We start from the raw sequence: 144,179 nt of genomic DNA on the forward strand, positions 1-144,179 counted from the left end.
GTTTAAAAATTTTATTTTTTTAAATTACGCATTGAGTTTGTAGTAATGCCTAGAAAAATTGATTTTCAGAATTTTCTAGCACTTAAAAAATTTCGGAAGTTTTTGAATAGATTAAGATGAATAATTAAAATTATAAAAAATGGGAATAGAATTCCGAAAGTTGTGACAAATAGAAAATTGCTTCTTCTTTAATAATCGTTTTTTAATTTTACGCTTCCTCTATTAATTTTTGAGTTATTGCTAATAATCAGAGTCTCTCGTTTTTTCTATTTGATTTTGCCTTATAAAAATTGATATTTTTATTTGTAAAAAAAAATGTCTTGTCAAATTTAATGACGAATTCAATAAGCTGTCGCTCGTATTTTTAAAAAAACTAGATTGATTTTCTACAGAGAACTCATTTCTCGACTACAGTATTATAAATGAAACTAATGTAGAATGAGAACCTCTATATAGGATAGTCCCAAAGTTTAGCAATAGACAGCTCCAGATTTCTGGTGAAATTCTTGACAAATTCTGACTACAGTCTGGCTCAAGTCTTGACCAATAATCTTGGTCAAGAATCTGGACCAATTCTTGTACAATTCTTGATCGAAAATCTTTTTAAAGTATCTTGATCCAGGCTGGTACAAGGCTTTGACAAAATTGCTACTAGGGGTGTGTTTGTTTACATGTAAGATTGCCGGTTTTAACCGTAATGATTTATTTTTAAAAAAACGAGAAGGCCTACAGTAGTGATTTTCGAAAGGAACCTTCTTTGCTTATTTCTGAAAATTTTGAAAAAAAAATTAAGTAGTTTCGTCAAGTCGTTCTCGAGATATCCGTACCACGCCGTTTTTTTTAACCACAGACTAATGGACGTCCACGATAAATTTTTTTTAATGAACTTTTTTTTATATTAATACATATTAGACAAATTAAAAAAAGTATCAGGATTATTTATTAGTGTTTCAGCTTTATATTGATGTGTTTTTCATAATGTGTAAGAGTAATAGAAAAAAAATATATGCACTTTAATGAGTGGAAATCGTGTGACCTTGACAGGTCGGTTATAAAGCACAACCTCCCCGCTTCGCTTCCGAGGCGTGCAAAAAAAAATGTTAAATGGTATTACTGCAGAGCCTATCAAAATTATATAATAATAATATGGAAAAAAGTGATTAATTATTTACTCCCTTAATCTTCAATAGAAACTTAATGATTTATTTAAAATTCATTTTATTTTCGATTGTAATTATAATTCTTCTAGATTCATACACATATTTACTATTATAATTTTTAAACTTTGATATTTATCATACATAAACATATATATATATTAGGGTGATCCAAAAAATAACAAATTTTTTTTTTTTTTCTTGGAAACAGGTTCAAAAGTTTCATTTAGATAAGAAAAGACGCCTGTGAAAATAAGAGCTCTTAATATTAACATTAAGAGGTTCCGCATTGCACTTTTCTATTTTCCATAAGAATAACATGGAAAAAATTTTTTTTACGTCTTCTGATTTTTATAAGTAGCTAACGATGCGTCATAGAAATAATTGGCAGGCATATTTTTGTAGGTAATTGAATGCTCTACAAAAAAAGTTTCTTAACATTTTTTGATAAATCTATTTGTTCAAAAGTTATTTGAGGTTGAAGTCGAATTCATATTAATTTTGAGATCTTTTTACTTTTCCGGCGAAACTATCAGACTTATCACAAAATTACATAAGATCTTTTTTGTAGGCAATTTTATTCCCTACAAATTAGCTCTGAATAATTTTTTTAAAATTCCGCATTGTTTTCTAGTTATTTCCATTTTAATACCAAGCTCTTAAAAAAAGGAGTGTTCTGATCGATTTTAGAAGCTTGACATTAAAATGGAAATAACTAGAAACCAACGCGGAATTTGGAAAAACTTTATGAGAAGCAATTTGTAAGGAATGAAATTGTCTACAAAAAAGATCCTGTGACATTTTGTGATAAGTCTGATAGTTTCGCCGGAAAAGTAAAAAGAACTCGAAATTTACTATAAATTTGAGTTCAAGGCCCAAGAACTTTTGAACAGATGGATTTTTGAAAAAATAACAAGATACTTTTTTTGTAGAGCATTCAATTCCCTGCGAGCGTATGTGTCGACCTTATCTGTACAATGAGCCATTGCCGAGATAAAAAAATCCAAACTTAAAAATTTTTTTTTTCCATGTTATTTAAATGGGAAATCAAAAATCACGAAGCGCCACCTCTCAATATTGATATTAAGACCTCAAACTTTACCAGAATTTTTTTTTCATCATCTTGAACAATATTTTCACGGTAACTAAAGGAACAAAAATTATTTTTTTTTTTGGCCCACCCTAATATATATTTATAACATTTAATATAAAACATTTCACATGAAATTTATTGACATTAAGATTTTTTTTTAAATATTTTTTAATTGATCATTATCATTATTACATATGTATATATATTTTATTTTTTGAACATTTATAAATTTACAGTTGATATATTTTTAGAAATTACATACATAGATATATCATTATTTATATATATATTTTTTTATAATTAATTATTGATTTTTTTATACATACACGAATAAATTACATCGAAAAAAAATATTTTTTTTTTATACACAAATACACTTATATATTGATATATTTATATTTAGTCACTTGTACACATTTATTATTATTATTTATATAAATAAAATATAAAAAAACAGGACGAACACAGATAGTGGTTAAATAAAAATAAATTCATAATTTTTCATGCCAACCCACTCAATTATAAGTAACTTTTAAATTTTTAAATTTGGCACAGAAACATTTATATTTTTTGTGATGATTTACTGGAGGCTTGATATTTTAGTTGCTGGGTGTAATAGGATGAGAGGCAATGAGGCGACGAATAGAATGAGTACCCACAAGACAGCGTTTGGATGATAATGATTTTGGGTAATGAGGGGGGGGAATTATTTCAATTGAAAAAAGTTGTGGGAGTGTGGGGTTGTTGGTACTCAATCGACGGGGATTTTTGTGTAGAGCAAGGATATGTTGGTGGTTTTTGTGTTATTATTTTTTATATTCAAAATAAATTTTTATTAAAATGCTAGTTTTCTGTAGAATTGATTTTTTAAAAAATAAATAGTTGTGTGATGTAGAGGGCACTGAGACGAGTAAAATGAGTACCCACATGAATAGTTTTGCTTCAAGTCCAAAATAAGTAATTTTTGTAATTAATTAATTAATTAAAAAATTAAGTAAATATGACTCTACTGGAATATCGACTTGTAGGTACTCAATCTACGTGATATTTTGTATAGAATCTAAGTGTCGTATCTTTTGGAGAAAAGAAAAAAAAAATTTTGAAAAATTTTTTTCGAAATTGAAATTTTTTATTCAATTTAAATTATCATGTAAATTAACTCCATGGGCGTGTAGAGCTAGAAATTTTGAGTAAAATGAATACCCACATCGATAGGTTTAGATTAACTTAAAAATAAGTAATTTTAATAATAAAGTAATTAACAATTACATTAATTAAGATTAAATTCATTTAAATATAGGCATGTGGGTATTCATTGTACGTAGAATCTTATGAACTACCAAAATAAATCCTTACAAAACTCAAATTTAAAATTTAAAAAATAAATAAATTTTCAAATTTTGAAAATAATATAATTTTCACAAAAAAATACCTCCACCCTTCCTAGCATGTAATTCCCTCTGGAATGAGTACCCACAACCCTATACTCAAACCAAAATAATATTTGATACAAACATGAGGTATATATTAAATATGAAACAATGAAGATAAACTTTTTCAAACCCTAGGGTTGTGGGTACTCATTTAACGCAGAATCTAACGCTGATCAAAAATATCAACGCTAAAATAATCTTAAAAAATTATAATGGGCCCTATAACAAAATTAAATCTCCGCCGCTCTGATAATTTATTTTAAACCAACGTCTCAAACGCAGTGTGAATAAAAAAAATGTGTTTAATGATTTTAAATTCAGTCTATTAATCTCAAAATGGTCATAGACAAATAAATTAGGTCACGTAACTTGGGCAGCATTTATAACGCGCTTGCGCGTTGGAGTCATATTTATCTGATTATTACGTAAAATATTATTATTTTGATACAATTGAGGTTGTACAGTAATAATACCCGTTTGTTGTAAATATTGTTCGCGATACAATGCAACTTCTCCGTTTTGATTAAACCGCCGATCGTGAGATGGCGCAACAACAATTTTTGGTGACTCAGCCGGTATCGAATCCGACCGGTAAAGAAGAGGCGACTGCCCAGAAGAGATCATCTTTGACGACTGAGTTGGACTCTGACTTATCGACTCTAGAACATGTCGCGGCATATTTGGAGACGGACAATTGACGTCTTCCAATCCGTCAAGACGATTTGAATTAAATACTGGTGCACATTCGGGACGTCCGCCAATTATGTTACGCATTCCCTCACGATCTTTTGCTGATTGAATTGCCGCGTAACGTGTCTCACTGCCAATTCCTAGTACGGGTGCACTTGTCAAGGCAATTGTCTCGCCTGCTGACGTCAGGTCTGTTACACTTGACCACGTAATACTAGCCGTCTCCCATCGACGAAGGAGGTCTGATATCCGCTCAGCTTTTATTGTCCCATCGAGACTTTCGTCGTAATCTGGGCCCTGAAAAAAATAATAATCAGGTGATTTTTAGTTATTTCTGTCTTTGGTTTTGGGCAAGAGGTAAATTGACTGCGGAAGTCGATTCAGAAGCTCGAGAGCTTCAGTTTGAATACCCACATCGATATTTTTTGTTAATATTAAAATTTAACAATTAGTGTAATTAATTAATTAATTACTTAAATTGTTAATAATTAATTTTTTTGAAGTAGGGCTTGTTGGTACTCATTTTAGAGGAAATTTTACGAACTTCAAGAGTCACATATCCAAAATTCAAAAAAAAAATTTTTTTTGTAAAAATATGAGTAAAATTTTTAAAAGATATTTTGAAAGTTAAAATAAATGATAGTAATGTTTAGTAGACGCCGAGTCAAGAAAAATGAGTACCCACATCAATATTTTTTATTAACATTAAAATAGAGTAATTACAGTAATTAATTATTTAATTACTTAATTGATAAATAATAAATTTTTTAAAAGTAGGGCTTGTTGGTACTCATTTTACAGGAAATTTTACGTACTTTAAGACAACACTACTAATAATTTGATTAAAAAAATTCTGTACTTACATTTTCAATTTTTTCATCAAGCATCCGGAAAAAATCCAACTGACTCGATGACACCTCACTAAAAAATTTATTTCCTCAGTTATAAAATAATAAGAAGCATAAAAAATAAAATAAATAATAAACTCACGCTTGTTGCAAAAGTGGTCCACCAGGTCCGGATTTTTTTTTACCATTTTTCCCATCTGCCCCATTCTCGCCGTTCCTATTAACTTCTCCGTCATTGTTATTAGTCTTATTACTCTTAGTACTACCGTTCTTCTGATCAATTGTCGCGGAGCCTGGAAACAAAAACATTTTTGTTTCAATTTTTTTTTTTTTTTTTTTCTAATGAGTAAACAATAATATTGATAATGAATTATATACAATTCTATTTCGGGATTCAAGGATACCGGGTTGTGAACTAGACCTCGAATTAATAATTAATAACACATTCACTTCCTTTCTAAAGATATAAATAGACGTCGGGTGAATTGTCAGTAAATAAATCACTATTTCGTAATTCTGTGACTATAAAAGGCCATACATCAGCTACTAATGATCGGAAATATATATAATGGGGGTCGAAGAATCGCCATGAGCCTGATTATTGATTCGAGCATGACACGAAATTTAATTCGGTCATAGTAAGAATAGTCGACTTTACAATTCGATATCTCGGAAACTATTGATCGAAACTCGATTGAATGTAAACAAAATTTGTAGCGAAAACACGAAGCTGCAAAATGAGACCAAGAACGAGACTTTATCTCAATTTTTCTAGTAGTTATGAGATTTTGAAGATTCACTTCCAGAATCAAAAATTAAATTCTTCGAAAAATCTGCCTTCGTCTTCATAGATCGATATCTCGGAAACTATCAATCGAATCTTAACAAATTAGTAATGAAAAACGTTCCTTGAACCCTTAGCTTTATTTTGAGCCCAACGACGAACCTTAATCTCAATTTTCTTAGAAGTTATGACTCCTTTAAGTTCCTAACTCTAGATTCAAAAATTGAAGTTCTCAAAAATCTTCTATACATATGAATCTATAGATCGATATCTCGAAAACCATTGATCGGAACTTAATCAAACAAAAAGAAAATTTGTAGCGGGTGGTCTAAGCTTGAAAATGAGACCGAGAACGCGACTTTATCTCCATTTTTCTGGAAGTTATGGAATTTCAAAATTCCGCTCCCGGATTCTAAAATTGAATTTTTTAAAAATCTCCTCCATATCTGAAAAACTATCGATCGCAACTTGATGGACCAAAAATACAAATTATTCCTGAAGCCCTCACCTTCAAACTAAGCCCCCCCCCCCCCCTGTCGGTGTAAAAACTTTTTTTTTACTATCAAAATTACCAAAGTTCTAAAAAGATCCCATCGAAGTTCTAATCTGTCTCAAGTTTAGAAGTTCCATATGTCGAACTTTTGTGGAATTTTCTTTAGAATGAATTTTTTTTACACCTTCTCGACGGTACATTTACCATTTCCCTCGAGGTTTTGCAAATGCCGTAAATTTTCGGCATTTATACACATGCCGTAAATTTACCGTAATAATTTGGTAATAATATGGTTATATTGGCCAGTTTTTTTCCTGTACTTATACTGTAGAGTTACCAGATTATTACAGTAAAATTACTATAAAAATGCCGAACTTTTACCGAAAAAATGCTACATAAATACCGCAATAATGCGATAATTTTATAATAATAAAATCGTATTTTTTTGGTAATTATACCGTAGATATCCTGCGATTTTGCCAGATTTATCCTGATATAATGAAAAATTGTAAAAAATTTGGTTTTATTTTATATTTGCTTCTGCGGTTAAAATCATCGAAAATGTGCAAAGTGTAAAATTTTATATTTTATTCTATTAGTTCACACATTTCTTATTGAAACAAAAGAATGTAAGTGAAAATAAGAATCCGGGAAAATTCAGGTTTTCAATTTTCTTAATTTTGTTTGTATAGATATGAATACGATTAGTAGCAACTTTTGAATAAGCGATTTGGCATAATGGTTAACAGATCAGGCTTTAAATCATTAGGACTCGGGATCGAGCCCACGAGATGGCGGTTTTTTTTTTTTTTTTTTTTTCATGACAGTTATTGTACATATAACTTTATAATGTTATATGTAATTATATATAATTAAATAAAATTTTATATAATTATATATAATTTTTGTTCCGGGTAGAACGGTTTAATGCTGCAAAAATGCCGAAAATATGCTGTATAATTACGGTTTTAATGCTGTTAAAATACCGTATTTTTTCTGTTTTATTACCGTAAATATTCTGAATTTTTTTCGTAAATTTTTGGTAGTAATGCGGCAAAAAAACTGGCCAAAATAACTTGAATAATACCATATTTATGCAGTATTTATACCGTATAATTCCGGTATTATTTCGGTATTTCCAAAACCGCGAGGGTTGATTACGTGTAAATTTGTTGTTAATAAAAACTGGTATAACTTTTGAACGGTTTAGTAAAAAAATTTCAAATTTTTTGAGGCGCCTTGGAAAACTTCCCCGAATAATCTGTAGTTTTTTAAACAAATACTGAATATTTGAATATGTCTCCCGAACATCACAAATTAATTTTTTATGTTCCCATTTCATAATTCTTAATTCAAATTTCCTGTAAGTTTCTCTATCTGTATAAACTGGTATCTCGATTACTATCGATTAAAAGCCACACTTGTGTATGGCCTCGGAATCGTAAATATTCTTATCTTCAACTTAAACACATGTACGTTATCTAACTCCATTTATTTACCGAGTAACTTGTTATCGTAATTTGCTAAAGTATGAATTTTATTGCAAACATTTTTTTTATCGAATTTTTAAAACGCAGACTTAAAAATTAATTTATCTTCAAAACTATCAAAGAAACGGAAAAAACATAAGAATGCAATTTTGTAGGGAATTAAATTCTCTACAAAAAATGTCTCTATTACTTTTTCTCTAAACTCAATATTTAACCCATAAATTTAATTAAATCTACTCAATAAAATTCAAATTTTGAATTTCGCGGCAAAAATAATTTGATTAAAATTCAAATTTATTCAAAAATAAATAATTTTTTTTTTTCAATTGTTGCCAAAAGCCTAAGCCTCAAAATTAGCACAGTCACAAGTTTCTATCTTTGTCCATTTTCTAGTTATAAATAAACAAAGGCATTGTCTCGTTCAAAAATAAACTGACGACTCGTGACTCGCGACTTGCGACCCGCGAATTTAAAAATAGAAGTTTATAAACTTAAAATTATTATAAAATTTGATATCAAGATTTTATTATCATTATCATTATTCTGTAGGTTTAATGATCGCGAGGATAATGAACTCACTGCAATGAGAACGCCAAGAAATAAACTCACGCGATTTAAATAAAAATAATTCGATCGAATAATAAAAATTTACGTGTCCTTAATTTTTAATTATGACACTAATTTTTTTTTTTTTTAACCATTATTATTATAATTAATATTATCTTAATAATACAAATTATATTTTTAAATGTGTTTTCGTTTGTTTTTTATTCTGATACACAAGTGGTTTATTATCAGCCAGACACGTGTAAGCTTAATTTGGACTGTGGATTCAGGTCACCGAGTGATTATTTTTGAATTTCATTTGATAAATATATTTATTCGGTTATGAATATTTTCTCAAAATGTAATTGAAAAATATTTATATTATTGTGTAGTGAATATTTGCTTTTGCGGTTACTAAGTTGATAATAAAAATAAATGGATGTTATTATGAGATTCAGAAGAAAATTTCCGTTTATTTGAGTACCCACATCGATAGTTTTGGTTTAGTGGTAATTTGAGTAATTGTTGCAACTAATTTATTAATTGGACAATTGAACAATTGTTGGTCAGACAGAATATATGGTTGTTGGTACTCATTCTACGGGGAATTCTATGCTTGTAAATAATATCAACTTTATACATATATTTTTTTGTATTTTTAAAAAAGAAAAATTTTGAGTTTGCTTAAAGTTTTTTGAAAAAAACTGAGCATGGATTCGAATTCCTGATCAAGTTACCGTTTATTTGAGTACCCACATCGATATTTTTGGTTTAGTGGTAATTTGAGTAATTGTTGCAATTAATTTATTAATTAAACAATTGAACAATTGTTGGTCAGACAGAATATATGGTTGTTGGTACTCATTCTACGAGGAATTCTGTGCTTGTAAATAATATCAACTTTATACTTATATTTTTTTGTATTTTGAAAAATGAAAAATTTTGAGTTTGTTTCATGAAGTATTTTAAAAAAACTGATCATGAATTCCAATTCCTGATCAAGTTTCCATTGATTTGAGTATCTGGACTAATATTTTTGGGTAAAAAAAAAATTAAGTAATTGTTGCAAGTAATTGAACAATTGAACAATTGATTGAAAAGAACATAAGGTTGTTGGTACTCATTTTACTGGAAATTTAGTCAACTACACGGAGAGTTCATTAATTCAACTCAAAAAAAATTTGAAGGAATAATTTTCCAAAATTTTTTTATCATCAAAATATCTAGACCAATATATTCCTCGTAAAATTTCCGTGAGTTCAAGTACCCACATCACTATCTTTGCTCTTGGCAAAAACATTTCAATTATTTACAAGAATTATTCACACAAATTACTGGGAAATTAATTTATTCAAATATAGTCATGTTGGTATTCATTTTTCTCGCCTTGCCACGTACTCTAATCCACCCATACTCAATAACCATAGAAAAAATTCAATACTTTAGAAAATCAAAAAAATTTATTCGTCACCCCTTGAATTAATTAAAAAAAAAATGACTCATTGATGACACAGCCCAGGCGCCGGTACTTTTTAATAGGCAATCTAGTGCATCCGGATTTAAATGCAAATTATTGCGCAGTCAAGGACTCGGCGCATGCGTCACTGAATTTATTATTTTCTTTTATGAATTAAATTTCTAACCAGATTTAATCACATTATTCTAGTTTAATTGTAATAACAACAATTAATTTATCTAGAACCGGTTATTACCGGAATATTGATTTTGACCTCAAAATTTCGGTCGTTAAATAAATTAACTGTAATTTAATTATGTCATGGCATCGAATATTAATTCAATACAAAACACAAAAAATTTTGGCTTGTATTCAAAGATTTATATATAAATAATTTATTGTTCTATTATTAGAAATTCACGAGATCCGATCTGATTTCATTATTCGTGAAAATAAGTTTTATTGACTCAGAACCGGCTCTGAGAAAATAAATAATGGGTTTTTTGAACGTTAAATTCAATTCTGGGAAAAATGAGTACCCACATCAATAGGTTTGGGTAAAATGGACACCGGTTAATTCACCAATTAATATAATTAATTACAAATAATTAATTTTTAATATGTAGTAAATATAGGCTTGTGGGTACTCGTTTCACTTGCCGTCAAACCCTCTATGCCTAGAGTACACAAATTTTGGTAACTTTTGAAAAAAATAAAAAATTTCCTAATTTTTTGAAATCTAAAAAATTCATTTTTTGCAAAAGTTGATAATATTTACGAGTAGTTGAGAGAATTCTGAGTAAAATGAGTACCAACAACCCCATGTTCAAAAAACAATAATTTTGAATTATCATTTAATTAAAAAAAAAAAATTAAAATGCACTTTTTTGAAAACTAAGCATGTGGGTACTCAAACTTCAGGAAAAAACCTCCAGAATTCACTAGTCAACTTGATTTTATTTTTAAAATAAATTTGTAGCCACGGTAATAAAAAATCAAGTTTTATAAAAATTACCTCGGGCTCTACGCGCCAATTGTGATAAATTCTGACGTAGTATTTTTAACCACATGATCTTGTATCTTGTTTTCTTAAGTTTTTCACTTGTAGAACCCAGGATCACAACAAAATAATTTTTATTTGACAATAAAAAAATTAATTTATTTATTTTCTCAATTTTTTATTCTTAGAAAAAATAATTTTTTCTCTCACTATTTTTTTTTAATAATCACGACTCAACACACTTTTAATAAAAGTAATTATTTTTACCGCAAATATTTATAGAGCAACGATACGAATCCAGTGAAAGCTTGGACGCAACTGAAAAACAGCGACGACGTGAGCAGACGCGAGCTAAAAATAAAATTGAGCATGTGGAACATGACGATCATCACGTATACATTTTTTATCAACCTACGCAATAGATTGTATGAGTATTTGTATGTATAAACGTCAAACGTACTATCGTGACTGATAATATCGGGCAATTGCTCGGTGATCCTTGAAACGATTTAAAAATAATTGACGCGTATATTTGTAAATAAATTTTGTTTACTGACACCGGCAAGTGCGCAGTCAATTGATATTTTATTATCAGCTGCGCATGACTTTTTGTTTTTAATTTCATATCTAAGTTTTAATGAATTTTAATTATTGTTATGACTGTAATTATTTTAAGAATAAATGGTCAGTAGGACCGAATTTTTGAGAAAATTTCCGATTATTTGAGTACCCACATCAATATATTTTGGTAATTATGGTATAGAGTAATTATTTTCGGTAATTAGGTAATTGCGTAATTACAGTTAAATTATTTCTATGCAATATAGGGTTGTTGGTACTCATTCTACAGGGAATTCTATGAACTTGAACGTAGAACATGTGTCGTTATTTTTAAAAAAAATTTTGGGAAAAATTTTTTTTTTTTGGTTCAGTAATTTTTTAGTAAAAAATTGATCAGATATTTTAATTCCTGAGAAAATTTCCAGTAATTTGAGTACCCTGATCAATGGGTTTGAAAAATAAATAAATTAAGTAATTACTGTAATTAATGTAATTACGCAATAATGAGATTTTCGAAATATAGGGTTGTTGTTACTCATTCTACAGGGAATTTCATGAACTTCAATGTAGAACATCTGTCGTTATTTTTAAAAAAAATTTTGGGAAAAAATTTTTTTTTTTCGGCTCAGTAATTTTTTAGTAAAAAACTGGTCAGATATTTCAATTCCTGAGAAAATTTCCAGTAATTTGAGTACCCTGATCAATGGGTTTGAAAAATAAATAAATTAAGTAATTACTGTAATTAATGTAATTACGCAATAATGAGTTTTTTGATATATAGGGTTGTTGGTACTCATTCTACAGGGAATTCTATGAACTTGAACGTAGAACATGTGTCGTTATTTTTAAAAAAAATTTTGGGAAAAAATTTTTTTTTTTCGGCTCAGTAATTTTTTAGTAAAAAACTGGTCAGATATTTCAATTCCTGAGAAAATTTCCAGTAATTTGAGTACCCTGATCGATAGGTTTGAAAAATAAATAAATTAAGTAATTACTGTAATTAATGTAATTACGCAATAATGAGTTTTTTGAAATATAGGGTTGTTGGTACTCATTCTACAGGGAATTCTATGAACTTGAACGTAGAACATGTGTCGTTATTTTTAAAAAAAATTTTGGGAAAAAATTTTTTTTTTTCGGCTCAGTAATTTTTTAGTATAAAACTGGTTAGATATTTCAATTCCTGAGAAAATTTCCAGTAATTTGAGTACCCTGATCGATAGGTTTGAAAAATCAATAAATTAAGTAATTACTGTAATTAATGTAATTACGCAATAATGAGTTTTTTGAAATATAGGGTTGTTGGTACTCATTCCACGAGGAATTTAATGAACTGTAAGACAGACATATTCATTTTTTTTTCTTTTAAATTTTTATGTTATATATTTAGTCAGTGTACAAAAATATACGGACTTGTTGGCGCCAGTAATCTGCAGACTAACCAAATAGTAACTGTGTATCTTTATCATTATTACATCGATCAGACTTCCGTTGATTGTATGAGGAAAAAAAAACAACGTGGGGGTCATTTTATTAGTTATCATATCGGCTGTTAACGCAAGTAATTGTGAAATATGTTTACGATTTCTTTCGCTCATATAGAAACTGATAAATAAGATAATTGCATATAAGTACTTTGTCAATAAACTTATTTATTTATTTTTTATTAACCCTGGAATAGTATTGACCTTGGAGTGAATTTATATGGAAAGCCGTAGCTTAGAACGGAATTATCTAAAATGATCTTGAGGTGATTCAGAAATTATGAAAAGTCCGACCTTTTATAGTACAGTAAAATCGGCATATTAATAGGTCTACCAGAAAAATCTCTACCTTACGATAACAAAACCATTACCAGGCCTATCACGAGTAACTGTACCACACAACAACTATACCAGTTCCAAACACAACCCGCGAAAATCTCAACCAATCAACAATTCTACCACTTAAGAACTCTCCCGCATGAAAAAACTTTATATGTGAAAACATATATGATAGAATATATGAATATTATAATGTGATATATTGTACAATATATAAAATAATATTTATATTTTTGCCGTATTAATATATGATAATACACTAATGCAAAAAATTAAAGGAGCAAGTTTTGTTCCTTTAATTGTGTAATCATAATCAAAATGAAAAAATTTTTTTTTTTTCGACTTTTCTCAAATTTTTGCGTTGGTGACTCAGCAAATGCAAAGAAATGACAAAAAAAATAAAAAATTTCCAAAAAATGTCAAAAAAAATCGAAGAAAAAAAAAATTGAAACTTGTTTTTTGTGTTCTAAATTTTTTTTTTGACATTTTTTGGAAATTGTTTATTTTTTTTGTCATTTCTTTGCATTTGCTGAGTCACCAACGCAAAAATTTGAGAAAAGTCGAAAAAAAAAAATTTTTTCATTTTGATTATGATAACACAATTAAAGGAACAAAACTTGCTCCTTTAATTGTTTAGCTAAACTTTGATCGATGATTCCCAAAAAACGGTTCGATAGATCAATTTAAAAATTTACAGGGGTCTTGGGGGTACATTAAGCTAAAAAAGTCCCTGGCAACATTATTTTTTTTATCGATATTTGCGGAGTAGCGGTTGATTTACTAAAAAACCAAAAAAAGTCATTTTTTTGTACTTTCTTCTAATGGATGTTAAAAATAAAAAAAATTTTTTTTTTTCAAAAAATGATGACAGGGTCTTGTAGGGAATTTATTCAAGTTTTTACCGCCGCCCTTCAACTTTCTGTGCGATCATTGGTACCTGAAATATCGAAGATCAAAGCCAAAAGGATCATTTTCTGTTTGAAGGCTGATATCTCTGCGACAAATCGTCCTACGAGGTTAAAATTAAACCAAATTGAAGCTGAATAAATTTGCTAAACGATGTATGCATTCGTTTAGTTGAAAGAATTTTTCCGCGGTCCGTGGGCTCTTCGGAAAAAAAAAAAAATTTAGAAATTTTTTGGCTCGCGGTATTTCTCATGTTTGCGCAATAATCGGAGTTTTTAAAAAATTTTGAAAAAAATACACCTAAACTAGAGATTTCAAGCTATAAAATGCTTTTTTTAAATTTTAGATACGATTTTTTTTCACCAATTTACAGCCTTCCAAAAATCACTAAAAAATTTATAAAATTTTTCTGCTCCTTTAATTTTTTGCATTAGTGTATATTGAAAAAAAATATATTGCTAGAATATATTATCAATATATTTATCAATATATGACTTTTTATGTATGTTTTACACACTGATAGAAAAACTATCTTGATTCAAGAAAAATTTTTTCTTCAAAATGTGGTTCTTGTTTCAAAATTTTTAATTGTTTTAATTCAAGAAATAAGTCCTTGAACCAAAAAATTGGAATTCTCGGATAGAGAAAAAAAATTCTTTGTTTGAGAATTTGATTTTTCGATGAAGACTTTTTTGTTTTGAAACAAAATTCTGACATATTTCGCTCAAGAATTTCTTGGTCTTGGATTAAGATAGGCAAAATCTAGGTTTAAGACATTACCGACTCGTTTCGAGAATGGCGCGATTTTTAAATCAAGATATCAATTAACTCAGCTTGAAAAAAAACTTTTTTTTTTATTTTAAAAATAAAAAGTTTTAAAGTGATTTTTTAGGACTACATTCATTTACTTCAGATATGTTAAAGTAGAAATTTATTTTAAAAAAAATTTTTTTTTTCATTACTTTAAAAACATCTTCTATCAAGGAATTATAACTTGAACCAAAAATTTAAAGTTCTTAAAATAATAATACGACATTTTTAGTTGAAGACAAGTGGTCTTGCTTGAAGAATTCGATAGTATCGATTGAAGATAATATAGTTTCGGGTCAAGACACGAGAGTCATCCATCGAAGATTCAAAATCTATAGAGCCAAGAAAATCTAAATCAAGACAAGAATTTCTTGAAGCAAGACAATTGCTTTTCTTCAGAAATAAATTCTTGGCTCAAGAAAATATTTCTTGAGTCAATATAAATTTTCTATCAGTGTGGGAAATTTGACGCTCTACAAAAAAGGTCTCTTATAATTTTTCGATATTTTTATTTCTTCAAAAGTAATTCGAAGTTAAAATTAGATTGACGATAAATTTTTACATTTTTTAAATTTTTTGACGCAACCATCAGCTTTATCCGAAAATTTTATAGGACATTTTTTGTAGAGCATTTAATTTCCTACAACTTATCTCAGAGAAAATTTTCGATATTTCTCATAAGTCGTAAGTTATTCGCAATTAACTGAAAATTCAATATAATTTTGAGCAACAAAATTTAGAATATTTAAGAAAATTTTCAGTTAATTGCGAATAACATATGACTTATAAGAAATATCGAAAATTTTCTCTGAGATAAGTTGTAGGAAATAAAATGCTCTACAAAAAATGTCCTCTAAAATTTTCGGATAAAGTTGATGGTTGCGTCAAAAAATTTAAAAAATGTAAAAATTTATCGTCAATCTAATTTTAACTTCGAATTACTTTTGAAGAAATAAAAATATCGAAAAATTATAAGAGACCTTTTTTGTAGAGCGTCAAATTTCCCATAAGAATATGTCTCGAACATTCAAAAGTATTGGTCCCACCGTGAGCTACAAAATTCCAAAGCTTAAAAAATAAATTTTCCCATGTTATTTAAACGGGAAATAGAAAATTGCGATGCGGCAGTTGTTAATATTAATATTAAGAGCTCGAACTTTCACAGTATTTTTTTTCGTCATTTCCAACAATATTTTCGATATAATGAAGAAAAAAAAATTAGTCGATTTTTTTGAATCAGTCTACTCTTTATGTTTCAACTTTAAAAGAAAAATATTATTGGAATAGACACAGGAGCTCGACAACAGCCGGAAGTTTTGGGGTTGGCCCGCAGAGCTCTGAGTTTTTTAGTTAAAAAAAGTAAAAAAAAAATTCTAAACCCATTTTCTGGCCCAACTCTTGGAGTCATTCTAAAGATTAAAATGATTCTAAAAAAATTCAATTCTTCAATTTCAATAAAAAAATTTGAATTTTTTTATACTCCATAAAAAATACTTAATTTATAAATTCGATACCTTGAATACTATTATTCGAAACTCGATCAAACACTAATGAAAATTGTTCCTTAAAGAATCCCCTTTAGTTCAAAACGATCCACGAACCTGAGTCTCAAATTTCCTAGAAGTTATGAATTTTAAAACATAAAAAAATAAAATAATTACTCACGTGTATCGTTGGTTTTTTTCGAGGCATTATTTTTATTTTTTTTATTCTTCGAATAAATATTTCCAATTTTACTTTGACCGCAACCCATTATGATCTTCAATAATAATTTTAGTAATCAGTTGTTCTTATTTATTATTCAAATTTTTCGTTAAGTTTTAACATCTTCGACTAGAGTTTCTAAGACCGGATATGCTGCCATCAGTCTTTTTTATTTTCACTCTCAATAACCGGGTGGTATTTTTTTTTTCTTCGATTATTATGATTCCGGGTTCTTAGGCTACCGAAGGGTTGGTAGCCAATCCATTTTTGTTCATCAGTCTTCAATGTACGACGATAATTATTTATAAATCACCTATCCCATGTCTTGATTTTCCTCATTTTTTTTTACTGTATCTATCATTGATCTGCTTAGAATTTTTTACAATCCCCTATTCAATCCCTCCAGTAGCTCTGTAACAAAAAAAAAATTTATTAAATGAATTTCGATAAAAATCTTTAAAAAATATTTTTTTTCCGAAAAACTAAAGGTACGAATAAATTTTTGGGAAAATTTCCGCTAGTTTGAGTACCCACAAGCCTATATTCCCTTGACACCAAATTTCTATGTATATTACAAATACCAAATATATCACTATGACTATCTCACCTAAACCTAGTCATGTGGGTACTCATTCTACTCCTCTCATCATCCCCTATTACAAAATAGAACTCTTTTTACTCCAAAAAATTTTAAATTTTCCCTACAACTCAAAATTATATCCCAACTACCAAAATCCTCATCAGAAAATTTCTACTCTAAAAATCAATATCACCTTCAATTCCCCTTCGAAATTCCCTCTCAATCGAGTACCCACAAGCCTACATTCCCTTGACACCAAATTCTTATATATATTACAAATACCAAATATATCACTGTGATCATCTCACCCAAACCTAGTCACGTGGGTACTCATTCTACTCCTCTCATCATCCCCTATTATAAAATAGAACTCTTTTTACTCCAAAAAATTTTCAATCTTCCCTACAACTCAAAATTATATCCCAACTACCAAAATCCTCATCAGAAAATTTCTACTCTAAAAATCAATATCACCTTCAATTCCCCTTCGAAATTCCCTCTCAATCGAGTACCCACAAGCCTACATTCCCTTGACACCAAATTCTTATATATATTACAAATACCAAATATATCACTGTGATCATCTCACCCAAACCTAGTCACGTGGGTACTCATTCTACTCCTCTCATCATCCCCTATTATAAAATAGAACTCTTTTTACTCCAAAAAATTTTCAATCTTCCCTACAACTCAAAATTATATCCCAACTACCAAAATCCTCATCAGAAAATTTCTACTCTAAAAATCAATATCACCTTCAATTCCCCTTCGAAATTCCCTCTCAATCGAGTACCCACAAGCCTACATTCCCTTGACACCAAATTCTTATATATATTACAAATACCAAATATATCACTGTGATCATCTCACCCAAACCTAGTCACGTGGGTACTCATTCTACTCCTCTCATCATCCCCTATTATAAAATAGAACTCTTTTTACTCCAAAAAATTTTCAATCTTCCCTACAACTCAAAATTGTATCCCAACTACCAAAATCCTCATCAAAAAATTTCTACTCTAAAAATCAATATCACCTTCGATTTTCCTTCAAAATTTCCTCTCAATTAAGTACCCACAAGTCTATTTTTCCTCGACAACAAATTCTTATATATATGACAAATACCAAATATATCACTGTGACTATCTCACCCAAACCTAGTCATGTGGGTACTCATTCTACTCCTCTCATCATCCCCTATTACAAAATAGAACTCTTTTTACTCCAAAAAATTTTAAATTTTCCCTACGACTCAAAATTATATCCCAACTACCAAAATCCTCATCAAAAAATTTCTACTCCAAAAATCAATATCACCTTCAATTCCTCTTCAAAATTCCCTCTCAATCGAGTACCCACAAGCCTACATTCCCTCGACACCAAATTCTTATATATATTACAAATACCAAATATATCATTAGAACCGTCTCACTCAAACCTAGTCATGTGGGTACTCATTCTACTCCTCTCACCCTCCCCTTTCCAAAAGCCATCCCCAGCCACTCCAAAAATAATCTCAAAAAATCCCAGTTCAAAATTCTCTCATTTCAAATTTTTTCTAATAAAAAGATTCAATAAGAGAATTAGAGTCCTCAAGGTCAGCTCTCCAATCTAATCAATCATTTATTTTATTATCTAATAAAAAATATATATATTACTTTTTTTAAATTAAATAAACTTATTATATCTTACCTTGAGCGAATAAATGAATCCGCTTACACTTCTCACTATCAAGTCAATAATGTAATTATTTAGTATTATTATTATTATTATTATTATAATTGTTGATCATCTAGACTATAGACTACTATATATATAAATATATAGTTCAATGAAAGTAGATCAAGATGTAGTCAATATTCAAACATTTCTTTACAAGACACTTTAAAATTATTATTATTATTATTGATGGTAATAAAAATTAGAATATTTGTTTTTTTTTTTAAATGTAAATATTTGATTTTGATTATTATTTTTTTATTTTATTCAGTTAAATTCAATTATTATCATTAATGTTATTATTATTATAAAATGTCACATCTGTTTTGTTCCTGTCTTTCTTGACGACTAGACTTGGCCAAGATGTGCAGCGACCAACACTCGCTATCTACATATGGCGCCACTAGTTTTCACATTTTTAGAATTTGAATTTACGCGCCATCTAGTAGCGGGAATTTCAAATTTAAAATTGGCGGGAAAAATTTGAAATGGGAGAATTTTTTTTTTTTTTTTTTAGATGAATGGAGATCAGTAAATTTTTGTCGGGGTTTTCGAAAGTTTTAGGGAGGGGAAAAATTTGATAGTGGAACAATAAATTTTGGATTTGGAAAAAGAGGAAATTATTTGTGGCGGAGAGTTACGGAAAAATGAGGTGGGTAAGTTGATTTGGGAAGTGATTACAAGAAGTTTGAGTACCAACATGACTAGGTTTTAAAAACTTGGGTGGTAATTATTTTTTTCAAAAATTGATTATCCGAAAGATGGATAATTGTGATAGTTTTGGAATATAGGGTTGTTGGTACTCATTCTACAGGAAATTTAATGTACTATTTAGAAACCTAGGAGATTTTTTTTTTTTTGAAATTTTAAAAAATAAAAATTGAAAAATTTTATATGGAAACTTTAAAATCAATTTTTTTTCTAAATTTAGTGAACAGAAGGATTCGGTTAACGATTTCCTGAAGTTTGAATACCCACATGACCAGGTTTCTAAAATTTTTAAGCACATCCATTTTTTTTCAAAATTAATTTCTATAAAAACTAGTCAATTACAATATTTTTGGAATATACTGTTGTTGGTACTCATTCTACAGGAAAATTAATGTACTATTTGAAAACCTAGGAGATTTTTTTTTTTTTGAAATTTTAAAAAATAAAAATTGAAAAATTTTATATGGAAACTTTAAAATCAATTTTTTTTCTAAATTTAGTCAACAGAAGAATTCGGTTTAAGATTTCCTGAAGTTTGAATACCCACATGACCAGGTTTCTAAAATTTTGAAGCACAGCCATTTTTTTTCAAAATTAATTTCTATAAAAACTAGTCAATTATAATATTTTTGGAATATACGGTTGTTGGTACTCATTCTACAGGAAATTTAATGTACTATTTAAAATACTAGGAGATTTTTTTTTTTCGAAATTTCGAAAAATAAAAATTGAAAAATTTTATATGGAAAATTTTAAATAAATTTTTTTTTCTTAATTTAGTGAACAGGAGAGTTCAGTAGAAGATTTCCTGCAATTCGAATACCCACGCGACTTGATTTCTAAAATTTTGAAACAAAGTAATCGTTTTTCAAAAATAATTTTTATAAAAACTAGATAGTTATATTTTTTAAAAATAGGGTTGGAGGTACTTATTCTACAGGAAATTTTATGTACATTTCCAAAATCTATAAGATTCTTGTTATTTTGAAATTTTCAAAAATAAAATTAAAAAATTGTAGTTAGAAAATTTGAAATAAATTTTTTTTTTAATTAAGTGAACGGAAGAATTCGGTATAAGATTTCCTGAAGTTTGAATACCCACATGACCAGGTTTCTAAAATTTTTAAGTACAGCCATTTTTTTTCAAAATTAATTTTCTTAAAAACTAGATAATTATAATATTTTTGGAACATAGGGTTGTTGGTATTCATTTTACAGGAAATTTTTCGTACTTTCTTAAAACTAGGAAGATTTACATGTTTTTTGAATTTAAAGAAAAAAAATTTGGTATTTTGTATGCAAATTTAAAAATAATTTTTTTTTTCTAAATTAAGTCGACATAAAAATTCTGTATCAAATTTCCTGAAGTTTGAGTACCCACACGACTAGGGTTTAAAAATTTGTAAATTGCCCTTTTTTTATTTAATTAATCATTAAAGTAAATAGATAATTATTTCTAAAACTTTATTTCAAAAAAATAAAACAAAAATTTTGAAATTCCATAAAAACAGTTATCTTACCTTCAAGAGAACACGACGCCTAATAAAATGAGTACCCACACCCCCACATTTATGCATCATCACTCAAAACCAAAATGGCGTCTAATTAATTAATAAATAAATAATCAAAAAAACTTACTGACCATCTTACCCAAACATATCGATGTTGGTACTCATTCAACTGTAAATTTTCTCAACTTTCTACAAATGAAATCAAAAATTAAAAAAAATAAAAATTGCGAAGATTAAATTTTTTATTAATTAGTTTTGATGTTACATATCGACAACTGTTTATTTATTTATTTAAGTATCTCCACAGCAGTATTTATAATTTTTAAAACATTTAGCTATTCAGTCGGATTGCATAAATAAATAATAAATAAGACACCAGAATTTTTTTTTTATCATCGGAAACTTAAATCGACTTACATATTTTATAATTAATTAATTAATTAACTTATTAACTAGCTTACATTAACCGCCACGTCGATTAGGCCTTTTTTTATTTTATTTATTTTTTTTTTTTCAATTAATGAATTAATTAGTTTTATTTTTAATCGTAACACGAAGATTTAAAGAGTATGATTGGCAATTGAATTAATCCAAGTTCATTAAATCACTTAATTAATAATAATATATACATTTATGAAAACATTTGTCCTTAATCTATAATTTATTTTTCGACTTAATGATACGATCGAAAAAAATCTTACAGCATTTTATTCAAAATCACGAGCGCTTTTAAACGAGTACCCACATGACCCACTTATTTTCACTTTCCATATTTCCAAAATTTCAAAATAAATTAAAAACTCAAAAAATTTTTTTTTCTACATTTTCGTGCTCTAAACCTCACGGGCTCTCAAACGAGTACCCACATGACCCACTTATTTTCACTTCCCATTTTTTCAAAATTCAAAAATAAATTAAAAACTCAAAAAATTTTTTTCTCCACATTATCGTGCTCTAAATCTCACGAGCTCTCAAACGAGTACCCACATGACTCTCTTATTTCTATTTTACATTTTTCTGAAATTAAAAAAAAAAAAAAAATCCAAAAATTTTTTTTTTTCGTGTATTTGTGCTCGCAGTGTCGCGGCCTCTCAAACGAGTACCCACATGACGTATTTATTCCCACTTTGAATTTCACAAAATAAAATAAAAAAAAAAAAATTTGCCATTTTTGTGCAGCAAATTAAATGCCCTCTGAAACGAGTACCCATAACCCTAAATATTACCTCCACTTGAAGAAAACTGAAATGTGGCCATCGGATAATTAACCGGAGACTTGGGCGAGGGGCACGGATATATATAATCATCAGACTGAACTCGAGTGCATCCCAAATTTGGCTCCGATTTACTTCGAGTTATTTTCGGTAGCCCTTGTAACAGACTCTCAATACTGGCAAGTATTTGTCGGAAAATCGGTCGATCGTCTCGAGAAAATTTAATGCAGTCCTCAATGAGCCTCCTCAGAGCCTTGGGCATATCGGGCCTCAGTTTATTTAAATCGGGTCTCAAGTACCCCCTCCCTACCATGAACAAAATCTGGTCCTTGTTGTTGATATTGCAGTAGGGCAACTGGCCCGCGAACAATTCAAACAAGACGACCCCGAATGCGTAAACGTCCGATTGGAAACTGTACGGATTTTCTTCCTGCATTCTAATAACTTCGGGCGCCATCCACAAGATGGAGCCAGTTGGTTGGTTGAACTGCTGTGAGCCCGACCATCTTGTTTTGGCAGTCGCCAGGCCAAAGTCCCCGATTTTTACCGTCATGTCGTCATGGAGGAAAATGTTGTTGGACTTGAGGTCGCGGTGGATTATATTTTTGGCATGGAGATAGTCCATGCCCTGGGCAGTCTGACGGCCGATCTCGATCTGGGTCGTAAAGGGAATTTCCGTTTCCTCGACGTGGAGCATTTTGTAGAGGGAAGAGCCCTCGCACCATTGGGTGACGATCGCCAGCTGGGGTTTGCTGACGCAGCCCATGAACAGCAGGATGTTGACGTGACGGGTCTTCCTCAGGACCGCGACCTCGTTCTTGAAGGCCTGGAGCTGGGCAGTGGTGGGGATTTTGACGTTCAAGGTCTTGATGGCGACGGGCCCGTGCCAGTGGGCCTTGTAGACGGTCCCAAAACTACCGGACCCAATTCGGGCCCCGATAAGAATCTCGTCCGCGGGAATTTCCCAGTCTTCGATTGACTCGCGGGGGGCGAGAAGATTTTTTGATGACTCGTCGGCGGAACGGGCACGTGGTCTTTTGGGCCTTAGGGTGTTGGTAGGGGAAGCTTGAGTGGACTGGCTGTGCTTGGTGGGACTAGAGCCGGGGGAAATGGGGCCTTGGTTGTGAAGAACGGGCCGAGTTAGACTTTGGGACCGATAGTCTTCGAGCTCGCAGGGCTTGACGAGATTGAAGCAGACGTTGGGCGCTGAGCTGGACCGGTCGTGCTGATTTAGGGTCCGGGGGTGCCGTCGCGGGGCCAGTTGCGGGGCCATGTGGCGGTTTAGGGCGTAGCTGGAAGGGAGCTGAAGGATTCCGGCCGTTGTCTCGGGATTGTGGGCCAGCAGGGCTTGGTAGTACGCGTCCTGCATCCGGGATTGGGTGCACAGGGCGGGGACTCCACCGGCGCAACGTTGATGGAACCGGTAATTGCATGTCCGGCAGTAGAATCCTTGGAAGAGAAGCTTACGGCAGCACTCACAGAACGCCAAACTGAAGAAGGTTTTGCGAACAAAGTTGTGGCTGATTGAGGTCGTAATAGGAAATTTGTCAAGAATTTCTACCGATATTTCGTCGCATTCCAGGGATGAGATGTCTGTATCCCAGGGGATTGGGTATTTTGAGTCATTGGCGCCCACTATGTAGACGCCACACATTTCGGTGGTGAGATTACGGAGCTTCATTGCTTTTGCTAGAGCGTCTCGAAGAGCCATGCCTTCGCGGACCTGCAATTCAGAGTTTATTTCCTATAATGGCTGTCGTTAAATGGCGGGGTCTTGGAGATGGGTCAAGGTTGAAGGGAAACTGGACACTGGGACTGAATTCGGGAGGTCATTTGATGAAGTTTGAGTACCCACATCACTAGGTTTGGGTTTGAAATGATAAGAAGGGTAAGTTGGGACATTGATATAAATAGGATTAAGCCGACATTTTGATCAGTAGGATCCAGTATCTAGGATTTTATGAGTATTCAAACGAATAATTGCCAATAAAATTGATTACCAGAAATCATTTGTCGGAATCATGATCAGAAGATTCCAAGATCTAGGAATTTTGTTGATAGTAACTGATAATTAGGATTCTGTGATCATGATGAGCAATAGGATCTAATGACTAGGAATCTATGGAATTAATGATTGACATAATCCAGGGTCTGGGATTCTGTCAGTCAATTTCTCAATAAGACCCAATAAGAATTTCATCAGGATTATGACCAACAGAACTTGGGACTAGTAATTTCTGGGTATCATTTTTTAAATGGTGACCGTTAGGTCCCAGGGATTGGGATTTTGTCAGTTTCTCAATTGATGAGGACCCAGGGATTAGGATTATCATCAAAGTAATGACTATTGGGCCCCAGAAACTGGGACTTTCATCAGAGTTATGACTTTCGGGGCCTAAGAGGAATAATTTCTGGTTACTATTCATCATATTTGTGATCAATAAGTCCCAGAAATGAGGATTCTATCACTATTTCAACTGATGGGGGCCCAGGAATTAGGATTTCTATCAAAGTGATGACCAATAGGTCCCAGAAATTGGGATTTTATTAGAGTGATGGCCTTCAGGGCCTGAGAGGAACAAAATCCAGTTACTATTTATTTAAATTATGCCCAATAAGTCCCAGGAATTAGGATTTTAATCTAAGTAATGATTATTAGGCCCCAGAAACTGGGACTTTCATCAGAGTTATGACTTTCAGGGCCTAAGAGGAATAATTTCTAGATACTATTCATCATAATTGTGATCAATAGGTCCCAGAAATGAGGATTCTATCACTATTTCAACTGATGGGGGCCCAGGAATTAGGATTTCTATCAAAGTAATGACCAATAGGTCCCAGAAATTGGGACTTTCATCAGAGTTATGACTTTCAGGGCCTAAGAGGAATAATTTATAATTACTATTCATCATGATTGTGATCAATGAGTCCCAGAAATGAAGTTTTTATCATTATTTCAACTGATGGGGGCCCAGGAATTAGGATTTCCATCAAAGTAATGACCAGTAGGTCCCAGAAACTGGGATTTAATTAGAATGATGGCCTTCAGGGCCTGAAAGGGACAACTTCCAGTTCCTATTCATTCAAATTACGACCAGTAGGTCCCAGAAATTAGGATTCGCATTAAAAATATGACTTCTAGGGGCTGAGAATAATAATTTCTACTTACTATTCATCATAATTATGACCACTATATCCCAGAAACTAGGATTTTATCAAAATAATGACCAGTAGGTCCCAGAAAATAGAATTGCTTATCAAATTAAAGCCAGTAAGTCCCAGAAAGTGGGATTTTCATCAGAATTACAACCTACAAGTCTTGAAAATAATAATTCCCACTTACTTTTTCCCAAAATTACGACCAATAAATCCCAAGAATTAGAATTTCATCAAAATAATGACCATTAGGTCCCAGAAATTGGAATTTTATCAGAGTAATGACTCGTGAGTCCCAGAAATTAGGATTTGCATTAGAAATATAACTTCCAGAGCTTGAGAATAATAATTTCTACTTACTATTCATCATAATTATGACCAATAAATCCCAAGAATTAGGATTTCATCAAAATAATGACCAATAAATCCCAAGAATTAGGATTCATCAAAAATAATGACCACTAGGTCCCAGAAATTAGGATTTTCATCAAAATAATGATCAGTAGGGTCCAAGAACTAGAACTCTCATCAAAATTATAACTTACAAATCTTGAGAATAATAATTCCCACTTCCTATTTCCAAAAATTATCACCAATAAATCCCAAGAGTTAGGATTTCATCAAAATAATGACCAGTAGGTCCCAGAAATTAGGATTTTTATCACAACCATCACAAATTATAAAATTAAACCCAAATTACACTGATCATTTACCAGAATTATGATAAAAAAAATTTCAAGATCTAGGATTCCCTCAGTAATTCATCCCTCTGTCCCATGAACTAGGATTCTATCAGCGTTCCCACTACCAGGACTTAAAAAAATGCAAAAATGAGCAACGGGACTCAGGACCCGGGACTAGGACCAAGGATCCGGTAACTCAGACCACCTGGTAAAAATGGAGACCAGGAATGATCAGAAACTACAAAAACTAAACTAACCTGGACACTGGTGCGTTGCTGGTTGGGCAGATGAGCTCTCAGCAAAGACCTCAGCGGCGTTCTGGGACACCGGTACCTCTCTAGCAGATCATCCTGATACCCAGCAGCGCTGAGTCTGTCTATCAGCTGCTGCTGCTTGAGCTCCAGCTCGTGTAGTCTGCATGTGAGCTCCGAATACTCGGTCAGATAAATAGGAGGCGGCTGGAGAAAATTAGCGAACTTGCTGGTCAGCGCGTCGATGTTCTGTCTTGTCACGTTGATGACACTCTGGATGTTCTGTAGCTCATCGAGTGAACCATTCGACCCGCACTCGTCCTCCAGGTCCTGGTGATCCTCAACCAGACGGGACATAATTTTCTGATCCTCAGGTCGTACTTTGCTACGGATGCGACTGAAACTCGATAATATTCCTGAGGATTTAGACCCAAGGTGAGGACTCGCACCAGAGGATGACAATTCTGATGCATCTACTGGGTTATTGTTATTTATTTTACTATTTATCGGACATGTTCCTGCTGTTATTTCCCGCGCACCAATCGCGGCCATAATTTTATCACAAAAATCATTTGGATTTTTTTTTTATTTACTTGGTTTTTTTTATTGTTTTAATTTTTTTATTGTTTTAATTATTATTTGGATCCAAGCTCTCGGTACAGTGTAATTTTATGTACTATATATATATTTCAAATGTGTCATGGCGTAATGACAATTTTTTTACGCGCCTGCGCGTTTTATGGTGAATTGCGCAAGCGCGAAATTTAAATGCGACATCTGACATTTGAAATTTGGCGGGTAATTTTTTTTTATTTTCTTAATTATAAAAATATTAATTATTATTTATAATTAAGGAGGGAAATTTGAAAATTTTTATGAACCAGAAACGAGTTGACAAGTAAAATTTTTTTAATTTTTCTTTTAATTAATGAATTATAAAAAAAACAAAAATGTAAAAAAATGCATGTGTAGAAAATTTAAAAAACTGCAGGTGCAATTTTTCAAAATATTTTTTTTTTTATTGTTTATCGTTTTTAAAAAAATTCAAAAATTATCATGATCCTGAAGTTAGCAGACATTTAAAAATTTTTGAATTTTCGTTTTTCAATAAATCAACTGCAAAAAAATAATATAAAAATATGCTGATGTAGGAAATTTAAAAAACTACAGGTGCAATTTTTTCAAATATTTTTTTTAAAATTTTTTATCATCTAAAAAAAAATCAAAAAATTATTAGACGTCTGCTAACTTCAGGATCATAAATTATCAGACGTCGGATAACTTCAGAATTATTGAATGTAGCAGACATGACAAATTTTAAATTATAAATAAATAGAAGAAATAATTAATAAAATTAAATAAAAAAAAATGCGAATTTAAAAAATTTTGAAATTAATAAGTGGATTTTTTTATAAATATTGTTTTTTTGTTTCCTCTATTTATTTATAAATTTAAATTTGTCTGATGTCTGCTACATTCACACTCGTTAATTTTTTTGTTTAAAATTTTTAAAAAATGGCGGGTAATTTTTTTTTTTTTGTTAATAATGATGAAATAATTGTTATTATTATTATTATTATTATTTGTAATTAAGGAGGGAAATTTGAAAATTTTTATGATTCAGAAATTAGTAGACAAGTAAAAATTTTTGAATTTTTGTTTCAAACGAATGAATTATAAAAAAAAAAAAAAAAAAAATTTTTTAAATTCACATGTAGAAAATTAAAAAAACTACAGGTGCAATTTTTAAAAATATATTTTTTTTAAATATAACATTTTTAAAAAAAACCAAAAATTATTAGACGTCGGCTAACTTCAGTATCGTAAATTTTTATGAGTGTAGCAGATATCAGACAAATTTAAAATTATAAATAAATAGAGGAAATAATTAATGAAATAAAATAAAAAAAAATGCGCATTTAAAAAATTTTGAAATTAATAAGTGAATTTTTTTATAAATATTATTTTTTTGATTCCTCTATTTATTTGTAAATTTAAATTTGTCTGATGTCTGTTACATTCACTCGTTAATTTTTTTGTTTAAAATTTTTAAAAAATGGCGGGTAATTTTTTTTTTTTTGTTAATAATAAAAATAATAATTGTTATTATTATTATTGTTTTTTAAATGAAAAAAAAAGATCCCGAAGTTAAAAGACAATTAAAAATTTTCGGATTTTTGTTAACGAAAAAATAAAAAAAAAAAAAAAAAAAAAAAAACTGAAAATAGGCACATGTAGAAAATAAAAAAAACTACAGGTGCAATTTGAAAAAATTTTTTTTAGAATTTATGGTTTTTAAAAAAGTCAAAAATTATCAGACGTCAGTTACCTTTGGAGTCATAAAAAAAATGAAGAATGAAAAAATTTTTTTAAGCTGTTAAAAATTTGGCGGGTAAATTTTTTTTTTCTTCTTAATAATAATAAATCTAACAATAATAATAATAATAATTATTATTATTATTATTGTTGATAATTAAGGAGGGAAATTTAAAAATTCGAAAATTATTTTTTAAGATTTTAAAAATTTATAATTTGAAAAGTTGACGACTAAGGATCGGGATTGGGTTCAAATTAAAGTTGAGGGTTTGAGGAAAAAATTTTATTTGTGTTCAATTGAGTTTCGATCAGTAGTTTTCGAGATATCGAATTTTCAAGTCGAATTTTTTGAATAAAATTTTAATTTCTTGGACTTAAAAAATTTGTAGCTTCAAGAAAAATTGAAATCGATCATCAAATTTTGGTTCAAATTAAAAGTGAGACCTCAAGGAACATTTCACTTTTATTTGAACAAGTTTCGATAAATAATTTTCGAGATATCGAATTTTTTACCCGATCACTATTAAATTTTAACCAAAAAAAAATTCCAAACTTTAAAAATCAATAACTTCTAAACCAATAAAAATAAAAATCCGTTCTTGGTCTCATTTTAAAGAGCAGACCTTCAGCTACAATTTTTATCCCAACAATTTTTTTCCTCTGTCATTATTTCCCAAAATATAAAATTCCGAGCGCAACTCAAAGTAAAAAATTTAAAATATCAATTCCCGAACTGAAATTCAAACTTTAAAAATTCATAACTCGTAAACTAATCGAGATTAAGACTTTTGTCGGGTCTCAAATCAAAGCCCAGACCCCGAGCTACAACAAAACCTGGCTATCAATTAATTTAGTGCCAACAGATCTTCAGAAATCAGCGATTGGAGTAAAAAAATTTTTATTAATAATTACAATTATTTTTTTTTCTTAAGACGTTTCGCGCGGGCGTGAGCTTTTTTTAATCCAACTCCTTGTTCTTTGATAATCTCCTTGTACTTTTTCTTGTTATATTTAGCAAATTCAGCGTCAGCCATAAGCTCGTCAACGAGAGTTCTCTTGCGTTCTTTGTTCGAAAGCCGCCCGCTGAAATATTCAACCGGCGAGTCGAGGACTTTTCCAATCTGGAAGTACTTCGGCAGCGCTTTGATGTCATTCTTTTTGTAGAAATGTTTGGGATCGAGAACAGACCGCATCTGGATCACCTGAAGATCGTGTCGAATTTCTGGAGTCATTTCAGTTGCTGGCATGTGGAACCATTTCGAGCCCTTGGTTTTTTCGCGCTCGCGCTTTCGCTCGATTGTCTGCCGCCTTCTGCTGACTTCGTACCTCGGCACTGTCTCCAGCTGCTCGAATCCTGGACCAACTACTGCCTTTTTAAGACATTCTTTTACTTCTTTTTCTACTGGATCTTCAGCTGGAGTTTCAGCAGCAACGGGAACTTTTAATTCTTTAGTTCGAATTTTCCCGCGAACTTTTGAATTTTTTTCCGACTCGTTCCATCCCATAAATGAATCCAACTCCTCTATGTCTATTTCTCTGGAGTTTTTTGTTTTTTTAGGCTTCTCAGCATCCTCGGGTATTTCAAAACCTAGAAATTATTTTTTTTATTAGTAATTTATATAAAGGAAAAATTTTTTTTATGACAATTAAAATTTATTTTATATTTTGGAAATTGTCACGCAGGATATGAGTTTAGATAAAAAATGATAAGGACCTTTTTTGTAGAGAATTTAATTTCCTACAAATTTTTACTGAGATATTTTTATCGTAACTTTGATAGTTCACTCAATAATTATAAATTTTTAATTACAAAACTTTTAGAAATTTTATTTAGAATCTAAATTCGGAGTTTGACACTTGCAAGTGTAATTACGAGCAATGTAATGAGTTTAATTAAAAAGTCATAAGGACCTTTTTTGTAGAGAATTTAATTTCCTACAAATTTTTACTGAGATATTTTTATCGTAATTTTGATAGTTCACTCAATAATTATAAATTTTTAATGACAAAACTTTTAGAAATTTTATTTAATATTGAAATTCGGAGTTTGACACTTGCAAGTGTAATTACAGGAGAAGTAATGAGTTTAATTAAAAAGTCATGAGGACCTTTTTTGTAGAGAATTTAATTTCCTACAAATTTTTACTGAGATATTTTTATCGTAACTTTGATAGTTCACTCAATAATTATAAATTTTTAATGACAAATCTTTTAGAAATTTTATTTAGAATCTAAATTCGGAGTTCGACACTTGCAAGTGTAATTACAGGAGAAGTAATGAGTTTAATTACAAAGTCATAAGGACCTTTTTTGTAGAGAATTTAATTTCCTACAAATTTTTACTGAGATATTTTTATCGTAACTTTGATAGTTCACTCAATAATTATAAATTTTTAATTACAAAACTTTTTGAAATTTTATTTAGTATCTAAATTTAGAGTTCGACACTTGCAAGCGTAATTACGAGGAAAGTAATGAGTTTAATTAAAAAGTCATAAGGACCTTTTTTGTAGAGAATTTAATTTCCTACAAATTTTTACTGAGATTTTTTTATCGTAAGTTCGATAGTTTACTCAGTAATTGTAATTCTTTAATTACAAATCTTTTAGAAATTTTATTTAATTTCTAAATTTGGAGTGCGGTCCTTGCAAGTGTAATTACAAGAGAAGTAATGAGTTTAATTAATAAGTCATGAGGACCTTTTTTGTAGAGAATTTAATTTCCTACAAATTTTTACTGAGATATTTTTATCGTAAAGTCGATAGTTTACTCAGTAATTGTAATTTTTTAAATTAAAAACTTTAAGAAATTTTATTTGATATCGAAATTCGGAGTTTGACACTTCCAAGTGTAATTACGAGAAAAGTAATGAGTTTAATTAAAAAGTCATGAGGACCTTTTTTGTAGAAAATTTAATTTCCAACAAATTTACTCCTTATCATTTTTACCGTATCTCCAATAGATAACCTAAAAATAAAATTTAAAAATAAAAAAATTTATTTTCCAAGAAATTATTGACTTTTATCTAAAAAAAAAATTAAGTTAATTAGTTTTAAGTAAAATAATAATAAAATTTATTAATAGAAGTGTTGATAAGTAATTGAATACAATAATTAGTAATAAATTCTAACCTAAAATGAAAGTTTTAAGTGATGAAATAAAAACTTACTGAAATTATCAAAATCGAGCTCGTCGTCGCTGTCAATAAATTGACTTGTACTTAAATTATTTTCTTCTCCTTGTGTGTCAATTATAAAATTCATTTTATTTATTTAGTAATTAATCATCTACGTAATTAAAATTATAAATAATAATAAAAATGTGACGGTCTCAGTACTTTTGCTCCTAGTGAGAAAAATGGAAATTAAATTTTTTTCCCATTCGCGAATTTTAGCGGGAAAATTTGAATGTTTAAAATTTTCAAATTAAATTTTAATTACAAAATAATTAACAATCACAATAATTGATAATAAAAAATTAATTGAGAAAATTTGAAAGTTTTTTTAAATTTTAAGTCACAGCTGGAAAATTGAATTTCAAAATTTTCTATCTCGGAAACTATTAATCAAAAGTCAATGAAATATTAATGAAAATTGTAGCTAAGGGTCTTAACTTTAATTAGAGACTAATTATGAGTCTTACTATTAAATATTTTAGAAGATATTGATTTTTTTAAGTTAAAATTTCAAATTTAGTCTAAAAAATTATTTTATTTAAATTCAAACTCATGTTTAAAATTCGATATCTCGAAAACTATTCTTTGAAATTTGATGAAACACGAATGAAATTTTTTCCTTGAACCCTCACCTTTAATTTTAGCCCAATTCTGATCCTGAATTTTAATTTTTTTAGAAGTTATAAATTTTCAAACTTAAAATTTCTACAATTTTTATTTTCCTGACAATAAATTTCTATCTCTATAGATCGATATCTCGAAAACTATTACTCGAAACTTTTTCAAACCGAAATGAAATCTATTCCTTAGACCGAAAGCTTCAATTTGAGCCCAATCCCGTCCCTTAAACTCAATTTTTTTAGAAGTTATGAATTTTCAAACTTAAAATTTCTAAAATTTTTATTTTTCTGACAATAAATTTCTATCTCTATAGATCGATATCTCAAAAACTATCACTCGAAAATTTTTCAACCCAAAATGAAAAACGTTCCTTAAACTATAAGCTTCAATTTGAGCCCAATTCCGTTCCTTAATCTCAATTTTTCTAGAAGTTATAAATTTTCAAACTTAAAATCTCTACAATTTTTATTTTCCTGATAAAAAATTTCTATCTCTACAGATCGATATCTCGATAACTATCACTCGAAACTTTCTCAACCCAAAATAAAATTTATTCCTTAGACCGAAAGCTTCAATTTGATCCCCATCCCGTCCCTTAATCTCAATTTTTTTAGAAGTTATGAATTTTCAAACTTAAAATTTCTACAATTTTTATTTTCCTGACAATAAATTGCTATCGATATCTCGAAAACTATTGATCAGAACTTAATCAAACAAAAACAAAAATTGTATCAGAAGGTTACAGCTTTCAACTGAGACCAACATCGCTCCTTAATCTCGAGTTTAAAAGTCACAAGGTTTCAAAGTTCAAAATTCAAATTTTTCCCATAAAAATCCCTTTCACTCAATTCTTATCGATATCTCGAAATCTATCACTCGAAACTCATCAACCTAAACCAAAATTCGTTCTTTAAACCCATACCTTTAATTTGACTCCCATCCCATCCCTTAATCTAAATTTTCAAAAACACAAATTTTCCCTCTCAAAATTCCCATAATTTTTTTGCCAAATTTCTTCCGAATCGATCTCCAAAAAATCGATCTAAAAACCCAGTTCCTTATCAACTTCACCCTCTCTCAATTTCCCTTTCCCTTAAATTTAATTTCAAATTTTAATTTTCAAATTTAAATTTTTCCCGCGAAAAGTTAAAAACGCCCCCGGGTCTCCCGCGTTAAAATAATCAACTAATTCACCCCCACTTCTCTTCGAAACCTTTCTCATGCTCAGAGACAGGTGTGTCGCTTTCGATTTCGCGGAATCCGGCGTCCGTCAGTCAGTAATCTAAATGTGAATCACGTTCTTGTTTTTTTTTCCTACCAAAGTTAGACGTGTACATAAAAATTTACCACTTAATAATAATAATAATAATAATAATAATAACAATTAAAATAATAATAATAACAACAATGGCCACCGAAAATATTCCACAGTGGAAGCGAGACCTCATCCAGCGGCGTAAGAACAAGCCTTCAAATTCAACCTCAAATTCAAATTCAAATTCAAATTCTCACCCTTCTAATCCAGTCACCAGCTCTCATATTAATTCAAATATTAATTCCCAAAAAAATATATCAAGTTCAATACCCAGTGTAAGTGCAAGTGATAATAATAATAAAAGGATTAATGAAACAATTTTAGTTAAAAAAATTACCGCTGGCGCTGGCGTCGGGTCAACAGCAACAGAAACCGAATTGACGTCAGTTGGATCAGTCGCGTGCACGATGCGTCTCGAACCGGACGTATGTTTGGTTCCTTTTACTAAAAATTCACTAAAAATGTCAAACAAATCAAAGGATTGCGAGAGCGACAGCTCCGAAGAATTACAATACGGCCCCGGGATCGTAAATCGTTTGAAATCAAAATATTTGAATTTAACGCGGGAAATAAATAATTCAAATTTTCGCCGCGCCGCAAGCTTAGAGGATTTACTTGATTGTGAAAGTGACAAACGTAAATTTATAAAAAAGTCGGGTCTAAGTGCTCCGGGTTCCGGTTTGGGGGTCGCGGTAAAAACCGAGAGGTTCAGAAACGCGAATCGCGGAAACGAGTCGATGAAAAGAGCGCGATCTGTGGAAACTTTAATGAGATACGACGACAAGGTATCGAGAGCTGGTGAAAATGATCACATTGTTCTGGTGGACAGGACAGTGAAGATCGAAAGCCGGTTGGAAGACCGCCCGCGGCTGCTGAAGCCCAAGAGATTGAAGCCGGTGGTCGCGGAAACCGAACGGCCGCCTCCGGATCTCGTGAAAACGACGATGAGAATTTTTGAGAGTTCGGTTAAGAAAATAAAACCCAAAGGCGAGGTTGCTATCAAGGTTGCAACTTTTAAAACGATAAATGATAATTTTAAAGCACAAGGCGGGAAAAAAATTCAAATTCAAATTCAAAAACCGGCGATTCAACCGAAACCTTGCGGTAGAGTTGGAAAAACGATTCAAAATGTCAAAGATGACAAAGATCAAGGTGTCGTGTTGGAAAAAATTGTCAAAGTATCGACTGTTGTCAGTAAATTTCAACAAATCGCTGATATTTGTTCGCCCTCGATTAGTCCAGAGCCTAAAATTAAAAATTTTGAATCTGGGACCAAAAGTTTTGAACCTGTACCTAAAAATATGGAAACTGGGACTAGAAATTTTGAAGTTGGAATAAAAAATTGCGAACCGGAAGTTAGAGAAATAAAAAATGAAGAAGAAATAGAAGAAGTAAAAGAAGTCGATGGTAGAAAAAAAATTTCTAAAAATGCAATGGAAAATATATCGAATGCTGGCGAAACATTGAAATATAATTTTAATGATAATTTAGAATGTAAAAATTATTTACCAATTTTAGTAAATGGAACTCAAAAAAATGATAAATCTGAGAGCGGAGAGAAAATTATCGAAGTAACGGAAGTACTGGAAGTCAAAATTGCTGAGGATAAAATTGAGGAAAAATATGAGAGCAAAATAGAAGCGAGAATTGAAGTTGATACCAGAAGTGAAGTTGATTTTGTCAATGACTCGAGAAGTCAGGAGGGAGATGAGGGTGGGGATGAAGTCAAAGTTGTAAAGGAAGTTGAAGTTAAGGGGGCGATAAGTTCAGGGAAAACTGGAAATAAAGTTAAGGAACCGGTGGCAAAACAAATTGGGGTGATCAGGCCGTTGGTCAGCACCAAGAGTTTGAGCAACAGGGAGATGGAGAAGAATTTGATCAATAGGGTGAAGAGTATCGAGAGCGAGCAGCCGACCAAGGTCGTTGTTAGTTTGAAAACCGCGGAGGAAATTGGAAAGAAAAATGGTACTGGGTTGTGGGACAAACCTTGGAACCAGCAGAACAATACTATGGTTTTTAATTTTAGTAATAGGAAGGATGTGCCAGATTATATTGAGAATGATGGGCTGATTATTAGGAGGAAGAGGGAGAAGAGTAAGGTGAGTTTTTTTTTTTATTTACTGAGGGGAGGGGAGTGAGTTTAGAGGAAAGTCATGAGGAGCTTTTTTGTAGAGAATTTAATTTGCTATGAATTATTATTGAGATGTTTTTGGTGAATCTTTGATAGTTTAGCCAGAATTTTGATTTGAAGATAAAAGAACCAAAGATAGAATTCATGATTTCTACCGATTTCTGGGATGAATATTTGGGACTTAGATTGTGACTAAAGTATGGGGCTTAGAAGGAAAGTTATGAGGACCTTTTTTGTAGAGAATTTAATTTCCTATAAATAATTATAAGGGTGTTTTTGATGAATCTTTGATAGTTTAGCCAGAATTTTAATCCGAAGACAACAAAAACCAAAGAAAGAATTAGTGGTTTCTACCGATTTCTAAGACGAGTATTTGGGACTATGATTGTGACTAAAGTATGGGGTTTAGAAAGAAAGTTGTCAGGACCTTTTTTGTAGAAAATTTAATTTCCTATGAATTATTGTTAAGATGTTTTCGGTGTATCTCTGATAGTGTAGCCAGAATTTTGATCTAAAGATAAAAAACCAAAGATAGAATTTTTGATTTCTATCCATTTTCGGGACGAGTATTTGGGACTTAGATTGTGACTAAAGTATGGGGTTTAGAAGGAAAGTTATGAGGACCTTTTTTGTAGAAAATTTGATTTCCTATAAATTATTATTAGGGTGTTTTTATTGTATCGCTAATAGTTTAGCCAGAATATTGATCTGAAGAACAAAAAACCAAAGATAGAATTCGTGATTTTTGAAATGAGTATTTGGGACTTAGATTGTGACTAAACTATGGGGTTTAGAGGAAACATCATGAGTGACTTTTTTATAGAGAATTTAATTTCTTATAAATTATTACTGGGGTGTTTTCGGTGTATCTTTGATAGTAAAGCCAGAATTTTGATTTGAATATAAAAAAACCAAAGATAGAATTAGTGGTTTCTACCGATTTATGGGTTGAGTATTTAGGATGTCGATTGTGACTAAAGTATGGGGTTTAGGACGAAAGTCATGAGGACCTTTTTTGTAAAGAATTTAATTTCCTATAAATTATTATCAATAAGTTTTTATTGCAACTCTAATAGTTTAGCCAGAATATTGATTTTAAGATATTTCAAAACATAAATAATGATTTAACTTATTTCACGATTTGCTTGAGATCAAGCGCGACAATTTGAGTTTCTTTTTTTTTACGTTAAGTAATTGTCATTGCAATAAATTTTCACTTTCTAATTTTAATTACTGACGTAATTATTTTTGAAATTTTTTAAAAAGAAAATTAAATAATTTTGTTGCAATTTAACGGTCGTTACTCCAATGTACTACAGCTTGGAAACTTGTTCGAAATTTGGTCAAATAAAAAGACAAAATTTTTTTGAAACCTAATTAATTTCAAAAGTTTTTTTAATTTTTCAAATTTAAATTTCTGACAAATTTACCCCTATCTATATAGATCGATATCTCGAAAACTATTGATCGAAACTCGATCACACAAAAATGAAAATTGTAGAGAAAAGTCTAAGCTTTAAAATGAGCCCAATCTGAGTCCTTAATTTTCATTGGTTAAAAAGTTATCAATAAAAATAGATCAATTTTTTTTACAACTTTAGGGGAGGGTGGGGCAGAGCGGCCCCCCTGAAATTTTGATCAAAAAAAAAATTTTTTTTTTTCGCCTAATTACTATAAATCCGATATGTTTGCGCATTTTTACCCCTACGCATGACATTTGGGGCAAAATGGACAAGCCCAAAATTTTGAAAAAGTGATTTTTTCATATTTTTATCGTCAAATTAAAAAAAAATTATTATAATTCCACATTTCTAGCCCTTTGCATAACACCTGGGGCAAAATGGACCAGCCGAAACTTCCGAAAAAATTATTTTTTCATATTTTTCGGCCGTTTCTTTATGTAAGAGGCAAATTTGGTCACTAAAAATTTATAAAAATTAAATTTTTTTTTTAGTTGATAAATTTTTGAAATAAAGTAAAACTATAGAATTGATTTTTTTTTTTATTAAATAACAATTAGTAATTAAGGTAATCGAGAGTGAACGATTTTTTACGTTTTAAAAAATTTTTTTCGAGTAATATAAAACCAAAAATAGTTGTCAAGAGAAAGAAAAACAATTTAAAAAAAAAAAAAACGAAAAAAAAAATTTTTTTATCACTTTTTGAAGGGGGGCCGCTCTGCCCCACAAAAAAAAAAAAAATTTTCAGAATTTTGGCAAAATGTCCATAAATTTGTTCGAAATAGGACAAAAGTAAAGTGATCTTATGGTTGAAAGCCACCAAAAATAATAATTGGCTTAGGGGGGCCGCTCTGCCCCACCCTCCCCTACTATGGAGTCATTAAAGTTAAAATTAATCAATAATAATAATAATTAATGAGCGTAAGTGAGCCTTTAAAACAAGTTGTTTAAAAACAATTAAACTTTCCACCAGCAAAAAAAAAAAAAAATTTTTAACGGAAGTGTGAAGAGAGAGAGAAAAAAACAATTGATAAGATACGACAGGACGTATGTCCGGAATTTGACCTCGAATATTAATAATAATAATAAAAATAATAATAATGATGATTAAAATATTTTTTTTTTCCTTTTAAATTAAATGTGGAGTTATGAGGAAGAGGCCAATTGTTTGTATTAATTCAAGTATCGTGCATGGGTACAATTATGCTTATGAATTAGTAACTATTTAATACTCTGTTTTAAAAGGGCTCATGTATGCAAACTGTTTTATTCTTTTTTTTTTTTAATATAAACTGTTTTTAAATTCCCGCGACTCGCCGGATGTTTTCGCGGTTTTTTTTTGTCGTAACTTTTGAATAAATGGAGATTAAAGTTCGGTTTTGGGCTCAAATTGAAGATTTGGGTGAAAAGAACAAATTAATTCTTTTGTTGATCAAGTTCCGATCGATAGCTTCCGAGATATCGAATTTCAAAGCCGATTAGTTTCGATTGCTAATAATAATTGAGTTTTATTTCAAATTATTTGATTTTAAAAATTCATAACTTTTAAACTAATTGAAATTGAGAAATGGGGTTGGGCTCATTTTGAAGAGTAGACTTTTGGCTACAATTTTTGTTTAAAACATTTTTATCTAGGGTCAATAACTTCCGAAGTATCGGTTTATATAGACGACCATTTTTCACAGATTCTGAAGATTTCTGAAATTCAAAAATTCATAACTTTGAATCTAATTAAAATTAAGGGCTCAAGTTGGTCTCATTTTTAAGAGTAGACTTGTAGCTACAATTTTTGTAGAAAAGATTTTGATCTAGGATCAATAACTTCCGAGATATCGATTTGTATAGACGACCATTTTTCACAGATTCTGAAAATTTGACGATTTTTGAAATTTAAAAATTCATAGTTTTGAATCTAATTAAAATTAAGGGCTCAAGTTGGTCTCATTTTTAAGAGTAGACTTGTAGCGACAATTTTTGTAGAAACGATTTTGATCTAGGATCAATAACTTCCGAGATATCGATTTGTATAGACGACCATTTTTCACAGATTCTGAAAATTTGACGATTTTTGAAAATTAAAAATTCATAGTTTTGAATCTAATTAAAATTAAGGGCTCAAGTTGGTCTCATTTTTAAGAGTAGACTTGTAGCGACAATTTTTGTAGAAACGATTTTGATCTAGGATCAATAACTTCCGAGATATCGATTTGTATAGACGACCATTTTTCACAGATTCTGAAAATTTGACGATTTTTGAAATTTAAAAATTCATAGTTTTGAATCTAATTAAAATTAAGGGCTCAAGTTGGTCTCATTTTTAAGAGTAGACTTGTAGCTACAATTTTTGTAGAAAAGATTTTGATCTAGGATCAATAACTTCCGAGATATCGATTTGTATAGACGACCATTTTTCACAGATTCTGAAAATTTGACGATTTTTGAAATTTAAAAATTCATAGTTTTGAATCTAATTAAAATTAAGGGCTCAAGTTGGTCTCATTTTTAAGAGTAGACTTGTAGCTACAATTTTTGTAGAAAAGATTTTGATCTAGGATCAATAACTTCCGAGATATCGGTTTATATAGATGACCGATTTTTCACAGATTCTGAAGATCTTACGATTTTTGAAATTTAAAAATTCATAGTTTTGAATCTAATTAAAATTAAGGGCTCAAGTTGGTCTCATTTTTAAGAGTAGACTTGTAGCTACAATTTTTGTAGAAAAGATTTTGATCTAGGATCAATAACTTCCGAGATATCGATTTGTATAGACGACCATTTTTCACAGATTCTGAAAATTTGACGATTTTTGAAATTTAAAAATTCATAGTTTTGAATCTAATTAAAATTAAGGGCTCAAGTTGGTCTCATTTTTAAGAGTAGACTTGTAGCTACAATTTTTGTAGAAAAGATTTTGATCTAGGATCAATAACTTCCGAGATATCGGTTTATATAGATGACCGATTTTTCACAGATTCTGAAGATCTTACGATTTTTGAAATTTAAAAATTCATAGTTTTGAATCTAATTAAAATTAAGGGCTCAAGTTGGTCTCATTTTTAAGAGTAGACTTGTAGCTACAATTTTTGTAGAAAAGATTTTGATCTAGGGTCAATAACTTCCGAGATATCGGTTTATGTAGATGACCGATTTTTCACAGATTCTGAAGATCTTACGATTTTTGAAATTAAAAAATTCATAACTTCTAAGGAAATAAAGATTAAGGTTTGGGATCGGCCTCAGTTGAAAGAGTGGACATTAGGCTACAATTTTTGTCTAAAAGATTTTGATCTAGGATCAATAGTTGATTAGATATGAAGTGAAGACTGATGACTGTTACAAACATTGACTGCATTAGTTTTGTTGAGGAAAAAAAAATAGATCATATATCATATTTATATACAAACATACATGTGCATTCAAAGCTTTTATTTGATTAGATATCACACTATCTAATCTTACATCCGATTACAATTTATTTTTATTAAATATTTAACTACTGACTTAAAATTTTTTTTGATGTTCGACGCCATTGGACTTATGATTTAATATCTCGAGAACTGATCATCGAAACTTGATTAAACAAAAGTGAAAATTTTTCTTAAAAGTCTAATCTTTAATTTAAATCCAATGACGAGCCTTAATTTTGATTGATTTAAAAGTTATAAATTTTCAAATTCAAAATTGAAGAAATTTTATTTTTATTAATATTAATATTCCTATCTATATAGATCGATATCTCGAAAAATATTGGCTGAAACTTGATAAAACAAAAATGAAAATTGTACCTTGAACCTTAAACTTCAATTCGAATCTAATCTCGTCTCTTAATCTCAATTTTTCTAGAAGTTGTGAATTTTCCAAATTCCACTGAGGTTCAAAAATTAAATTTCCCAAAAATTTCTCTTTCTATATAGATCGATATCTCGAAAATCATCGATGATAACTTGATCTAACATAAATGAAAAATGTTCCTTTAACCGCAAGCTTCAATTTGAGCCCAATCTCGTTTCTTAATCTCTATTTTCCTAGAAGTTATGAATTTTTGAACCTCGCACTTCCAGATTCAAAAATTAAATTTCTCAAAAATCTTCTATTATTTATATGGATCTATATAACTCGATATCTAGGAAACTATCGATCGGATCTTGATCAAACAGAAACGAAAATTGAACCTTGAACCCTCACCTATAATTTGAGCCCAAAGACGAACCTTTATATCAATTTTCCTAGAAGTTATGAATTTATTAAGTTCGCACCTCTAGGTTCAAAAATTGAATTTCTCAAAAATCTCCCATCATTTATATGGATCTATATAGATCTATATCTTGGAAACTATTGATCGGATCTTAATCAATCACAAACAAAATTTGTAGCAGAAGGTCTAAGCTTAACTTTAAGCCCAATCCCGAATCTTAATCTTAATTTTCCTAGAAGTTATGAATTTTTAAAGTTCATTTCAGAATTAAAATTTGAATTTCTCAAAAATCTCCATCTGTATAGATCTATATAGATCGATATATCAAAAGCTATCGATCGAAACTCGATCGAACATGAACGAAAATTAAACCTTGAACCCTAACCTTTAATTTGAGCCCAATCCCAAACCTTAATCTCAATTTTCATAGAAGTTATGAATTTTTAAAGTTTTGATCCCAGAGTCAAAAATTAAATTTCTCTAAAATTTCTTCTATGTAGATCGATATCTCGAAGACGATTAATCGAATCTTGATCAAACATGAATAAAAAATGTTTCTTGAACCTATACCTTTGATTTGAGCCCTACCATGAGCCTTAATCTCAATTTTCATAGAAGTTATGAATTTTAGAAGTAAAATAAAAACTCTCGTTTTAAAATTAAGGGAAATAAATTTAAAAAAAAATCCTTATAAAGGATATTGAATAATATTTGAACGCAAGTCAGCCTATTAGGACAAAAAAAAGTTTAAAAAACGGGTTAGACGTTGAGAAAGGACTTAGTGAGCTGATGGGCAACGAACGCGGTTGTAAAAGGTGATAACGGATCTTGAGAGTTGATTTAACGTCGTCTCAACATATTTTAAAATCTCTGTCTCTTTTCTATGCTCTACGATCTACGAGCAGCTCTAGGACGACCATATACACTAAACTACATATACTATATATACACATATGAGCCCGAGATTCCACGTAATCGTCTGGAATGCCGTTCAACCGACATCCGACATTTTTTACTCCGTTTTTATAAAATACCGCTCGGGATAACGATTTTTGTCTCTGCTGGTCGATATCTCAGAGACTGTTTATCGAAACTACATTAAACATTAATAAAAGTTGTTGCTACTTGTATCCCCTTCAAAATGCGCCCGATCTCGATCCTTAATCCCAACTTTCCTAGAAATCATGAATTTTTTAATTTTAAAAACCGTCAAATCTTCAGATTTTGTGAAAAAATTATCTACTATACAAACCGATATCTCGGAAGTTATTGACTCTAGATCAAAATCTTTTATACAAAAATTGTAGCTACAAGTCTACTCTTAAAAATGAGACCAACTTGAACCCTTAATTTTAATTAGATTCAAAGTTATGAATTTTGAAATTTCAAAAATCGTAAAATCTTCAGAAACTCAGAAGAATGGTCGTCTATATAAACCGATATCTCGGAAGTTATTGATCCTAGATCAAAATCTTTCCTACAAAAATTGTAGCTACAAGTCTACTCTTAAAAACGAGACCAACTTGAGCCCTTAATTTTAATTAGATTCAAAGTTATGAATTTTGAAATTTCAAAAATCGTAAAATCTTCAGAATCTCAGAAGAATGGTCGTCTATACAAACCGATATCTCGGAAATTATTGACTCTAGATAAAAATCTTTTTTACAAAAATTGTAGCTACAAGTCTACTCTTTAAAATGAGACCAACTTGAGCCCTTAATTTTAATTAGATTCAAAACTATGAATTTTTGAATTTAAAAAATCGTCAATTTTTTAGATACCGTGAAAAATGGTCGTCTATATAATTCGATATCTCGGAAGTCATTGACCCTAGATAAAAATCTTTCAAACAAAAATTGTAGCTACAAGTCTACTCTTAAAAATGAAACCAACTTGAGCCCTTAATTTTAATTAGATTCAAAGTTATAAATTTTTAAATTCCAAAAATCGTAAGATCTTCAGAATCTGTGAAAAATCGGTCATCTATATAAACCGATATCTCGGAAGTTATTGATCCTAGATCAAAATTTTTTTTACAAAAATTGTAGCTACAAGTCTACTCTTAAAAATGAGACCAACTTGAGCCCTTAATTTTAATTAGATTCAAAGCTATGAATTTTTAAATTTCAAAAATCGTCAAATTTTCAGAATCTGTGAAAAATGGTCGTCTATACAAACCGATATCTCGGAAGTTATTGACCCTAGATCAAAATCTTTTATACAAAAATTGTAGCTACAAGTCTACTCTTAAAAATGAGACCAACTTGAGCCCTTAATTTTAATTAGATTCAAAGTTATGAATTTTGAAATTTCAAAAATCGTAAAATCTTCAGAAACTCAGAAGAATGGTCGTCTATATAAACCGATATCTCGGAAGTTATTGATCCTAGATCAAAATCTTTCCTACAAAAATTGTAGCTACAAGTCTACTCTTAAAAACGAGACCAACTTGAGCCCTTAATTTTAATTAGATTCAAAGTTATGAATTTTGAAATTTCAAAAATCGTAAAATCTTCAGAATCTCAGAAGAATGGTCGTCTATACAAACCGATATCTCGGAAATTATTGACTCTAGATAAAAATCTTTTTTACAAAAATTGTAGCTACAAGTCTACTCTTTAAAATGAGACCAACTTGAGCCCTTAATTTTAATTAGATTCAAAACTATGAATTTTTGAATTTAAAAAATCGTCAATTTTTTAGATACCGTGAAAAATGGTCGTCTATATAATTCGATATCTCGGAAGTTATTGACCCTAGATCAAAATCTTTTTTACAAAAATTGTAGCTACAAGTCTACTCTTTAAAATGAGACCAACTCGAGCCCTTAATTTTAATTAGATTCAAAGCTATGAATTTTTAAATTTAAAAAATCGTCAATTTTTTAGATACCGTGAAAAATGGTCGTCTATATAATTCGATATCTCGGAAGTTATTGACCCTAGATAAAAATCTTTTAAACAAAAATTGTAGCTACAAGTCTACTCTTAAAACCGAGACCAAGTCCAAGTCTTAATCTTTATTTTCCTAGAAGTTATGAATTTTAAAAGTTTAAAAAATAAATTAAAAATCGAAATTTTCCCTTTTTATGAATACACGGCTCCGAAATTCGATATCTCGAAAACTATACATCGGAACTCAATAAAACAAAATCAAAACTTGTTCTGCAAAGTCTAATCTTTAATTCAAGCCCAACAACGAACCTTAATGTCAATTTGTTCATAAGTTACTAATTTTTTAATCACAAATTTTCTTTGAAAAAATTCCAAAAAGAAAAAAATTCCCATAGTATTGAATCAACAGTACACAATTATCCATAAAATACATATGTACAAAAATAATATCCTCCAACTGAGCCAGTACCCAACTGGGGATTGAGAAATAGCCGACCAACCGGTTACATACCGGATCCCTCGTAAAAAAACTAAAATAAAACAAAAAATATCACTAAATAAAGAGACAGGATGCTCGACAAAAATAGTCGGTTGACTAAAGAAAAAGAAATACAAAAGAAAAATATAAAAAAATTGCGACTTCAAGGGCTGACTTGAAATTTTTCGTCCCATTCACAAGAGAAAGGATGCGAATTCTGTTAATAATACGTTTTTTTTTACAAAATATCCCTCAACTTTCATTCAATAATAATACATGATTAATAAGTACATGCGTTTTGAATTTTTGCGGGACAATTTGACCCACTTTTTATTTTTAAATCATTTCTTTCCGCGGAAATGGGAAAAAATATTCAAAGCTGCCGGCATCGGATTCCTGCAACTTCGAGACCAATCGAGTTGGGGGCTAGAAAAAATTTTAAATTTTAGCTAAAAGTGTCTAGTTTCGCATCCCGAAGTCGGATTATTTTTAATAATTACCTGGGATGAGCGATAATTGAATTTAAAAAGCGCGGGAAAAATTTGAATTTTAAATTTGAAATTCATTGTGATGGAGACGTTTTTGATGATTAGTATTTTGAAAGCTATTAGACCTAGATCAAAATTGTTTGGATAAAAGTTGTAGCTACGAGTCCACTCTTTGAAATGAGACCAAATTCGTTTCTTAATTTTGATTTTTTTCGAAGTTATCAATTTTTGAAATTAAGAAAATCAATTTTATTGAAATTTGAATTTTTCTCAAATCTATTCCTGTCTATAGATGTCGATATCTTGGCAGCTATTGACCCTAGATAAAAATCTTTTCTACAAAAATTGTAGCTACAAGTCTACTCTTTAAAATGAGACCAACTTGAGCCCTTAATTTTAATTATTTTCGAGTTTATGAATTTTTTAAGTTTGAAAATTTTGAATCAAATCTAGATTTTGTCAGATTTTTATAGTGACCGGCTTTAAATTTCGATAACTCGAAAACTATTGATTGAAATTCGATCAAAGGTGAATGAAAATTGTTCGTTGAAATCTAAGCTTCAATTTGAGCCCAATCTCGAACCTTAATCGCAATTTCCTTAGAAGTTACCAATTTTTAAAGTCTGAAGAAAAAAAAATTCTTGTTAGTTTTTTTAGTAAAATTTCTCTAACAACTTTTACCATAAAATAAAATATTTAAATAAATAGAAATAAATGTAATGAACAAAGTATGTCGTTTTAAAGAGTACGAATAATGTATAAATGAACTTTCGAATCCCAGCAATAATAGTAATTGGTGATTCAAAAAAAATATTTCTCACACTCGCGAGTCGCGATGCGCCGCGAGACACGACGCGGATTCTCAAAACAAAACTCATATCTAAGTTTATAAATAAATATATCAAGTATGTACATTCATTTACATTACAAATGTATTACATAGCGCACTTGACACTCACATATGTCCTTGGCAATAAAAAAAAAATATAGAAATTTTTTATAAGAAAATTTTAATAGAGAAATTTTGAAATTTTTATTCGAAAACTTTTTTTTAAATTAATGCTAATTAATTATGTCCATTATGATTAAGTGGAGCCCAAAAAAATTTTTACTTATTTTTAATTAAAAGAATTAATTTCATCTGATTTTCGAAAAAAATTTTATTAATTTTTACAAAATTCATAACTTCTAGAAAAACTGATATTCAGGATCGTTTTTGGGCTCAAATCAAAGGTATAGGTTCAAGAAACATTTTTTATTCATGTTCGATCAAGATTCGATTAATCGTCTTCGAGATATCGATCTATATAGAAGAAGTTTTAGAGAAATTTAATTTTTGACTCTGGGATCAAAACTTTAAAAATTCATAACTTCTATGAAAATTGAGATTAAGGTTTGGGATTGGGCTCAAATTAAAGGTTAGGGTTCAAGGTTTAATTTTCGTTCATGTTCGATCGAGTTTCGATCGATAGCTTTTGATATATCGATCTATATAGATCTATACAGATGGAAATTTTTGAGAAATTCAAATTTTAATTCTGAAATGAACTTTAAAAATTCATAACTTCTAGGAAAATTAAGATTAAGGTTCGGGATTGGGCTTAAAGTTAAGCTTAGACCTTCTACTACAAATTTTGTTTGTGATTGATTAAGATCCAATCAATAGTTTCCAAGATATAGATCTATATAGATCCATATAAATGATGGGAGATTTTTGAGAAATTCAATTTTTGAACCTAGAGTTGCGAACTTAATAAATTCATAACTTCTAGGAAAATTGAGATTAAGGTTCGTCTTTGGGCTCAAATTATAGGTGAGGGTTCAAGGTTCAATTTTCGTTTCTGTTTGATCAAGATCCGATCGATAGTTTCCTAGATATCGAGCTATATAGATCCATATAAATAATAGGAGATTTTTGAGAACTTTAATTTATGAATCTGGAAGTGCGAGGTTCAAAAATTCATAACTTCTAGGAAAATAGAGATTAAGAAACGAGATTGGGCTCAAATTGAAGCTTGCGGTTGAAGGAACATTTTTTATTTACATTTAATCAAGTTGTGATCGATAGTTTCCGAGATATCGATCGAGGGAGAATTTTCGGAAAATCAAAATTTTTCATCGAACATTAAACTTTAAAAATTTTTAACTTTTTGTAAAATTCCGATCAAAGCTCCTTGTTGAACAAAGAGTAGACGCGTAACTACAATTTTTACTCAAAAAAATTTTAATCTAGGATTATTAGCTTCCGAAATATTCATTATTAAAGACAGCTGCCTTTTTCTGGTCAAAAATCTTAATTACTTTTTTAAATTAATTTTAATTATTTCTAGCAATCGTTTGTTGCTCCTCAGTAATTGTCCACCAGTCTCAAGGTACAAAACGCATAATTTTTTTTTAATTCTCACAGGGAGAGGGGATAATTGTACTGGATGCGACACTGGACGCATCGACGACCGACGACGGGGACTGGGAACTGTCTGGAGGCCCGCCCTCGCCTTGTGATGTTGCTTTTTCAAATGATAACATACTAATTAACGGCCGTAGTAATTTGTCGAGGTCACCTAGAAATCATAAGGTAATTTTTTAAAAATTTTATTTTTTTTCCTAAAAAAAATTCATCTACTCAAAAAATTTTTTCCCCCACTCCAGCTAATTATTAAGACCCCATTTATTTTTTTTCCCATTCTCCAGAATCTGACGTCACGATTTAAAAAAAAAAAGTCTCAAAAATTGTCATTAGATCCCGGAAAAAAATTTTTGAATTTTCATCATAAAAAATTCTTGAATTTTTTATTTTTTAAATTTTTTCTTACAAAAAAAAACATTTTCTCACGTAAATCTTGAAGAAGGAGGAATAAATTGTTTTGTGATCCGTGTCTTAAAAAATAAAATTTATATTTAAAAGTCTGGCGGTAGAAAATTTACAAGTAAAAGTATCACGGTCTGATGAATACTCGCGTTCCCAGACTTATAGATTCCACGTTTTAAATGGCTCTGCTAACTTTAAACTTTTATTAACGTGATCTACAATAGTATAATACACAATTATGATGATAGATATATATATAAATGCAAACAATATTATTATATTATTTGATAAAATTTTTAAAACGAATCTTTTATATTTTAAATAATTTTTTTCTCACGATCTAATTGACGGATTTTGAACTCATTTTTTTTAAATCGTGACGTCAGAATCTGGAGAATCTGATAAAAAATATATAAACTTTTAATAATTACTCCAAGTGCCTCAAAAAAATTCATAAAGTTTATAAATTCCTTCTGGGCCCCGAAAGTTTCAAAAATTTTTTTCTGGGGAATGAATCAAAATTTTTCAGACTTTTTTTTTTTAATCGTGACGTCAGAATCTGGAGAATCTGATAAAAAATATATAAACTCTTAATAATTACTCCAAGTGCCTCAAAAAAATTCATAAAGTTTATAAATTCCTTCTGGGCCCCGAAAGTTTCAAAAATTTTTTTCTGGGGAATGAATCAAAATTTTTCAGATTTTTTTTTTTTTAATCTTGACGTCAGAATCTGGAAAATCTGATAAAAAATATATAAACTCTTAATAATTACTCCAAGTGCCTCATAAAAATTCATAAAGTTTATAAATTCCTTCTGGGCCCCGAAAGTTTCAAAAATTTTTTTCTGGGGAATGAATCAAAATTTTTCAGATTTTTTTTTTTTTAATCTTGACGTCAGAATCTGGAAAATCTGATCAAAAATATATAAACTCTTAATAATTACTCCAAGTGCCTCAAAAAAATTCATAAAGTTTATAAATTCCTTCTGGGCCCCGAAAGTTTCAAAAATTTTTTTCTGGGGAATGAATCAAAATTTTTCAGATTTTTTTTTTTTTAATCTTGACGTCAGAATCTGGAAAATCTAAAAAAAAATATATAAACTCTTAATAATTACTCCAAGTGCCTCAAAAAAATTCATAAAGTTTATAAATTCCTTCTGGGCCCCGAAAGTTTCAAAAATTTTTTTCTGGGGAATGAATCAAAATTTTTCAGATTTTTTTTTTTCTTAATCTTGACGTCAGAATCTGGAAAATCTGATAAAAAATATATAAACTCTTAATAATTACTCCAAGTGCCTCAAAAAAATTCATAAAGTTTATAAATTCCTTCTGGGCCCCGAAAGTTTCAAAAATTTTTTTCTGGGGAATGAATCAAAATTTTTCAGACTTTTTTTTTTTAATCGTGACGTCAGAATCTGGAGAATCTGATAAAAAATATATAAACTCTTAATAATTACTCCAAGTGCCTCAAAAAAATTCATAAAGTTTATAAATTCCTTCTGGGCCCCGAAAGTTTCAAAAATTTTTTTCTGGGGAATGAATCAAAATTTTTCAGACTTTTTTTTTTTAATCGTGACGTCAAAGTCTGGAAAATCAGACAAAAAATTGATAACCTCTTAATAATTACTCTAAGTACCGCTAAAAAATTAGCAAAGTCTTGCAGTAAAAGATCAAAAATTTCCCGCCATAAAAATTTCAAGTTTTTCTTGTGAAAAAAATTTTTTTAATTAATTATAATAATTATTTATCAAATAACTAACCTGTCATACAATAATAACTTTTATTTCCAAACCAGTTTTAATAATTACCCAACTTTTATTTATCCGCCTCAAAAACCGCGGAAACCGCGAAATCCGCGGATACCGCGAGTTCCAACAGTACCGTTTTCTTTTCTCTCTATGTACATATTCAAACTTTTTTCCTCATTATACATCTGTCATTATACTTGAAAAAAAATTCCAAAAAAAAAGAACGAAAATTTTTTTTTAAAATTAAAATTCAAAAAAAAAAAAGAACGAAAATTTTTTTTTAAAATTAAAACTAAAAAAAAAATTTTTTGCGTAATTATTAATGACATAAATAATTATCAAATGTCATCGCAGTCATCTTATATAATTACATGTCTATTGTTTTATAATTTTATATATTTCTTTTTTTTTTTTTTTTTTTTTTTTTGCTGACATGATACTGATAAGACACGACGTATTATTAAAACTGATTCAAACACTCAATTACACAATACAATGTTTATAATAAAAAAAAAAGTCACGATTTATTTTTTTATTAAACGCGATCACGAATTCGAACGTGATAAATTTTTTTATATTTATTTATTTTTTTTTGACTTGCATTCAAACAATGAGGAAGAGAAAATAGTGATTGCTACAGCTGATCAAGTCTAGTTACTCTCACAATATAAATAAATAAATAAAAAAAAAAAAAAAAAGTGAACGGACTTTTACTTCAGACGCTTCTGTAATTACAAGTAATTAATTAAAAAATATGTATCATTTATAATTATTTATGTCTTTTAATGCGAAATAAAAAATTTAAAAAATCTGTTTTAGATCCCGAAAGAAATTCAATATTTCTAAGAAAAATCGCGATTTCAAAAAAATTAATTTTAATTTTTTTACTTTACAAAAATCAGTACATGAAAAGAAAATTATGGGAAGTTTTGCTATGCATTATGGGAATGGTTCCCATAATGGTATGGGAATAGTACCTATACTACTATAGGGATAGTTCCCATATATTACGGGAACCATTCCCATAATAGTATGAGAATAATTCCCATACCATTATGGGAATGATTCCCATAATATTATGGGAACCATTCCCATATCATTATGGGAACATTCCCATAATGGTATGGGAACATTCCCATAATGGTATGGGAACATTCCCATAATGGTATGGGAATAGTACCTATACTACTATAGGGATGGTTCCCATATATTATGGGAACCATTCCCATAATAGTATGAGAATAATTCCCATACCATTATAGGAATGATTCCCATAATATTATGGGAACCATTCCCATATCATTATGGGAACATTCCCATAATGGTATGGGAATAGTACCTATACTACTATAGGGATGGTTCCCATATATTATGGGAACCATTCCCATAATAGTATGAGAATAATTCCCATACCATTATAGGAATGATTCCCATAATATTATGGGAACCATTCCCATATCATTATGGGAACATTCCCATAATGGTATGGGAACATTCCCATAATGGTATGGGAATAGTACCTATACTACTATATGGATGGTTCCCATATATTATGGGAACCATTCCCATAATAGTATGAGAATAATTCCCATACCATTATAGGATCGATTCCCATAATATTATGGGAACCATTCCCATATCATTATGGGAACATTCCCATAATGGTATGGGAACATTCCCATAATGGTATGGGAATAGTACCTATACTACTATAGGGATGGTTCCCATATATTATGGGAACCATTCCCTTAATAGTATGAGAATAATTCCCATACCATTATGGGAATGTTCCCATACCATTATGGGAATGTTCCCATAATGATATGGGAATAGTTCCCATAATATTATAGGAATAGTTCCTATACCAATATGGGAACATTCCCATAATGGTATGGGAACATTCCCATAATGGTATGGGAATCATTCCCATACTATTATGGGAATGGTTCCCATATTGGTATAGGAACTATTCCTATAATATTATGGGAACTATTCCCATATCATTATGGGAACATTCCCATAATGGTATGGGAACATTCCCATAATGGTATGGGAATCATTCCCATACTATTATGGGAATGGTTCCCATATTGGTATAGGAACTATTCCTATAATATTATGGGAACTATTCCCATATCATTATGGGAACATTCCCATAATGGTATGGGAACATTCCCATAATGGTATGGGAATCATTCCCATACTATTATGGGAATGGTTCCCATATTGGTATAGGAACTATTCCTATAATATTATGGGAACTATTCCCATAATGTTATGGGAACCATCCCTATAATATAATAAAATTTTTGTTTTGCACAATAGTGTAGAAATTTCCCAAAATTTAAATTTTCTTGAATGTTTTGTGCTGACAAAAAATTCTTGTTAAAAATTATAATGTTTTTTTGCCAAATTCGATTTTTTTTTTCAATGTTTGAATTTTTGTTTTTATGTTTAATAATATTTCTGTGTATTGTAGAAGTGATTACCACATTTCTTTAAAATAATTTTTTCATGATAATATGGGAACCATTCCCATAATATTATAGGAATGGTTCCTATAATAGTATGGGAACTATTCCCATAATATTATGGGAATGATTCCTATAATGGTATATGAACCATTCCAATTGCATTATGGGGATCATTCCCATAATATTATGGGAATGGTTCCTATAATTTATGGGAATGGTATAGGAACCATTCCCATAAATTATAGGAATGAATCCCATAGTATTATAGAAAGTATTCCTATAAATTATAGGAACCATTCCTATAGTGTTATGGGTATCATTCCCATAATTATTGGAACTATTCCTATAATTATGGGAAACATTCCTATAATTATAGGAACCCATAATTTATGGTCGTAATTCCTATGATGGTATAGGAAAAAATTTCACAAAACTATGGGAACAGCTGCCATAATTTTCTTCCCGTGTACATAAATATTAGGGTGTTTAAAAAAAAACAAATTTTTTTTTGGTATTCAAAAATTGAAAGCATACCTGAAAATAAAAATTTTGGTGGCAATCCGAGCTCTTAATAATGATATTAAGGTTTGCCTTAATCCATTTTTCTATTTTCCATTTAAATAATATAGGAAAAAAATTTTTTTTTTTTTTAGAATTTTCTAGCTTACAGACCACTAAACGGATTTTTATGCGCAATGAAACTTTGTGTAGGAAATTGAACGCTCTACAAAAAAAGTCTCTTATCTTTTTTTGATAAATGCATCTGTTCGAGTTATTGAAGCTGGAAGTCAAATCTACAGCAAATTTCGAGATCTTCTGACTTTTCCAGCAAAACTATCAGACTTATCAAAAAATGTCATAGAACCTTTTTTGTAGACAATTTTACGCCCTACAAATTCTTTCCAACGAAGTTCATTCAAATTCCGCATTGTTTTCTAGTTATTTTCATTTTAATGTTATCAAAATTTTTCGACCTCGCGATTTAAAAAAAAACCGCGAACAGTTATCGCGATTATTTCAAGTAAGACATTATTACCGGACACTTAATTGCGTCTTTACCGTAAGCTTAATAGATCAACTCTAAGTCATGACATCCCCCCCCCCCTTGTCATCGAACTTACGCGTCGCGATTCGCGAGTTACTGGTAACTCGCGGATCACAATCGTAATCTCGATGTCTGATACTTAATGTAAAATGATATATAAATATATATAAATCGTTAAAATACCGTTTGATATTTATTTTTAATAAAATAATCTAGTAATTCAATAACAAATTGCGCTGTTTATTTTTTTTCTTTTTTATTCTGCAAGTGACTTTTTAGATGCAGTTACCATGCGCTCGACCGTAAACTCTATAATTTATATAAATATTTTATCTAAGTACATCTTTATTATTTGCGCATTACTACAATTTGTTTTTTTTTTTATTTCAGAAATTTTATGAAACTTTTTTTTACTGTCCCGATAGTTCAGATCTGGAGGAGATTTTTTTGAAAAAGTAGAATTTTTTTTTTTAATTTTTAGTTTAGAAACTGAAAAATATTGGGAAAAAAAAATTATTTACGAATTTTTATATAAAAGTACTGATTTTTAATTTTAACTGATATTTTTAAATCCACAATTTTATAATTTTATAAAAAATTTTATTAATTTTTCATTTTTTCTTATAAACTAACTCCCGAATTTGCTTATCACAAATCTACACGCCATAAGCTTCCCAAAAACCTAAAACTTTTTGGCACCAGCCTGAGAAAAAACCAAAAAAAAAATTCCTAAACTTAAAAGATCAAAATTCGATGATTCCAAGACCATGAATTTTTTTTTTCTTTCCCCCATATCTTCTAAACTAATGACGCGATTCACTTCTTCCAAAATTATTTCGAAAGAAGACATTTCAAGCTTTCCAATGAGCCGCAACTTTTAGCAATTTGACTTTTCCAAGCCTTAGAATTTTCAATTTTTCTTTAAATTTTCCATCGAAAAACTTCTAAGTGAAAGTAATTTCAACATTTTTTTTTTTTTTCGTTAATTTTAATATTTTATCGATATTATAGATAATTTACAAATATAAAGGACAGAGTAGACGTGACGTTGGTACCAAAGAGTATGAAAATCAACAAGTGTGACCGGTTACTGTTATGCGAAGTTACACACCGTGTTGAATTTCCTCTCTCTTTTTCCGGTGCTTCCATTTTTTATTTTTTTTTTATTTTACTATTACAATTTATCTCACGCTTTATAGGATTCCCTTTTGTATCTCCCTCTAATGTAATAATAATTATCATTATTTATTATAAATAATTAGTAAAAAAACTAACGATTTGTAATTTAAATTTGAAATTACGAAATAGCACCGGATACAATTTGACGACACGGCGACCCGGACCTTCGAGTATCCGAGTGAGGCGTCGATGCTGGAGGACGAGGGCAGTTGTGTTGACGGTGAAACTACTTCCGGTACGGCGACGGGTAAATCAGAATCTGGGACTGGTAATGGAGATGGAGATATAGATGGAGATGGTGTTGGTGATATGTGTGGCGGATTATTGACGACGGAATTGTCACAGACGCAATTGCAGCAGTGTAATATTTCTAATGCTGCTGCTAATCCTATTTTAGGTAAGTTTTTTTTGTCCTAGAATTTTTTCATTCCTAGATAATCCTAGAATTTTTGTACTCTTAGATAGTCCTGGAATATTTATATTTATTGCTAGACAATCCCAAATATACTTACAAAGCTCCTAGAATTTTATAAAAAAAATTCCTGGGATTTTTTCATTCCTGTAAGTTCCTAGAATTTTTTTCATCATTTTTTTGTCAGTCCTAGAAATTTTAACATTTATTCCTAGACAACCCTAGATGATTTTTAGGCTCCTAGAATTTTTAAAAACATTTTTCTGGGATTTTTTCATTCCTGTGAGTTCCTAGAAATTTTTTCATCATTTTTTTGTCAGTGCTAGAAAATTTAACATTTATTCTTAGACAATCCTAGATGATTTTTAGGCTCCTAGAATTTTTAAAAACATTTTTCTGGGATTTTTTCATTCCTGTAAGTTCCTAGAATTTTTTTCATCATTTTTTTGTCAGTCCTAGAAATTTTAACATTTATTCCTAGACAACCCTAGATGATTTTTAGGCTCCTAGAATTTTTAAAAACATTTTTCTGGGATTTTTTTATTCCTGTAAGTTCCTAGAATTTTTTTCATAATTTTTTTGTCAGTCCTAGAAATTTTAACATTTATTCTTAGACAATCCTAGATGATTTTTAGGCTCCTAGAATTTTTAAAAACATTTTTCTGGGATTTTTTCATTCCTGTGAGTTCCTAGAAATTTTCTAAAATTATCTTTTGAGGTCTTCAAAACTTTTTTGACAGTCCTAGAAATTTTTTAATTTATTCCTAGACAATTCTAGATTTTTTTTAAGCTCCCAGAATTCTTCCAAACATTTTTCTGGGATTTTTCCATTACTGTAAGTTCCTAGAAAATATTTTCATCATTTTTTCAAGTCTTCGAAATTTTTTGACAGTCCAAAAATTTTGTACATAAATTTATTAATCCTTAGAAATTCTTTTACAGTTTTAGAAATTTTTGTATTCATTTCTACACGATCCTAGATCCCTTCAAAGCTCTTAGAACTTTTTCAAATTTTTTTTTATTCCCTGTAAAGTCCTAGAAATTTACATACATATTTTTACACCGCCTTGAAATTTTCTATCATAGTCTTAAGATCATTTTAATCTGTTCTAGATGATTTCGGATGTCCATAAGCTCCTAGAATTTTTCTCATTTTTCTAGTACTTTTCAGTATCCGTAAAATCTTAGATCATTTCTCAATGTATTCTCAAGTCAGTAATTTCTTAGTCGTTATAGATTTTTTTCGTTTGTTCCTAGACGATCCTAGATATTATAGCTCCTAAAATTTTTTATGAAATTGTTTTGGAATTTATTATTTTCTGTATGGTCCTAGAAATTTTTCCTTATATATTTTTTAAGTCTCAGAAATGTTTTGATTTTCCTAGAAATTTTTAATTAATTTTTAAACCTCCTAGAATTAGTTTTAATTTTCCCATCTGAGTAATAATCCGTTGAGAAAAATTACCAAAATTTTCTGAATCTCTTCAAGTCCTAGAATTTCTTTCGAACGTCTTGTCCTAGAACTTTTGTAAATTTTCTAGAATTCTTTAAAATGCCCCCTATGTTTTTAAAAACTTTTCAAAGCCACTTATACAAGTCTTAGAATTTTCCTAGAACTTGCTAATAATTCCTAGAATTTTTTAATTCCCGTTTGAAAGCTTCTAGAAATTTTTTAAACTTCAAAATTATTTCTACAATTTCTCCGACTCATCTTTCCTAGAATTTATGCGACCTAAAATATTCCTAGAACCCCCCCCCCCCCTAGAAATGACAAGAAAAATATCTAACGTTTGTTATTTTTAAAAAGGTGGTGGTGGACTCGCCTCATTCACGCCAACAAAAATGGACTTAACCGCCAAAACATTTGAACTCGGCGTCACTAGATCGCCAGCGCCACCTGTCGAGACCCACCAGCCAGTGGTCGAGCAATCGATAGAGGAAGCTCAGGATTTGTGTGCCGACTCAGCCGCCTGGGGCGCTGAGGCTACCGCTGACCTTCTCTACTAGCCATTAAAATTTAAAATTTAAAATTCATCTTTTCCCGCTTTTATTTTAAAAAGCTCATTTTCACCCAATTATTTATTCCGCAGGATAACGGGATTTTTTTTCCTCCTATTTACTCCTAATTAAATCATTCCACAAGCATTTAATTATTAATTAATCAATTAAGCTCATTAATTAGTAATTATAATAATAATCATTATAATATAACGATCATTAATTTCTAACTGCCGAGAGTTTTGAGACTTTGCGTTTGTAAAAAAATGTAATTAGTAATTATCTAATAATTATTAATTACCAGCAGGATAAAAAAAAACTTTTAGAATTTTTTTTTTACAAAAAATTGTTTTGAAAGCTTTTTTTTACATTTTCCAGTGCGAGAGCTCGAAGAGTGATTGTATAATCGACTAAAAATATTTAATTAATTATAATTATTATTGTCATTAAAATATATATAAGATATATATAATATATATAAGATAGAGTAGATTTATATGATAAATTCTGCCAAAGTAGATTAAGTCTACTTGAATAATTACACTATGGTATTTATAATCGACTAGTGGTTTTTAAAAAATCACAAAAAATTTTTACATTTCCAAAAAAAAGTTTTTGTAAAAGCTTTCATAGTAATTTCGACTTCCGGTCAAAAGCTCGGCTATTTTCGGAATCCTTGGAGTCAGGCTGATTGACTAGTACCTGAGCTTGCGAGGTTTGTTTACGTTAAAAAGCTCAAGGATAGAAAATGATATTAAATAATTTTATACAAAAATTGAGAGAGATTTCGAAAGCTGTGGTAGTGATTATGGCCTTTAATCGAATGCTCAATCATATTTAGATTCTGCAGAAAGTATTTGATGCAATAACGTATGAGCTTGCGAGATTTGATTGTTCTTGCGCTCGTAAAAGCTCAGGGCTTATAAATGTTCTTAATAAGATTTAAAAAAATATAATTTTTGAGCTTTTGTGACCACGAGACGACACCCAGATCAAAAACTTTACACCCATTCTTGCGAGTGCTTGCGATAGTTGGAAACCTCTGTAAGCAAAATATTTGCAAGTCGGCGCTTTTTTACAAAATTTGGGCACATGAGATTTCGTCGCAAAATTTTGTGTTAAGCTCATTTTCAAAAGCTTCCAATTTTTTATAATAATAATGAAAACTTGCAAGCTTTCACACTTATTATCAACTTACGTCGCAAGCTCAATATTTTTGTGTAATATATGTCCATTCTTCGTCAATTTGACCACGAGCTTTTAATACAAACTGATATCCTAATTTTTTAAAAGCTCTCATATTTTGTAAAATTCAAAACGATGCTAAAATGAAAACTTAACTAGATCGCGATCGGGATATTGGTTGAAGCTCACGTGTCTAAGCTCTACTGAATTAAGATTCAAGCTCCATGCAGATACCCAGGGCTCTTGTGGCTGAGCTTTTAAAATTTATTTCAAGCCTTAATGGAAATTCTTTCTCAACACAAATTTTAATTTTTTCTCAAAAATCTTTAGCTCGCAAGCACTCATACTAAACATCGACGCATCTCGCAAGCTCAGTGTATTCTCTATGTATTTTTTCCCGCTCTTTCGATTTCCGCCCGAGCTTTTGACATCCGACGCCATCTTGAGCTCTAAAACGAGCTCTAAAGTTTTCCACCCAAAAAATTTTTTATATTTATACTAAAATCCATACGTCGAGTTCTCTGGCGAGCTCATTTAAGTAATACCCGTTTATTTTTTTGTATAATTATTTGAGTTATTTATAATTAGTAAAAATGTGATATATATTAATTTTTATGCGTACTTTTTTTTTAATTAAATAATTAAATTATTTATTTAAATCATTGAGTTTTTTTTAGAATGAATTCTTCATTCCAAATTCAATTATTATTATTATGAAATATGTAATTAATTTAATTGTACTTGTTTTAATGTTTTATTTGTATATTATTAATTATTAATTACATGAACTTATTTATTATTAGATGAAAATAATTGTTTAATTGTATACGAAAAAAAATGTTTTTTTATAAAAAAAAAAAAAATAATTATATTTAAGAAATTACTTATAAGTTGTCTGTAAAATTAAGCGTGTAATCAGTGTGTTGTAAAATTAATTATGATATAATTATTATAATTACAATTATAATGATGATAATAAAAAACAAATACATATTTATAAAATTATTTTTTATTCAAAATTCGAAAAATTTGTACGGTATAAACTTATTGAGATTAAAAAACTTGCTAAATATTGGACTTACAGTTTAAACTCTCAGGACCTTTTTTGTAGTAAATTAACATCCCTACAAAAAAGGTCCTTATCCGCGAATCGATAAACTTGAAATTTAAAAAGTTATAGGATTTTAAAAATTTAAAATTTATATTCCTCGGATTTTCGCAGGTTCCTAACGAACTTAACTTGTTAAATATTGGACTTACAGTTTAAACTCATAGGACCTTTTTTGTAGAAAATTAAATTCCCTACAATAAAGGTCCTTATCCGCGAATCGATAAACTTGAAATTTAAAAAGTTATAGGATTTTAAAAATATAAAATTTATATTCCTCGGATTTTCGCAGGTTCCTAACGAACTTAACTTGTTAAATATTGGACTTAGAGTTTAAACTCATAGGACCTTTTTTGTAGTAAATTAACATCCCTACAAAAAAGGTTCTTATCCGCGAATTGATAAACTTGAAATTTAAAAAGTTATAGGATTTTAAAAATATAAAATTTATATCCCTCGGATTTTCGCAGGTTCCTAACGAACTTAACTTGTTAAATATTGGACTTAGAGTTTAAACTCATAGGACCTTTTTTGTAGTAAATTAACATCTCTACAAAAAAGGTTCTTATCCGCGAATCGATAAACTTGAAATTTAAAAAGTTATAGAAGGTTGAAAATAAAAAATGTACAGTAGCGCTTAAAAATATTTTGACAACATGGAATTTGTTATCATCTTCTTCAAAATAAAATATTTCCCGTATAAAAAAGTTGCGGTATTCCGCAGGTGATCTGCTGGATATCATGTGGAAGTCATATTTTGACACAAATATGAATTCCGGATGAATTCCTGATGAATACACAAAGATAGTATAGAAATATACTTCTAGTGATAGATTGTATGAAAAATTCTATTAGACGTACAGTTTAAACCCTCAGGACTTTTTTTCTAGGAAATTGAAGTGTTAACGTAAAAGTGTCTAAAAATTGATAAATAAAATTAATTTGAGGGTTTCATGCACTCAAGTTTTGACATTTTTGTTTAATTTGAATTTCCCATAAACTTTTTACTAGATGAAATTCTCCGATTATGTTTAAATAATATGTTGATAATTTTTTATATTTATACATGAATTTATTGCTGACTCGTCTGCTGCATGTGCATAATTTTAAATTTAAATTTTTTCTCGGTCTCAACAATAATTTATTTATCAAATTTTCTGCTTAGATTTTCATTTGTTAATTTCATTTTTCCTAGTAAATTTAATTTCTCATTATCGACGCTCGATATCTAATTTTTGTCGGTAGGTGTGCCAGCCATTCAAAGAGTTGACATTAATCCACGGCAGATGGCACCGTTAGTATTCACAGGAACCTCGCGCGTATTTAGAATCGATAAGAAGCTTATTTTCAAACAGAAATCATTTTTTATCTTGTCAGCATATTTACCCTCATCATTAATGTAACGGGACCAAAGTCCATCTCCGTTTTACGGGAGGCCGTTTCCTCGCTCTTTTGGGCATACGCGCCCTATCCAAATATTCCCATAGATTCGGCTGAAATGCGACAAAACCCGCATAGAAACCGATACAGTCTATAGGATTTTACACGGAAAAAAAATTATGGGAAGTTTTCCTATGCATTATGGGAATGGTTCCCATAATGGTATGGAAATAGTACCTATACTACTATAGGAATGGTTTCCATATATTATGGGAACCATCTCCATAATAGTATGAGAATAGTTCCCATAATGATATGGGAATGGTTCCCATATTGGTATAGGAACCATTCCCATATCATTATGGGAACTATTCTCATACTATTATGGAGATGGTTCCCATAATATATGGGAACCATTCCTATAGTAGTATAGGTACTATTCCCATACCATTCCTATAATATTATGGGAACTATTCCCATAATGTTATGGGAACCATCCCTATAATATCATAAAATTTTTTTTTGCACAATAGTGTAGAAATTTCCCAAAATTTAAATTTTCTTGAATATTTGTGCTGACAAAAAATTCTTGTTAAAAATTTTAATGTTTTTTTGCCAAATACGATTTTTTTTTTCAATGTTTGAATTTTTGTTTTTATGTTTAATAATATTTCTGTGTATTGTAGAAGTGATTACTACTCTTCTTTAAATTAATTTTTTCATGATAATATGAGAACCATTCCCATAATATTATAGGAATGGTTCCCATACTTTTATAGGAACCATTCCCATAATATTATGGAAATGGTTCCTATAATTATAGGACTGGTTCCTATAAATTATAGGAACCATTCCTATAAATTATAGGAACCATTCCTATAATTATAGGAACCATTCCTATAATTATAGGAACTATTCCTATAATTATGGGAATCATTCCTATAATTATAGGAACCATTCCTATAATTATAGGAACCATTCCTATAGTGTTATGGGTATCATTCCCATAATTATAGGAACTATTCCTATAATTATGGGAATCATTCCTATAATTATAGGAACCATTCCTATAGTGTTATGGGTACCATTCCCATAATTATAGGAACTATTCTTATAATTATGGGAATCATTCCTATAATTATAGGAACCATTCCTATAATTATAGGAACCATTCCTATAGTGTTATGGGTATCATTCCCATAATTATAGGAACCATTACTATAGTGTTATGGGTACCATTCACATAATTATAGGAACTATTCTTATAATTATGGGAATCATTCCTATAATTATAGGAACCATTCCTATAATTATAGGAACCATTCCTATAGTGTTATGGGTATCATTCCCATAATTATAGGAACCATTCCTATAATTATGGGAAACATTCCTATAATTATAGGAACCGCTTCCATAATTTATGGTCGTAATTCCTATGATGGTATAGGAAAAAATTTCACAAAATTATGGGAACCGCTGCCATAATTTTCTTTCCGTGTATGCGGTTTTTATTCTAAGTAAACTGTTTATCAAATATGGATAAATTTTATTAATATTTGATAAGTTCTCTTCTCAGTGAAGGTTTTGAGTCAGCTCACAGGTTCAATCGTTTTTCGTATTATTTTAATAAAATAAATATAAAGTTTCTTAATATTTTCAAAAAAACCAAAGTTACGTTAGTGATAATAATTATTTTGCAATATTTTTCACACATATGCAGGGTAATAAGTCATGTCAACTGAAGCGTAATGTCTTGATTTTTAAGTAAACGTCTGGATGATCATTCAGGTGAATGAATTAATTACTGAATAAACTTTATAATCATCGTATTTAATATATATATATATTTTTTTTAATTATTTATTTAGAGTCGCATCGGCTACTCAGGCCCTTAGCGACTACCCTAACGGACCCAAATTACGGTAAATTACGGTAAACCCACCGTAAATTACGGCAATCCACCGTAAAATACCGATCTACCGTAAATTACGGTGGATTTACCGTAATTTACGGTGGTTTTACCGTAAAATACGGAAATACGGTAATCCACCGTAAAATACCGATCTACCGTAAATTACGGTGGATTTACCGTAATTTACGTTTGTTTTACCGTAATTTACGGTGGATTTTCCGTAATTTACGGTGGATTTACCGTAAAATACGGAAATACGGTAATCCAACGTAAAATACCGATTTACCGTAAATTACGGTGGATTTACCGTAATTTACGGTGGTTTTACCGTAATTTACGGTGGTTTTACCGTAATTTACGGTGGATTTACCGTAAAATACGGAAATACGGTAATCCACCGTAAATTACGGTAATTCGGTAATACGGTAATCCACCTGAATTTTTTTACGGTAGATTTATCGTATTCGACGGTAAATTTACGGTATACCCGCCGTAATTTACGGTAATCCACCGTAAAGTACCGATTTACCGTAATTTACGGTGAATGCACCGTAATTTTCAGTGGATTTACCGTAATTTACGGTAAATCTACTCGAATTTTACGGTATTCTACGGTAGATTTACGGTAAAAATACCGTGAATTTACGGTAACTCAGGTCTGCTAGGGTACACAATTACATTTTAATAATTAAAGGACATATTTATATTAAGGCATTAGATTCATTTGTCTATTTTCAGTTCTGATAGGAGTTTCTCAATTGGTTTAAAGTATTTTTCGTCACTCAGGGAGGTTTGTAAATCAGGGGATATCCGGAGGTCTTTCCTTAGTTGTGCAAGACTGGTACAATTGGATAGGATGTGGTGGACTGAATTGTTTGCATTACATGCTGGACATCTCTTTGGTTCGGACTTACTTATTAGATGGCCGTGGGAGAAGATGGTATGACCAATTCTTAGTCTGGACGATATGCATTGGTTGTTTCTTTCCGGATATTGTTGGGGCTTATCCCAAATGTTGTTCCTGGCTTTATGTAGTCCGGAGAATCCATTGGCGGTCTAACGGGTGTTCCATTTGGTCAAGATGAGTTTCATAACTGCATTTTTATAATCGCCCGGGAAAAAATGATCAGACCTGATCAGGAATGAACAGACACGAGTCTTCAGGCCTGATCAGGCATGAAAATGATCATGCCTGACCAGACCTGATCAGGCATGTTCAGGTCCGATCAGGTATGTTCATGTCTGTTCATGCCCATCCGGGTAAAAAAATTATATATAAAAAATGGCCCTATATAATTATGTATAACTATATTCAATTATACATGTATATAATTATTGCTTTAAAAATAAAAAAAATAAAAAATTCGGGCGTGTGCAGGATTTGAACCGTGGACCTTGCGCTGGAAAGTGTAACTCGCTACCCACTGACCTAAGAGATTTAGTTGAAAAGTAAGTTTCGTATGAACTTCAAGTAATAAAAATCTTATACGTGGTAGATTCTTGGTCAACAAAATTTTAGATCTATGAGCAGACATGAACAGACATGAACATATATGACCAGGCATGAACAGGCATGGACAGGTATGAACAGGCATGATCAGGCCTGAGTGTATTCAACGCTTCAGACATGAACAGACATGAACAGGCATGAACATGTATGATCAGGCCTGGACATATTTAACACTTCAGACATGGACAGGCATCGACAGGCATGAGCGTATTTAACGCTTCAGACATGACCAGGCATGAACAGGCATGGACAGGTATGAACAGGCATGATCAGGCCTAATCATGTCTAATTTCAGGCCTAATCATACATGAACAGGCATGATCAGGTCTAATTTCAGGCCTGATCATACATGAACCGGCATGGTCAGGCCTAATCATTTTTTCCCGGGATGATATAGGGCGATAGTTGGCCGAATCCGGGTGGTTTTTGTGTGGTTTTGCAATAGGGGCCTCTGTTGCAATTCTCCACTGTTGAGGGAATACATTGTTGGTCCATATGAAATTATAAATACTCAGAATATATTTGAGACTATTTTCTGATAGGTGTTTAAGAAGTATTACTGGTCTAGACCATCGGGGCCAGGACTAGAATTTTTACTTATTTTTAATACCTCGGTGAGCTCATCCATTGTAAATACCATGTTTAGTTGATTAATATCATCAAGATCTTGATCAGATGTCAGCTTCTGGTCTTTTGTTTCTGTTTTATTGTATTTCTACGATTGGTGTTTACTTTTGGTTGTATCTTCTAATATCGTAAGGAAGTTAGTTGAAAAGTTTTCATCACTGGAGTTGAATGGAAAAGTATCGGCTAGGATTTCAGCTTTTCCGGAATGAAAGTTAATGGGAATGCCCTTTTGATTCAGAAGAGTCATGATGGTCTTGCTTTGATTGTTACTATTTATATCTGATAGTTTCCATTAAATATCTATTTTTGCGTTCAGCAACGCCATTCTGTTGTGGTGAATAGGGTGCTGTACATTGTGTTTCAATTCCGTCTTCTTGTAAAAAATCTCTTAAATCATGTGACAGATATTCTCCACCACGGTCAGACCTAATAACTTGTGGCTTTTTATTAAATTGTGTTTGAGGATGTTTAACAAAATCCTTGATTACCTGACTCGCCTGGGATTTTGATTTAAGAAGAAAGATTCTTATATGTCGACTGTAGTCATCGATTATTGTCATCATATAGTTTCGACCACCTGGTGTTATCGTAGGAATTGGCCCACATAAGTCTGTATGAATTAGCTGGAGAAGTGCCGTAGTTTTTGATTCTGATTTCTTCGAGAATGGTGTCCTTGATAACTTCCCCTGAATGCATTTCTGACAATAAGCTTTTACATTACAACATTCCAATCTAATTCCTGACGCCAACCCTTCATTGACTAGCTTTTTAATTGCTTCTGGATCACGATGACAAAATCTCTGACGCCATGTATTATTATTATTATTTTTTTTTATTTAATTGGCCATGAAGTCGAAGCTTCTTGCGGCCATTCCTTAGTACAATATAATATAACAATAATATAGTATACATAAGAGTAAAAATGATTACATTATTAAATAATTTAATATAACAATATCATACTCAATCATCACATAAATATAAATTCTAACAGTAATCATAACATTTACCATTAATTTAAACTTAGGAAATATTCATAACAAGAGGTACGAAATTCCGCAAAGGTAGGCTTTGTAGTACAATAATCAGGCAATTGATTCCAAATTCTTATTGCAGATATTATAAATGACTTATCATACTTAGCACTATGACATCCCGGCAAAACAAGGTAATCCTGACGGACTTCATCTCTACGCAGACGGGGCTCTAAAATATACAAGTCTTTCCTTATTAGGGGCTTTTAATTTAAATATAACGCTTTGTAAACAATTCAAGATAAGAAAAACTCCCGCCTAGACCTTAGAGTAAGCCATCGAAGCTCATTATAATAATAAGTGACATGTTCATATCTAGAGATTTTAAAAATGTACCGGACACATGCATTAAGTTTTCTTTGTAGTCTCATTTGCTGTTGACTAGTAATGTCAGTATAGACTGCTGCACAGTAGTCAAAAATAGGCAAGATCAGAGTGGTTATTAAACGCCGCCTAATAGGCAATCTGAAGACATCACCATTCATTTTCAATTGTGCAAGCACTCTCATACTGCTTTTACAAACCTCTGTTACTTGCAAAGACCAGTTTAGTGTATCCTGCAAGATAACACCTAAATATTTTACTGACTTACAGTAGCTGACCACTACGTCATTTACAATGATGCTAGGGACAGTTACTTGTTATAGATCAGTTAATTTTTGTGGAGTGCCAAAAATGATTGATTTTGTCTTACCCTTGTTTAATTTTAAGCCTAATTTCATCATTAAGTGTACTAGCACACTGATAGATATCTTGTGACTTACAACTCAAATAAATAACTAGATCATCAGCACAAAATAAATGTAAACATCTTTTAAGTAGAGTACCGAGATCTGTAACATAGATAGAATAGAGCAGTGGACCCAGGACACTTCCCTGCGGTACACCACTCAAAATATCCTTCCATGTCGGCATACTACTATTAGTCACATTAATTCGGACTGCTTGTAGCCTACCTTTTAAATACGATATGATCCAATTTATAACTGTATTCTCGAATCCCATAGCTTTTAACTTATAAATCAAAATATCAAAGACAACCGAATCAAATGCTTTGCTAAAATCAAAGAAAACCGCAATAGTTATCATTGAGTTATCCATGCCTAGTCGAATATCATCACACAATTTTAGGATGGCATCTTGTGTATTTAACCCTTCTCTGAAAGCAGTCTGATAATGATCAACTATCCCGTTAGTAATTAAGTAATCAATAATTTGATCATGAACGCATCTTTCTAAAGATTTCGATAACGTACATGTCAACGAAATTGGTCTATAATCTGAATAATTAGTTGGACTGTGAACCTTTGGTAATGGTACAACATAAGAGCGCTTCCAGGCCGATGGGAAACATCCTGAAGAGATAGAAAAGTTGAATAAATCAGTAATATATTGCAAAAAGTACGGTAACAGTATTTTATACATCTTGATATCAAAACCATCAGGACCCATCGAGCTAGAAGCTATCCTCATGATTGCCTCTTTGACAATATTACAGTTAATAGACTTAAATGTGAACGAACTATGATATTTTGGCACTACTCTATCAAAATACTCATAATCAATTAAATCTAAAGGATCTCCAGCCGCATTAACAAAATAATTATTTAGTTCTCCTAGATCTATATTTGGATTGACAGTTGAATCAGAACCCTTAACTAAACCTAGTTTACGCAAATCATTCCAAAAGGATTTCGCATTCGTTCGGTCCCGAAAACGCTGATCAAAGTAATTTTGCTTGGCCTTCATAATTCTAGTCTTAATCACTTTACGCAAATTGACATACTCTTTAAACGCAAATCTCGATCTTATGAAGATTCTATAAAGCCTCGATCTTCGACGCTGTAGTGTCTTGATATCACTATTAATCCATGGTGCAGGTTTCTCTCGAACATTAATTTCTTTCAGCGGTGCAACTTCTTCAACAACATCTCTAATATGTTCATGTAAATAAATATTCATAGTATCAACAGACTCACTATCAATAAGATATGAGAGATCTAAACTTGAGCATAATTGCTGTAGATAGTCATCATCAATCCTAGACCAATTGCGACACCAAAATTTGTTCCGATTATAAATCCGCACTTTGTAATCATACTGAAGTGAAATCAGGTCATGATCATCGAGAAATGGCTCAGAAGATTGTCTTGATGATAAAACTAAGTCCAAGTTACTAACTAAACAATGATCTATCACGCACACAAAATTAGTGAAAAAAGGGCGTAATTTTTCACATATATATGTGTGTGAGTATATTTTATCGGCGGATCAATCGTCGCAAGGATCAATTGTCGGGGACCAATTGTCGGGGATCAGTTGTCTTTGGGTCATCGGTCGTGTCACCATATCTAACGCTTCTGAGGCAACTTAGTTTGAGTACATCATAGGTACTATATGTTATATTTTTTTTTTGTTATTCAGAATCTTTGTATATCTTATGGCCCTATCATTGGCATCTGCTGTTGGGCCTTGTTGAATAAAAATAAAATAAAATTGTCTCTCAGTGTATGCGTAGATTTCCCAAATGGAAATCCAGACATCCATGGCTTGCTAAATCGATTATTATATAAATCCATACACTTCTACATTAATTCCTAGAGACTCTTATACGCAAATCCATGCTTTCCTGTATGGATTCCTATGAGATTCCACGCAATCCCACATGGATTTTTTTTATAGGGTTTTCCTTTGGTTCTCAAAAAACACATCCGTTTTTTGAGCTCGGAGAGCTCAAAAATCAGCCACCATTTCCGATCTCTCTGACCTCGAAAACAGTGAAAAGTTTTGAGGTCAGCTCACAGGGTCAATCGTTTCTCATGTTTTTTTAATAAAGTAAATATAAAATTTCTTAATATTTATAAAAGGAGAAATTATCATTATTGATAATGAATATTTTGCAATATTATTAACACATGTGCATTAATAAATCATGTCAATCAAAGTGTGATGTTTTAATTCTTAAGTAAACATCTGGATAATCAGCCATCTGTAATTAATCAAGTATTTTTCGGTTTTACACAATCTTTTATTTGATTTAAAGACATCTGATCAAACATTTTATTTTTCGCGCGATCAGATTATTATTTATTTTTTTTTTTTTTGATTTTTTAAAAATACCATATTAAAAAAATTCATGTAGGATTGCATGGAAACCTATAGGAACCCACATAGAAAAGTATGGATTTATGTAAGAATCTATAGAAATTATAATAGGCCCCTATTAAAAACTCCATATGGGAATCCAGCCTAGATTTCTATGTGGGTTTCTAAATGGCGTTTTTTGATGAATTTCCATATGGTAGAAATTACTTATACAGAAAGAAATCCATATGTTCAAATTCCTATGTCTAGTTTCTTTATGGGAATCCAGGTACACGGAAAGAAAATTATGGGGTTTTGCTATGCATTATGGGAATGGTTCCCATAATGGTATGGGAATAGTACCTATACTACTATAGGGATGGTTCCCATATAATATGGGAACCATTCCCATAATAGTATGAGAATAGTTCCCATACCATTATGGGAATGGTTCCCATAATGATATGGGAATGGTTCCCATACCATTATGGAAATGATTCCCATAATATTATGGGAACCATTCCCATATCATTATGGGAACTATTCCCATAATGGTATAGGAACCATTCCAATTGCATTATGGGAATAGTTCCCATACTATTATAGGAACCATTCCCATAATATTATGGGAATGGTTCCCATAATATTATAGAAAGTATTCCTATAAATTATAGGAACCATTCCTATAATTATAGGAATCATTCCTATAGTGTTATGGGTATCATTCCCATAATTATAGGAACTATTCCTATAATTATGGGAAACATTCCTATATTTATAGGAACCGCTCCCATAATTTATGGTCGTAATTCCTACGATGGTATACGAAAAAATTTCACAAAATTATGGGAACCGCTGCCATAATTTTCTTTCCGTGTACTCAAAGTTTTCTATGTGAATTTCCTATAACTTTCAACATGGGTTCTTATATAAATCCATGTTGAAAGCGAACATAGTTGAGGTCCGTTACACATTTCTTGTTTTCATAAGAAAGGGGCCCGTATCCCTATTAACCATTTTGACTAATTATTCGGCGATTGATCCTGTATCACCCGGTTCGTAAAGATCAGACGACTGTTTGACCTAAATTTATAAATGCAGGTTGAGTGCATATAAAGGATCGGGATTAGTGGGGCCAAATCTTATACAAAATGTATAAGATAAACAAATAAAGATGTTAGGTATTTGCATACTGGACCACACAAAGCAGATGTTAAATATAATTAGTCATTTAATAGATGTTAATTAAATGAATACCCGGTTAATTAAATAAAGTCATAATAATAATAGAATTATTATACTTAGCTGATGTAGTTGTTGCTTCCTTCTACTCATGAGTATAATGCACTGGTAGGGCGAGTGAAGAAATAGATAAACTTACGTACTAAGACAATTGTGAGGCCGTTGTCACAACAGTCATTTTAATAAAAATGATAAACGCATGAATCATTATCTATTAGTGAATCCAATTCTTAGACACATGAAAGAACCCGATGAAAAAAGATTTTATACAATTGTACACGGAAAGAAAATTATGGGAAGTTTTGCTATGCATTATGGGAATGGTTCCCATAATGGTATGGGAATAGTACCTATACTACTATAGGGATGGTTCCCATATATTATGGCAACGATTCTCATAATAGTATGAGAATAGTTCCCATACCATTATGGGAATGGTTCCCATATTGGTATAGGAACTATTCCTATAATATTATGGGATCTATTCCCATAATGTTATGGGAATGATTCCCATAATGCAATTGGAATGGTTCGTATACCATTATGGGAATCATTTCCATAATATTATAGAAAGTATTCCTATAAATTATAGGAAACATTCCTATAATTATAGGAACCGCTCCCATAATTTATGGTCGTAATTCCTATGATGGTATAGGAAAAAATTTCACAAAATTATGGGAACCACTGCCATCATTTTCTTTCCGTGTAGCTGATAAAATATTGTATTTAAATCAAAAACAACTGCTTTCAAACAATTTTTGTATGCTAGAGCCTCGTTTTCGAAGAGCATAAAATATGGCAATTCGTTCTTAATGGGCGCAATTAGAATATGGAATAAGTTATCTAGTGCTTGTACGCAACAGCCCACATTTAACGAATTTAGGAAAACGTGTTATGATTATTTCTTAAATAAGATGATTGCAAATTAATTAATTAATTAATTAATTAATGATGAATAAAATGATTGTACTAACCAAATTATTGTTATACATATATTATTAATCTATTGTATTTTTATGTCGCTTGTTTAACCACTATATATATTATCGTGTAAAGCTATGTATTTTGGATGGCCGCAAGGAGTCATGACTCTATGGCCAATTAAATAGATGAATAATAATAATAATAATAATAATAATAATAATAATAATAATAATAATAATAATAATATCATTTAAACTAAAGAACGTGTTGCATGAAATTATGTAGTGATCGAGAAAAAACACAAAGACGTAGAGCTGGTATGATTTTTGGGCTATTTGGTGAATTATATTCTGAGCTATCCGGGAAAAACGAGGTAAGTTGTTATTATTTTAATTTTTAAACGTCCATATCTTTTGAACTAATTAACCGATTTTGACGTTCAGTGTTGTAATCGACGCGTTTTATTGCATTCTAGGGCTGCCTGGACTGAGGGATTGACCAGATATGTTACTTCAAAGATAAGTGAAAAAAACTGTTTTCCTCCATTTCTTTCGCCAACGATATCTCTCGTACGAACTAACTGATTGAGATGATTGAGGTAGCCATCAACGCGCTTTATTGTGTTCCAGAGCTGAATAAATTTTGAAGTCGATCGATCGAGCCGTTTCTGAAATTTTCAGGAAAGTTGACGGCCAACAAACTCTTTCGATTGCTGCCTCAACCATCTCGATCGGTTAATTCATTAAAAAGATATAGAGAGTTTACATCTATGCACACACACACACACACACACTCACACACATACACACACACACTCACATACACACACACACACACACACACACACACACACACACACACACACACACACACACACACACACTCACACACACACACACACACACACACAAACACACACACAAACACACACACACACTCACACACTCACACACACACAGAGACATACAAACACACATACACACACACACACACACACACACACACACACTCTCACACACACACACACACACACACACACACACACACACACACACACACACACACACACACACACACACACACACACACACACACACACACACACACACACACACACACACACACACACACACATACATACATACATACATACATACAGACAGATAATCGGACATCATCCTAAAAATAGTCAAAATAGCTTTGGGATGAAAACAATAACTTCCCGAAAATTTTGAAAATCATCGATTTTCTTAGCGGGAAGTTAAAAAGAGTAATTAAGTCGAATGAAATTTTAGATGCGAACTAGCTTTTTTGGAATAAAATTTCTTTTAAGTCATTTATGAAAAAAACAATCGATCAAATCATTCTTGATTAACGATGGAAAATGATGGGATTAAATTAAGATTAAGTGTGATTTTTGAGAGCAACTATCTTCGAAATCGTTGAATTTGCGGAAATTTGAAATAAGACCTTCTTTATAGATCGTTCAATTTCCTACAAAAAACTGTACTGAAAATTTCTGAATTCTCAATAGAGGAGTTCAGTTCCGTTGAATTAATAACTTGTTATATTTAAATGACAAGTGTATTTGTAATAATTTTATATTATTATGCACTCAATAATTTATATACAAGTGCACTATTCGTATTTCCAGCTCGTAGAAAAAAAAATTTTAAGGGCCCATAAATTTACTAAGTATATAAATTAAATTTTTTCATTTTCTTACAGGGTTCCTTAAATGATCAATGAAATAATTTTTTGTACAGGAATTAATGAGTGTCAGGCAACCCTTGATTATTACCACTAAAGAATTTCCATGAAAATTAATATATTTTCCTAAGCAGATTTTTGCCAGTTAATTTTTTTTTATATTATTAAAATTTCGAAAGAATACATTAATACTTTTAAGCACTTCAAAAAACAAACGAACGTTATTAAGACTTGATATTTTGCAATATTATTACGACAGCTACATTGTCTAAAAATGTTCATTGAAGCCTAACGTCTGGTCTTTAGAAATGAGCATGTGTCTCATTTTACATTTTTACAAGATAATTTAATTATATATGATTCCTATAGGAATCCAGCATAGATCCCGATATAAATTCTTGGATTCCTATAGGGCTCCACACTATGACAAATCCATATGGGAATCAGCAGGGATTCTCGTGTGTATTTTTACGATGATTTCCCATGAGAATCTGCACCATATCAAAATCCACATGGGAATCAAGATACCCAGTTTCTTATGTAGACTTCCCATAAAAGAATTCAGATCCCTATGATTTCCTACACGGATTTCTATATAAATCCATACACTCCCGGGAAAAAAAATTTAGATCTGTTCTGATAAAATTAGATCAGCTCAGATCAAATTTGATCATAATTTATACTGAACCCAGATCAGAGTAGATCTGATTTGATCTGTTCAGATCAAACTAGATCTGATCAGATATGACATTTTTCTTTGGGGAAAAATAGTCCAGATCTACCCTGATCAAATCTAATCAAGTCAGATCAACCTAGATCAAGTTAGATCAACCTAAAAATAGTCAGATCAAAATAGATCAACATTGATTAAACGATCAATTTATGAAGTAAATATAAATAGATCTAATTGGATCTGTACGATCAAACCAGATCTGAGCTGATATAACTTTTTCTCGGGAAAAAAAGTTTAGATCTGCTCTGATCAGATTAGATCAGCTCAGATCAAATTTGATCATAATTTATACTGAACCCAGATCAGAGTAGATCTGATTTGATCTGTTCAGATCAAACTAGATCTGATCAGATATGACATTTTTCTTTGGGGAAAAATAGTCCAGATCTACCCTGATCAAATCTAATCAAGTCAGATCAATCTAGATCAAGTTAGATCAACCTAGATCTAGTCAGATCAAAATAGATCAACATTGATTAAACGATCAATTTATGAAGTAAATATAAATAGATCTAATTGGATCTGTACGGATCAAACCAGATCTGAGCTGATATAACTTTTTTTCAGGAAAAAAAGTTCAGATCTGCTCTGATCAGATTAGACCTGTACAGATTATAAAGAAATATTTCTTCACATTATATTATAATTATAAGATTAACTAGCTGAATTTTGACACATTCACCTAAATTTTGATAATTCTAAACAGTCTATCGTAATTGAAATAAATGGCTTCAATTCTATATATTTTATATTATTGTGATATATTTAATATATTTTTAATCAGACATATCAATTTTTATTAGGATAGAGATAAAAAAACAGATCGATTTAGATCTAGCGAATTAGATCAAATTTGATCTGAGCAGATCTAAGAGTGTTTTTTATTTACCTTGATCTGTTTAGATCCAAGCAGATCTATTCTGATCAGAGTAGATCTAATTTGATCTAAACAAATCTGGCCAAAATGCAGATCTGTTCAGATCTGAAACATCAGATCTAGTTTGATCTGAATAGATCTAAATTTTTTTTCCCGGATCCTATATTAGTTCTTATGGATTATTAGATAAATCCATAGTTCCCATATGCATTCCTATAGGGTCCTATGCAATTTTACCTGGAGTTTATGCTAAGAAATATATATATATAGGGCAAAACACCTTGAATATCATTATCACATTTTTTCGTTCTTAGTGATATTTCGCAATAATCTTGTTAATGCAGGTGTATCAATTAATGCTGTTAATTGAAGCGAAAGGTCTTAATTTTAAGTAAATATACGAATGGATGGTCAATTTCATCAAAAGTAAATAGTATTTGCCCGCTTTGAATAATTTTTTTTTAGTGTTTATTGATGTGTGATCAAACATCTGTTTGTCGTCATCAATATACTGATAAAATTGGGTATATAAACCGGAAATTTTAGTGCAATAGACACTCACAAGCAAATTGTTATTAACAACACTTTGATTTTATTCTCTGGTAAGGAATAAATAGTTTGTTACGTTTAATTTTTTTTTTCTAACAATAGTCATAAGAAATATTAATATATTATTGTGTGTAGTAAGATATCAATATATACTAATATCTATTTAATTTTTATTTTTATAGGTTAGAATGATGTAAAAATTTTTTTTCCACTATTACACGGAGCAATTATTCTCAATTAGAATGATATGGTGCCATGTGAAGCCGGACCATGTTAGCCACCGGAAATAGAAAAATCACATGCAAAAATGACTATTCCCATAGTAAAATTTACAATTGTCACAGTAATTTGTGATATGATCGTTGTAAATTTGACTACAGCCGTAGTACTTTTGCATGTGTTTCTTTAAATTTTCGTCAGATGGCCAACATAGTCCGGCTTTACTATGACACCATAGCCTTTCAAACGAGAATAATTTCTCCGTGTACATTACAAATCACTGTAACTATTGGATATTTTACTATGACCATAGCAATTTTTGATACATGTTTATTTAATTTCCTTCAAATGGCCAATGTAGACCGGCTTCACTGTGATACCTCAGCATTTTGAACGAGAATAATTTTTCCGTGTACTTTTTACAATATAATGGATTTCATTAAGAGTTAAACGCCTCGTAAACTATTTAAAATTTTTTTAATTAACGCATAGATCTTCTAAGCTGATTCTTAAAGCTTTTTAGAGTACTACTATAAATCATATTTTTCATAATTAGGCTTTCTATTAGTGGAATAACTATTTTTACACACTCTTATCCCGGGTAAGAAAGTTTATATATAATTATATATAATTATATATGGAAATTGGCCTTATATAATTATATATAATTATATATAAATTCTATATAACTATATATAATTATATATAAATTATATATAACTATGTATAATTATATATAAACTATATATAACTATACATAATTATATATAATTACATAAGGCCAATTTCCATATATAATTATATATAAATTATATATGATTATATATAATTTATATATAATTATATATAACTATATATAAATTATATATAATTTATATATAATCATATATAATTATATATAGTTATATACAATTATATATAACTATATATAATTATATATAATTATACAAAATTATATATAATTATATAAGGCCAATTTACATATATAATTATATATAAATTATATATAATTATATATAATTGTATATAACTATATATAATTATATATAAATTATATATGATTATATATAAATTATATATAATTATATATAAAGTTTTTTACCCGGGATACTTACATTCTAATCCGATTAATCAAAGCCTTATATATATATATCAACGCACATATCCATATAAGCTCTAAACAAAGGAGCTAATATATGTTCATATGTGTCTATATATGGGCATATCCTAACATACATCTCTAGTAGCATTCTTGAGATAGTTCTAGATAAATCTGTATCTTCAGTCTTCAGCAAGTCTGCATCATCAGTTTTGAACAAGTCTGGGGCAGAACTTCTGTAAGATACGTTAAGGAAGTCTGTAGTAATACTTGCGTAAGACATGATACCTGCTCAAGATGCATTAGCTCAGATTTGCGGAAGAATTGCTTAAGATACCTGGACACGGATGCCCTCTTCGTTTCTTTCCGAGCCGTCAACTCAGTATTAGTTTAGTAAACTCAGTGGCGCTCACTAACTGGACGTGTTTGGCCGAAATAAGTTTATTCAGAACTTCATTCAGCCAAACACGACCAATGTTTGAAGAAATTTTGTCGAGTGACAATATTTTTGATTTGTAGCAGTTTAAATTTAAATGAGAGCTACTGAATTTGCTAGAGGTACTGCGCTTGAACTTAGAGTGATTCGGAGATAAAGAAACCCGATATCTTAAGCAAATCTGCAGCAATTCTGACCTAACATTGTTCTATAGAATGTATTTTGCTTAAGAATTGCTGCAGACTGTTTCTACAGACTTCCGAAAGTCTTTACTCAGAAAGCAAGACTTGATGAAATCTTTCGCAAGTATACTTATGAAATCCATCTTGTTTAACTCTTGCTTAAAACTTCTTTAAGAAATTTACTGAAGACAATGCTACTAAGGATAATGTCTAGGTTAATAGGACAAAAATATTTAACAAGCATGTATAGATAAAAAAATCATTGAAAAAAAAAATATCTATCTGTAAGAATCGATATTCTGAAAATTATTTATCGAAAGTTAATCAAACGAAAATATAACGGATTTCTGATATAGTCTTCCTCAATTTGAGCTCAACGACATTCTTGAGTTCAAATAAATATATCAGTTATTAAATTCAAAGAATGATCTGTTCTTTATTCATATAAATTATTGACCTCAATAATTTTTTATTACAGATAATAAAAAAATTATCTTCTTCAAAATGAACAAATTGATGTCCTTCATTGTAATTTTCGCACTGCTGTCCATTGCGACGAACTTTGCAGTAAGTTTAATAATCCGTTTCTTATTTATATTTTTGTATTTAATATTAAATTATTAATTTATTTTTTTATATTACAGGCTAGTTGTTGTCAAGTGAGTATTAAAAAAATATTTTTAAATCAATTTTCTCTTACATCATATTTTTAATTATTTATTTATTTTATTTATATTATAGAATGGCGGAGGTGGTGGTGTAAGTATTTAAAAAATATTATTTATCAATTCTCTCTTACAACATATTTGTAGTTATTTATTTATTTTATTTATATTACAGGGTAGTGTTTCTTATCCCGTAAGTATTTAAAAAATTTTTTCTGCCCTCCGAACGGAAAGTGGCAACTTTCGGGCCGCTGCCCTGAACGAAGTTGCAGCTTTCCGGCTTCGTTGAGCAGAAAAATAGTATACACGGAAAAAAATTAATCGTGAATGCAACATGATGCAGTCTTGGTAAATAAACATGATGAAATCATGTTGCATTCACATGATTTGTCATGTTTCGGCTACATGATAATCATGTTGCGGTAACATGAAAAAATCATGTGGCATTCACATAATCTGTCATGTTTCGGCTACATGATAATCATGTTGCGGTAACATGAAAAAATCATGTGGCATTCACATGATCTGTCATGTTTCGGCTACATGATAATCATGTTGCGGTAACATGAAAAAATCATGTGGCATTCACATGATCTGTCATGTTTCGGCTACATGATAATCATGTTGCGGTAACATGAAAAAATCATGTGGCATTCACATGATCTGTCATGTTTCGGCTACATGATAATCATGTTGCGGTAACATGAAAAAATCATGTGGCATTCACATGATAATCATGTTGCGGTAACATGAAAAAATCATGTGGCATTCACATGATCTGTCATGTTTCGGCTACATGATAATCATGTTGCTGCCATATATTGTCATGTAGCCGAAACATGACAAATCATGTGAATGCAACATGATTTTCTCATGTTACTGCAACATGACTATCATGTAACCGAAACATGACAAATCATGTGAATGCAACATGATTTCATCATGTTTATTTACCAAGACTGCATCATGTTGCATTCACGATTAATTTTTTACCGTGTACGCACCTTGGCCAGTAAAAAAGGAAGCCTCAGACCACATGTTTGTCAGCCTCGGCCAACAATTACATGTGATCTGAGACTTTTCTTATTTTACTGGCCTAGGTATGTAATATCCTACTTTTACCAATTCTCCCTTACAAGATATTTTTAATTATTTATTTATTTTATTTATATTACAGGTCACATTTGCTGTAAGTATTTAAAAACTTTTTTTTACCAATTCTCTGTTACAATATATTATTAATTATTTATTTCTTTCATTTATATTACAGGACGCAGGTGATGCTGTAAGTATTTAAAAAATGTGTTTTTATCATTTCTCTGTTACAATATATTATTAATTATTTATTTCTTTCATTTATATTACAGTACGGAGGTGATGATGTAAGTATTTAAAAAATATTATTTATCTATTCTCTCTTACAATATATTGTTAATTATTTGTCTGTTTTATTTATATTACAGGCCGTTGCAGACGGACAAGTGGGCGTAAGTACTAAAAATAATATCTCATACATCATGTGGCATCGGTATTGTACTTGATGTCACTTAGATGTATACAATAGTTTATGTGGTTAATGCACAAAATAAAACGCCGTTAAATTTATAAACACAGCATCATGCATGCAGCCGGAATCGACGCGGCTCATAAAGTTCTAGATCTAAATAGATTTTAAAGTCGATCGTTTCTGAGAAATCACTAAAAAACTAAAAAAAAAAATTTTTTTTTTCGTAATTCGCCAATATTTTTGAGTCTACTTGATCAAATGATCTGAAATTTTCAGGGAAGTTGAGGGCCAGCAAGCTCTTTCGATTGCCTCCTCAACCATCCAAATCGATTCATTAGTTAAAAAGTTACAAGGAGTTTACACGGGTTTGATGTTATCCCGGGAAAAAATGTTCAGGCCTGATCAGACATGAGCAGGCATGAGTCTTCAGGCCTGATCAGACATGAAAAATGACCATGCCTGACCAGGCCTGATCAGGCATGTTCAGGTCTGATCAGGTCTGTTCATGCCCATTCTGGTAAAACAATTATATATAAAAAATGGTCCTATATAATTATATATAATTATTTCTATAAAAATGAAAAAAAAATAAAAAATATGGGAGTGTCTAGGATTTGAACCGTGGACCTTGCGCTTGAAAGTTCGCCTCGTTACCTGTTGACCTAAGATATTGAGTTGAAAAATAGGTCTCGTACGAACTTCAAGTACTGAAAGTCTTAAGACTCATGCCTGTTCATGTCTGATCAGGTCTGATCCATTTTTCCCGGGTTATACGTGATAGATTCTTGGTCAAAAAAATTTTATATCTATGAACAGACATGAACAGACATAACCAGGCATGAACAGGCCTGATCAGGCCTGAGCTTATTCAACGCTTCAGACATGAACAGACATGACCAGGCATGGGCAGGTATGATCAGTCCTGAGCGTAGTTAACGCTTCAGACATGAACAACCATGAACAGCCATGAACAGACATGATCAGGCATGATCAGACCTGACTGTATTTAACGCTTCCGACATGAACAGCCATGAACAGCCATAAATAGTCATGATCAGGCCTGAACAGGCATGATCAGACCTGACTGTATTTAACGCTTCAGACATGAACAGATATGAACATGCATAAACAGACATGGACAGGCATGGACAGGTATGATCAGGCCTGAACGCATATAACGTTTCAGACATGAACAGACATGGTCAGGCATGAACAGCCATGGACAGGTCTAATTTCAGGCCTGATCATACATGAACAGGCATGATCATGTCTAATTTCAGGCCTGATCATATATGAACAGGCATGATCAGGTCTAATTTCAGGCCTGATCATACATGAACAGGCATAGTCAGGCCTGATCATTTTTTCCCGGGATGTTTCAAATAATAGAAATAAATAAGGTTATAAAATTAAGCTGGCAGCAAGCTAGTGACAACTTACTGCAGTAACTTGTCATCAAGTTGGCTGCGAAAATTGGCATTTTCATAAGTTGACGGTAACTTTCTGAGAAAGTTGGTGGCAAAAAATGGCATTCCATTAGTTGACGGAAGGCTGCCTTAAATTTTCTCAGAAAATCTGGAATTTTAAATCACACTGTTGACAAACCAGAGAAAATTGTATTCTAGTATAAAATCTTATGAGGATAACTTCAGGCTATTTAACGGCATTTTTTTCGAGCATAAATTACATAAAATATTTTAAAATAAATGATTCCTCGCAATAAATTTTATTACTTATGTTTTAAAATTAAATATTACAGATCAGTGCGATCAATGGTGTTGCCCAGGGTGGTGATTCTGTAAGTATTAAGTAGTCCATTGCACAGTGAGTAGGCTAGGGGAGTCTTTATCCAGAAAGCACAATGTTTTCAGCACGAGTCGTAGATGCACGCTCACGAGCGTTAGCAAGTGCTTAGTATGCGCCGAAGACGAGTGTCAAAATCATTGTTTTTAACGGATAATGACAACCCACCTGCTATGCACTATACTTTATTCAACAAATGTCTGATTTTTGCGAATTATTATATCAGTAAAGTAAACTCTAAATCAGATAGGCTATATCACCCGCATGAAAAAACTTTATATGTGAAAACATATATGATAGAATATATGAATATTATAATGTGATATATTGTACAATATATAAAATAATATTTATATTTTTGCCGTATTAATATATGATAATATATTGAAAAAAAATATATTGCTAGAATATACTATCAATATATTTATCAATATATGACTTTTTATGTATGTTTTACATATATATTTTAATATATCTTTTTTATATTGATATATTATATTGAAAGTAGTATATTAATTAATATATAGTATTTTTTATATTTTTTATATATGTTTTCCAATATATTGCAAAATATATAGTTTCCAATATATTGTAAAATATATGGCACTTTTTTTACTTTTCTTAGGTTATTGCCAGTAAATAGGAGGTCAATGAAAAGAAGGAGAAAAAATAATAAATTTGACTTTTTTTTTGTGGAATTGTGTAGAAATTGAAAAAGTATATTAAAAAATAAAATTTTCAATATATTGCGAAAAATATAAGTTTTAATATACTGGAAACATATAATTCCAATATACCGCGAACCATATATTTAATCATATAAATTCTTTCATATATAATCAATTATATAGAGACCATATACCACTAATTATATGAGTCAAAATATATGGATATATATATCAAGTTTATTATATTATACTTATAAATTATATATATACTATCCATATATGATAAGAATATATTGAGCATTATATGAGATAATATATATAGAAAAATACAAAACATTATATACAAGTAAATATATTATGATAAATATATAATCCAATATATGTAAAAAACATATATTTTTCAATATAGATATTTTTGCCGCTATATATTTATCACATATTCACCATATATTTTTTTATATACTTTTAACAATATATAGCTTTTCCATGCGGGCAGATACTAGTTTTTGACTGCTCTCATCACTCATAATTTATTTATTTTTCTATTTTATTTCAATTAACAAAAAACAATCAACGTGTTTATATATATATATATATATATATATATATATATATATATATATATATATATAGACACCGAGATAAAAATTGTTAGATTGATTGTACTTCTCATTCCAAATATAATTAAGTGTCAAGAGATCATTTGCTCTTGTGATAATAGTAGAGTTTGTTTTTGAGATCGGTCGAAAATGATTTTGGAGAAATGTGTTTATGGATTCAAATGCGTTTGTTATGACCCCCATAATCAAACGCTATTGAAAACCACAGGGTGCCATTTTCATTTTGACAAATTATTAACCACCGATCAATAAACGACCGTTTAGGGATTGCTATGCAGATATGATAAAAACACAAAAGATATGAGTAAAGTATAGTTTCTAATCAATTCTCTCTTACAACATATTTTTAATTATTTATTTATTTTATTTATATTACAGGAAACAGATAATGTAAGTATTTAAAACATATTTTTTACCAATTCTCTGTTACAAGGTATTGCACGCCTCGGAAGCGAAGTGGAGAGGTTGTGCTTTATAACCGACCTGTCAAAGTCACACGATTTCCACTCATTAAAGTGCATATATTTTTTTTCTATTACTCTTACACATTATGAAAAGCACATCAATATAAAGCTGAAACACTAATAAATAATCCTGATACTTTTTTTAATTTGTCTAATATGTATTAATATCAAAAAAAGTTCATTAAAAAAAATTTATCGTGGACGTCCATTAGTCTGTGGTTAAAAAAAACGGCGTGGTACGGATATCTCGAGAACGACTTGACGAAACTACTTAATTTCTTTTTCAAAATTTTCAGAAATAAGCAAAGAAGGTTCCCTTCGAAAATCACTACTGTAGGCCTTCTCGTTTTTTTAAAAATAAATCATTACGGTTAAAACCGGCAATCTTACATGTAAACAAACACACACTGCCGCCATTTTTCATTAGGAATGTTCTCCTTATTTATTTTTTTTTTTACTTTTATTACCGTATATTTACCATGGAAATTTCAATGGGAAAAGAGCGGGATATTCAATTTTATTCGAAATTTAACTTTTAAAAAAAAACATAACATGAGCGTTCGAGGCGTGCACTTTTGGATTTTCCAAATTTTTTTTTTTTTAATTATTTATTTATTTTATTTATATTACAGAGTGACGCTGATCAAACCGTAAGTATTTAAAAAATATTATTTATCAATTCTCTCTTACAACATATTTTTAATTATTTATTTATTTTATTTATATTATAGTATGGCGGAGGTGGCAGTGTAAGTATTTAGAAAATATGTGTTTATCAATTCTCTCTTACCACATGTTTTTATTATTTATTTATTTTATTTATATTACAGTCTAGAGGAGGTGATGCTGTAAGTATTTAAAAAATATTATTTATCCATTCTCTCTTACAATATATTATTAATTATTTATTTCTTTCATTTATATTACAGAGAGAAGGTGGTGGTGTAAGTATTTAAAAAATATTATTTATCTATTCTCTCTTACAATATATTTTTAATTATTTACCTGTTTTATTTATATTACAGAACACTCAATCCGCAGATGGAAGCGTAAGTACTGAAAAAAATATCTCATACATCACGTGGCACTGATATTATACTTGATGTCACTTAAATGTATACAATAGGTTATGTAGTTAATGCACAAAATAAAACGCCGTTAAATTTATTTAACACACCATCATGCATGCAGCCGGAATCGACGCGGCTCATAAAGTTCTAGATCTGAATAGATTTTAAAGTCGATCGTTTCTGAGAAATCACTAAAAAACTAAAAAAAAAATTTTTTTTTTTCGTAATTCGCCAATTTTTTTGAATCTACTTGATCAAATGATCTGAAATTTTCAGAAAAGTTGATGGCCAACAAGCTCTTTCGATTGCCTCCTCAACCATCCAAATCGATTCATTAGTTAAAAAGTTACAAAGAGTTTACACGCATACACACACACACATATATATACTTACACTCGGACATCATTTTGAAAATAGTCAGAATAGCTTCCTAGGAACTCAAAACGTCGCCATCTGATGAAAACTCGACTTTCGAAAATCGGGGTGAAAAAAATATCTATCCAATTTTTCGAAAATCGTCGATTTTCTTAACGGGAAGTTAAAAAAATATTTCTATTTTATAAATCAAATAATTCGTTGGATAACATTAACTTAACACACTGATAGAAAATTTATATTGACTCAAGAAATATTTTCTTGAGCCAAGAATTTATTTCTGAAGAAAACCAATTGTCTTGCTTCAAGAAATTCTTGTCTTGATTTAGATTTTCTTGGCTCTATAGATTTTGTATCTTCGATGGATAACTCTCGTGTCTTGACCCGAAACTATATTATCTTCAATCGATACTATCGAATTCTTCAAGCAAGACCACTTGTCTTCAACTAAAAATGTCGTATTATTATTTTAAGAACTTTAAATTTTTGGTTCAAGTAATAATTCCTTGATAGAAGATGTTTTTAAAGTAATGAAAAAAAAATTTTTTTTAAAATAAATTTCTACTTTAACATATCTGAAGTAAATGAATGTAGTCCTAAAAAATCACTTTAAAACTTTTTATTTTTAAAATAAGAAAAAAAGTTTTTTCTCAAGCTGAGTAAATTGATATCTTGATTTAAAAACCGCGCCATTCTCGAAACGAGTCGGTAATGTCTTAAACCTAGATTTTGCCTATCGTAATCCAAGAGCAAGAAATTCTTGAACGAAATATTTCAGAATTTTGTTTCAAAACAAAAAAGGCTTCATCGAAAAATCAAATTCTCAAACAAAGAATTTTTTTTCTCTATCCGAGAATTTCAATTTTTTGGTTCAAGGACTTATTTCTTGAATTAAAACAATTAAAAATTTTAAAACAAGAACCACATTTTGAAGAAAAAATTTTTCTTGAATCAAGATAGTTTTTCTATCAGTGCAGAAAAAAAACCTAAACTTTCCACCCGCTGATTCTTGGACTAAAAATTCCTACGCGGATCTTGTACACGGAAAAAACAATATAGTAGTGGCACTTTCCTGGGATAGTATTGAGTACTTTCCGTAAAAAAAAAAATTTCAGACAGTACTGTATACTATCTAGACTGTATCCAGTGCTGTCGGGGACAGTACTCAGTACTATCTAGACAGTAGTTGCCCACGTCTTTATATAACTATGGATCTTACTGCAGACACTGGCACAAAGTTTCAAATTAAAAGCCGTGTACAAAACTGAAAAAAAAATTTTGTATTATGTTGTACTTTCAGAATTGTACAAAAATATTGAAGATATCTTGTTCAAGGTGCGCAGTCACTTTAGCTAATTTTGCACCAGAAATTATTCGAAGACACTAACGCATGTCTTACGGCAGATCTGCGCAAGAACTCTCATATTAAACTATCTGTCTCACTTCTGTCTCTGCCACTTTACCCTCTCCACTGGCATACGACATAGGATCCTGGAGTAAAGTGACAGAGGTAGAAGTGGGAGATATATATATTAGGGTGAGCCAAAAAAACCAACCTATCGAATTGATGTCTTAAAAAAGACCTAAGATTCGCGGAAGTATTTTTACTACCACGTCTTCAATGTTTTTTTGTACAACACCATGTACAAGTCCCACAACAATCTTGTCTTAGAATCTTGCAATAATAACTCGTGACAGATTGATAGGTATATAAAGACGCAGTGTTGGCATTTCATTCGTTGACGGAAAGCTTAAATTTTCTCAGAAAATGAGGGATTTCGAATCACACTGTTGACAAATCAGAAAGAATTGTATTTTAGTGTAAAATCTTATGAGGATAACTTTAGGCTATTTAACGGCATATTCTTCGAGCATAAATTACATAAAATATTTTAAAATAAATTATTTCTCGCAATAAATTTTATTACTTATGTTTTAAAATTAAATATTTCAGGTAACGAACCTCGCAGGTAATGCCGTAGGTGGTGGCGCTGGTGTGAGTAGTGGATGTAATGGATGTTCTACTCCATGTCCTACATAAAGATCCGTAAGTTAAAAATAAAATATTAAATACAATATAACTTTTTGCAAATAAATTATTTAAATTTATTTTCATTTATTTTAATTGCAGGATCCTGTCACACGGCAGATTAAGTGCTCCGAAGTATCGACAGACCGCTGACGCCGAAAGGAAACGAAATTTTGGATTGATTACAGAATACTTTAATCTCAATAATGAAATAATATTTTATTCGCATTGTATGTCGGGTTAAATACTAAATACACTTTATAAGCATCATATTTTATGAATTTTTATTTTTACCCTTTCATTTTTTAATTAATTTAACAACGAACTATATATCAATTTTTATAATTAATATAACTATACCCAGAGAGGAAAGTACCACGGGCCCAGACTTGGCCCAGACTTGGTCCAACTTTGTAGAACCTTGGGCCAGGCTTGTAAGCCAGTCTTGGCCCAGCCTTGGTAGAAGCCTGGAATGATAATCTCGGGCCAAGCCTGGTTACCAGACCTGGCCCATGCTTGGTTACCAGACCTGGCCCATGCTTGGTTGCCAGACCTGGCCCAGGCTTCCAGGAAACGAATAAATTTAATTAAAAAAAATTTATTATTATTAACCTCGTAGAATTCATGATCATTAACGTTTTAATTATCTAGGGGAGGTAAATGATGTGAAAAAAACTAGGTGGAAATTCTGCCGGACTTTGGGCGCGAACTGCCGTCCTTCTGATTACTGGGTCCGAACGGTAGCTACTGGACGAACCTACTAACGTTGAACTGGTACATTTATATGATCTACTTATATAAACCATAGGTATATCCAAACTTGGGTAATCCTACCTTGGCCCAAGTCTGGGTTGCCATTGGACGGCCAAGGCTAGGTTACCCAGTCTTGGCCCAAGCCCGGGTAATCATTGTAACGGCCAAGGCTAGGTTACCCAGTCCTGGCCCAAGCCTGGCTTGCCATTGGATAGCCAAAGCTAGGTTACCCAGTCTTGGCCCAAGCCCGGGTAATCATTGTAACGGCCAAGGCTAGGTTACCCAGTCCTGGCCCAAGCCTGGCTTGCCATTGGATAGCCAAAGCTAGGTTACCCAGTCTTGGCCCAAGCCCGGGTAATCATTGTAACGGCCAAGGCTAGGTTACCCAGTCCTGGCCCAAGCCTGGCTTGCCATTGGATAGCCAAAGCTAGGTTACCCAGTCTTGGCCCAAGCCCGGGTAATCATTGTAACGGCCAAGGCTAGGTTACCCAGTCCTGGCCCAAGCCTGGGCCAATATAGGTGTGCCAAAGCTAGGTTCCCCAGTGCTGAGCCAAGTAGGGGCCCGTTGTTCAACTCTGGCAGCTCCTGTATGGGTACTTCATTAGAGATTCACCAGCGCGTATAATGTTATAGCGACCCATACGTGCATTTCGTAGGTGTCCTGCTCACATTGAGTCTCGATAGCTGTGAGTCTGTGTCACCTTTTCCCAGCTTAAAAATTTCTGTAATAATTTCAATTATTTTTTAGTAACTTTAGTATTTTTTTTTTATCAATTAAGACATTAAAAAATTCAAATTCTATGACTCGTGCAAATATTTCAGAAACTATCAGTCTTAGGGTCAAGTATAAAGAGATTAAAATTGTCCAAAATTAAATTTTCTTTGGAAAAGAGTTACGTCCAAATAGACATAACATATATCTCAGTCCCTTATTTTGAGTCAAGACACTGTAGTCCTTTACTCGGGTAACGGGGACCACGTTATTTGGTGCCGAGCATGAATAGAGATGGGAAGAGTGTATATGCGTTTCTTAAAATTAATAATAAAAAATGTCAGGACTTACTACTTCTGTAGATTCAATAATCAATAATAGTTAAATAAAGAAATAAATTAAGTAAGGATAATAAATGAATTAAACGAAAAAAGGAAATTTAAGAATCAACTCAGTATTAAAATAATCGAAAACTTGGAGACGCTGAGAAGAATTTGGAAAAATGACGAAATCGCACGAGTTATTGAACAGAGTAAAATTAAAGCGCGAAAAAGGAGTTGAGAAGTAATTAAAAATAAATAATTAATTAATTGAATTAATCTCTTTAATTTAAATATTTAATTAATTAATTTATTTATTGAAAAGAAAAAGTTGTGGTGGGAGAACTAGTCCATGGCGGGATGCCATTCGATTCAAATATATAAAATTCAGTGTGAGTGTGGAATAGTCCAGGGGACTGAGTAAATGCGTGAGTGTGAAATCAAGGAAATAAATAATTGCGGGTAATTATTATTGTGATTTTAAAAGAGAGTGTGTGTGATATGCCAAAGGTAATGGCTATGTTTTGAACTGTTGCGGGTTATAAAATAGAATTGGTTTTAAGTGAAATATCCCGATGAAAAAAGATTTTATACAATTGTATAAAATTATATACAAAAAATGGCCCGATCCAATTGTATACAACTGTATAGAAATTGTATACAATTATATACAAATTGTATACAATTCTATATAATTATATACAATTTTATATAAATTATATACAATTCTATATAATTGCAATGATAGAATTGTATATAATTGTATACAATTTGTATAGAATTGTATACAATTTCTATACAAATTGTATACAATTGGATTGGGCCATTTTTTCTATCCAATTAGGGGAGGGTGGGGCAGAGCGGCCCCCCTGAAATTTTGACCAAAAAAAAAATTTTTTGTTTTTCGACTAATTACTATAAATCCGATATGTTTGCGCATTTTAACCCCTACGCATGACATTTGGGGCAAAACGGACGAGCCCAAAATTTTGAAAAAGTGATTTTTTCATATTTTTATCGTCAAATTAAAGAAAAATTAGTATAATTCCACATTTCTAGCCCTACGTATAACACCTGGGGCAAAATGGACCAGCCGAAACTTCCGAAAAAATTATTTTTTCATATTTTTCGGCCGTATCTTTATGTAAGAGGCAAATTTGGTCACTAAAAATTTATAAAAATAAAATTTTTTTTTTTAGTTGATAAATTTTTGAAATAAAGTAAAACTATAGAATTGATTTTTTTTTTTATTAAATAACAATTAGTAATTAAGGTAATCGAGAGTGAACGATTTTTTACGCTTTAAAAAATTTTTTTCGAGTAATATAAAACCAAAAATAGTTGTCAAGAGAAAGAAATACATTCTTAATGATGAAAACAATTTAAAAAAAAAAAACGAAAAAAAAAATTTTTTTTATCACTTTTTGAAGGGGGGCCGCTCTGCCCCACAAAAAAAAAAATTTTTTTCAGAATTTTGGCAAAATGTCCATAAATTTGTTCGAAATAGGACAAAAGTAAAGTGATCTTATGGTTGAAAGCCAAAAAAAATAATAATTGGCTTAGGGGGGCCGCTCTGCCCCACCCTCCCCTATATATAGCCTGTATATAATTATATACAGTCTATATATAATTATATATAGTCTATATATAATTGTATAAAATCTTTTTTCATCGGGATTGCGGGTCATAAATAAAATAAAAGGTTTATATAAAAAGGTTATAATAAAAGGTTTATATCAAAAGGTTAAAACAAGGTTTATGTTATAAGTTTTATAAAAAGTTATAAGGTTAAATAAGTATAAGGTTTATATAGTTATAAGGTTATAAAGGTTATAGGGTACAAGGTTTATAAGATAAAAGGTTAAAAGGTTTAAATAAATAAAAAGGTATAAAAGTGGAAAATTGAAATCATATTAAATTATTTAAAAATTATCCTTCCTCTTCCTTCTCTTACAAATCAATTTTACAACGACCCTGATGATCTAAGACCCGGCTCTGGGAGGCCGTTATTACTTCCAGTGGCGCCCTTTGTAAGGACGACCAGAGTAGCAGCATAGCCCTGTTATAAATATTAGTTTCTGCCGATGTCGTGTGAGAATTTCCGGGTGTCAATAAACCAGTGATGCCATCACGAAGGCATTTTCGTTTTAGGTCGACTAGTAAGTCATAATGACTTAGAAAGTCTGCACCTATAATCGGTTTAGTGACGTCAGCAATGATAAAATTCCATGAGAATTCACGGCGAAGTTCAAGGTTCAATTTAATCGATTTTAAACCATAGGTTTGAATTATCTGATGACATCATCGATGCCTGGAACTAATTCGCGGAGGTGACGTAAGTGCTGCGACGGTTCGATCGCCTAATCTCTCTCCATCCAGCAACTGTGTGATTCTAGCTTTTTCTAACTTTGAAAAGCATTTTATCAGAGCCACCTTGAGATCGTTGTACGGACTTATTGCGGGAGGCTTAAGAATTAACTGCTCGACATCTGCGGTGACGCGAGTGTCGAGTAATGGAACTTCCAGGTCAAATTTGGCACGTTCAGTAGTCACCTGGTGCGTTGAAAATTGCGTCTTGACCTGCGCAAACCATAACTTCGGATTTTCCGTACTGAATTGAGGTGCATATGTTACAGTGTTATGGAAGGTCAAACTAAAAAGCGATCAACTTGCCCCGCCCTGTCCTACTTCCAAAAGTAAAGAGAAACAAACATTGCTTTTAAGCACTTGAAAAAACAAACGAACGTTATTAAGACTTTATACTTGGCAATATTATTACAACAGATACGATGTTGAAAAACGTTTATTGAAGCATAATGTCTGGTCTTTAGAAATGAGCATGTGTCTCATTTTACATTTTTACAAGATAATTTAATTATATATGATTCCTGTAGGAATCCAGCTAGATCCCAATATAGATTCTCATCCCGGGAAAAAATGATCAGACCTGACCATGCCTGTTCATGTATGATCAGGCCTGAAATTAGACATGATCAGGCCTGATCATACCTGTCCATGCCTGTTCATGTCTGTTCATGTCTGAAGCGTTGAATACACTCAGGCCTGATCATGCCTGTTCATGTATGATTAGGCTTGAAATTAGACATGATTAGGCCTGATCATACCTGTCCATGCCTGTTCATGCCTGTTCATGTCTGAAGCGTTAAATACAGTCAGGTCTGATCATGCCTGTTCATACCTGTCCATGCCTGTTCATGTCTGAAGCGTTAAATACAGTCAGGTCTAATCATGCCTGTTCATACCTGTCCATGCCTGTTCATACCTGGTCATGTCTGAAGCGTTAAATACGCTCAGGCCTGATCATACCTGTCCATGCCTGTTCATGCCTGGTCATATATGTTCATGTCTGTTCATGGCTGTTCATGTCTGCTCATAGATCTAAAATTTTGTTGACCAAGAATCTATCACGTATAAGATTTTTATTACTTGAAGTTCATACGAAACTTACTTTTCAACTAAATCTCTTAGGTCAGTGGGTAGCGAGTTACACGTTCGAGCGCAAGGTCCACGGTTCAAATCCTGCACACGCCCGAATTTTTTATTTTTTTTATTTTTATAGCAATAATTATATACATGTATAATTGAATATAGTTATACATAATTATATATAATTATATAGGGCCATTTTTTATATATAATTTTTTTACCCGGATGGGCATGAACAGACATGAACATACCTGATCAGACCTGAACATGCCTGATCAGGCCTGGTCAGGCATGGTCATTTTTCATGTCTTATCAGGCCTGAAGACTCATGCCTGTTCATGTTTGATCAGGTCTGATCATTTTTTCCCGGGATATTCCTATGGGGATTCACACGATGCCAAATCCATATGGGAATCTAGCAGGGATTCTCGTGTGTATTTTTACGATGATTTCCCATGGGAATCTGCACCATATCAAAATCCACATGGGAATCTAGATACCCAGTTTCCTATGTGGACTTCCCATAAGAGAATTCAGAACCCTATGATTTCCTACACGGATTTTCATATAAATCCATACACTTCTATATTAGTTCTTATGGATTATTAGATAAATCCATAGCTCCTATAGGGATTCCTATAGGTTCCTATGCAATTTTACATGGATTTTTTTGCTAAGGAATATATATATATATATAGTCTAAAACACCTTGAATATCACTATCACATTTTTTCGTTCTTAGTGATATTTCGCAATAATCTTGTTAATGCAGGTGTATTAATTAATGCTGTTACTTAAAGCAAAAAGTCTAAATTTTAAGTAAACATGCGAATGATTGGTCAATTTCATCAAAAGTAAATAGTATTTACCCGTTTTGAAAAGTGTTTATTTTTTTAATATTTATTGATGTGTGATCAAACATCTGTTTGTCGTCATCAATATACTGATAGGATTGGGTATATAAACCGGAAATTTTAGTGCAAGACACTCACAAGCAAATTCTTATTAACAACACTTTGATTTTATTCTCTGGTAAGGAATAAATAGTTTGTTACGTTTAATTTTTTTTTTCTAACAATAGTCATAAGAAATATTAATATATCATTATGTATAGTAAGATATCTATATATATATATATATATATATATGATTGAAAAGAGGTTTAGATCTGACCACATATAATTATATCTGATCAGATCTGTCCAGATCTCGTCAAATAGAGACAATTTAAAAATCTGGCCAGGTCTGATCAAATATAATTATATGTGGTCAGATCTAAACCTTTTTCCCCGGGTTCTTATATCTATTTATTTTTTATTTTTATAGGTTAGAATGATGTAAAAATTTTTTTTCCACTTCTACATGGAGCAATTATTCTCAATTAATATGCTGTGGTGCCACAGTAAAGCCGAACCATGTTGGCCACCGGAAATAAAAATATGCGCACGCAAAAAGGACTATTCCCATAGTAAAATTTACAATTGTCACAGTAATTTGTGATATGATCGTTGTAAATTTGACTACAGCCATAGTACTCTTGCATGTGTTTCTTTAAATTTTCGTCAGGTGGCCAACACAGTCCGGCTTTACTATGACACCACAGCATTTTAAACGAGAATAATTTTTCCGTGTACTTCTTACAATACAATGGATTTCATTAGGAGTTAAAATACTCATAAGCTATTAAAAATTTTTAACTTCCCGCTAAGAAAATCGACGATTTTCGGAAAATTCGGGAAGTTATTGTTTTCACGCCGATTTTCGAAAATCGAATTTTCATCAGATGTCAACGTTTTGAGTTCCTAGGAAGCTATTCTGACTATTTTCGGAATGATGTCCGAGTGTCCGTATGTGTGTGTGTGTGTGTGTGTGTGTGTGTGTGTGTGTGTGTGTGCGTGTGTGTGTGTGTGTGTGTAAACTCTTTATAACTTTTTAACTAATTAACCGATTTGGATGGTTACGGCGGCAATCAAAAGAGCTTGTTGGCCATCAACTTTTCTGAAAATTTCAGATCATTTGATCGAGTAGATTCAAAAATATTGGCGAATTTCGAAAAAAAAAATTTTTTTTCTATTTTTTAGTGATTTCTCAGAAACGACTTATACGATCGATTTTAAAATCTAATCAGCTCTAGAACTCAATAAAATACGTCGATTGCCGCCTCAATCATCAAAATCAGATAATTTGTGCGCGAAATCGTGGCAGACAAAAATGCTAACAAACTGTTTTTTTCGAAAACAATGGCATACTAAAGTATTTTCGGGCTCGAAGAGCTCGAAAATGATTTCACAACGTTTCCGAGCTCCTTGAGTTAATTTTTTTATTTAACGCATGGATCTTCTAAACTGATTCTTAATAAAGCTTTTTAGAGTACTACTATAAATCATTTTTTTCATAATTAGGCTTTCTATTAGTGGAATAACTATTTTTACACACTCTTATACTTACATTCTAATCCGATTAATCAAAGCCTTATATATATATCAACACACATATCCATGTAAGCTCTAAACAAAGGGGCAAATATATGTTCATATGTGTCTATATGTGGGCATATCCTAACATACATCTCTAGTAGCATTCTTGAGATAGTTCTAGATAAATCTGTATCTTCAGTCTTCAGCAAGTCTGCATCATCAGTTTTGAACAAGTCTGGGGCAAAACTTCTGTAAGATACGTTAAGGAAGTCTGTAGTAATACTTGCGTAAGACATGATACCTGCTCAAGATGCATTAGCTCAGATTTGCGGAAGAATTGCTTAAGATACCTGGACACGGATGCCCTCTTCGTTTCTTTCCGAGTCGTCAACTCAGTATTAGTTTAGTAAACTCAGTGGCGCTCACTAACTGGGCGTGTTTGGCCGAAATAAGTTTATTCAGAACTTCATTCAGCCAAACACGACCAATGTTTGAAGAAATTTTGTCGAGTGATAATATTTTTGATTTGTAGCAGTTTAAATTTAAATGAGAGCTACTGAATTTGCTAGAGGTACTGCGCTTGAACTTAGAGTGATTCGGAGATAAAGAAACCCGATATCTTAAGCAAATCTGCAGCAATTCTGACCTAACATTGTTCTATAGAATGTGTTTTGCTTAAGAATTGCTGCAGACTGTTTCTACAGACTTCCGAAAGTCTTTACGAAGAAAGCAAGACTTGATGAAATCTTTCGCAAGTATACTTATGAAATCCATCTTGTTCAACTCTTGCTTGAAACTTCTTTAAGAAACTTGCTGAAGACAATGCTACTAAGGATAATGTCTAGGTTAATAGGAAAAAAAAAATTTGGAAAATCCAAAAGTGCACGCCTCGAAAGCTCATGTTATGTTTTTTTTTAAAAGTTAAATTTCGAATGAAATTGAATATCCCGCTCTTTTCCCATAGAAATTTCCATAGTAAATATACGGTAATAAAAGTAAAAAAAAAAATAAATAAGGAGAACATTCCTAATGAAAAATGGCGGCAGTGTGTGTTTGTTTACATGTAAGATTGCCGGTTTTAACCGTAATGATTTATTTTTAAAAAAACGAGAAGGCCTACAGTAGTGATTTTCGAAAGGAACCTTCTTTGCTTATTTCTGAAAATTTTGAAAAAAAAATTAAGTAGTTTCGTCAAGTCGTTCTCGAGATATCCGTACCACGCCGTTTTTTTTAACCACAGACTAATGGACGTCCACGATAAATTTTTTTTAATGAACTTTTTTTTATATTAATACATATTAGACAAATTGAAAAAAGTATCAGGATTATTTATCAGTGTTTCAGCTTTATATTGATGTGTTTTTCATAATGTGTAAGAGTAATAGAAAAAAAATTTATGCACTTTAATGAGTGGAAATCGTGTGACCTTGACAGGCCGGTTATAAAGCACAACCTTTTCGCTTCGCTTCCGAGGCGTGCAATATTTAACAAGCATGTATAGATAAAAAAATATCTATCTGTAAGAATCGATATTCTGAAAATTATTTATCGAAAGTTAATCAAACGAAAAAATAACGGATTTCTGATATAGTCTTCCTCAATTTGAGCTCAACGACATTCTTGAGTTCAAATAAATATATCAGTTATTAAATTCGAAGAATGATCTGTTCTTCATTCATATAAATTATTGATCTCAATTATTTTTTATTACAGATAATAAAAAACTATCTCTCAAAATGAACTTCAAATTGACTTTCTTTATTGTAATTTTCGCCCTGCTGTCCATTGTTTCGAACCGTGCAGTTCAGGTAAGACCAATAATCCGTTTCTTATTTATATTTTTATATTTAATATTAAATTATTAATTTATTTTTTTATATTACAGGCTCTTCCTGGAGTGAGTATTAAAAAAATATTTTCAAACCAATTTTCTCTTACAAAATATTTTAAATTATTTATTTATTACATTTATATTACAGGCTGTCGGAGGTGGTGGTGTAAGTATTTAAAAAATACGTTTTTATCCATTCTCTCTTACAATATATTATTAATTATTTATTTCTTTCATTTATATTACAGTACGGAGGTGATGCTGTAAGTATTTAAAAAATATTATTTATCTATTCTCTCTTACAATATATTGTTAATTATTTATCTGTTTTATTTATATTACAGAGTGACGTGACCCAAACCTCGACCGTAAGTACTAAAAATAACATCTCATACATCATGTGGCAACAGTATATTGTACTTGATGTCACTAGATGTATACAATAGGTTATGTAGTTAATGCACAAAATAAAACGCCGTTAAATTTATAAACCCAGCGTCATGCAGCCAGAATTAAAAATAATTTACTTTAAAAAAAAAAAAAAAAAAAGAGTTCTCTACTTTATAAATTTAATAATTCGTTGAATAACATTAACTTAACAGAAAGAAAATCCTAAACTTTCCACCCGCTGATTCTTGGACTAAAAATTCCTACGCGGATCTTGTACACGGAAAAAACAATATAGTAGTGGCAATTTCCTGGGATAGTATTGAGTAGGGGAGGGTGGGGCAGAGTGGCCCCCCTAAGCCAATAATTATTTTTTGTGGCTTTCAACCATAAGATCACTTTACTTTTGTCCTATTTCGAACAAATTTATGGACATTTTGCCAAAATTCTGAAAATTTTTTTTTTTTTGTGGGGCAGAGCGGCCCCCCTTTAAAAAGTGATAAAAAAAATTTTTTTTTTCGTTTTTTTTTTTTTAAATTGTTTTCATCACTCAGAATGTATTTCTTTCTCTTGAAAACTATTTTTGGTTTTATATTACTCGAAAAAAATTTTTTAAAGCGTAAAAAATCGTTCACTCTCGATTACCTTAATTACTAATTGTTATTTAATAAAAAAAAAAATTAATTCTATAGTTTTACTTTATTTCAAAAATTTATCAACTAAAAAAAAAAATTTAATTTTTATAAATTTTTAGTGACCAAATTTGCCTCTTACATAAAGAAACGGCCGAAAAATATGAAAAAATAATTTTTTCGGAAGTTTCGGCTGGTCCATTTTGCCCCAGGTGTTATGCGTAGGGCTAGAAATGTGGAATTATAATAATTTTTTTTTAATTTGACGATAAAAATATGAAAAAATCACTTTTTCAAAATTTTGGGCTTGTCCATTTTGCCCCAAATGTCATGCGTAGGGATAAAAATGCGCAAACATATCGGATTTATAGTAATTAGTCGAAAAAAAAAAAAATTTTTTTTTGGTCAAAATTTCAGGGGAGCCTTCTTGCCACGGTCCCTCCCATATAAGAAATTTTGATAAGCTTACTATCCGTTCGAATTTATTGATGATCCGAATTATAGAAAATTTTAAGGGGCCCGGTCTACCCCCCCCCCCCTCCCCTCCCTACAAGTCCTATAACAAGCTTGTCTTAGAATCCTGCATTAATAACTTGTGACAGATTGATAGGTACATAAAGACGTAGAGTTGGCATTCCGTTAGTTTACGAAAGTCTGCCTTAAATTTTCTCAGAAAATCAGGGATTCTAAATCACACTGTTGACGAACCAGAAAGAATTGTATTTTAGTATGAAATCTCATGAGGATAACTTTAGGCTATTTAACGGCATATTCTTCGAGCATAAATTACATAAAATATTTTAAAATAAATTATTTCTCGCAATAAATATTATTCTTTATTTATTAAAATGAATTATTACAGAATTTCGGGATGGTTGGTACTGGCACAGGTGGTGATGCTGTAAGTATTAAGTAGTCCATTGCACAGCGAGTAGGCTAGGGGAGTCTTTATCCAGAAAGCACAATGTTTTCAGCACGAGTCGTAGATGCACGCTCACGAGCGTTAGCAAGTGCTTAGTATGCGCCGAAGACGAGTGTCAAGATCATTGTTTTTAACGGATACCCTAGCAGACCTGAGTTACCGTAAATTCATGGTATTTTTACCGTAAATCTACCGTAGAATACCGTAAAATTCGAGTAGTTTTACCGTAAATTACGGTGAATCCACCGTAAATTACGGTGAATCCACCGTAAATTGCGGTAAATCCACCGTAATTTACGGTAAATCGGTACTTTACGGTGGATTACCGGAAATTACGGCAGGTATACCGTAAATTTACCGTAATTTACGGTGGATTTTCTGTAATTTACGGTGGGTTACCGTATTTCCGTATTTTGCGGCAAATCCACCGTAAATTACGGATAATACACCGTAAATTACGGTAAATCCACCGTAATTTACGGTAAATCGGTATTTTACGGTGGATTACCGTAATTTACGGTGGGTTAACCGTAATTTTACCGTAATTTACGGTGGATTACCGTATTTCCGTATTTTGCGGTAAATCCACCGTAAATTCCGGAAAACCCACCGTAATTTTACCGTAATTTACGGTGGATTACCGTATTTCCGTATTTTGCGGTAAATCCATCGTAAATTACGGTAAAACCACCGTAATTTACGGTAAATCGGTATTTTACGGTGGATTACCGTAATTTACGGTGGGTTTACCGTAATTTACCGTAATTTGGGTCCGTCAGGGTAATGACAACCTACCTGCTATGCACTATACTTTATTCAACAAATGTCTGATTTTTGCGAATTATTATATCAGTAAAGTAAACTCTAAATCAGATGGGCTATATCAGATACTAGTTTTTGACTGCTCTCACTACTCATAATTTCCCTGATTAAATAAAATGATTAAAAAGTATTTAAAATGATTTGATTTTTAATCATTTTAAATACTTTTTAATCCTTCAAATCATTTCTCATCCTGTCTCTTATGGACATTTAACGTGTGAAATCATTTTTAATCATTTTTTTTAATCAGGGTTATTTATTTTTCTATTTTATTTCAATTAACAAAAAACAATCAACGTGTTTATATATATATATATATATATATAGACACCGAGATAAAAATTGTTAGATTGATTGTACTTTTCATTCCAAATATAATTAAGTGTCAAGAGATCATTTGCTCTTGTGATAATAGTAGAGTTTGTTTTTGAGATCGGTCGAAAATGATTTTGGAGAAATGTGTTTATGGATTCAAATGCGTTTGTTATGACCCCCATAATCAAACGCTATTGAAAACCACAGGGTGCCATTTTCATTTTGACAAATTATTAACCACCGATCAATAAACGACCGTTTAGGAATTGCTATGCAGATATGATAAAAACATAAAAGATATGAGTAAAGTATAGTTTCTAATCAATTCTCTCTTACAACATATTTTTAATTATTTATTTATTTTATTTATATTACAGAATGGAGGTAGTGCTGTAAGTATTTAAAAAATTTTTATTACCAATTCTCTGTTACGATATATTTTGAATTATTTATTTATTTCATTTATATTACAGACGGGAGGTAATGGTGTAAGTACTTAAAAAATATGTTTTTATCATTTCTCTGTTACAATATATTTTAAATTATTTATTTATTTTATTTATATTACAGTTCGGAGGTAAAAATGTAAGTATTTAAAAAATACGTCTTTATCTATTCTCTCTTACAATATATTGTTAATTATTTATCTGTTTTTTTTTTATATTACAGAATAGTCTGAAGCAAACCTCGACCGTAAGTACTAAAAATAACATCTCATACATCATGTGGCAACAGTATATTGTACTTGATGTCACTTAGATGTATACAATAGTTTATGTGGTTAATGCACAAAATAAAACGCCGTTAAATTTATAAACATAGCGTCATGCATGCAGCCGGAATTATAAACAATTTACTTTATTTAAAAAAAAAAAAAAAAAGTTCTCTACTTTATAAATTTAATAATTCGTTGAATAACATTAACTTAACTGAAAGAAAACCTAAACTTTCCACCCGCTGATTCTTGGACTAAAAATTCCTACGCGGATCTTGTACACGGAAAAAACAATATAGTAGTGGCACTTTCCTGGGATATTATTGAGTACTTTCCGTAAAAAAAAAAAATTTCAGACAGTACTGTATGCTATCTAGACTGTATCCAGTGCTGTCGGGGATAGTACTCAGTACTATCTAGACAGTAGTTGCCCACGTCTTTATATAACTATGGATCTTACTGCAGACACTGGCACAAAGTTTTAAATTAAAAGCCGTGTACAAAACTGAAAAAAAAATTTTGTATTATGTTGTACTTTCAGAATTGTACAAAAATATTGAAGATATCTTGTGCAAGGTGCACAGTCACTTTAGCTAATTTTGCACCAGAAATTATTCGAAGACACTAACGCATGTCTTACGGCAGATCTGCGCAAGAACTCTCATATTAAACTATCTGTCTCACTTCTGTCTCTGCCACTTTACCCTCTCCACTGGCATACGACATAGGATCCTGAAGTAAACCCGGGAAAAAATGATTAGACCTGACCATGCCTGTTCATGTATGATCAGGCCTGAAATTAGACCTGATCATGCCTGTTCATGTATGATTAGGCCTGAAATTAGACATGATCAGGCCTGATCATACTTGTCCATGCCTGTTCATGTCTGTTCATGTCTGAAGCGTTGAATACACTCAGGCCTGATCATGCCTGTCCACGCCTGGTCATGTCTGTTCATGTCTGAAGCGTTAAATACGCTCAGGCCTGATCATACCTGTCCATGCCTGGTCATATATGTTCATGTCTGTTCATGGCTGTTCATGTCTGCTCATAGATCTAAAATTTTGTTGACCAAGAATCTATCACGTATAAGATTTTTATTACTTGAAGTTCATACGAAACTTACTTTTCAACTAAATCTCTTAGGTCAGTGGTTAGCGAGTTACACTTTCGAGCGCAAGGTCCACAGTTCAAATCCTGCACACGCCCGAATTTTTTATTTTTTTTATTTTTATAGCAATAATTATATACATGTATAATTGAATATAGTTATACATAATTATATATAATTATATAGGGCCATTTTTTATATATAATTTTTTTACCCGGATGGGCATGAACAGACATGAACATACCTGATCAGACCTGAACATGCCTGATCAGGCATGGTCATTTTTCATGTCTGATCAGGCCTGAAGACTCATGCCTGTTCATGTCTGATCAGGTCTGATCATTTTTTCCCGGGTATATTTAACGGCGTATTCTTCGAGCATAAATTACATAAAATATTTTAAAATATATTATTTCTCGCAATAAATTGTTTTCTTTATTTTTTAAAATGAATTATTACAGAACGTAGCGATGGTTGGTGATGGCTCAGGTGGTTCTGCTAGGCAAAGTTAAAAATCCGTAAGTTAAAAATAAAATATTAAATACAATATAACTTTCTGCAAATAAATTATTAAAATTTATTTTCATTTATTTTAATTGCAGGATCCTGTCACACGGCAGATCAAGTGCTCCGAAGTATCGACAGACCGCTGATGCCGAAAGGAAACGAAATCTTGGATTGATTACAGAATACTTTAATCTCAATAATAAAATAATATTTTAATCGCATTGTATGTCGGGTTAAATACTAAATACACTTTATCAGCATCATATTTCATGAATTTTTATATTTACCCTTCCATTTATTTTATAATTAATATAATTAATTCAACTCTAAAATTGTACCTTGAGTAAATAATTTATTAATATTTTTTCGATCTATTTATTACCCGGGAAAAAATCATCAGGCCTGATCGTGCGTTAATCTCATGCCTAAATGTTCGCCAGTCATCAGCATTCAGGATGAATGCTCATTAGGGTGTCCGTTATTTACCAAATTAGATTTTTTTACTTGGGTATGATATAAATCATATATTTGTGATCCAAAAATAATAAAAAAAAAATAAAAAAGTTTATTCTAATGCCGTTTAACCCTGCACGGAGAGAAAAATATCGCCAGAATGACTATCCAATGTATCCTCAAATGACGTATCATCAGAATAACGATTCGTATACCTAATTTAGGAATACTCTCATATTAATTTAATAATCTATAGTATCGTTAAAAAAAAATTTGGAAAATCCAAAAGTGCACGCCTCGAACGCTCATGTTATGTTTTTTTTTTAAAGTTAAATTTCGAATAAAATTGAACATCCCGCTCTTTTCCCATAGAAATTTCCAGGGTAAATATACGGTAATAAAAGTAAAAAAAAAATAAATAAGGAGAACATTCCTAATGAAAAATGGCGGCAGTGTGTGTTTGTTTACATGTAAGATTGCCGGTTTTAACCGTAATGATTTATTTTTAAAAAAACGAGAAGGCCTACAGTAGTGATTTTCGAAAGGAACCTTCTTTGCTTATTTCTGAAAATTTTGAAAAAAAAATTAAGTAGTTTCGTCAAGTCGTTCTCGAGATATCCGTACCACGCCGTTTTTTTTAACCACAGACTAATGGACGTCCACGATAAATTTTTTTTAATGAACTTTTTTTTATATTAATACATATTAGACAAATTAAAAAAAGTATCAGGATTATTTATTAGTGTTTCAGCTTTATATTGATGTGTTTTTCATAATGTGTAAGAGTAATAGAAAAAAAATATATGCACTTTAATGAGTGGAAATCGTGTGACCTTGACAGGTTGGTTATAAAGCACAACCTCCCCGCTTCGCTTCCGAGGCGTGCAATAAAGATACGTATTTGGGTTAGGTTAAGTATTCGTTTATTTAATTTAACAATACGACGAATAGCCTTTGTAACGATATGTAGTTTCGTTAATATAGGTATCCGTATCGCCAGCGTGAGGATCCGTATAGCTAAATTGGCTATACGTATCGTCGTTCTCGGTTGCCGGATGCCTAAATACAGAGTGTGCGCAATAGTCATGTCAGCGATTTATAAAATGCCTCAAAGAAGGATACGGATCGTCATTTTGACGATCCACTGTGAGGATACTCTGTATAGCTGAATTGGCTATACGGCGTATCGTTAAGTAAGATGACTATACAGCGTATAGCCAAAATAGCGATACGTATACTTAATCTGGCGATATTTTTCTCTCCGTGTGCCTAAGTAATGATACATTCTCATTTCAGTACAATGAGAAAAATGTAATTACTTGCTTAAAAATGAGTGCACAGTAATGACTAATACATATTTTTGTAGGAAATTTCCCGCTCTTCAAAAAAGGTCTCTTATGTTTTTTTCGTGAATCCAACTGTTTAAGAGATATTGAAGCTCAAAGTTAGATTTGTTTAAAAAAATTTGCGGTTTTGTTTGAAATTTTATAACTCTCTAACACCTAGACATAAAATTAAGCGCTGTAAACTTTCTTGTAGGAAATTTATTGCTCTTCAAAAAAGGTATCCAACACTTTTTCCCTAAATCCAACCATTTGAGTGATATCGAAGCTCAAAGTTGATAGATTTAAAAATGAATGTTTTTCGATTAAAATTCTATAACTCTCCAGCAAACGAATATTTACGTAGGCTTTTAACAGCTTTTCGTCGGAAATTTACCGCTCTACAAAAAAGGATTCTTTAATTTTTTTGATAAACTCAACCGTTTAAGAAATATTTAAGCTTTAAGTTGAAGGAAAAGTTTCACAAACCAACACAAAATTTTGCTCTGATAATATAAAAAATTTCTTTTTTTTCGAGCTTAAATATCTCTTAAACGGTTGAGTTTATCAAAAAAATTAAAGAATCCTTTTTTGTAGAGCGGTAAATTTCCGACGAAAAGCTGTTAAAAGCCTACGTAAATATTCGTTTGCTGGAGAGTTATAGAATTTTAATCGAAAAACATTCATTTTTAAATCTATCAACTTTGAGCTTCGATATCACTCAAATGGTTGGATTTAGGGAAAAAGTGTTGGATACCTTTTTTGAAGAGCAATAAATTTCCTACAAGAAAGTTTACAGCGCTTAATTTTATGTCTAGGTGTTAGAGAGTTATAAAATTTTAAACAAAAACGCAAATTTTTTTAACCAAATCTAACTTTGAGCTTCAATATCTCTTAAACAGTTGGATTCACGAAAAAAACATAAGACCTTTTTTGAAGAGCGGGAAATTTCCTACAAAAATATGTATTAGTCATTACTGTGCACTCATTTTTAAGCAAGTAATTACATTTTTCTCATTGTACTGAAATGAGAATGTATCATTACTTAGGCAGGGTTAAACGGCATTAGAATAAACTTTTTTATTTTTTTTTTATTATTTTTGGATCACAAATATATGATTTATATCATACCCAAGTAAAAAAATCTAATTTGGTAAATACCCGTTTAAAAAAAATTCGTTCCAAAAATATTCCAAAAAAGTTCAGCATATGGAACTTCTAAACATGAGACAGATTAGAACCTCGAATGGAACTTTTTTGGAACGTTAGTCATTTTGATGGTAAAAAAAAAGTTGTTATGAGCGAATTTAGAGTCAAAAAAGGACGCTCTTGGAACTTTTTTGGAATTTTTTATGGACGTTTTTTTTAGTTCTATAAAAAATTCAAAAGTAGTGATTTTTGAACTATTTTGGCATGTTTCTGGAACGTCTTTATTCTACAAAAGATGCAAAAGAAGTGATTTTTGAAAGTTTTTGGAACGCCTTTTTTAGTCCATAAAAAGTCAAAAGTGGTGATTCTGGAACTTTTTTGGAATCTTTTTGGAACATCTACTTTAGTTCTATAATAGGTTGTAAAGTAACGATTTTTGAACCATTTTTGACTGTTTATGGAACGTCTTTTTTAGCTTTCGAAAAAGGCCAAAAGTGGTGATCATGGAACTTTTTTGGAATGTCCATTTAAAATTCCAAAAATTTCTAAGAACGTTCTTTTTTGACTCTAAATTCACTCATAAAAATTTTTTATTTACCATCAAAATTACTAACGTTCCAAAAAAGTTCCATTCGAAGTTCTAATCTGTCTCATGTTTAGAAGTTTCATATGCGGAACTTTTTTGGAATCTTTTTGGAACAAATTTTTTTTACACGGGTAACGGACACCTTAATGTTCATGTAAAATCATACTGAATCATACAGGTTCACGCATGAACGTTTATTGCCCTTCATACATGGTCAGTAAGCCATTACATGACTTCTTGAAGACGCCTTTCTAAAAACCATGTAACAGAAGTTGATTTGTATGCGGGCTGGGCCCTTACCAAAATAAAAGGAAAATAGTCAGTAAATTAGAAAAAATTTATTTTACTCACAATTTATACATTTTTTTATATAATTTAAATTCAAATAAACAAAAGTCGTTATTTATAAATAGAAGTATAATATTCTTCTTCAAGATCGTATAGATCCGCGGCCATGTCATCACGCAATGTAGCGAGTTTTTGATCGCACTCGGCCTGTTTTTGTCTGAATAATTTTGAATTTGTTGCAATCGCTTCGTTTACTGATGGAAAGTCATTTAAAATCAGGTACTGTTTTATATCCGATACCAACTTCATTAGGGATTCACCAGCGCGTACAATATTAGCAGCCCGTACGTGCATTTCGTAGGTGTCCTGCTCACATTGAGTCATTCGCGATAGCTGTGAGTCTGTGTCACCTTTTCCCAGCTTCAGAATTTCTGTAATAATTTCAATGATTTTTTAGTAACTTCAGTATTTTTTTTTATTTTTAATTAAGACATTAAAAAATTCAAATTCTATGACTCGTGCAAATATTTCAGAAACTATCAGTCTTAGGGCCAAGTATAAAGAGACCAAAATTGTCCAAAATTAAATTCTCTTTGGAAAGAGTACCCACAAGCCCCATTTATTCCAAATTTTTACCGTAGGCGCAATAATAATAATAATCGCTAGTACCCATTATATTTATCTCGTAAACTATCATTCCGAGGAAAAAATTATAAGAGTAAAAAATTATAGGAAATTAAATTTCCTCTGGAAAGAGTACCCACAAGCCCTATTTGTACCGAATTTTTACCATAGGAGTCATAATAATAATAATTGCTAGTACTCATTATATTCATCTCGTAAACTATCATTCCGAGGAAAAAATTATAAGAGTAAAAAATTGTAGGGAATTAAATTTCCTCTGGAAAGAGTACCCACAAGCCCCATTTATTTTTAATTTTTACCAGAGAAGTCTTAACAGTAATAATTATCACTACTGATTATATTCATCTCGTAAACTATCACTCCGAGAAAAAAATTATAAGAATAAAAAATTGTAGGAAATTAAATTTCCTCTGGAAAGAGTACCCACAAGGCCTACTTACTCCCGAAATTTATGAGTAACGATAATAATAATGATTACTTGCATACCCCCAATTAAGAAAAATTATTTGAAATGATTAAAAACAATTTGAATCGACTAATAGATAGATGTACACTTAGCATGGATTGAATCATTTTTCTTAATTAGAGACTCGTTGTGTTTATTAGGGTGGGCCAAAAAAAGTGACTATTTTTTTTTTCTTTAGTTACAGTGAAAATATTGTTTGAGATGATGAAAAGAAAATTCTGTTAAAATTTGAGCGCTTAACATTAATATTAAGAGGTGCCTATTTGCAATTTTTACTTCCCTTTTCTTAATTTATTTTTCTCAGAAAATGTGGCGGGTACTTTATAAAGTAAAATATTTTTTTCATTTTCAAATCATATTTTCCAAGTAAAAATTAAAAATATTGTGAAATTTACAATAAACTGTTTAAGGCTAAGCTTTAACATTAAATAACTTTGAGCCGAGTGGAATAAGCAAAAATTCATAAGAGACCTTTTTTGTAGATCATCCAATTCCCTACAAAATTAAGTATCAATCTTTGCGATCCGTTGATTAGATGCTGAGTAATAAAATTTTAAACATAAAAATATTTTTGTCCATGTTAAGGGGGGGGGGGGGTAGGGTTTTTAAATTATTTTTGAAAAATTTTTTTTTAAATTTTTTTTCTGAATGAACAATATGTCAAGAATATTGTGTACAAATTTTAAATCAATCCGAGTAAAACTAACGGAGTTACAGCGTTTCAAATGACCGGCCGTGATACCTGATTTTTATACCTGCCCGACCTGCCCCTACATACCCCTAGTCGAAATCAGCTGCAATTTTCTTTGTTCTTCCGAATCCCTTTCTCCGGCAGTGTGTCTTTCAAAGGATGTAAACTGATGACTCGATATAAGTATAAAAATTCATATTCTTTGATTGATAGTTTATTTCAAATTTTCACGAATAAAAAACTTTAAATGGATTTTCCCGAAAACGTTATTTTTAAAGTCCGTGAACATCATAACTCAAAATGTACTGAACCGATCCCTTTGAAAATTTAAACATTACTTCTTCACATAAATCAACAGGTAACTACGAAGAGTTTTTTTTTGTTTTTCATTTTTTTCTATTTTTTAATAACAAATTAACCGCGATTTTTTGAGCTAAAATCGCGTTTTTCACTTCCAAGTGCTGCAAAAAATCGAAAAAAAAAAAAAAAAAAAAAAACTCTTTGTGGTTACCTCGAGAAATACATCAACTTTAAAATGCATATCAATTTTTTTTTTCCGATGATCCGGTAACGAGTTATGATGTTCACCGCAAAACGACTTTTTTTCGAGGTGCCTCCGGAGATTCAACGTCACCGGCTTATTAATCAATATTTTTCGTTAAAAATTTTTTCTGATATTCTTTAAAAGTTGTACAATAATATGTGATTAAGTTTAATGAAATTATATTACTCATCTCGCCGGGAAAAAATCACAAAAATATGCTTTTTTTTTGCCTTTAAAACCCTACCCCCCCCCCCTTAATTTAAAGGGAAATAAAAAATTGCAAATAGGCATCTCTTGATATTAATGTTAAGAGCTCAAATTTTAACAGAATTTTTCTCCATCATCTCAACCAATATTTTCACTGTAACTAAAGAAAAAAAAAAGTCACTTTTTTTGGCCCACCCTAGTGTTTATCTCGTAAACCATCACCCTGAGAAAAAAATTCAATCAGTAAAAAATTGTAGGAAATTCAAATTCCTCTGGAAAGAATACCCACAAGCCTCATTTACTCCTGAAATTTACACTAGTAATTAATAAAAAAGTATTTAAAATTACAAGTCCTCAAAACTGCAAAAAATAATAATTACCTTCAAAATTTTCCAACATTGATTTAATATCATCCTTCAATCTAATTGTGTACGATTTAAGTAATGCTTCTTTACTTTGCGGTAATGTGCGTACGCTACTCATCATATATTTATATATATTTATACACTAATTACTCAATTTATTTTTTAAAATAAACAAATAGTTCCTCGTGTTTATTATTACTCTCATAACCTCGTCATCTTTACTCGGCTTCTACTTTTTTCTTCTACTTCACCCCGCACTCCTCTCTCGCCTGCGCAGTAGATAACAGAACTTCACTCTTATGCGCAGTAGGTAAAATAAACTTCTTTTCTCCTCATCCTTACCTTCCTCACCTATTGCGCATGCGCACTTCTCTAAAACAGCGCATGCGCATGAATTTTATTTCCCGCGGGAATTAAAAAATTTTTAAAAATTCAAATTTTATATTTTTTATCGATTTTATGAAATTGAAAAATTTATAAAATTTTTTTTGAATTTTCAAAATAATCGTCAGACTTTTTTAGTTTTTTTGCTTTTTAATAAAAAACGATTTTTATTTTTTTATAAATTTAGTGGAAGGGGTGTATTGATTTAAACACACCCTCGGTGGCTCCCTTGAGCTTATCCTAGTTCCAGTTTTCAGTCTCTCGGTCGAATCGATATGACTCGCATTGCATTTTTATTATTAACTAGAAATTTTATTAAAAAAATTTAGAATTAAATTTTTTTTTCTTTTTTTATACAAACAAAAATTTTAGTTGTCAAAAATAGTTAAAAAAATGACTAAATCAGAAAATTCTTTAACGAGTTAATAAAATTTTGTTATCATTATTGTTATTATTTTTTATTTTAACATGGAGTTGAGTGAATTTATTATTTTGTCACTAATCGCAACTATTTCATGCAAATTACCTCCTAGTGATGACAATATTTTGCATATTGGAGGAATATTTCCTATTGGAGGTGAAGGAGGATGGCAAGGAGGTCAAGTAAGTATTGATTTTTTTTTTTTAAATATTTAGATCCTTGATTGATATTTTTGTGAAAGATGAGACGAGATAGCGAAGACAGCGCGTGAGAACACAAAATTTTTTGTTTAGTTTAGAACTGATGAGAACGAGAATTTTTTTTATGGCGATTGGAAAGTGATTCAAATCGAGTTTTCGTTTAAAGCCATAGTGGGTGTCAGTAGAATTTTTTTTTAGGTTTGGGAGTAGAATATTCGGGTAGAGAAGTAAATTTCCATTAAAATGAGTACCCACAAGCCTCATTTATTTTTTAGTAATTTTTGGTGTAATTACTGTAATTACAATAATTACCTTAGGGAGTTGACAAATAAAGTAGTCGTGTGGGTACTCATTTTAAAGCTCGTGTTATTTTAAAAAATTCTACATGTGATTTTAACACTTTAAAGTAATTGAGAAAATTTAGGGGAAAATTAATGAATTTTTGGGGTCAATTGTTACGAAAAAATGATCTGAGGATTAGTAGAATTTTTTTAGAGATTCGGGAGTGAGATTTCTGGGTTGAGAAGTAAATTTCCGTTGAAATGAGTACCCACAAGCCTCATTTATTTTTTAGTCATTTTTGGTGTAATTACTGTAATTACAATAATTACCCTAGGGAGTTGACAAATAAAGTAGTCGTGTGGGTACTCATTTTGAAGCTCGTGTTATTTTAAAAAATTCTACATGTGATTTTAACACTTTAAAGTAATTGAGAAAAATTAGGGGGTAATTAATGAATTTTCGGGGTCAATTGTTACGAAAAAATGATCTGAGGATTAGTAGAAATTTTTTAGAGATTCGGGAGTGAGATTTCTGGGTTAAGAAGTAAATTTCCGTTGAAATGAGTACCCACAAGCCTAATTTATTTTTTAGTCAATTTCGTGTAATTACTTGGTAATTAGAATAATTACTTTGTAGAGTTGAAAGATAAAGTAGTCATGTGGGTACTTATTTTAAAGCTCACATAATTTCTGACTAATTTACTGATGAATGAGAAATTTTTTACCTTCAGTTCGAAAGTAATCGCTCATTTAATCAATTGTAAATATTCTATTGCAAGAAATTGTCGTAGGTTTTAAAAAATAAAATTTTAAAATGCGTATTAGCATTCAGCATCAAATTTCTGTTAAAATGAGTACCCACAATAGATACTTATCTTTAATATTTCCGAAGTCATATAATATGAACATACTTGAGAAACAAAAAATGGTAAAATTTTTTATGGTACTTCTGAACTAGATTATTTAGTTCTGCGGTAAATTTCCGTTAGATTGAGTACCCACAATCCCTATCTATCTTTAATTTTTTTTAAACAACTATTAAGTAATTAATTAATTAATTTTCCAGGCATGCATGCCCGCGGCAAATTTAGCACTAGACGATGTCAATCGTGAGAAAAATTTACTACCAGGATTTGAATTAAAACTGCATTCGAATGACAGCGAAGTAAATTTTTTTTTTCTAAATTAAAAGAATTTTTTATTTTTTAAGTTAATGAGTTGTTTTTATTTTAGTGTGAGCCAGGTTTAGGTGCATCTGTAATGTATAATTTACTCTATAATGCGCCACAAAAACTAATGTTACTCGCTGGTTGCAGTACTGTCTGTACAACAGTTGCAGAAGCATCAAAAATGTGGAATTTAGTTGTCGTAAGTATTATTTTAGTGACTGGTATATTTATCTCGTAAACTATTAATTTGAGGAGAAAATTATAAGAGTCAAAAATTGTGGGGAATTAAATTTCCTCTGGAAAGAGTACCCACAAGCTATAGTTATTCTGAATATTTAGTAAAGTAATTAGAGATTTAATTATATAGCTTTGTTACGGTGCATCATCTCCAGCATTATCTGATCGTAATAGATTTCCAACGTTATTTCGTACTCATCCTAGTGCAACTGTTCATAATCCGACTCGAATTAAATTATTTCAAAAATTTGGATGGTCGCGTGTCGCCATCTTACAACAGGCTGAAGAAGTTTTTATATCTGTAAGTAATTTTTATTTAAAATTACTCTAAATGATTTGTTTTCAAATAAATATTCTCTTTATTTTAGACCGTAGAAGATTTAGAGGGCCGTTGCAAAGAGGCGGGCATCGAAATCGTGACACGTCAGAGTTTTCTATCAGATCCTGCAGACGCAGTGCGAAATTTACGGCGGCAGGACGCGCGGATCATCGTGGGTCTATTTTACGTTGTAGCTGCACGGCGAGTCCTCTGCGAAGTCTATCATCAGAATTTGTACGGGAAAAGCTACGTCTGGTTCTTTATCGGGTGGTACGAGGACAATTGGTTTGAAATAAATTTAGACAAAGAGGGAATAACTTGCACGAAAGAGCAAATGCGTCAAGCGGCCGAGGGTCACATGACTACGGAGGCCTTGATGTGGAATCAGAATAATGACACGACCATAAGTGGCATGACTTCTGAGGACTTTAGGATGCGGCTTAATAAAATGCTCAAGGAGGATGGTTATGATGTTGATAATAATCGATACCCAGAAGGTTATCAAGAAGCTCCTTTGGCTTATGATGCCGTTTGGTCTGTTGCTTTAGGTAATTTTTATATTTATTTACGTTTTTTTATGACTACGTGTCTAATTTCAAAATCAACTTCCAATTTGAGATATCAAGCTTTACTTCGATACCTTAAACTTCACTTCGATACACCGAACTTCACTTCGATACCTTAAACTTCACTTAGATACCTTAAACTTCACTTTGATGCATTGAAATTTCCTTCGACACCTCAAACTTCCCTTAGATCCATCAAACTTTACTTCAATACCTTAAACTTCACTTCGATTCATCGAACTTCCCTTCAATACCTCGAACTTCCCTTCAATACCTCGAACTTTCCTTAGATACATCGAACTTCACTTTTAGATCCATCAAACTTCACTTCGATACCTTAAACTTCACTTCGATACACCGAACTTCACTTCGATACCTTAAACTTAACTTTGATGCATTAAAATTTCCTTCGACACCTCAAATTTCCCTTAGATCCATCAAACTTCACTTCAATACCTTAAACTTCACTTCGATTCATCGAACTTCCCTTCAATACCTCGAACTTTCCTTAGATACATCGAACTTCACTTGTAGATCCATCAAACTTCACTTCGATACCTTAAACTTCACTTAGATACATCGAACTTCACTCCGATTCATCGTACTTCAGTATGATACGCTGAACTTCACTTCGATATATCGAACTTCACTTCGATACATTGAACTTTGCATCGATATATCGAACTTCATTTCGATACACCGAACTTCAATTCGATACACCAAACTTCACTTCGATACACCAAACTTCACTTCGATACCTCAAACTTCACTTCGATACCTCAAACTTCACTTCGATACATTGAACTTTGCATAAATACTTGAACTGTGCATCGATACATCGAACTTCAATTCGATATATTGAACTTTCCATCGACATATCGAACTTCACTTTTACATCTCGAACTTCAATTCAATGTATCGAACTTCATTGTCTACATATTGCACGTCAAAATTGATTAATTAAACTTCAATATTTATTTATTGCACTCCACTTCGACCCCTCAACTTTCAGTTTCGATACCTCGAACTTCAATTTCGACTAATCGAACTTCAGTATCAATACATCAAATTTCATTCCAATTAATGCAACAATTTTTTCTTCCCAGCTTTCAACAAAACAATGGACAAACTCTCAAAGTCAGGAAAGAGCCTGAAGAACTTCACTTACACCGACAAAGAAATCGCCGACGAAATCTACTCAGCCATAAACTCGACCCAATTTCTCGGCGTCTCCGTAAGCATGTTCCCCTCGTACTTCTCCACTCTGCTGTAACCTAACGAACAAACCTCTAATTCCAGGGATACGTCGCCTTCAGTTCTCAAGGAGACCGAATAGCCTTAACCCAAATCGAGCAGGTGATCGACGGGAAGTACGTGAAGCTGGGGTACTACGACACCCAGAGTGACAATCTGACCTGGAAGAACATGGAGCGATGGATCGGGGGGAAAGTACCCCAAGACCGTACCATAGTCCGGAAGGTTCTACGAACCGTCTCGACGCCGCTCTTCGCCTGCATGAGCGCTTGCTCTGCCCTCGGGATCTTGATCGCCATCTTGCTGATAATCTTCAACGTCTGGAACCGTCACCGACGTGTCGTTCTCTCCTCCCACCCAGTCTGCAACACGATAATGCTCGTCGGGGTCATCATCTGCTTCATCTCCGTGTTCCTTCTCGGCCTCGACGGACATTTCGTCTCACCCGGGGAGTACGCCCACGTCTGCCAGGCCCGTGCTTGGATGCTATCCATCGGATTCACTCTCGCCTTCGGTGCCATGTTCTCCAAAGTATGGCGCGTCCATCGCCTGACCACCAAGACCAAGGCCGACCAAGCGAAGCTCTTCATGGCCAAGCAAAAGGTCTCCAGCGTCCAGAAGAACATCCAGCCCTGGAAGCTCTACACTATGGTCAGCGCCCTTCTGGTCATCGACTTCATCATTCTCGGTGCCTGGCAGGGTCTCGATCCTCTCCAGCGTACCATTGAAATCTTCCCACTGGAGCCTTCACCTCACGGGGACGATGATGCCAAAATTAGTCCCGAACTCGAGCACTGCGAGAGTGAAAATAACGGAATCTGGCTGGGTCTCATCTACGGCTACAAGGGAATTGTCCTAGTCTTTGGCCTCTTTCTGGCCTACGAGACCCGCAGCATCAAAGTAAAGCAGATAAACGACTCCCGTTACGTCGGGATGTCAATTTACAATGTCGTCATCTTGTGTCTCATCACTGCCCCAGTGACGATCGTCATCGCGAGCCAACAGGATGCCAGTTTTACTTTCGTTGCCTTGGCAATTATTTTCTGCTGCTTCTTGAGCATGGCCCTTATTTTTGTGCCCAAGGTAATTGAGGTCATCAGGCATCCGCGAGATAAAGCCGAGTCCAAGTACAATCCGGACATGGGAATGTCCAAAGAAGACGAGGAACGATACCAGAAGCTCGTCAACGAGAATGATGAGCTTCAAAGATTAATCGCACAGGTCAGTTGATTTTCTCATCAAAATGGCGGTTATTTATAAAATGGCGGCAAAATTTCAAAATTGGCGGTAAAATTTGAATTTGAATTTTTAGAAAGAAGAGAAAATCAAAGTACTGAAGCAGAGATTGGCGGAACGGGATGTTGTGAAAGGTGGCGCTGTAAGCGGATCTAATTTTGGAGCTGGTCAAGGGGGCGCTGCGGCAGGTGGTAATGTACCAAAAGACTCGCTGATTGTCGCGGACTTTGTTACCGGCGAGGGGACCTCTGATAGTGCAATCGGTGGGGGTATTTCTGTTTACACGAGATCTTCACGTGCATCCGCATCTGATTTTGAATTTTCAGAGTCATATCTTTAATTTAATAATAATTTTTTTACTGCACTATCCCACTTATTTTTAAAATAAACTCAAAATGTGTGTCAATTTTCTAAATAATTTCCCATGTCTTAATGCAAATAATTAACTTATTATTATTGATATTTAATGAGTTTTGAAGATGTTCGTTTTTAAAAAGGGGGTTAATATCTCGGAAACTAATCGATTTAGAGGAAAATTTTACTGGACTAAAGTTGTAGAGAATCAAATTTCCGGTGGAAAGAGTACCCACAAGCCCTATGTGTAACAAATATTTATCAACATCATCACAATAATGACATATATTGTGATTGAAGTATTTATTTCATAAACTATTGAGTTTAGGGCGAAATTTCGAAGGGTTAAAGTTGTAGAGAATCAAATTTCCGGTGGAAAGAGTACCCACAAGCCCTATGTGTACTAAATATTTACCAACATAATCACGATAATTAAATTTTATGCCATTAAAATATTTATTTTATAAGCTATTGGGTTTAGAAGAAAATGTTACAGGACCAAAGTTGTAGAGAATTTAATTTCCGGTGGAAAGAATACCCACAAGCTCCATTCACTACAAATATTTTTTCAAATAATCATAATAATTGCATTTCTGATACCTGATATATTTATCTCAAAAACTATCAATCTTACGATAAAAATTTATCAGTAAGAAATTATTCTAAATCAAATTCCCTGTAGAAAGAGTACCCACAAGCTATAATTACTATCAATATTTACATGAGTCAGTTAATTATTTGCGGTTATTAAGACGATTTGGTGAAATTTAAAAGTTTAAGCAAAAAAAAAATATATATATAAATGTTTAAATAATTGTAATTATTATAAAATAGGCCTATATATATTTTTTGGTCTTTATTATAGTTAATATATAATAAAAAAAAATTTGACGAAAGTACAGACCTAAAAAAATATAAAAAAAATTAATTGAGATTTTATTAATTTTGATATTTTTTTAATGGAAAAAATATTTAAAAATGTTTATACATAAATATAATAATAATGATAATTTATTATTTATCAATAATTATTTATCTGGGTCCAAATGATAACAATCAGCGAATTTTTAACAGAAAATATTTAAAACATTTTTTATTAATCGTCTTCCGATAGATTATTAAATTGCATGTCGCACGATCTATTAGTTTTATTTATAATTACTGAGCTAATAAGTCATGAGAAATTTTTTTTATTTATTTTTGATCCGAAGTAATTTTTAAATTTTTACAATTAAGAGTTAGGACGTGAGTTCAAGTTATGATCTGGAGATTTAAAGGTAGGAATTGACTTTTAGGGAGAGAATTCGAGAAAAATCGGGAAATCAATTGGAGACTGCCCTAGCAGATCCGAATTACGGTAAATTACAGCAATTTGTCGTAAATTACCGCAACTTACCGTAATTTCGCCGAAAATCGACGGTAATTTACCGCAAATTACCGCAATTTACCGTAAATTGCGGCAAATTACCGTACCTTACGGTAATTTACGGTAAATTACCGTAGATTTTCGGCGAAATTACAGTAAATTGCTGTAATTTACCGTAAATTACCGCAACTTACCGCAATTTCGCCAAAAATCTACGGTAATTTACCTATATTAACGCAATTTACCGTAAATTGCGGCAAATTACCGTACCTTATGGTAATTTACGGTAAATTACCGTAGATTTTCGGCGAAATTACAGTAAATTGCTGTAATTTACCGTAAATTACAGCAACTTACCGTAATTTTGCCGAAAATCTACGGTAATTTACCATATATTAACGCAATTTACCGTAAATTGCGGCAAATTACCGTACCTTACGGTAATTTACGGTAAATTACAGTAGATTTTCGGCGAAATTACAGTAAATTACTGTAATTTACCGTAAATTACCGCAACTTACCGTAATTTCGCCGAAAATCTACGGTAATTTACCTATATTGCCGCAATTTACGTAAATTGCGGCAAATTACCGTACCTTGCGGTAATTTACGGTAGATTACCGCAGATTTTCGGTGAAATTGCGGTAAGTTGCGGTAATTTACGGTAAATTGCTGTAATTTACCGTAATTCAGATCTGCTAGGGTAACATCTAACACCGCAAAATAAGATCATACTACGGGAAAAATAGCGTAAATATACTGGAATAAAAATACGGCATTCTATATTGATGAATGTAGATCAAATTATTAATTTTTTACATTTATTAGAAAAAATCAAAGTAGATCGAAAAATTAAAAAATTATTAAATTGTATAGATTCTAATCTATACCTTTAATGTAAGAAAATCTAAGTTATCTGAATACTTGTAATGATATCAATGTAGATCTACAATTTGAAAGTTCGGTCAACACTGATGAGAACAGATTTCTTTACGATTTGAATAATATCCAGCACTCCACAATACCAAATCTTAAAGACACGGTACCGAAATGTCAAGTAAAGACAGTTGTTTACAGTCAAATATCCGATTATCAACAGACATTTCAGTGAAAAGATTCACATTACAGTAAAATACAGCAAATTTACCGCAATTATATGGTGAAATACCGCAATTTTACAAAACTTCTACGGTAAAGTACTGCACTGTTACCACAACTTTACGGCGAAAATGCGGCATTTTTACCGTAAACTACCGCACTTTCACCGCAACATTGCCGCAAATTTACCGCAGCTTCACCGCAAATTTGCCGTAAATTTGCGGCATTTCGCCGTAAATTACGGCAATTTACCGTAAATTGCCGTAGATTACCGTAATTTACGGTAATTCTGCTAGACGCCGTAAATTACGGCAAATTACGGTAAATCACTGTATTTACCGTAATTCGGATGCGCTAGGGCTCTGTCTATATAGATCGATATCTCGCAAACTATCGATCGAAACCTCATTAAATAAAAACAAAAATTGTAGCGGAAGATCCAAGCTTTAAAATTAGACCACAAAAGAACCTTTATCTCGATTACTTACCAAGCTATAAATTTTTGAAATTTTAAAACTCAAAATGACGATATCCCAAATTATAATCCAAAAATAATTTATTGTCTTTAATAATCAGTATCTCAACAATTATCGATCCTGCACAGAAATCATTCATACAAAAATTGTAGTCACAAGTCTCATCTTTAATTTGAGCCGAACCCCATTCCTTAATTTCCATCAGTTAGAAAGTTATGAATTTTTTAAGTTTCTTCCCAAAAATTTTCCCAACCCTTTAGTCAAAATCTACCCCAGCTTATACAAATCGATATCTCGATTTCTACTGATCAAAAATCGATCTCATGGGTGATCACGAGATCGGAAAAAGTCTGATCTTTAATTAGGATCCACTTTCATCCCTTAATCTTATCAACTTTCTAAGTAATGAATTTTTAAACCTCATGACTTGTAGCTCAGTTCGAATAAAAAAAATTAAAATTAATTACTTTATTTAATTAGCGCATGTTTAATTAATTGATTACTAATTACCGTAATAAATAATTGCAGTTAAATCTCGTTAGATTGTTTTATCAACGCTAATTATTAATAAAGTACTTTTATTATATTTACAAATGTAAGCCTCATTAAAAACTCCCAAATAAAAAATTTATAATTTAAAATCAATAATCAATCAAATTAAATTAATTAATTAATTAATTAATTAATCAATAATCTATAGATATTCTAACGAGATTTAAAATGCTTTAGATAATTATTTTTCTCATTCATAAATTTGGGAGATTTTTTTTGAGGTAAAGAAAAAAAAATTGTAATTTTTAAAAAATTTTAAATATTTATGAATGGGAAAAATTAATTAATTAATTTTTTGATGAATTAAAAAAAAAAAAGATTTTTTATTTTTATTTTAGAAACTGATCACAATGGCTAGAAGATGGATCACCAAAAATTCATACAAAAAAAATTTTAATTAATTAATTAATGGAATGATTTAACTGCAATAAAAAAAAAACAATTTTATTGTAAAAGTGGTGAAGTAGAAAAAAACTAGAAAAAAAACTCTAATAGCAAAAAGAAATTTTTTAAATTTAAAAAAAAATAAAAATAAAATTGCCAGTTAATTTTATTTAAATTGAATAAAAAAATGTTGAAGAAAGTACTCATATATTGTCTATGTATATAAATTATATAAAAATAATGATATTAATAAAAATTATTAAAAAAATTTACTTGTGTTAATATTTAAATTTTCCGCGCGTTCAAATTTTTCCCGCCATTTAAAAAAAAAAATTCTTCGTTAATTCATTACTAATCATTATATTTTACCTGTAATTACAATAATTACCCTTTTAATTTACTTCCAGATAAAAAAAATAAACATTTTTTTTTATTTTTTATTTCAAATTTTATTCGGTAACGTATTAATTAATTTATTCATAAATAGATCATTAATTGATATATTTCAATCAATTTTTAAATTTTTTAAATTTAATTTAATTAATTATTTACTCTATTTATTAACAATTTTAAATTTATCTGATATCTGCTACATTTACACTCATAAATTAACAATATTTTTAGTTTTTAAATTTCCCGCGCATTCAAATTTTTCCGTCCTTTTAGAAAAACATTTCTTTGGTAATTAATTACTAATTATTTAATTTTAACTGTCATTTACTAATTGGTATATTTATTAAATAGTTGTCATTCATTCATATATATATATATATATATATATATATATATATATATATATATATATATATATATATATATATATATATATATATGTATATATTTATGTATATAATATATAAATAATTAAAATTTATCACTTTTTTGATTTTTAAATCTTCCGTAGTTTTAAATTTTTCCCGCGCAATTTAGAAATTTGAACGCATGCGCGCAATATCAAATGACTGCGCAAGCGCAAGTTTCAAATCGACCTAGAATTGCAAAATGGCGGGGCAACGAAAAGAAACGTGAGAAGGAGAGGAGGCGGAGTGTTGTTACGTTTTATTTATTTCTAATAATTGAATAAATGACTAGTTAATTTATTACCGTAATTAGTTTAATAAAAATAGAGTTTAGTAATAATAGAGTAATTAAAAATGTCATTCGGAACAAGTTTTGGTGCTGCGACGCCTGCAAGCCAGCCGTCATTTAATTTTGGCAGTCAATCAACAACAGCAACTCCTGTAAAACCAAGTAAGTAACCTCTTTCTTTTAATTATTATTGTCAATTATTACTTTACTTATCGTCTTTCATTTTTTTCTTTTTTTTTGTTACGAAAAAAATTGAATCGGAATTTTCTTTTTACCGAAAAAAAAACAAAATTTTATTCATAACCTCAAATTTATATTTTTGTAAATAATTAAATAATAAGTAACAGCTAATTACTGTAGTTAGTATTTTTAAAAAATAATTAATTTTTTTTAATTGTAATTTATCTGTCAGCTGATAATTTTTTTTTTTTCAATTTGAAGGAAATTTTTATTTTTATTAAAAAAAATTTTTTTTTTGCTGCTAATTATAATTGATGACTTAATTATATAATTTTATACAGCTTCAATAATTAGATTATTAGTTTGAAAAAATTAATTAATTAAAAAAAAAAATTTGGCGGGAAAATACAAAATTTGAAAATTATCTTTTGTTTAAATTTTTTAAAGATTTAATTATAAAAAAGTGGATACTAGTAGACCCTAATTAAAAATACCCATGGAAAAGTATGAAAAAAGATGAGAATTGAATACTTTTGAATAAATCCTATTTCAGAAGATGAAATCCTATTTTATCTGGACATAATACTTTTCAATTATATCAAATCTAAAAATAATATAAAAATTTCTAAACTTCCAAAGAATTTAAAAATATTCAAATAAATTGATATTTTTAATCTTTTTGAATCCTAGTGAATAACAAAAAAGTTTAGAATTTTAGGGTTACGAGTAGCAGTGAAAAAAATTCGAATCAATTGACAGTTTTCGATTTGTCTAAATCTTCCTCAAGATTAAAAAAAAAAAAGATTGGATTTTTTTCAATACTTTTAAATTCCATTATAAAAATTAGAAAGTATTCAAATGCTCGAAATTTCAATTACATTTAATATTTTTCAAAATCTCCGTATGGATTGAAAAGAATTGAAATAATTTTCAATACTTTTCAATAAGTATTTTTAATCAGGGCGATTTGAGTTGAAGATATTGATACCTTATTGGTAATTGATTTAATTAGAATACTGGAAATTGATTATTCTTTAATTTTTGATTATTTTACTATAAAATTCTAGTAGATACATTCCGACGATTTTTATTGATAAATTATTGCTTATTTTAAAATTCGGTATTTCAAAAATTACACCGGCACACAAAAAAAAATAAGTTCTCTGTACTTTTGACGGGACCGATTTATTCCCATGTATTTTGACCCGCTGAATCCGAATCCGAGGTCCGTTTAACCCGTACACCCTCAGATTTTTAGAAAACTTTAAAAAACCTCAAAAATACACAAAAATCGACCGTTTTTTAAATTTATAAATTTTTTTAACCCTAACTAAGCATGATTTTTATGTATTTCGGTCCTCCACATACTAACCTGAAGTTTATTTAAAACATTAGCCATTTAAAGTCTGAGTAAATTCCAAAAAACCCCAAAAAATTGCAAAAAAGCAAAAAAATTCTTAGTATTGTGATGAAAAAAATTTTATAGGGCTAAATAAATAATTATTTTCATGTATGTTTATCTGTCACATATAATTCTCGAACATCCATGGCTCAGACATCTCTAAAATTTTAAATAAATGGCAAAAATTCCCAAAAAATCGAAAAAAATAAAATTTGGTATAACAAAAATCATTTTTTAAATCGAAATCAATAAAAGAAATCATATTGTTCGATCTGTGATATATATATATATAAAAAATATTTTGGCCTAAAACATAAAAAAATTTTAATATGCTTCAAAAAATTTTTTTCATCACAACACTAAGAATTTTTTTGCTTTTTTGCAATTTTTTGGGGTTTTTTGGAATTTACTCAGACTTTAAATGGCTAATGTTTTAAATAAACTTCAGGTTAGTATGTGGAGGACCGAAATACATCAAAATCATGCTTAGTTAGGGTTAAAAAAATTTATAAATTTAAAAAACGATCGATTTTTGTGTATTTTTGAGGTTTTTTAAAGTTTTCTAAAAATCTGAGGGTGTACGGGTTAAACGGACCTCGGATTCGGATTCAGCGGATCAAAATACATGGGAATAAATCGGTCCCGTTAAAAGTACAGAGAACTTATTTTTTTTGTGTGCCGGTGTTATCAATGGAAACTTGATCAAACAATATTGAAAATTTTTCCTTGAACTCTAACTTTTAATTTGAGACTAATGACGTGACTTAATTGTAATTAGTTCCTGAATTATTTATTTTTAAAGATGATAATTATCTTTCTGTCTTAATTTCCTAAAGGGTATAACCGGATTAATAGGAGAATTCTGCCCTCATAGCTCTTTTGACACATACGTAGGGGGTCGATTTGGTTTCGAATGAAAATAACTCACGTCAATTTTTAGCTCTTTAACTCAAACGGTAATCGAGAATTTCATAAAAACCTGTTTTTTTGAAATCATTTTTATGTTTCTAGTAAAATTCGGAATTATTCAATGATGACGTTTTTCCTAATTCTTAAGAGTCCAAAATATGAAAAAATCATATGATCGTGATTCTCAAACAGAAAGCCGATTTTTAACAGAGAAAAGAAAATTATAATCTTTTTTTTTAGCGTTTTTGAAATATGTCACTCACCAAAATTCGTCAAAAAATGTCTTTTATACTCCTCTGTACTTAGGAATTTTTTTGAATTTTTTTAAGTGGTGGAACAATTCAAAAAAAATTAAAAACTTATTTTTGTTCTTAAAATCTTGCGTTTTAACAAACTTATATTTATTTTGAGTACAAATAAATACGTAAAAAATTTTTTTTTTACCAAAAATATATCTTTGCAAAAGATAAACATGAAGAATCAGTAGCCTAAACTAATTACAAGGGTTATTAATGATTCAAAAGACACTTACAGATAATACTTATATAGGGGAGGGTGGGGCAGAGCGGCCCCCCTAAGCCAATTATTATTTTTTGTGGCTTTCAACCATAAGATCACTTTACTTTTGTCCTATTTCGAACAAATTTATGGACATTTTGCCAAAATTCTGAAAAAAATTTTTTTTTTTTTGTGGGGCAGAGCGGCCCCCTTCCAAAAAGTGATAAAAAAATTTTTTTTTTCGTTTTTTTTTTTTTTAAATTGTTTTTATCATTAAGAATGTATTTCTTTCTCTTGACAACTATTTTTGGTTTTATATTACTCGAAAAAAATTCTTTAAAGCGTAAAAAATCGTTCACTCTCGATTACCTTAATTACTAATTGTTATTTAATAAAAAAAATATCAATTCTATAGTTTTACTTTATTTCAAAAATTTATCAACTAAAAAAAAAAATTTAATTTTTATAAATTTTTAGTGACCAAATTTGCCTCTTACATAAAGAAACAGCCGAAAAATATGAAAAAATAATTTTTTCGGAAGTTTCGGCTGGTCCATTTTGCCCCAGGTGTTATGCGTAGGGCTAGAAATGTGGAATTATACTAATTTTTTTTTTAATTTGATGATAAAAATATGAAAAAATCACTTTTTCGAAATTTTGGGCTTGTCCATTTTGCCCCAAATGTCATGCGTAGGGGTAAAAATGCGCAAACATATAGGATTTATAGTAATTAGTCGAAAAAAAAAAAATTTTTTTTTTGATCAAAATTTCAAGGGGGTCGCTCTGCCCCACCCTCCCCTATTTTTTCATACTATTGAGAAATATTTTGAATTTTGATACAGAAAAGAAAAAATTATAATAAAAAAAAATTTTTACGTATTTATTTACCAACAGCGAGTCTTAATTGTAATTAGTTTCTGAGTTATTAATTTTTAAAGATTGAAAATTTATTTTCTGTTTAAATTGTACGCAAAATCTACCCCTATCTATATAGATCAATATCTCGAAAACTATTGGTCGGAAGTCGATTACAAACAAATAAAAATTGTAGCCAATGTTCTGATCTTTAATTTGAGACCAACGACGAGTCTATATTTCAATCAGTATCCAAGTCATGAATTTTAAAAAAATAATTAGCAACGATCATTTTGAAGTTGCCGCGAGAGTCGAGAATAACGAGACTAGACGAGATAAAAATATTCGATATCGAGAGTTGGTCGAGACAAGGCAATAATTATTTTCTACAAGACTAGAAGTCTCGAATGTTAGAAAATTAATTTAAAAAATTATTTCTATCAAGTAAAAATTCTCTAAAAGAAAATAAATTATTTGAAATATTTTTTAGCTTAGAATTTTGATGTAATCAGGCTCTAAAAACTACAAGATACTGGCAAATACTCATGTAAATTTTTTGCTCAGTATTAAATAAAATTTGACACTGATCTAATTATAAAAATAACGGTCATCAAATAATAATTTAGTAAAAAATTAACGTAGAATGTGTAAATTTTATTTTTCTACTGAAACAAAATTTTGAAATCGATGAAGACAAGCATAAGTATGTGAAGATATTTATTAAGATTAATAATTAATGCCAAAATGTATGATTTTTTGATTTTTTTTTCATCTATTTAAAATTATACTCAAACAGTACAATGTTTAATGAATACTTAGTGCAAGACACAACCGTGTCTTTTGATACACAATTCAATACATAATTTTGAAGTAATACATTTCCGACCAATATGCGATATGATTTCTACACTCGACGTCGAACACAAGACGAGACGAGAATACCGATCCCAAAAACGAGACAAGACAAGACGAGATCATTTTCAAAACATCCACCAAAATTTATCTGTGTAAATTTATTTGAATCTCGATAATTAATTTCTAAAAATCGATACTTCAAAACTAAAATTCTAACCAGTAATTCAATTAGTCGAATAAATATCGTCAGAGTTAATTTTTACTAGATAAGTATCTAAAATTTACAGAAAAATAAACAAAAGTAATGTTTTAAATTAAAGCGGGCTTTGGAACGCCGTCATTTGGCTTCAGCACACCAGCAACAACAGCGCCAAGTCTCTTCGGCACCCAACAAAACTTCGGTGCCCAAAGTTTCGGCACCCCATCATCAAATTTCGGTACCTCAACATCCGCAACCACCAACACTTTTACCAGCACCGGTTCTAATTTCGGTTTCGGCACCCAAAACTCTTCTTCCTTTGGCGCCCCAGTCTCATCAAGCTTCGGCGCTCCCGTGTCCTCAACCTTCGGCACAACATCAAATTTTGGCGCTCCAACTTCCACATTCGGCGCACCAACAACATCAAACTTCGGTTTCGGCAACTTCAATCCCACGACCACAACCCCCAGTCTCTTCGGTAATTTTCCCACCACCAGCGCCCCCGCATTCGGTAGCTCGTTCACTTCATTCGCAAAACCCGCCACAACCTTCACCGGATTCGGTCAATCAACGCAGCCCGGTTTTGGCGCCCAAACTTCACTAGCTCCTGGCTTCGGCGGAACTTCACTCGGTTTTGGCACATCAGTACCTCAAGCCCAGCAACCAGCGACAGCCTCCGAGGCTCTTTACAACGCGGTCTTCAACTGCCAGCTGTTTAATGACGAGCGTGACAACACAATCGCCCGGTGGAACCTCATCCAGGCTCTCTGGGGCACTGGGAAAGCCTACTACGCCACAGATAAGCCACCTCTGGAGCTGAACCAAGAAAATCTTCTCTGTCGATTCAAGGCAATTGGCTACAGTTGCATGCCCACGACAGATAACAATGACGGACTGGTTGTCTTGTGCTTCAACAAAAAGGAGAATGACCTCAAAGAGTCCAAACCCCAGTTGATTACATCACTGACAACCATTTTGGGCAACAAACCCAACCTCACAGTCAATGTGGACAATGTCAAGGCTTCCGGTGACTCGAAATGTCAAGTCGCGATCTGTGTTACCGAGAAAGGAGTCACCGGGTCGGTAAGAAAAATTCCCGCCAATGAACTCGTAGGATTTCTGAGCCAACCCGTCCAGAAGCAACAGCTGACTTCATTAGGAGTCGAAAACATGTTCGCGCAAGTGAAACTTGACGCGGCTGCGCTCAAAGAGTATTTAGAGAACCCGCCATGCGCGATAGACCCCAGGCTTTGGAAACAAGCTCAGCTAGACAATCCTAACCCCGAAACTTACATTCCCGTGCCGATGATCGGGTTCCAGCAAGTGAAGTACCGGCTCAAGTGCCAGGAAGAAGAGACTGCGAGGCATCGGGCGTTCTTAGATCAGGTCGCTGACAAGATCCAGGAGTTACAGAGAGCCCACACTGCAACCCAGGCTCGGTTGAAAGAACATCGTCGCTCGTTGTTGGAACTTCAGCACCGCGTACTTCAGGTCTTGGTAAAACAGGAAATAACTAGAAAAGTTGGGTTAAGTCTTCAACCGGATGAGGAAGTCCTGACCAGGAGATTCGAGGCGATGCATGCGCAGATCAGTGCGCCGACGCAGTTTAAGGGCAGGATCAGCGAGATGTTGAGTCAACTGAGGATGCGCAGGCATGTTGACCTTCAGGGACAGGAGAGGTACACTATGGACCCCATCGCGCAGGATGACATCAAAGCGGTGAGTCATTTATACTTTTAGCGGGAATTTTATTTTTTGGCGGCAATTTTGAATTTTTTATTAAATTTTGAGGTTAGGATCGAATTTCTTGGGATCTATGGGGAATTTTGAGTCTTGTGAGGACTCAAAATGTTTGGGAATAATTCCTGGATAATTTTATATAGTACTTTTTAGAAATTTGAATTAACTGATGGTAAATTTTGGGGTAAAATGGGACAGAATTTAATTTTCAAAAAATTAACTGCTCAAAATTGGTTAATTAGAGTTCAAAATTGTTGCCAAGAATGTAATAATTTATATCCTTGCACATCCATTCATTTTTATTCCTGAGTTGTCAATTTTTGAAAACTGAACCCAACGAAAATTCAAATTTTTATCCTAGATCCTTACAATTCTTCATTTCTTGAGATCTAATTGGTCAAAATAAATTGCAAGGGTGGTCTAGAAATCGGGAAAAGTCTGCTCTTTAATTTGAGCTCAATTACAAATTTTATTTCTGAATAGTTTCGACAGTGAAAATCTTTGAAGTAATAAATCGAAAACTTGAAAATATGAGTTAACTATTTTGTCTTTAAAATTCGATATCTCGAAATCTAGTGGACGAAACTCGATCAAACGTTATTAAAAATTGTAGCAGAAAGTCTCATCTTTAATTTGAGTCCACTCTGGTGTCTTAATTCAAATTAGTTAAAAAGTTCCCAGGTAGAAAGTCATCAATGGAATTAGCTTGTATTAAGCTAATTTTATCAGTTTTAGCCTAAAATTAGCCAACAAACTATGGTTAACACAAGGTTAGTTGGTAACGCTTTGGATCGCTAACATAAAGCTTGCAGTTTTAGCTTGCATAAACAGTGACAATTTAGCTTACTATAAGGTTAAAAATATATCTTATTCTTAGCTAGAATAGATTTGGTAATTTAAGTATGAAAACATGTTTACAGAGAAAAATTTTTTATTATTTTTTTTTTTGTACACAAACATCAGATATTGGGCATTAAATGTGTAGTGTTATATATATTTTCCCTAGTGGTTTTGACGACACCGTGTAAACATTTATCTGAAAATAATAATAATATTTATTTAAAAACATAAAATAATTAATTAGACGATTTGAGGTTATGCATTACCTTAGATATATAAATCAACTACAAAGACATTTCAGAATTATTCTAGTCACATTCAATAAAGAAAAATAAATAAGTTTTATTAGTATATAAATTATAAATTAACTTTTGTTTGTTGAAATATTTTAAACTTACCCTAATAATAGTGCAATATAAATAATAAACTTTGATTATAACTTGCAATCAACCTCTGTCTAACAAACAAGCTTCCAAGTAGATGGCACTCTTTACTGCTGTGAAGCTAAATTCACTGATTAGTCAGTAAATTTATTCAAAGCTACTGATCTTTCAGTAAATTTTGTAACTACTGAAAAAATCAGTAACATTTTTACTGATTTAACTTAAGAGAGTAAGGACGTTTTAAAAAATTCAAATTTTTTTATAATGAGCATTAAAAACTTGTGATTCAATAAATTAAAAAAAAATCAAAACTTACTTGCTTAGTAAATATTTTTCTTTATATATGTTGCAAATAAAATTGAACTTATTTATCACTTATAAACAATAACACAAACTCCTAATTAACCTCAAACTTCAGTTTTCGATGTACGCTTGGAGTAATGTTAGCAGATAAGGTAGTTTTAAGTTTAGAATCCAAGCTTAGAACAAATCTTATCATACGCGTGGAAAAAGAGCTAACAGCAAGGTATATTTGAAGGTTAGTTACACTCTAAAGACTTGTCATAGAATTCATCCTAATAACAACCTAGAATAAAGCTTACAAATCAAGACTTAGATGTTAAGCTAAAATAAAGCTATTTTTAAGTTTCAAACTTGTCCGACTAAGACAATTTTCTACCTGGGTTGTGAATTTTTTTAGTTCAAAGTCAGTTTCGGTTTGAAGGTTTTTCGTTTTAACTTCGATATCTTAAAAACTACCGACCGGAAGTAGATCAGACAAAAATGAAAATTGCAGCGAAAAGTCCACTCTTCAAAATAAGACCAACTCCGTTCCTTAATCTCTGTAAGTTTCTTAGTTATAAATTTTCAAACCAATCGTCAAACCATCTTCAAAATATTTGAATTTTTTCCTGAAGTTTCTGAAAATGAAAATCTTCTATTTTCAAAATTTTGATCGTTAAAATAAATCTTGCATCCGAAATTTCAAAATTTCCCTCCAAAATTCTTAAAAAAAAAAAAATTTCAAATTTTTAAAACTTTCCTCAAAATCCATAAAAAAGAATCTAAAATTCCTATAATTTGATTTCATTCTAAAAATCTTGAACCAAAAATTTTTCTTAATTTCTTGCCCAAATTCCTGAAATAAAAGAATTAAAAGTTAAAAATTTTTTTTTTTGCTCAGTATCTCGGTCTGGAGCAAGATGGAATGGCCCAACTGATCGATACCATCAGCACAGATCTCGATCACCTAAAAGTAATAAAAGACGGCATGGCGGACCTCCTAACCGGAAGTACAGCCTGAGCTCTATTTTTAAAAAAATTAAAATTAAAACTTGTAATTTAATAAAATAAAAAAATTTTCTTTTTTTGGTTTTGTGAGAAAAAAAAATAAACGCCCATTTATAAATAATAATTATTATTTTGTTTATTAAATCGATACATAATTTAACAAAATTAATTTCTTAACCTCAAGGCACTTGGGATCGACAATTGAATTAATCAATTGATTAATTCCTTAATTAAAAATAGTTTTGATTTAAAAAATTTTTTTTTCGAGTTATTTACAATCGAGGGAGGATAGTTGAGCAATTAATTGCTAGTTAACATTAATTATTGGTTATTAATAATTATTATTTGGCTTAACAGTCTGAACAAAACAATTAAATGGATAATTAATAATTATTAATTATTATTTATTAAAATTAGTTAATAATTAGAAAAATATTTAAATAATTATTAGGAGAGGGTTAGGAATTAAGTGGAAAAAGACCGGAAATTAGAGGTGATCGTTGCGGAGACCGTCGGGTTGATAACGATCTCGGCAATGAAGACCTAGGCCAGCTAGACCTCCGGATAAATAAACACGCGAAAATTTTTTAAGGTCCTTTGATTTGGTTTTTTTTTGTTACTATTGAGGAAAGACGAATTGGGGATGAGGAAGAGGTGGTAAGATGGCAGAGAATTGTGGTTTAGAAGTTCTAGAATGCTGGAGTAACTTTTGATGTGACCTAAAACATTTTTTGTTTCTACAAATTTAGCGTTCGGAAGACTTCGGGGCACATATGCCCCTAATTTTTTAACAAAACTAATTTTTTAACAGATAAGTTTCTTTTTAAGGCTCAGATTGGTTCAGAATTCATAGAACACGTAGCTTATAAGTTCCTCAATGTTAGAAAAATTGATTCATGGCATGCAAAAATTTTTTTTTAAACAAATTCAGCCGCCCAAAGACTTCTGGGGCATATATGCCCCTAATTTTTTAACAAAGCTAATTTTTTAACAGATACGTTTCTTTTTAAGGCTCAGATTGGTTCAGAATTCATAGAACACGTAGCTCTTAAGTTCCTCAATGTTAGGAAAATTGATTCATGGCATGCAAAAATTTTTTTTTAAACAAATTCAGCCGCCCAAAGACTTCTGGGGCATATATGCCCCTCATTTCTTAACAAAAATCACTCATAACTTTTTTTTTAACCCAGATTTGTTCAGAATTTAAGAAACACGTAGTCTATAGACTCTAAAATGTCGAAAAAATTTTCCTATGGCATAAACAATTTTTTTTTCATACAAATTTAGCCGTCTAAAGACTTCCGGGGCATATATGCCCCTGAATTTTAAACAAAAACAATCATAACTTTTTTTTTAAGGCTCAGATTTGTTCAGAATTTGAAAGGTATGTAGTCTATAAGTTCTAGAATGCTGTAATAATTTTTCTATGGCATAAAATTTTTTTTTTTCTACAAAATTAGCAGCCCGAAGACTTCTGGGCATATATGCCCCTAAATTTTTAACGAAAACAGTCATAACTTTTTTTCTTTAGTATAAATGAATCCCAAACTTCTATAAAATCTTTTCTAGAACACAAATACAACTTTTTCGTAACAAAACAATTTTTTTTTTAAATTGGCGCCAAAATTCAAAATAAAAATCGCGCTCTAGTAATTTATTCAGACCTAGAATCGTCATCAAACGACTCAGGAACCATTTTGCAACTCTCAAGTACGACATAAAAAATTAAAATGATTAAAAATGAGGCACTGGTGGGCGCCACCCTATCAAAGGACCATTTTTAAAGATAAAATATAAAACAACAATATTTGGCTCTGTTAACTAACTCATAAAATAACCATAAATCACTTATTAACAGTCAAATCAAGCGGAAGCTCTTGCGCTTCCTCTCCCTTGGCGTCTATTTGGGCCTCCCTTTCATCCCTGAGTCCCAAATTGCTCCACATGCTTTGTAGCTCGTACTTCAAATCGACCTGGCCCAGAAGCTGCCTGAAGATCGGGTTCTGCGTCTTCATGATGAGGTCCGAGAGGATTTTGGTCTTCTCTAGCAAATGCTCGCTGTGGACGCAGCACTTGTGACGACAGCAGCACTCGTCCTTTTTGGCGCTTTCGGGCATGTCGACGTCCATTTTCTCGACCCTCTTGATCACAGAATGCCGGATTGGTTCCTTCTTTGCCGGTGTGTTGACTATAGACTCGATATTCCGGTAATCGACGGTCGCGGCCTTGAGTCCCTCTTCCTCTTTTATGGGCGTTGACTGCATCATACGTGGCAGCGAGGTCTTGTGTCCCATCAGTTCCTGGCAGGGTGAAGAGTCCCGGAATGTCAGGGGACTGGCGTAGCTGGGACACTGGAGCCGCTCGGGCGTGCGGAATTCGTCAAAGATCCGAGGGTACGTGCTGATAACCTCGAAGTTCTTGGGCGGGGTCACTTGTGAGTCCTCACTGGGCGCAGGTTTCATTGGAAGCTCTTGTAAATGAAGGTTGTAGGTATTTTTCCACTCGACTAACTTGCGCTGCTCCTCGAAGCTGTTGGTCCCCTGACTAGGGCTCGAGGATGTGCTTTCTAGACTCGAGTTCTTCTTATCAGACTCGCTGGAGATCTTTTCAGGCGTGACGTCGTAGCTTGGAAGCTTTTCGTCACCGAAATGCTTCTGCTGCTTGTTGTTGTTGTTGACGTAGTGCCTATAGGTTTTGACGTGCTTGCGTAATGACGAAGGGTCCGTGTACCTTTTCGGGCATCCCGGAACCTTGCAGCAGTAAGGCTTGTCTACGGAGTGCGTGCGTGTGTGTTTGAACCGGTCTGATGAGTTGGAGTAGGCCTTCTTACAGCCCTCGACGGGGCAGGCGTAAGGTCGCTCGCCTGTATGAGATCGGGCATGGATTTTTAGGTTTTCTGCTCGGCTAAAACTCTTGTCACACTGGAAACAATGGTGTGGTTTCTCGTTTGTGTGTGTTCGTACATGAACCAGCATTTTGTACCTGAAATAATAAGTTTATTAGAAATTTTAGTTTTATCCGTGAATCAGGTTCAGGTTCAAGTTGATTTGGATTTTATTTGAAACTATATGAATTGAAACTAGGAATAGTTTTTCCTGAGCTAGGATTAGGTACCACCTGTGTCCAGACCAGGCTCAGGTTTGTCTAGTCAGGGGTACATGTCCCCAAATCAGGTTCAGATATATCTGTCACAGAAGTATCTGTCCCAGACCGGGTTCAGGAATTTCAGATTATGATTTATCAGACCTGAATCAGGTCCATGTAAGTCGGGTAAAGAATTGTGCCTGAATCAGGTTCAAACATTAGACAGGGTTACTTGCTCATGGATCAGGTTCAGGTATGAGGAGTATCTGGCTAGACTGTGTTCAAACACGAATGATTAGGATCAATTAAGCCTGAATCAGGTTTATGAAGGTCTCATTAGAAATATTAGGCCTGAATCAGATTCAAATACTCTGAGAAAAGTGTGGACCTAGATCAGGTCAGATATGCCTGTCTCAGAAGTATCTACCCGAATTTTGTTCAGACGCTCCTAATCAGGATTAATCAGGTTTATGTCGGCCTGATCAGGATTGTCGTACCCAAATCAGGCTCAAGCTCTCTAAGAGTCCATGTTCCCGAATCAGGTTCAAGTATGTATGTCTGAGGGATAATTTTCCCTTGCTAGTTCTAGGTACACTCGATTAGGACTTCTTGGAGCTGAACCAGGTCCAGGAACATTAAGTCAGGATTATTAGTGCCTGAATCAGGTTATAACTATTTACAAAAATAATTACCTAGCATTGAATCCTCTTTCACCCCGTGGACATCCTTCCCAACCACAATAAAACAATCCTCGTACTCCAGGTGCTGAATGTAATCTTCCCACATGTCCCGCCAACTGTTCCAATGATGCGAACCATCTTCCGCAATTCAACCATCTGTAATAAATTTATAAGTTATAAACAAATCTTTATCTATTTATTAACATCAAACATATTACAGTTTATAACTCCCGGCTATTTTATCATAAATATTGATTCTCGATTTATTTATATATTAATGAAGATAAAACGATATTATCAAGCCTCAGATCGTGATTCGCGTCACACTCGTCGGCTTAATTAAAGTCAATTTTTGTTGACAACTTTTTATTAACGTCTATTAACTCTACTTTACCTCAATAAATTTACCACTACAAATCATTTATTCATTTAATATCGCAATATTTTTTAAAATTTATATTTATAACAGTTCATTTGACCTTTCGACTCTTCTTTTTTTTATTATTTTTATTTAAACTTGATAAGAAAATTATTAGAAAGCATTTTAATCTTAATGCGTCTCAATAACACGTGACAGCAGATGACTCGTCATGATTCAACTCTGTCTCAAGAAATAATTAATTTTTTTATCGATTATCCCTCGAAAGAAAAAGATTTTTACGCTTTAGCGACTAAGTCTATGCCCGAATTGAGGAATCCTGCCCTAAATCAGAGCTTCGATGGCTAGATTATCCAGCGACTGGCTTCTTATGCCTAAAGCAGGGTCTCGTAGGTCCTAATTAGGTCATTTAGGCTCAAACGTAAAGCTAAATTTCTAAATTACCTGCATTTAAGTTGAGCATTCTCGCCCCGTCTTACTGAGCCGAGCTCCAAACTAGAATTGGATGCATCTGAATCACTGTGAGCTGGACTAGCAGGTCCAGCTAAGACTAGGCTCGTTGGTGAGGTTCCCAAATTGGTGGTACCAGTTGGTGACGCATTCAATTCATCTTCCGCGAGCATTCTGTACGGCCAGCTGGGCAAATCCACTTGGTAAAACGGACTCGTTGGTTGATAGCCCTGGGTATTTGCCTGCTGATGATGATAGTAGCTGGATACTGGGCTGTAGTAACCAGGCGACGCTAGCAAACCCGGATATCGAGCCGCTCCGTACTGATTTACTTGATTTGGCATTCTACCCGGCACGTAAACAATCATTTTTAGTAAATTTTAATTATTTTTAAAGATGTGATTTATAGCAAAGATCAGATTTCCTGGTCCGTTGAAGTTGGACCTTCTTAATTTCGCGCCCTGATGGTCGATACAGATGACTGAGTGTTTAGTTTAGTGATTTTTTTATGGTTTGATTCAAATTTAGTCGAAATTTATAGAAACGCCTTTTCGGGCGGAAATGACAATCATCAGAATTTATCAAAATTTAAAGGATTTTCATTCGGATTTTTTTCCCGGTCTCTTCCACGTAACTAACGGACCCCTCCCCAAAAATTATAGCTTTGAATTCCAGGATCCAGCCGTTTTTTAACCAAAACTCAAAAAACGCGCCTTCTAGCCCCTATTCAAAAATCGATCAAATTATGTCGAAATCGTCTAGTTTCCTCAGGTTTTTTTTTCCTCTCCCTTCCACGTAACTAGTGGAGCCCTCTCCAAAAGTTGCGCCAAGCAATTACAGGTTCTAGCCGTTTTTCAACCAAAACTCAAAAAGACGCCTTTCCGGCCGAATATAGAAATAGACGAAATTTCTTAAAATTTACATTAAATTCAAAGTTATTCTTGTTTCTACCCTTAAAATTTCTCCTCCGATACACAACGTGACCCAATTTTTTTAAAAAAAACCTCAAGAATACCAAAATATTTCACTTTTCCAAAGCAACCGAATTCACTAAAATGAAAATATTGAGCTTATTAGCAACGAAATTAAATCAAGACGTTCCAGGTCTTGTTAGAATATAACCCCGTAGTATTTTTACTATAAAAATATCTAACTTTCACTAAAACAATCTCTTAATTTTTAATAAACAAACACAGTCCGAGTCCGTATCGTCAGATGTATTTGAACCGATTTGACTTGAGAATACGGTAACTCAAAAATTGTTTGCTGTACTCTATCGAGAACATAACTAGGCTGTTTTCTAACACCTTTCAGAACAAATAATTGTCACCCAACACAAAAACACTCGGTTAATATAAATATCTTCAATTGTTTTTCAATCGATTTTTCGAGAAGTATCTATTTTTCGCAAAGTAACTGTATTCAAATCACTTGACACGTCTCAGATGTTCTATTTAATTCGTGAAACATTGTACTTTAGTCAGTTATCTCAAGAGCGCTGATAATAAACGCGATATATGCTCAAGAGTTATTGCGCTACTTCTTTATATGTATTTCCCCTATCGTTTAATGCCGATCCCTACTCTGACGTTCGATAAAATGCCTACAGTATTCGATACCCGAGTTTTGTGATTCTTTGGTGGGGAATCTGTTTAGAGTCCGCTTATTTTTATTGTTATAGTTATTTATTTATTTATTTATATATATAAGGAGGAAAAATATCTGATTCTATCTATATCTTTTATTATTTTCCGGGAGTGTGAGGTACTTTGGACACCAATTGATCTTCATTGAATGTAATTGCGTGTAATTGGCTTTATTGAAGGAAAATTTTCAAGATCATCTTTAAGACGTTTTTACTTAAACTTCTACTGAAAATTAATAGGCATCATTGGAGGGTTTTGGATAGGAAATTTACTGGAGAATACAAAAGTACTAGGGGTAAAAGTCCCTTAGATTGATAGTTTTTGAGTAAAAGCTTCGGAAGTGTAATAATACAAATTTTTTTTTTCTTGGAATTCACTATTCATTTAACGGGCTGTAATTTTCAAAATTTTTGAGATAATTAGACGTTTAAGGACACTTTTGGTTAGGAAATTTACCGGGGAACAAAAAACTATTGATAGTAAAAATGCTTAAAATTGATAGTTTCCTTAAAAAACGGCCTGGAAATAAAGAATCTGTAGTTTTGTCGAAAAAAACAAGATTTGATTTTTATTGTTAATTAAAAAAAATACTTAATTGATTATAATTATTATCAGGAGATAAGAGCGACGTGTGGGGTGTAAAAAAAATTTAATAGCTAATTTTGTTTAAATGTTTTAGTCGTGATAGGAAAGTTACTCAAGGTCACGGAGTTTATCTATAAATCATTTTAAGCATTTTTATTTTTATTTCTTCGCTTGATTTGATAAAAAAAAAGAAAACTAAATTACTGGATCCATTAAAGAGTACCCCCAGCGTACATCGTCCTTGGCGAGTATTAATGAATACGCCTTGTTCTTTAAATTCTTCTTTTTTTTTTATTCTGTTGGTCGTTTTCTTGCGAGCGGCGATTCTACATGACACCCCATGGACCGCGAAGCTGCCGGCGTCGGCATTCTTTGATCTTAAGTCAGCCCACTGAGAGCTCGGCAACAGGTAGGTTTCAAATAGAGGGAGATCGACGGAATGGGAAAGGTTTCGGGTAGGGAGAGAAAGGGGAAGAGAGGAGGGGGAATAATAATAATAATAGTTGTGATGATGATGATGATAAAATAAAGATCGGGATAAGAATGGATGCGGTTGATTTCAATTCTCAGGTTTGCTAGAATAGTTTGAATTATTTTGGGACTGAGGCCCAATTCGTTAAGTTGGGTGGGGATTATTGCTGTGGAAATTCGAATGACTTGAAAATTTATTTCTTTTTAAAGTTTTAGTAAGACCCAAAATTTGTTATCAAGATTCAAAATGTTTGGTAAGGCCCAAATATATTTCTTGCTAGGCGCAAAATTGGAGAGAGCAGGATTGAAGTTAAAGTTAACACAAGGCACAGATATTTATTTTTTATAAGACCCAACATTTTGATGAGGCCCAAAAATAAAATTCTCCATAAGGCCCTAATATTGAGAAGCAAATTCGAGTATAACAAATACTGTGACGCCCAAAATGTAAAAACTAAAAATCTTAGGGTACTATTAAACCCAGAAGCGAGATCTTTTATACAAGGCTTTGATATGAATATATAAGGCCCAAAGTTGAGAATTTGAATAGGTCCCAAATTAAGCTATATTTTACGGAGACTATAGAAATGATCTTTTCAATTGAAGCTCAAGTAAATTTTATGGTATAAAGCCCGAAACCACAGGTTCTTAAATAAGGCCCAAAATTGAAAATTTTCAAGTACTGGGACTGAGGAGAATTTTTCGGGGTATAAAAATAAAATTATAAAACGGGCCCACAATGAATTAAATAGCAATACAAAGTTTAAAATGGGTGATGAGGCCCAAAAATTAAAATAAGGCCCAAAACTAATATCAACGCCAAATTTGATAAAAAAAATTTTAAATATTCAAAACTAAATCCCTACAGTAAGAAAAATTTAAAACACGAAAGTAAGGCTCAAAATTATAAATATGAAGATGAGGCCCATAATTAAAAATGGAGCCTGAAAGTAGTACTTTTAGTGAGACAAGAAAATAACATTATAAAACAGCCCCAAAATAAAATAAATAATATTAAAAATAGGAGGTAAGGCCCGAAAATTTAAATAAGGCCCAAAAATAAAATCAACCTAAAATTAAATTTAGATTTTGTAATAGTAATATAAATTAAGTCCCCTACAACAATAAAAATTGAAAACATGAAAATAAGGCCCAAAAATAAGATAAGTCCCAAAAACAAAATTAAAACTGCATCAACGAAAAAAAATGTTTAATATCGACCAATTCACAGCATGAGAATTGAACGTGTTATTTTACTCGCTCTTGGGGGTTCTTTTCTTTATAAATCTCCGTATTTTATTTCAATAGTTTTTTTTCCTTTTATTTTTTGGTGAGTGCGAATGAGAAAAAAGAAGTGAAAAAAAAATAAAGTAAAAAAAAGAAGGAGAAAAAGACTCAGAGACCTCAAGAGATCTCTTGAGTGCCTGCTGCCGTTCTCGGATATTCTGCGGCCGTGTAGCTGAAATATATACAACACGGCTCTCAGAGGAAGTATATAGCGGCCACAAGTGCCGTGGGAGAGGGAATTTTTAGTCTACAAATGGAATCCCTGTGGTGTTCAAGATATTTGACAAAATTCAATTTTAAACAAAAGTTTTTTAATTTTCATACCCAAGTTTACTAAAAAAATTAATTTTTATTGTTCACACGCTGTTACTCCTAAACTATTGGAAATAATCACAACTTTGAGAAGGGTTTTGAATAGGAAATTTTATGAGTTACAAAAAAGTATTCGGAGTAGAACTTCATAAGATCAATAGTTTCCTCAGAAAAAGCCTGAAACTAAAACCCTCATAAATTTTTTACAAAAGTAATTTGTTCCCATGACTATCTCTGGCACTGAAACCGCTCCAATTACCAAACTTATTGAGATAAATCAACGTTCGAGGACATCATCGGTTAGTAAATTTACTAGACTACAAGAAAGTATTGATAGTAAAAATCCCTAAGATTTATAGTTTTTCAGAAAATGACTTGAGAATTAAAAAAATTAAAAAGAGGCTTTGAAATGAGATTTAATGCCAGTAAAAAAAAAGTTTAAATACTAATAAAATAAGAGTATGGATATGTAGTATGAAAGAGAAAGGAATGAGAGATGTATATAATATTATACAGTACGTATTACAAACGGGACAGAGGATGGCTACCGGTCGCAGCGGGAGATCGCACCGGGGGTCCTTCCGAGGCTACCGACTATTTTCTCGCGTCTCTTTCTACTGACTCCGTCTCGCTCGCGTGGTTTTACGTTAAAACTTATGTATCGAAGCTAAAATCACTATTTTAATTACAATTATTTTAATTACTCTTAGTAAGGCTCCAATTTCTTCATGAGACCCAAATATTCATTTTATTTTTGGGCCTTAAGACAAAAAAAGTAAACTTTGATCCCTAGATATTAGTTATTTATTAAGAGCATTGTGATAATGTAATTTTATTTTTGGGTCTGATTCGGCCCGAAATAAGTGGGCCCCAAAAATATAAAATATATTTTAAGTTTTGATGGTAATATGGGAACGGTGTGGGTTTGCATTTACATAATTCGTTCTTTAAAGGATGATTTTTAATAGGCCTCTGGCGCCGGTTTCTCCCTCTCTCTTACTTTGGGACTTACCCCCACCGAATTTGTTTTGTCTTTCATTTGGATCGATCGTTTTGTGACCGCTGGGTTAAAAATAAACGCTTTGAAGGGAATATTCTAAACTAATTTTTATTTTGGGATTTAAGGCCCAATTTTTGGGCCTTATCTTATTTGTTTTTACTTTTTACCCCGACAATTTTCAAGATTTAATCAAAAACAAATATTAAATATTTTATCAACAAGGCCCCATTTGATTAAATCTCAAATTTGGGCCTTATAATCATATTTTTAATTTTGGGCCTTAGTTTTTCAAAGAGAGTGAATTAAAAAAGTATATCATTGACAATATTAAATTTTTTGTAAATTAAGCCCAAGTTAAACAACTGTATTTTGGGCCTTATAGTAGAAAATTTTAAATTCTTCAATAATAAAATATTGATTGATATGCATGAAATAAAAATTTGAAATTACGTAGACCCGTTGGGCCTGATTTTTTTGGGCCTTACTTGAAACTTTTATAACTTGCCGACAAAAAAGTCAACACGACATTGAAAATCAAGCAACAGTGTAACGAATCGTCAAACTAGATTCACCATTGACAAATGATTCAAATAGTAAGAAACGAAGGGGCAACGAGAAAAAAAATGTTTAAAAGAACGCGAGAAACGACCTCCCACGTCGAATAAAAAGGGCCACCGCCATTCAAACATATTTTTATTTTTTTACTCATGAATACGTCGGTCAAGCGCTCCCATTTCCGTTTTATTCAACGTTGATTCCTATCACGACCCTAAAATAAGTCCCACTCCTTAATAATCATTCTCACTAATCTATTCATTTATTTCAATCAAATCACTATTTATATGCTTTTTTTATTCATTTATCAAGTGTAAAAAATACAAAATTTATATAAGGCCCGAAATACGATTTTTTTATATTGGGACTTATAGATTTTTTAAATCAATACTTTTGTAATAAAGTGATTCGAACTAACTTTCAAATTAATTAGAAAAATACAAAAATGTTAATAATGAGGCCCAAAATAAAAAATGGGCCTTACACTACAAAATTGCAATGCATTGGACGTGATAAAATTTCTAGAGATTGCCACTCTAGTTTTTATGTGTAAGGCCCAAAATAAAATGTTAAAAATTGGGCCTTAAAAATTACTATATTATTTGATTAAAATTTTATTTTAAATAATTTAAAAATGATAATAGAATTGATTTCTAAAAAATGTCGTGAATAAGGCTCAAGACATAAATTCAAATTTGGGACCTTACGAATTTTTTTTTTTTTTTAAATCACTTGGGGGCCTTGAAATGTGCAATGTGCGATACCACACACAACGCGACACCTTTCCTCAGAGTTAGTGACCGAATGGGCCTTACACAAACTACACAACACATTGGATAGTAGAATGAGTTGGGACCACCCACGAAGCAGGTTTTATTTTCGTGGAAAAGACCAGTTAGAATTTAGTGTCAACATTTGCCTGTTTGAATACATATATTTTTTTTCTTTCTACCATCTGGAAAAATTCTTACACTCTGCTCAGTATCTGGGTCCTAGAGCACACACAGGCGATATTTAAGAGCCCAAAAAAGATGCGGGTTACAAAAGTACCTCAACGTCCTAGCGGGGGATAAAAACCCCCGCATTGTTGCTAATTGTACATCACGACTGACGAGCATCTATGGTGGTCCATTGTTGTCTAAAATAAACTCACACCACCCACTGGTATCTTCTAACTATATATATTTTTTTATTATTATCACAATAGAAAATGCCAAAATATTTATTCTGGACAAAAAAATTTTTTTTTATGTAAGATTTAACATATTGGGACTTCTGCGTTTTTGGGCCTTATTCCTTGAAATATTTTTTGTATAATTTAATTTAGATTAAATTTGTGAGAAAATTAAGTTTAAAAGTTTTAAGGCCCAATTACTGGGACTTACACACTTTTGGGTCTCAATTTTTTGTTGGGAAATTATGACAGACGGCGTCAAAAAATAAGTGAAATAATAATTATATTTATGCATTAGTATTAGACCCACTTTTCATGTCCTTTTTGGGACTTATACGTTTTCGGGCCAATTAAACATTTTTCGGTCTTACAATAAAAGTGGATTTCAAAAATTAACGAAATTAAATTTAGTAATTAAGATTATTTATATAAGGACTATTTTGTAAAGATTTGTTTTTTGGGACTTATTAACATCTGGGCCTTGTAAAAAATAATTTCTGAATTTCATGATACAATTAGTATTTAAAAACTTGTAAAGTTGTTTTTTTATTTCACAGGAATATGGTAAGTCCTATTTTAAATAAGGCCCAATTTTCGGGACTTATGAGAATAATTTTTTTTAAAGAATTTTGAAATGTATAACGACAAAGAAAGCGTTAAAATAAGTACTAGTGTATGAATAGATAAAAATAGACAAAGATTCCCACGTGGGCCTTATGGTTGAGTGAACGGGCCGAAAAAATGTAAATTTGACCTACTGGCTCGCTTTATCCACTTGTAGGGGTTTAATACAATAGGGTGAGTTTTTGATGATTAGCATATGGTAAAACCTGTCTCACCCTTAGTGCACTGATGTTCCCCTCCCCCTAATTCTGCAACGGCTTTGGGGTCCTATGACGGGATACCGGTTCCGATTTTAGTTTCATCCACGGGACATTTTGTCCCATAACGCGACGTGTCTAGTTTACACTAGCTGAGTATTGTCTAGTGAGATTAGAAATTTTCGTGACGGTTACAAGTTCATAGGTGATTGCAAGTTCACCAACGGACCCAACTTTTTGGGACCGTTGATGATTTAGATTTCACAGATCATCTTTTGTCAAACATATACTCGATTTTTACAATTCTTCGTAACAAAAAACCTCAAAAATCAATTCTTGCAAGCCACAATTTTTTGGGCCTTACATATTGAAAAATTTATTCTAGTCCATTTTTCTTCAAGTTATTGTAAAATTTGTAAACAATATTTTTACGGGCCTTAAATTCAACCGACTAATATTTGGGCCTTGTAAGATTACTTTTTGGGCCTCCTTAAAAAATTTTCGCGCTTTATATTAAGCTTTATATCAATGCAAGAATTTTTCAATATTTCGTGACATAAACAATGTGTTTTGTTTTTATGAGATATTTGGGCCTTATCAAATCTAAGTCTTTAAAATTAAAATACACACCTATGGAAATATTTGAAATAAACTGCATAAGACCCATTTTGGGTCTTAACAATTTTTGGGCCTTATAAAAATCTTTCGAATTATTTCTTATATATATTATTTACAAGATTAAACTAAATAGACTCAATTTAGGGCCTTATAAATTTTGGGCCTTATTTTTTATTTAAAATCCTAAAAAAGTTAACAAAGAAGATTTTTTTATTATGTCAAAAGTACGTTGACAATTCTTCAGATTTTTCCATCTAGATCCAACTCCCCCACACAAAGGCCCCGATTTGCGCAATACAACGGGCCTCATTGTTAAATTCTACATTTTCTTACCCTCGCATCCGACCGATAGATCACTAGGGTGAGTTTCTACCTGACCCGAGATAATCCCATCGCACTATTTTATCCCCCGTCCCCCTTCGCTCCTCCACCCCAGTCCCAAATCCCCCATGGACTTGAAAAAACCGTGAAAACAGGGGACCGAAATATAATAAAGCCCCCCTAGATCACACTCCATTGTCATCTGTATCAAATCTCAGGGGAATCACTTTTCTTTTTAATATTTTTCCAACTCGATGTCTTTGTCCACAAACTTAAAAATATTTTTTTAAAATTTTACTCACCAATTTTGGGCCCGTGTAATTCCGTCACGTTTTCAGACACTTCACTTTTTTAAAATATTAATCAATCACTCGATAAATTATTTAATAAATTAATTAGTAAAATTTTGTTAGAGGTCAGATTTATTGGCACACAATGTGCGTGTTTGTGTGCGTGTGCGTTCTCTCGAGCACTGAGACCAACTGAGCTGAGACGAGGGAAGAAGACCCTACTGTTGTTCTTTAAACTTTTCTCCAGCTCACCGCCAACAGTTTTCGGTACCTTTTCTTTCTTACCCCCTCTCTGTCCAGAGGGCATTGGTGGGGAAACACGACCTCAGCTAACGACAAAGGAGTACCCCCTCTAGGCACCCAGCAAATTGCTTTATTGAAAATCAATTTTTTATTTTTCGAAAAATTTTTATTTTTTTTTTGTTCATCGAATTTTGAAAAAAAAATCGGGAAACTCTAGTTTGTTTTCTAATAATCATTTTTCTGTGAAAATGATTCTAAAAGCAAAAAAATTAACAAAACCAAAATTTTCGGGAAAAAGTTGAAAAATTTTTCATCAAAATCGAGAGAATTTTTTAAATTACGGATGAATTTTCATGGAAAAATTTTTTAAAATGTAAAAAAAATTCAAAATTTTGAAAAAATTTCTTTGTTTTATTTTTCCCTGGAAGAGATTTTAAAAAAATTTTTTCTCGATTTATTCTTACGGGATCGAAATCTTTATGATCCGAGCTTCAATTTCCACTTTTTTTCATTCATTTCCAAGAAATTTTCTCTGAGATATCGCAATTTTAATTTTTCCTTTTCCGAAAAATTTTTTCCCGCAATATTTCGGAATTTTCTTAAAAAATCTCTTAATTTTCTTAATTTCTCGTCACGTGGGCGGAATTTTAATCGAAATTTCGCAGACTAGCCAAAGGCGGGAAAAAAATTTTTTGAAATTAAAAATAAAAATGTTACGTAATTGTAAACGGAAAAGCAGTAGCTGCCACGTGGGTCTTTTTAAGAAGGGGAAGATGTAAGATCAGAGGGGTCCGGATGAAACGGCTCAGGTAGGAATCCAACATTAGAGCCTCGGGACGTAACTCATCCGCGATGATCCACCTTCTCCCCCCTTCTTCATTCCCCCTGCCCCTCCCCCGCCTCCTTCCCTTCTCGGCCCTCTACCTTTACCTTTTTTTACTTAATATTTTTTATCCACGGATCGAGTTCCGAAGGTCGACCGAAGAATTTATTTAAATGCGCATCTGTCATTTGGATATACTAGTTTTATAAATAAATGACAATTATTTAAATTGTACTTGTCCAGTTTTATTTTAAGATACCCCGTGAGTTCGACAGTAAGGACTCCGTGGGAGAGTTGACAAAAATTAACCTAAATTATTAACATTTCAAGGCTACATCTGCGTTGGGCATCCGCATCCGTGGTTAGATCTCTATAGATGGGAGGAACTTGAGATGAGTCGGAATACTAGTGAGCGTGGGACAGTTTAAACTCTGCTGGGGGCGGCGCCGAGTTGAGGTTTCAAGATTCATTTTTAATTTTTATTATCGAGACGTCTAGACCTTGAAAATTTCAAATAATTAAATACAAATTCTACTAATTTTTTTTTATTACAAAACTGGAAATTTAAGTCTGGAAATTTATGCCCGAATTCAGACATTTTTTTTATGCCCAAATTTGAAAATTTTATGCGTTACATTTTTTTTACTTAAAAAATGAAATTTATGCCCGAATTGGGACATTTTTATATTTATGCCCGAAATTAGAATTTTTGTGCCTGGAAATTCAATTTGCTACGGACATTTTTAGCAGAAAATGGAATTTATGCCCGAATCGGGACATTTTTATATTTATGCCCGAATTTAGAATTCTTGTGCCTGGAAATTCAATTTGTTACAAACATTCTTAGCAAAAAATGGAATTTATGCCCGAATTCAGACATTTTTTTTATGCCCAAATTTGAAAATTTTATGAGTTACATTT

The 144,179-nt window shown here is 31.5% G+C and overlaps 10 protein-coding genes across 13 annotated transcripts; 5 read left to right on the forward strand and 5 right to left on the reverse strand.

The window, feature by feature from the left end:
* Positions 1-3,559: 3,559 nt before the first annotated feature.
* LOC130677428 (uncharacterized) lies at positions 3,560-19,404 on the reverse strand. 2 transcript variants are annotated; one of them, XM_057484188.1, is made up of 5 exons: positions 19,067-19,404; positions 16,756-17,205; positions 5,364-5,514; positions 5,237-5,294; positions 3,560-4,670 (listed from the first exon to the last, which is right to left on the reverse strand). In XM_057484188.1, the coding sequence occupies exons 2-5, from the start codon at positions 16,841-16,843 to the stop codon at positions 4,044-4,046; spliced, it is 924 nt and encodes a 307-aa protein (XP_057340171.1). In that variant the 5' UTR covers positions 16,844-17,205; positions 19,067-19,404; the 3' UTR covers positions 3,560-4,043. The 2 variants fall into 2 exon arrangements, with proteins under 2 accessions (XP_057340171.1, XP_057340172.1); XM_057484189.1 differs by lacking the exons at positions 16,756-17,205; positions 19,067-19,404 and adding an exon at positions 11,006-11,320.
* A 2,932-nt stretch (positions 19,405-22,336) lies between these two features.
* Positions 22,337-27,308, reverse strand: LOC130677393 (raf homolog serine/threonine-protein kinase Raf). The gene is made up of 2 exons (XM_057484135.1): positions 26,626-27,308; positions 22,337-24,252 (listed from the first exon to the last, which is right to left on the reverse strand). The coding sequence occupies exons 1-2, from the start codon at positions 27,169-27,171 to the stop codon at positions 22,531-22,533; spliced, it is 2,268 nt and encodes a 755-aa protein (XP_057340118.1). The 5' UTR covers positions 27,172-27,308; the 3' UTR covers positions 22,337-22,530.
* Positions 27,309-29,816: 2,508 nt separating this feature from the next.
* LOC130677177 (deoxynucleotidyltransferase terminal-interacting protein 2) lies at positions 29,817-32,280 on the reverse strand. The gene is made up of 2 exons (XM_057483825.1): positions 32,105-32,280; positions 29,817-30,523 (listed from the first exon to the last, which is right to left on the reverse strand). Exons 1-2 carry the CDS (start codon positions 32,196-32,198, stop codon positions 29,850-29,852), a joined length of 768 nt encoding a protein of 255 aa, XP_057339808.1. The 5' UTR covers positions 32,199-32,280; the 3' UTR covers positions 29,817-29,849.
* A 1,676-nt stretch (positions 32,281-33,956) lies between these two features.
* Positions 33,957-59,546, forward strand: LOC130677176 (uncharacterized). Its single transcript, XM_057483823.1, has 4 exons — positions 33,957-36,145; positions 48,103-48,270; positions 55,079-55,346; positions 57,169-59,546. Exons 1-4 carry the CDS (start codon positions 34,139-34,141, stop codon positions 57,366-57,368), a joined length of 2,643 nt encoding a protein of 880 aa, XP_057339806.1. The 5' UTR covers positions 33,957-34,138; the 3' UTR covers positions 57,369-59,546.
* Positions 59,547-75,235: 15,689 nt separating this feature from the next.
* LOC130677710 (loricrin-like) lies at positions 75,236-86,646 on the forward strand. The gene is made up of 18 exons (XM_057484558.1): positions 75,236-75,290; positions 77,652-77,740; positions 77,818-77,832; positions 77,915-77,932; positions 78,014-78,031; positions 79,016-79,027; positions 79,109-79,123; positions 79,206-79,220; positions 79,302-79,325; positions 81,105-81,143; positions 82,815-82,826; positions 83,533-83,550; positions 83,632-83,649; positions 83,731-83,748; positions 83,830-83,844; positions 83,926-83,949; positions 86,300-86,392; positions 86,477-86,646. The coding sequence occupies exons 2-17, from the start codon at positions 77,678-77,680 to the stop codon at positions 86,384-86,386; spliced, it is 411 nt and encodes a 136-aa protein (XP_057340541.1). The 5' UTR covers positions 75,236-75,290; positions 77,652-77,677; the 3' UTR covers positions 86,387-86,392; positions 86,477-86,646.
* Positions 86,647-92,587: 5,941 nt separating this feature from the next.
* On the forward strand, positions 92,588-101,531 carry LOC130677247 (uncharacterized). The gene is made up of 13 exons (XM_057483931.1): positions 92,588-92,638; positions 95,737-95,831; positions 95,909-95,920; positions 96,003-96,020; positions 96,103-96,117; positions 96,199-96,222; positions 97,736-97,774; positions 99,310-99,324; positions 99,406-99,420; positions 99,503-99,517; positions 99,602-99,625; positions 101,221-101,277; positions 101,362-101,531. The coding sequence occupies exons 2-12, from the start codon at positions 95,760-95,762 to the stop codon at positions 101,269-101,271; spliced, it is 300 nt and encodes a 99-aa protein (XP_057339914.1). The 5' UTR covers positions 92,588-92,638; positions 95,737-95,759; the 3' UTR covers positions 101,272-101,277; positions 101,362-101,531.
* Positions 101,532-105,099: 3,568 nt separating this feature from the next.
* On the reverse strand, positions 105,100-108,232 carry LOC130677705 (mediator of RNA polymerase II transcription subunit 22-like). The gene is made up of 2 exons (XM_057484551.1): positions 107,998-108,232; positions 105,100-105,495 (listed from the first exon to the last, which is right to left on the reverse strand). Exons 1-2 carry the CDS (start codon positions 108,101-108,103, stop codon positions 105,176-105,178), a joined length of 426 nt encoding a protein of 141 aa, XP_057340534.1. The 5' UTR covers positions 108,104-108,232; the 3' UTR covers positions 105,100-105,175.
* Positions 108,233-108,632: 400 nt separating this feature from the next.
* On the forward strand, positions 108,633-118,502 carry LOC130677695 (gamma-aminobutyric acid type B receptor subunit 1). Of its 3 annotated transcripts, none has more exons than XM_057484537.1 (9): positions 108,633-108,969; positions 110,335-110,433; positions 110,502-110,636; positions 110,805-110,975; positions 111,043-111,541; positions 112,666-112,793; positions 112,859-114,034; positions 114,126-114,312; positions 118,234-118,502. In XM_057484537.1, exons 1-9 carry the CDS (start codon positions 108,835-108,837, stop codon positions 118,251-118,253), a joined length of 2,550 nt encoding a protein of 849 aa, XP_057340520.1. In that variant the 5' UTR covers positions 108,633-108,834; the 3' UTR covers positions 118,254-118,502. The 3 variants fall into 3 exon arrangements, with proteins under 3 accessions (XP_057340520.1, XP_057340521.1, XP_057340519.1); XM_057484538.1 differs by having other exon boundaries at positions 114,126-114,240; XM_057484536.1 differs by lacking the exon at positions 118,234-118,502 and having other exon boundaries at positions 114,126-115,889.
* A 778-nt stretch (positions 118,503-119,280) lies between these two features.
* On the forward strand, positions 119,281-128,653 carry LOC130677700 (nuclear pore complex protein Nup54). Its single transcript, XM_057484544.1, has 3 exons — positions 119,281-119,530; positions 124,388-125,985; positions 128,413-128,653. The coding sequence occupies exons 1-3, from the start codon at positions 119,434-119,436 to the stop codon at positions 128,530-128,532; spliced, it is 1,815 nt and encodes a 604-aa protein (XP_057340527.1). The 5' UTR covers positions 119,281-119,433; the 3' UTR covers positions 128,533-128,653.
* Positions 128,654-128,674: 21 nt separating this feature from the next.
* Positions 128,675-134,645, reverse strand: LOC130677702 (zinc finger protein GLI1-like). Its single transcript, XM_057484546.1, has 3 exons — positions 133,107-134,645; positions 132,296-132,439; positions 128,675-131,501 (listed from the first exon to the last, which is right to left on the reverse strand). Exons 1-3 carry the CDS (start codon positions 133,478-133,480, stop codon positions 130,364-130,366), a joined length of 1,656 nt encoding a protein of 551 aa, XP_057340529.1. The 5' UTR covers positions 133,481-134,645; the 3' UTR covers positions 128,675-130,363.
* Positions 134,646-144,179: the final 9,534 nt, after the last annotated feature.

This window comes from Microplitis mediator, chromosome 11 (genome assembly GCF_029852145.1).
Source record: "Microplitis mediator isolate UGA2020A chromosome 11, iyMicMedi2.1, whole genome shotgun sequence".
NCBI lineage: Eukaryota > Metazoa > Arthropoda > Insecta > Hymenoptera > Braconidae > Microplitis > Microplitis mediator.

Bases quoted from the DNA above. Each gene is read 5' to 3' on its own strand.
- LOC130677177 (XM_057483825.1), bottom strand. From the start codon at position 32,198: ATGAATTTTATAATTGACACACAAGGAGAAGAAAATAATTTAAGTACA. The intron at 30,524-32,104 runs GTAAGTTTTTAT...AATAATTTCTAG, and splicing joins GCTCGATTTTGATAATTTCA to GTTTTGAAATACCCGAGGAT.
- LOC130677705 (XM_057484551.1), bottom strand. From the start codon at position 108,103: ATGATGAGTAGCGTACGCACATTACCGCAAAGTAAAGAAGCATTACTT. The intron at 105,496-107,997 runs GTAATTATTATT...AAATTATTACAG, and splicing joins AATGTTGGAAAATTTTGAAG to AAATTCTGAAGCTGGGAAAA.
- LOC130677428 (XM_057484188.1), bottom strand. From the start codon at position 16,843: ATGGGTTGCGGTCAAAGTAAAATTGGAAATATTTATTCGAAGAATAAA. The intron at 5,515-16,755 runs GTGAGTAATTAT...TTTTGTTTCCAG, and splicing joins GAAAAAAACCAACGATACAC to GCTCCGCGACAATTGATCAG. The intron at 5,295-5,363 runs GTGAGTTTATTA...TAAATTTTTTAG, and splicing joins GGACCACTTTTGCAACAAGC to TGAGGTGTCATCGAGTCAGT.
- LOC130677176 (XM_057483823.1), top strand. From the start codon at position 34,139: ATGGCCACCGAAAATATTCCACAGTGGAAGCGAGACCTCATCCAGCGG. The intron at 36,146-48,102 runs GTGAGTTTTTTT...TAATTCTCACAG, and splicing joins GGAAGAGGGAGAAGAGTAAG to GGAGAGGGGATAATTGTACT. The intron at 48,271-55,078 runs GTAATTTTTTAA...ATTACGAAATAG, and splicing joins GGTCACCTAGAAATCATAAG to CACCGGATACAATTTGACGA.
- LOC130677393 (XM_057484135.1), bottom strand. From the start codon at position 27,171: ATGGCCGCGATTGGTGCGCGGGAAATAACAGCAGGAACATGTCCGATA. The intron at 24,253-26,625 runs GTTAGTTTAGTT...TCTGAATTGCAG, and splicing joins AGCAACGCACCAGTGTCCAG to GTCCGCGAAGGCATGGCTCT.
- LOC130677702 (XM_057484546.1), bottom strand. From the start codon at position 133,480: ATGATTGTTTACGTGCCGGGTAGAATGCCAAATCAAGTAAATCAGTAC. The intron at 132,440-133,106 runs GTAATTTAGAAA...AATTTATTACAG, and splicing joins AATGCTCAACTTAAATGCAG to ATGGTTGAATTGCGGAAGAT. The intron at 131,502-132,295 runs GTAATTATTTTT...TTATTATTTCAG, and splicing joins GAAAGAGGATTCAATGCTAG to GTACAAAATGCTGGTTCATG.
- LOC130677710 (XM_057484558.1), top strand. From the start codon at position 77,678: ATGAACAAATTGATGTCCTTCATTGTAATTTTCGCACTGCTGTCCATT. The intron at 79,326-81,104 runs GTAAGTACTAAA...TAAATATTACAG, and splicing joins TTGCAGACGGACAAGTGGGC to ATCAGTGCGATCAATGGTGT. The intron at 83,950-86,299 runs GTAAGTACTGAA...TAAATATTTCAG, and splicing joins CTCAATCCGCAGATGGAAGC to GTAACGAACCTCGCAGGTAA.
- LOC130677247 (XM_057483931.1), top strand. From the start codon at position 95,760: ATGAACTTCAAATTGACTTTCTTTATTGTAATTTTCGCCCTGCTGTCC. The intron at 96,223-97,735 runs GTAAGTACTAAA...GAATTATTACAG, and splicing joins ACGTGACCCAAACCTCGACC to AATTTCGGGATGGTTGGTAC. The intron at 99,626-101,220 runs GTAAGTACTAAA...GAATTATTACAG, and splicing joins GTCTGAAGCAAACCTCGACC to AACGTAGCGATGGTTGGTGA.
- LOC130677700 (XM_057484544.1), top strand. From the start codon at position 119,434: ATGTCATTCGGAACAAGTTTTGGTGCTGCGACGCCTGCAAGCCAGCCG. The intron at 119,531-124,387 runs GTAAGTAACCTC...TTTAAATTAAAG, and splicing joins AGCAACTCCTGTAAAACCAA to CGGGCTTTGGAACGCCGTCA. The intron at 125,986-128,412 runs GTGAGTCATTTA...TTTTTTGCTCAG, and splicing joins CGCAGGATGACATCAAAGCG to TATCTCGGTCTGGAGCAAGA.
- LOC130677695 (XM_057484536.1), top strand. From the start codon at position 108,835: ATGGAGTTGAGTGAATTTATTATTTTGTCACTAATCGCAACTATTTCA. The intron at 112,794-112,858 runs GTAAGCATGTTC...CTCTAATTCCAG, and splicing joins CCCAATTTCTCGGCGTCTCC to GGATACGTCGCCTTCAGTTC. The intron at 114,035-114,125 runs GTCAGTTGATTT...TTGAATTTTTAG, and splicing joins TTCAAAGATTAATCGCACAG to AAAGAAGAGAAAATCAAAGT.